Genomic DNA, 114958 nt, shown 5'->3' on the forward strand with positions numbered 1-114958 from the left:
CAGGGAAGATTAAATAATACTGGCAAACGTTCCCTTAGCTTCCCACCCTTTCCTGTGTACTTTCTAACTGGGTGCCATCCACATGACCTCTGAACACCGTCTTAGTTACCGTGGCCCATCATTTATAAAAATAAATAAATACTAACAAGAAAGGGACCCCACCCTTAAATGTGTTGGCTAGCAGCTCGCAATCTGTGCAGGGTTGAATGGCCCATTCAGGCTCTGAGAATTAGATCATGGATAAATGGGTGACTGCTCTTCATTCTTCACAATCAGTAAAAGTGATGGACGGCTTCAACACAGGATTGTGTTGTCAGAAGGCTGATCTATTTGGAGTTCAGCTGTCTGAATTTTTGTTTTCCAGTGGCTAGTCAATATTTATCACACACAAAGTGAAAAACCTCTGCCAGTAAAAGTAATCAACAACCTTGTCAGATTGTCAGCCAAACATGGATGCTGGAAGCGACTGTGACAGATAGAAATATATGTACGTAATATATTTCAAGATCACCATGATACAGTAAATCTTGTCATCTTATGTGGTAGGGCCATTGGAATCATAATGTCTTTTATCAAAGTGTGTTACCTACAAGAGTTTATTGAGCATTAGATGGCTTGGTTGTGTACAATTTCCAAACATGGGGATACAAATGTCCAAAATGTTAGGAGATTTGTCATTGTTGATACGTTTATTAGATACTCTCGATATTAAAACACCAACATTATTATGCTGTTCTGAAAGCTAACGTAAATGCTATAGAGTTTTAGCATTTGAACAATTTTAAAGAGTTCCTGGAAAAATGTATGTGCAGTTTATATTTCATGCCTAGCCGGAGGTACTTCCAGCCTTCTTAACGCCAACAGATTGATTGACTGACCATACACTGAAACGTTTTTGCTCCCACAAAAGTATTTGACACCTGCACACATTTGGGAGCTCTGGGGAAATTAGATTTTTTTTTAAAAGCACATTATATTTTTCATGCATTTATATATTGCTTTTCTGACTGATTGCGCTGCACTTTTAGCATTGAAATATTTTATTAATTATGCGATTGTTTAAATAACATACAAACAATGTGGAGTCAAAATTGCAATTAGACAGGGTTAAACCGCCCAAAACTCTCATTGGAATGTTTTGCTCCAATTCTTGTAATTACTCACTAATAAACATCGAGCAGATGTCAAACACTAGCATGTTGTTTGGGCTCGGTAACACACTTTGATTACATCCCAACAAGTACTGTGGTAATTAGAGTTTTGTTTTTCCTTTTCACATCTCCCCTCCAGCTCACCCTGCTCCTCCTGCAGAGTGAAGTGTGAGTGACACTAGTGAGGGATTCCTGTAAAGCAAGGTCAGCACAAATGAGAACCAGGCTCAGACTGAGTCAGCTGGCTCCTTTCTCCTGTCACTTTTTTCTAAGCTTGACGCCACAGAAAAAAAAGTGAAAACTCACTAAAAATAGCAAACCAGAGGCCAGGAGCCAAAGAGCCTCGGCAACTGTTTTCCCCCTATGAATCATGTTGGTCACGCAAGTGGAAGAGAACAAAAGGTAGGCAGAAATTAAGCTTGCTTTTTGTGAATTCACAGTTTACCTTTGCACTGTGGTTTTAGAGAGTTCTGCAACTTTAACACATTGTACGTTTTGAAGTCATAATTCAAGGCTTATTTGTGGAGGTTTACTACATGCCTGTATGAACATAAAAACACACCAAAAACAAGAAAACATGAAACCATCCTAACACACATGCGTAGTGGACAAGCATGCACACACTCCCTAGGGACTCAGCAAGGGGAAAGAGCAAGAATATTTTCCTTTGCCAGCAGAGATAACAACTGACAAACAGCGAGAAACTGGATCTTGGCACCAGAGGGACGGCTGAGAGCCTTTGAGTGTCAGTGTGTAGGGATGTATGTGTTCATGGTAATTTCCTTGGGGGGGATACCAGATTCCAGATTCACTGCAGGGGCCAGCCTGACCTTGGAGCATAAGTTACCTCAGCCAACTTCCACAGGTCCTGTTTGTAGCCTTGGGAATTTGTTCAAAGGGATTTCTAGGTAGAGAGCACATAATGAATACCTTATCTTACCTCACATGGAATTTTGACATTTGATTAAAATGAAGATAAATGCAACATTTCATTCACAATCACCTGACTAACAATTGAAACTTGTGATTTCATGAACGTATTAGTACATTTTATGTGGGAAAGGCTGACTATTTCATACTGCACTTCAATACATGTATAAAAATGAATACAGATATAATGTCCGTTTTTTTCCTATTATGGGAGTCCCGTACCTCCAGTTTTAATAGTCTCACAGTGCACGGAAAATACATTAAACAACTATTTTCACAGACACACTACTCCTTGTGACAAGTAAACTGAAACATTGGTAGCATGCCCTGCTAAATATTTAGTCACCAAATAAGTTGTGTGAACGCTATGAGGAGATAAGAAAAGATTATGTTAGTGCAACCATGTCTTCAAGCATGCCAGATTTAGTCCGTTTCTACTGAGGTATGTGAAAAACAAAGTTTGAAGGTAAGATAAAGAAAGCACTTGGCTGTGCATGAAAAGATGGGATCAGTTTGACTTACTAACATAAATCATTTATATACATTTTCCATTCACTTAGACTTTATGCATTTACATGGCTAAGGTCACGAAAGGCTACAACAGAATATTGAACAAACACTCATCTTGGGGCTTATCAACTTATCTTAAGCTTTTCTTAAAATAAACGCCTACTGTAAACCAACTACAACAAATGTCTTCGTTCATCAGTATTTAATAAGAATTACTTACATTGAACTACAACAACTAATGCAGTGCATCAACATGTGTCTCTAACATAAACCAATGTTACTTTATACTTAAGAGCTGCATGCTTGGTGTTTAAGAAGCTGCATATTAATGTGAGTGTAGTCATTATTATTAAAGTAGAACTGATCAAAGTCAGAATGAAAGAGCAGCTGGATACTAACTACAGTGAAGGCCACGTCTAACATGATGTGTACAGGCTTGGTTCCCAGAGAGCGCAGCTGCAGGTTACACAGAAAGAAAACAAGGTCTTTAGCAGATGGAAAATTTTAAAAAAAGGGACATTTGTTGAAAAAATATATTCATTAAATTACATAATTTAGTTTCTTAATAGCCTTCCTTCCCCTTCTCCAAAACAGTTGCAGTTGCAGTTGATTACCATTGTCTCACAGATTAACATGAAACTACTTAATGATAACACACAAATACTATAGCGTACCTACAATTTTCATATTTGTCTTCAACATCTCCAGGGGATAAACGACGTCTGCTCCAGAGAGATTTCTCACAGATTTACCTAAATAACCTATGGTGCCTGTAGCAGCTGGAAATGGGCCAATATCAGCTGGGGAAATTGTTATGGGTATGTTATGGGTATGTGTCACTACTAGTCACCTCTAGTTGTGTGTGTGTGTGTGTGTGTGTGTGTGTGTGTGTGTGTGTGTGTGTGTGTGTGTGTGTGTGTGTGTGTGTGTGTGTGTGTGTGTGTGTGTGTGTGTGTGTGTGTGTGTGTGTGTGTGTGTGTGTGTGTGTGTGTGTGTGTGTGTGTGTGTGTGATCATTAAAAAATGTGAGGAGTTAGTGAAGGAGTACGGTGCAAAAGTAGTCTTGAGACAGCAGGCTGTAAACACAGCTGTGTGTTGAGGCGGATGCGCACGTGAGGGAGGGAAGCAAGCCCGTTCTTCTTCTCTCTTTTTTCTAGCAGAATCAACATTCAAATGTGTAATTCATCATCACCTTTCATTTCACATGACGTCCTGTGCCTTTCTCACTGGTTCCGCAGGAGCTTCTGGATCTGGCTCCTTCTCCACCATCTTGTCAAAATCCATGTCCAGCTCCTTCTGTACATAACAATAACACAGAAACACCGCACGGTTGTGTGTGATGACCAAATGAGGCAGAAATCCCCAGCAGCTATGCAAACATGTCTGTGCTCCATATGAAATAAACAATTTGCAATTATTCAGCTACGTCAACATCATATGCCTTTATATGAGCTGGGAGAACTGAATCCACTGCTGACTGGATCTTGGCTGGACCTCAGTTTTCTCCAATACCTATAAAGGCTAACTTTGAATGTATCTTATGATATAAAATTAATAGATGCCTTTTTGTAAGGAACAAATGTAAGAAATTGTTTGTAGTTTGCAATTTTCAGGATGTACACATTTAGTCAATTTAGGGTTTAAATGTGCAGATAATCTCAGTCAATTTGATGTAATTTAATGTGCATCATGATTGATCAAAAACATACTTTTAAGATACACTTAAATGTTATGTTGTAACAAGTAACATGTAATGTTTTTTGTCAGTATTGGTTGTTAACATCTTGGAACAATGTAGGAAATCAGTCCTTTAAATGTAATTCCTTGGATTGAATTTAAACAAATAAAACCAAATTCAATATCATAATGATAATAAACTGGATTAGTTTAGTGAACATGTAGTAATGTTCCAGAAGCCAGATGGTGACCATACTGGATGTATGTCTCTGTCTGTTGCTGCAGTCATCATTTGGGCTGTGATTCTGCCCAAAGCCAAGTCTTCACTTCATTTTAGTAAAAGCTCTCTATAGTTAAATACAATGCTTCAAAGTTACCATTCCCAGCTAAGATAACTGTAAGACTTTTAAACTTAAATTAATGTTCAGTTCTTCCCTGAAAGCCTTGATATGAGTTCTGAAAAAGATGAGGCTGACTCTAGTTTGTCAAAAGAGATCAGTAGGAATTTATTATTTGCTTTAAATACATGTACAGCTTTCTTTTTTCTGCCATTGCTTCACTGATCAGTCCCCGACAGTCTTCTCAAACTGAAGTCCAAATGGAGATACAGAAAATGTCCTTACAGCATGATTATGAGTTGGATAGATGATGTGCTAGAGTTAGGCTTTTTGGATATGAAGTTTTTGATTAAACCAATGCCAAATTTGAATGAGGGGTTTTGCAGCGTTTTGTTGAACACAGAACAGAGGTAGAAGCCGTTTTTTGAAAACAAAAGTCTTCCAATCTCTGCAAATACCCAAAAATATTAAATAGGATAAATATGCATGAGATAATGAAAAGACAAATGTGAAGCCTGTTGCCTCGTGCTCTGCAATCAGATCTGTAAAACTCGATCTGAACAATGAGAGCAGAAGAAAGGGTGCAGATGATGAGTTAAACACATGGAACCAGAAAACACCTCATCATGTTGGTGACAATACAGAAGAGTGAATCATAGCAATACAAATGCACAGAACTGAGAGTTAACATGGAAAATAAATACTGCACTGGTTGCTTAATCTTTGTACATTCATCAGGGCTAATGAGTTCAGGGATTTGCTTCCCACTTGTCTGTATCACGTGCTACTCCGTAATCACGTATTTCTCCAAGTTATTCCACTTTCCTATGAAAAGCCCAGCCCATGCATTGCATGTTATTTATGTTGTGCTGAGATGAACAACTTCACAGTAAAATACATTTAAGTTAATGACTGGTGTACATTTCAGGAAGCACTTTTTCTGTCAAAGACACAGAGGTGAACAGCAAGTTGAGTTTTCCTTGAATAACAAAGGGAATGTGCTGCCGTACAAAACTGCACACCACAATAGAGTGCTGAGCTACTGGAGAAGCAGGCATTAAGATCAATCACAGGTTGCCATACAGTTTCTGTTTAGGATATTCGATGATCTACAATTTTGACAAAAAAAGAAAAATTCTTAAGGTAACAACACAGCATAGTGTGAGCTGTGCTTGGTTTCCTACTGTCAAAATGTGGCAGCAAGTCCTGTTTTTATATAAATAATGCTAAAAACACAACATCCCCCTCTCACTCACATCAGAACCATCACAAGAGTCTCTAAAACCTAGGAGACACATACAGTACATAGCGTAGCCTGCATACATACAAATATACACATATGCAAATACACAATAACAATAACCTCCCAAGTGGAATAATGGCATTTCTGGATCTGAAATAATAATTTTATATAAAAATATATAAAAGTAAAATCAAAACAACTGTCATCTGAATTGGTGTGAAAAACCATAATCACCAGTGCTGCTCCACTGTGTAATGCATTGTCAGTTCAATGAATCAGTGTTTTTGTGAACACACATTGTTTGAATGTCCATGGGATCCACACATACATGTCCAGAGGCCATTTTAAACGCAGCCACTAGATGAGATTAATACTGGAGTGTAAAAATGACACAAAGAGAGGAGCAATGTCCTTAGCTCCCTGGCCAGCCAGCGAGGGACATGAAAACTACACATGTATCTATCTACACACTAAGGGATCTCTGACTGCAGGGCATAGTAAGAACACATTCCCATGAAGAGGTCAGTTTAGCCCTTAACCCCGATCAGTTCATGGAGACCTGCGTCACTGTTGTGAGGGTGGGCCGTCCTGTCAACCCAGGCACATGTTCCCATTTTGTATATTCCTGTGACACTGCGGATCAATGGAAATACTTCAAAGTATGCACATATTCTACCATGAGAAGGTTAAGTATGTTTTTGTGGATGTGTTTATTGTCCAAAATTCATTTTGGTCAGACACTTGAAACACACCTCAAAATCTGGACATTTTTTGTAAGCTCCTTTCTCATGCTGAAACTTTGTTTCTGAGAATGAGAGTACAACTGCCTCCTCCATTGGCTTTTTTTCATTCCATCAAAAGAACAGCCAAAAGGATTCAGTTTGTCTGACTTAAATATTTGTTTAGTTTCTAGATCATATTCTCATCTCACGATCTGGACTCTGGTCCAGCGAGGGCTCCCTGGTGCTGATCATGGATGCTGACGGCCCCTGGTTGACTCCAAAGGGAGAAACAGCAGGAGATCGAGCTGCCAGAGGGGACAGCGAAGGGGAGAAGCTTGGGGACATCGCTGCTGAGGAAATGGATCCTTCATGACTGATAGGGGACCTGCGGAGTGAGGCCAAGTGGGGGAATGTCCGTCCAATCACAGGGACCTTGGGGGGAACTGACATGGCCCCTGGATGAGCCACTGATGTGATGAGTGGCGGAGGATCAATTCTAGGTTTGGGATCCATTTTGTGCTTTGGCTGGAAAGGTTGACGAGGATTCTGGGTCTGCTGTGCAGTTTCATCTTTCAGCCTGGCGATCTCTGTGAAGACATTAGCCAGAGGCTGGAACTGAGGGCACCAGTTGAGTAGGTAATCCCAGTTATAGCTACCGCGTAGCTCCTCATCACTGGCAACAATAGCCGTGAGGGAACCATCCACTCTAGGTTTACCATCCTCTGGGAAGGCGTAATCCTTGGGGAGTGTAATATTGAGGCCTCGTCCTGCTCCTAGGTACCCACCTCCCTCATCCCTATAGGCTGGTAGTTGACCAGAGAGCAGGGTCCCACTGATACTGCCTCCCAGTTTCTTTCCTTTGAACCAAGTGCTGCCCTCCAAAGCTGCCGGCTCACAGGATATATCGGAGAGCTGATCGGCGTCCTGCTGAATTCCAGAGTCTGGTCCTCTGGCAGAGATGTGCTCCTGCATGGACGAGGTGATGGAGGCAACACGGGGATACTCGTTTATCATCCTGATCTCATCGTCCTCCGCTGCCTCTGCTGATCCTCTTCCACTGGAGTGAGAGGGGTCCAGGGAGCCCCCTCTAGTGTAGGGTCCACCTCCAGCCCCACCCTGATCTCCAGCATAGCCCGGCAAGGCTTGGTGGTAAATCCTCTCCCCTCCTGACCTTGAGTTGCAATCATCTAGTTTCTGCAGAGCTGTTCCTGATGCAACAGTCCTGTTTCCTGCATCTTGGGCTTTTTTCTTTCTGCGTGACTTGACAAGAAAGATCACCACAGCCATGATCACAAGCAATACGATAAAACCGAGGGACACAGCAATGATGCAAATCAGCAGGATGTTGACATCTTGGGCCAGGCCGAAGTTGGTGTTTGAGACGTCGATGGAGACGTGGGCTGTAGTGGTGCGAGATGCATCTAGAGGACTGTGAGCTTTCACATCTACGGTCATCAGCCTGGTTTCCCGTTTGCCCCGACCTGAGCCGCTGCTACCACTGCTGCCTGAACCGTCCAACTTTAAGAAAAGGACCCCAGTGGTTTTGTTTACATCAAAGTACTGAGAGCTGGTGGGAAGAGAATAGAGAACAATACCATCCACCCCTTCATCCTCATCATTTGCCTGGATCTGTCCAATGCTTTGGCCTTTCTGAGCTCCTTCTGGGACTTCAAAGGAGAATTCAGAGGATGTGAAGAGTGGGTCATACTCATCTTCACCTGTGACAAACACTTGTACAGTAACAGTGGCCGAGAAGTTTCCTGAATCTACTGCCACTGCTACAAAGTTAAAGGAGTTGACCTTCTCAAAGTCAAAGGGAATTTTGCTTTTGATTTCTCCGGTGTTCTGGTCCACAGTGAAGCTGTCTCTTCCCGCCGCAGACCGCTCCACAATGTGATACTTCAGTTGACCAAAAACACCTGTGTCGTGGTCAATGGCATGAAGAACAGTCACAGCTGAGTTTGCTGGCCGGTTTTCTTTGATACTGGCTGTGAGGACTTCCACAGGGAAGAACGGATGATTGTCATTCACATCTTTGACCTCAACAATGACTGGAGCGAGTGCAAAGTGACCCTGTCCATCTGTGGCCTGGATGATGATAACATGTGTGGGTTGGTGCTCACGATCGAGTGTTCGCTGAAGTCGCAAGGCTCCAGTCCACTGGTCAATGGTAAAGAAGTTCACTTCATCTCCAGAACTGATAGTATACTGGACCTCAGCATTGGGAGTTGAGTCCGGGTCTGGCAAAAACACAACAACAGAGTATGATTAATTAACTGGAGGACAAAGTAAGCGGGGATTATTGAAAATACGAGATTATTGGGTATATAATAGTAGACGTTTGCCCACTGTAGAGGAAACTTCTGTGTAGCTATGCTGTGGGAGTCACCGACTCAGGAAGGAGACACGGTAGGAGCAGTAGCTTTGATGTCAAACACTGATGGTTTATTTGGAGTTACGGCCGGAGGATTCACATCACAAGTCCAAGAGCCAGAGGTTCTGACTTCACGGTAGAGTTGCCACATCAATTCTGGAGAGCCTCTCTCTTGCCAGCCCATTTAACTGGTTCCACAGAGAGTCATCAACATGTTTTGATAAGATAGCTTTAGATAGTTTGGGTACACTAAGTTACCAGCTTCCGCCACTTATGGCCTTGGATATGTCATGCCCTGGAGTCCTCAGACAACAGAGAAGGAAGTGTCCCAGTGTACCCACAATACAGACCATCTGTGACCCAGTATTGACCGGTCACAGAATGGGAACAATAACATTATTGGCTGAAACAGCCTGTGTCCTTAAAGGAGGTAAACAGACGTCAGGGTTGGTCCTGTACGTCATATCTAGGAGTCTAGGACAATTATTTCCCTAACACCCACCTGTAGCAGTCAGTCGTATGATCTCAGTCCCAGCGGCAGCTCCCTCACTCAGAGACACAGTATATTCTGCTCGGCTAAACACGGGAGGGTTATCATTCACATCACCAATGGTTATCACCGCAGCAACATTAGAGCTCCTCTGGGGCACACCACGGTCCGACACCACCACAGTGAGGTTGTAAATGGGCTTGGTTTCAAAGTCGAGCCCCTCGGCCAACAGCAGAGTCCCGACGGTCTGAAAGCCCCGCCCCTCCAGGAACCGCACGCTGCTTTCAATCTGGAATGCATTTCCCTCATTGCCATTGGCTATAGCAAAATCAAAGCCGCAGTTTTCTCGGGAAAGGTCACTGTCAAAGGCTTCGAAAGTCAGAACTGTTGACCCTGGGATGGTATCCTCGGAAACCGTAGCCCTGCAGGCAGAGAAAACATGTATTTGTAAACGCTGTTGAGGTTACATCATAACACATCCAGAATGTAAAAGAGAGTACACTGACCTGTACTCTGATTGGTGAAATACAGGAGCATTGTCATTGACGTCAGATATTTGGACCTGGACAGTGGTGAGGGAGGACAGCGAAGGAGAGCCTCCATCACTAGCTTCAATAACAATACTGACCGACGGACGTTCAGGGTCGAACTCCGCTCTGTGATTGATGAACAGTGTTCCTGGATACAGAGGATGAGAGAAAGTCAGACTTTGTGCTGGGGAACTTATCTTTAAAATGTAATGAATAACATATGACCTTTTTAAAAACCCATTTATGGTGCTAATATATATCATTGAGGAAGCAAGGTTGTATACCGTTATTAGGGTCAATGTAGAATCCCTCCTGGGTTGATGACGTCACTCTGTATGTGATCTTGCCGTTTTCTCCAGAGTCCCTGTCAGTTGCTGTTACTGTGATAACGACACTACCTGGTGGTGTGTGCTCAGGAAGAGTTACCTGTGGTGCAAAGATATTAATAACAACATATTAACATCAGAGAAAAATGACCTAAATAAATAAACAAATAACTTAAAAGTGGACCGCATAGGCACTTTAATAAAATTCCCAAAGGGCAATAAACTCACAGAGGGGAAAATGTGAATTTTATATTGTAATTCCTGTTTTTTCTGATTGTGTGGTAATGTTGAGGTCATTTCCTTAGACAAAGAAGGAACAAGCTGATCTCTGCAACGTTTCCCCAGGCAACATTCTGCAGTTAACTTGTATCACTGTGTGAGGGATTTTTACCGTGTGTGTAAAATTGCAGTTTTCTTCTTTAAGATAAACAAAAAAAAGATTTCTTAGGGAGTTTAATTGCCTATCAAACTTTATAAGGTGGGAAAAAAATCAGAAATATAAACGCAATTACTCTGGGCAATTCCTCAGTTTCCTCAGGCAGCAAGTAGTAAACAATGGAAACTAATCAAATTTTGTACCATGAATAAATGTACCGGGGCAAAAACAGAACATTGTCTTGATTTAAAAGCCTTCCTACCTGATAAAGATCGTTGGTGAAAGCAGGTGCATTGTCATTAATATCCTCCACCAGTATTGTTATGTTGGCCTCAGTTTGGTGCTGGCTATCCGTGGCTCTGACAGTCAGGGTGTACCATGTCTTCTCCTCGAAGTCCAGAGGGGCAGTGAGTGACACGCCTCCACTGTAGCGGTGAATCCCAAACTTGCCTAATGCTGTCGGGTCCAGCTGTAAGGAGTAGGAGAGGGCAGGACTGGAGTCGACGTCGTTACCCGTCACAAGAGTGATCTCTGTGCCAATCAACATATCTGGTAGAGAAAGGGATTGAACAAAAACATGTAAGTTGTATTTTACCAACTGTGGCTTAAAGTATGCTCTTCCTTGTTTTTCAACCAATGCACAGTTGTGATACACAAGTACAGATTATCGCACAGGGCTTGTCTGTTTTTAAAATTGTAAGATTTTGCTGTAAACTGACCTACATAAAGGACTACAAATTAAAGGTCCCATGTCATGGCCATTTCTACTGATCATAATTCCATTTTTGAGGTCTACTAGAATAGATTTACATTGTTCAATGTTCCAAAATCACATTGGTTTTCTCATACAGCATCTCTATATAGTATCTGTATTCACTCTCTGTTCTATACGCCTTGTTGGAGCTCCTGCCTCCCCCTCCCTATGAGCCCACTGTGCTCTGATTGGTCAACCACCGTTACAGCTGGACATCAGTGTTTATGTGTTGCAATGGCATTTGTTAGCGGGACGTTGCAGGGCTCGCTGCTCCGCCCTTTGAGGCTGGAGGAGCGGACAGTGTGAGCTGGATTACTGGTGTCGTTTCCTGGTTGCTACTTGGGGTCTGCGAGACAGCGAGACACCGCGGAGCTCAGCCTGAGCACACACACACACACTCACAGCCTGAGCTCCAAGTGTGTGTGTGTACGGAGCTCCGCGCAGCACCGCGGCTGAGAAAAGATAAGGCTGAGTGAGTGAGTGTGTGTGTGTGCGAAGCTCCGCAGCGTTACGTCACTATGACCAGGAAGAAAAAAATGGAAAAAGAAAAATGTCCAACGAGGCGTTCTGGGGCAGTATAGACAGGTATTTTCTGTGTTAGAGTTTTACTCGCTACAGGGTGTACTTTGAGGGTTTGTGACTTTGCAGACCGTTTACATGCATAACAAGCTATATAACACACAAGGGGACGGGTAATAACTGGAAAAGCATGTCATGGGACCTTTAAAGCACTTACTCTCTGGGATGCGGATTTCCTTGGGCAGAGGGATAGTGGGACTGTTGTCATTCTGGTCAACAATTATCACTGTCAATGTGGCCGAACCAGCCAACCCTGGACTTCCTCTATCAGTTGCTGTAACTACAAGCCTGTGGAGGGGGGTGAAAAAAAGGTTGTCCAAAATTATGTTATGTCTCTTACAAGTTTAATTCAAATGATGGTGATTTACAGTTAGAAATTGCACCAGAGCGATTATGATGTGATATGAAATGTCTTCTTTTTTTTTTCTTTCTTCAGTACATATTTACCTCTGTGTATAGATACTTTTATTGTAATAATAATAATTCATTTATTTTATATAGGCGCCTTTCAAGGCTCTCAAGGTCGCTGTACAAACACAGGTCGCCGTACACTCAAGCAGCAGCTCAAACATTGGTTACAGATATATATCCATCAACAAAATGTGCAAAGAGAGTGGATCTGTACTCACTTGGTCTGGGTAAAGATCTCACGATCCATGATGGCTGCTGTGGTGATGCTTCCAGTCATTGGGTCGATTTTGAACAGGCCGCTCACGCCTGATGACTGGATGGAGTAGGTCACCTGACCATTTTGGCCCTGATCTACATCCTCAGCCATCACCTGTATGATGGCCATTTCATATCCCTGTGCTTCTCTCATGTAGGCCACATAATTCTGCAGCTGAAAGCGAGGAAGGTTGTCATTGACATCCTGTAGGATCAGGTTTATAGCCATGAAAGAAGTGGAGGACAAGGTTTCGGCCTTCACAACTAGACGGAGCCTGGGGGTATCTTCAAAGTCCAGCCCATTGGGACTTTTCACCATGATTTCACCTGAAGATTCGAGTGAAAAATGAGGATCAGACAACCATCAAAAGATATAACAAACTAATATGTTTTGTCTTTTAAATCTACACTTGATTAAAATGTAAAAGGACATAACACTTTAAATAATGATTGTGTTTTATGTGAGTTGTACCTGTTGCGGAGGTGATGCTGAAGGCCTGCCTTCTGTTTCCACTGAAAAGGGTGTAGCTGATATCATTACGTGTGCCATCTGGGTGTTGAGCCTGAGCTTGAGCCACAGTTGTGCCTGAATTTATGAAGTACAGCAGAGAAAAAGTTAGTGAAATGTGATCGCAGAGAGTTTTTCTCAGTATGAAGGAGGACATATTAACCTAGATGATGAATTTATCTCTAATGATACATTAATTTCAGACCTTTCACAGCGTTTTCCTGTAGGCTGACGTCTCTGGCATTCCTAGAGAAGCGAATTCCGTTGTATTCCACCTCCTTCACGTAAATCACCACCACTCCCTGTGCAGACTGAGCTGGACTGCCCTGGTCCATGGCCTCCACTATCAGGGTCCTCTGAGCCTGGGTCAGATCCCCCAGTGGCTCAGTGGCCTGGATCTCCCCAGTCAGGGAGTTGATGCTGAAGCCTTTGACTGGCATGGCGAAACGGTAAAACACAGAACCGTTGGCACCAAAGTCTTTATCCTCGGCCTTCATGGTGGCAAGCACTTGCTGGGAACGCCTGCTGGACACCTCGATGACCAGCGGATCCTGGATGAAGAAGGGAGTGTTGTCGTTGACATCTAGGATGGTGACTGTTACCTACAAGGAAGAAATCACATCTGGGTTAAGTTTATTGAAAATGTAATTAACATAAATAAATACTCACAAATCAGTAATGTTTTTCCACCCCTTTATTTACCTGAGCAGAGGTGTTTCTGGGTTCAGCGGGTGAAAGGTCAACTGCAAACACCTGGAAGCTGTATAACGCCCTCTTTTCACGGTCCAGAGGTGCTGCCGTGGTGATAACACCGGTGCTTTCATCCACACTGAATGCTCCGTGCGCCTCTGGGCTAAGGAAGTACAAAACCTTCCCATTGAGGTTATCGTCTGCATCTGTGGCTGACACCTGGAGATAGAAGAATACATTTTTAGGATTAAATGAGTACTATTAAGATATGCACATATTTAGTTTTGGCATGTCCACAATATAAAAGTATAGACCATAACTGTGATATTTTGTTAAATAAATATTGTGTTAGTAAAATACAACATTTAATGAGCTGGTTCTCTCCAAATGTTCTTTTAAAAACACAATAATATGGTTATTATGGATTATTTTGGCCATGTTAACCTTGTAGTGGAATATGATACCGTAACGGCCCTACTTTTGTAAGCAAAGTGACATATCCAGTTTGTTTGGGCAATGTTTGGATATAGTATTATCTAAATTCCCCTTTCCACTTACCTCCAGAACTTTGAACCCCTCTGCAGCGTCCTCTGAAACTTCAACAGAGTAGCTACTTCTGCTGAAGACAGGGTTGTTGTCATTGACATCCATCACTTTCACTTCCACTGTGACAGTAGCGCTGAGAGCTGGGCTGCCTCGGTCCGTGGCCATCACCTCCAGAAAATATTCAGTCTTGGTTTCCCTGTCTAGGCCGCGTGACGTGGACAGGGCTCCAGTGCTTGTTTCGAGGTGGAAATCTCCATCAGGATCCCCAGCTGGATGGAGAATTTTTTGGGAAAAGAAAGAAAAACTTTCAGAATCCAAGAATTTCTGTGGTCATAATGTTAAAAACATCTGTGCCAACACTGCACTTAAGTTTGAATGTGCTCCAAACCGTATATGAAACATACTTTGTTTGAAATAAGACAAAAGAAAGTCATGAGCAAGATCGGATTTTGGATATGGGAGGTACAGAGAACTGTCAAAATCAAAACATTAGTTTGAATGCTCCATGAATAGCCTCTCAATCGAATCCTGCACACTCTCAGTATAACTATATCACCAATAACACACAGTGCCAACTGTAATAATCTGTCAACAATCTCTTAATTTAAACTCCACAGTTTTAAGACTGTAAACACCAAAAATGACAAAAATGGACTGACTATCCCAGGATATTGTTATTTCCCCATCCGACACACCCTCAAACAGCAATTACAGCAATTATGGTGAACTAAATTGCCCTTTAAATCAATTATAATAAAATACTCTGGTTACACACACAACGCTGTTCCTCACCAGTGATCCTGTACTCCAGCTCTCCTCCAGGACCTGAGTCAGGGTCTGTGGCCTTGAGGAAGCAAAGCTCAACGGGCGCCTGGTTCTCTGGCACCTCCAGTCCGTACCATGACTTTGCAAAGACTGGAGTGTTGTCGTTTACATCCTGCACCGCCACACGGACTACAGCCTTGGCAAAGTTAGAAGGCAGACCTCCATCCCTGGCATAAACTGAAAAGAGATGCACATTGTTTAGCTGATGAGAAGTTGGAACCAATACAACATTTTAATATAAGGTACTTTAATGAGCTTGAACTCTGTTAGTATATAATTGGTTGAATGTATTTGTTTGAGACGATAAATATAATAATACCAGTGAGTGTGTAGTGATCCTGGAGCTCTGCATCTAGTTCCCTCGTAGTGGTGATGACTCCTGTCATAGGGTTGATGATGAAGCCTTCCTCTGTCACACCTCCATACGTCACTTGGCCATTAGAACCTGCATTGAAACACAAATCAGACACAAATTAGAAAAAAAAAGGCAGGGCAAGCTTGAAGCAAATTCCAATGCAGAAATATGAGGCTGTGAACGTGTGTGACCACACATTTTCATTAGCATGAGCATGTGGTTTGGTTTAAAGTCATTATGTTCACAGAACCATGTATGTGCCTCTATTGTTTCATTATGTGGCCTTCTGGGAAAACTGGAGGCATATGTAGATCATATGAATCAGCTGTAATGTTTTAATCATTCAATGCTACAGTGAATGTTAGTAGTAAGTGAACAGAGCCTGGTTCTTTCTTTTTTCCTTTGCAAACCAACCTTGATCCCGGTCAGTGGCAGTAACTTTCAGCACGGTTGTTCCTGGTCCTTGGTTTTCCATCACCTGGGCCTCAAACTCTGCCCGCTGGAATATTGGAGCTTCATCGTTCACATCGATCACCTGCACACTCAGCACCTGAGCTGTGGAAAGCTGAGGCATCCCATGATCCTCTGCTATGATGGTCAGATTAAACACCTCCTGCTCTTCTCGGTCTAGTGCTTTAAGGATGGAGAGAGAACCTACAAAAGAGAAAAGAGGATTTCTTTTAAACCCCATTTCCTGGATTACTTCACTTTAAATACATATTCTCAAGTGGAATGCCTTGGTCTTGAATTGTGTGTGTAGGTGTGTTCGGGTCTGAATGTGTGTCCGATTATTTTTGTGAACGTGAAATTGTGTGTACTTGAGAGAGGCAGTTTTTGTATGCCTGGAAGGACTAGTAAAAACAAAACCTTTACAGCTTTACTTGATGAGAGTTTCCACAGTAAGTGAGAGACCACAGCCAAGCTTATACATTCTTGAACTTTGAAAATGCATACAAATGTGAATCAGAGCTTTTTATCAGTGAACATGTAGGATTATTGTGTGTGCAGGCACTCAGGCAACCACACGCAGAGTCCAGACTACAACCTGAAAGTACATAGTAGCCAACTATAATCAACCTTTGACCTCTATTAAAATGTACTTCTTTTGTTTTGCTCTGTACTACATTAAAGTATCTGTTAGCCTTTAAAACTGTTAGGCATTACTAATGTAACTCGTTCACATAGATTATTGAGAAAGACCACCACTACTCAGACTCTGGCTTCAGTTACTCCCCTACCTTTAATGCCAACAGCTCACAACTGTCACCCCCCTGAATACAATGAGGGTCAGTCAAAGTGAAAGGAAATATAAAAGTGTGTGTACAATACACAACATTGTATAATGTAGCTGAAAAGATGTGTGTATTGTATTAATGCTGCAGCATGCCAAACCTATTCATTGTGTGTTTACTGGTGTGTTAAACTGAGGCTCTGATGTTCCTGTGAGGCTTTGCTTGCTCCATTGGTTTTTAGCCAAATGCAAACAGATGTAAAACATTTACGGTTTCATTCTCTTCTGTAGCCAATTCTTTGTTACTGATACAGCATTCACCACACGATAAAGGTGTTATTACTCTCTGGAGTAAATATGCTCAAACTCACACAAAACCCTTATTTAGTCCTGCAGTAGTTCTCAAGGTTTTCTAGAGACACTAATTATATCAGACTGAATTTCACAGAAATACAGACATATTGTTTCAATCTAATGCAGTCCTGCACACATGTCGTTTATGTCCATGCAGGTCTGACGTGGCTTCAATGATGGAACAAACACACAATTTATAGGCAGTATTGATACTCTCATACAGTATAAGAAGAAGTATGGTAAATGTCTGTGCAAGACAATTCTAATCCGCTATTGTTAACCATAAGCTTAAGAACACACAGCCTGAGAAACAAACCAGAGGTGAAATCAAACCGCTAATGCAGCAGACACTTGACAGTAATGAACTAAAGACTTTCTTCCATCTGGAAGTTGCATTAAGTGTCTGTCTCATGGTTCTTAATCCCATCTCAGCCGGTGCTTAGTACGCCTCCATCAGCTCTGATGATGAAGAGATTGCACATACACATCATATCAAAGGGTGTCCACATCCACAGCCCAAATTAAGATCAGTTCCCATGAAGAAACCCGTCAAGTAAAAAACCCTGAAGTATTACTCAAGTGAAATATTGCTCTCAGGCCTTGACAGATCATTTAGTAAAGAGTGGGTTATGAGTGTTTTAACAGTTGAAAACCAGTAGAAACAGCACTTCATTGGGTAATTACGATCTTGTGGAAAGTTCTGTTCATCCAGGGGGCTTCCACGGGTGGGATGCTGATTATCTATCAATCATAAAACCCTTACAGCAGAGGGCCACATACTACTCCCATTGTGTTAAATCATTCAAAGGATTGTTAATGCACAAAATGATGTGGTGAATTTTACCCTAATCATCACTTGATGGAGTGTAAATTGGGTAGTCATGAAAATCCACAGTTTCCACAGACCTTTATATATTATTGGAACATTAGGATATTTTTAAATGTCAACTCTCACGCTAAAAATAAGCTTACCAGTGTTGGGGTTCAGACTAAAGCGGCCAGCGCTGTTCCCTGTCTGGATTCTGTATGATACTCGGCCATTTTCTCCTTCATCTTCGTCTCGAGCCATCACGTACAATATCACAAACCTGGCAGTAGAAATACAAACGTTAGATTAACATGACCACTTTTAGCTCGGGGCCATAAAAGTGGAGATTTTTCAGCACAATTATTGGGTTTTCTTGTCCTTGAATGACAGATGAAGAATCAGTTAGACATGTCTCTCACCCTACAGGCTGATCCTCCATGACGCTGACCGCAGACGGAGAGCTGAAGATCGGAGCGTTGTCGTTTTCGTCCGTCACAAACACTCGAGCAGTGACTGAACCCCAGCGCCTCTGAGAAGGATCCACTGCCTGATCTGTGGCACGCACCACCAGGTAGAGGGAGGGTGTTGACTCACGATCTACCTTCTGCCCCAGGGTCAGGACCCCGCTTGAGGGGTCGAGGGTCAAGAGGTCTGGAGTGTCAGGCCAGTGGTGCTCAATTGAGTAATGCAACTCACTATTGGGTCCACTACCATCCTGTAGAAAAGAAAACTAATTAATCAATGAGAGGAAATGTTGATACAGCAAAGAAATTGACATAAAATCTCAAGTGATAAATGTGTTTTTGGTCTTGAAGAAAATATTTTCCTTTTCTATTTTGTCCCTAAAATACTCCATCCTTATCTCAGCATTTGATCAAATCAAACTTTATTTGTATAGCCCAATATCACAAAACAGTGTCTCAGTGGGCTTTACAGATTAAAAACAAACAACAACATTGTATATGATGGAGTTACAGCAAAATGATGAATCAGTGGAAGAACATGATGACATCTAAGAAAATTCCTTCCGAATAACTTGTAAGTAAAGTTTAAACTATAAATCCATGGTTATCACACTTGTTCTTTAACATGTAACATATTTGGTTCCCACCTGATCCAAAGCCTGGAATGTATATATGGAAGCCCCTGTGTCTAAGTTCTCTGGGATCACAATGGTAACGGGGTCCTCTGTGAACTGGGGGGAATGGTCATTGCTGTCCTGCACGATGATGTCCAGCTGCACCAGGTGGCTGCTGGGAAACGCCTTGGAGAAATCAGACACCTCGATGTGCAGCGTGTACCTCGAACCCTTCTCGTAGTCCAGCTCCCGCACCAGATACACATCACCCTTTAATCGGTCCACCATGAAAGTCCCATCTTGGTCTGTCCCCCCCACAACCAGGTAGGTCACCTGACCTTCCAACACATTAGACTCATGGTGGTCATGAGGGCGGACCGAGCCAATGATGGAGCCCGGAGCAGCTCCTTCCACTGTGTTCAGGGTCATGGAGAGCATGTTGTGCTTTGTGTTGGACCGAGAGGAGCTAAGAACCTGAACAAAAGAAAACAACAACAATCAACACATTTGATTTAAAGGTCTCCTATTATGCTATTTTTAGGCATATATTATAGGTCTCAGATATATACAAATATATAAAAAACATGTCTATGATCTGTTTTGCTCAAAATACCAAACAGATCATGCATTTTAGACATCCCTCATATCCCTCTATTCCAGCCCTGTTAGAGAAACGCTGATTTTGGGTCCTTAGCTTAAAAAAAGAAAAGAGGAGCGGGAGCTTGTGCCTGCTCAGAATACTACGAGATACAGCTAAATGCTGCCGCGATTAAATGCCATATCATGTTCCAAACCACATCACGGATTATTTCTGAAACAGTATGGAGCTCAAATGCTTTTTCTCTCGCAGGTTTACCACAAGGTGAGTTCCTTTTTTAATTTCCTGCTTTTTTACACATACTCTCTCCAGTACAGGTTAGCTCTGAGTGTTAGCGATGCTTGCTAATATAAACACAGTCCATATTACTTCCAGAAAATGTCCGGTATTGTTTCTGATAGCAACGTTTCTGATAAAACTCATGAAAAAGTGCATTTTGCATGATAGGTCCCCCTTTAATATCCACAAATGTAAGTAAAATGTATAGAAAGGGTAGAGAGAGCTGTACTGGATCTGGTTTCCTTTGGTATTCTGCAGACAATGTAGCATATACAGTATGGCTCTCACCCAAGCCCATCCCTAAACATAGCCTTTGGCTGTAATCTGTTTCTGTTTTGTTGCTTATTACTATACTAATCCTCACAGGCATTCTCATTGTGCATGAAGACATTATCTTCAATCTTTCCAGTAAATATCCTGACACTGCGGCATTCTGGCTGCAAGATGAGAGTCAGGGTTTGTGACCTGTGACAACATAATGAAGGGTGCTCTAGTTCAAATGATACAGAGCAAATACGTGCAGCCTCCATACGGCACCGTCCGGTCAGATGGGAAACAAGTACGCGCCAGAGGGCTTTCGGCACTCTGAGCAACAGCCTCAGGGTTTGAAATAGTTCTGGGACAGATCAAAGAGCCCTGGAGACAGCAAAAATAAGCTGATTTTAACAGGCTCTCGTTTCATCATCTTTCACCACCAGGATCTGTTGCAATTAAAGGCATCTTTCTGGAGTCACAGGCTCCTCCAACAGTGCAACACAATAAAACAGATAAACAGAACAATATAGTGCAAGTAAATAGTAAATACAAAAAGAAAAATAGTTTAAAAAAGTGAAATAGTGCAATAAGAGACTATATGCAAGTTATTGGTCTTCATCAAATGTAAAATACAAGGAGGGGGGGGAAGTGATGGGGATATTAAAAAAAGACTGACTATATTTGAGACATTATCATCTAAAATGCCCTATAAACCGCTTGCCAAAGGGCTAACAGAATTTCAAATTAGATGATTTACTAGACAGAGTCAGAAACGGCATTGTACAGTACTATTTGCACATCCTTTGATTTTACGCATATAGTACAAGTACACTAGCTAGTGTGTGTTCTGTAGTACCTGTGGTGTACAGCAACATCCCAGTGGCTGCTTTTACCCACAGCTATGTGAAATGTTATCTCAAAATCATTACCTGGAAATGTTACCTCATGAGAGTGTTTGAATGTTATAGTGGGCCTGAGTGCATGTACGTATCACTGCCTGCTACCGTACAATGGAGTATTCCCTTTCTCTCTGTGTGTGATTTGATGCAGCTGGCTCTCATCAAATCTCATCTGGGAGCATTTGATTCCAAGGTGCCTGTTTCCCCTCTGTCTAATCTCAGTGTCGCACAAGCACGGAGCAGGAAAAATCTAAGGCAAGCTCTCCCGCTGTAATTAGCATCCTTTTCCTTTCTGAAATCAAATCACATGAAAACACTGAGCTCAAAGCAAACCACCACCCTTTTCTGGCTAAATGCCTCACTTGCAGGCCATTTTATTTCCCGCTGTAGAATTCCTGATATTGAAGGCTGATATGCAGGATTGACCCTCATACAGAAAGTTCAGAACAATAACTCAGACCAGAACAGCTCCCTCCTGCAGCTCAGGGTTTCTCACCTTGGGTTTTGGTTACCCCGCTAACCTTTGCAGCAGGAAGCACACACTAGATTGAATAGATGATTCTGTTTGTACAGGCACAGCTTCAGCTTCTCTCCTTCTCCTATTTATCTCCTTTTAAAATTCCTTTGACAGTTATACTTTTCACATTGTGCACAGTTTGAGGAAATTACTCGCAGCAAGGAATGCAAAATGACTGAGGTAATGTAAGGAAGAGAACTTGTTTTGGCCATCAGATTGACCATTGTTTCTGATTGCCCAATGCCTTAGAAATGAATTAAAGACACATACAATGTTTTGTTCTTGCAGCTGTAGGGTGGATGAAGATATTTTACATTTACAGATTATATGTACCTGTATTCTAAGCTGGCAGGTGGAACTGAGGCCGGGGGTGCCGTGGTCAGCAGCGGTCACAGTAAACTCGTACTCGGCTCGCTCGGCCCATCTCAGAGGGGAAGCGCTTTTAAGCTCGCCACTATTTGGGTTGAGGGAGAACCGCTCTGCTCTGGAGCCTGCAGAGGATGCAACAGGTATGGATTTCAGCTCACGGTTAAAGTCATAATGATGAAACACTATGAACGTACAGAGGGAAGTGATTGAAGAGGATTAAGACACTCACCTGATAACGAGTAATATATGGTCCCATTCTCTCCCTCGTCTGGGTCTTTAGCCGTCACTGTCCCAATGAAAGTCCCAGATGGAAGCCCCTCCTTCACCTACAATGAGAAAGGATTGTTATTCACAGGAATGTCTCTCTCCAACGCCTTTTCTATGAACACTATCTTCCTATTACGTTGATCCGTATTTCTAATCTAGTTACTTTATTATTGTGATAGGAAAGGTAGACACATAGAATAGGTTCATTTCTCTTATCAAATCCCTTTCTTCTCACCTGATGGAGCAGCTCCCTGTCTGGCCTTGCGTGATTGAAACTGGGGGCGTGGTCGTTTTCGTCCAGCACAGAGATGTGAGCGGTGCCGGTGGCACTGCGAGGCGGAGTTCCTCCGTCCTGTACGACTACAACGAGCTGGTAGCTGGACTGCTGTTCTCTGTCCAGGGCGAGGCGGGTGCTTATCTCACCTAAAGAAGAGAGGGAAGGAGACGGAGCCCTTAGCTTGCATTATTTGCAATTAGTTAGGCCTGATTACTATTTTCATGAAAAGACAAACAGCAAAGTAATTAGTTCCTTAAGGGAAATCACGCAATGTTGTAACTACATAGCCAGTGTGACACAATTACTACAAACTGAGTTAAGTGAACTATTAGCATTCTTCCATTACAATGAATAGTTTATTAGGATTTATCTTCACCTGTTTGTGAATTGATCTGAAAGTGCCTGTCGGTGTGCAGCAGCCTGTAAGTGAGTCGAGCGTTTAGTCCTGCATCTCTGTCCGTTGCAGACACCCTGCCAAAGCCGGTCCCTGCGAGCAGGTTCTCTCTGACAGCCAGAAACACCCTCTCCTGGCTCAGTCTTGGTGAATTGTCGTTCTCGTCGGTTACAGACACCCTGACTGTTGCACTGCCGGTTCTCCCCACTCCTCCGGGGCCTGAAGTGGCCAGGACAGTCAACAGGTACATGTCTTTGACCTCTCTGTCCAGAGAGCTGCGAACAAACAGCCACCCACTGTCTGGCATGATGCCAAAACCGGCAGCATCACCGTCAGGCCTCAGGCGGTAGGAAATAGAGGAGGAAGAAGATGAAGAGGAGCTTTTACCATTCCCAGATGCCTCTCTGTTGAGCGCTCGAACCTGGAGGAAGCGTGTGTTGAGAGCTGTGTTTTCCCTTAACTCCACACGGTATGTCAGCGTGTCGAAATGTGGGCCTTGTGCATCCTGCGCTTGGATGTGGACCACGAGGGTGAAGGTGGAGCTAAGCTGAGGCGCTCCGCCGTCCTTGGCAACCACTTGAAGGTCATAGCGTGGCACACTTTCGTATGACAGACTACCAATCAGACGCACCTCTCCGCTGCCTCGGTCAACACCGAACGTCCTCTGTCCGCTGCTGCCTGCAGACCCAGCAGAGACCAGGTCGAAGCTCAGCTGACCGTTATGACCCGAGTCCTTGTCGGTGGCCTGAATGCTGTAGATAACAGTTCCCATTTTGGTGATCTCAGGTAAACTCAGGGACTCTGATGAGGAGGGGAGGAAGGTCGGGGCGTTGTCGTTGACGTCTGAAATGGTTATTCGTACCCGACTGGTTCCATACGCTGGAGGAGAGCCGGAGCGGGCCTGGATCTCCAGGTCGAGGCTGGAGCAGGTCTCATGGTCCAGAGGAAGAGCAGAGCGGATGGTACCAGAGGCTCGGTCCACTGTGAAGTAACCATCAGGGTCCCCAGAAGAGATGGAGTAGAAGATATCCTTTGAAACACCTGCATGGAGGACAAAGGGAGACAGCAAGAGAAACAAAAAACTGTGAGAAAATGACAAAGAGACAAGAGCTGTAATCATAGATAAGTGAACAAGCATGTCATAATGTTAAAAAACTTTTGACAAACTGAAAGCAGCAAATACTACTATTTCATTACTAGAAGGGAGGACAGCATTTCAAAAATAATGTATAGGGCTGTTGATATGCACTGTCTTTAGCTTAATGAAAACATACACGGCACATTTAAAATGCATATGACAGATCCATATCTGCTTTAAGAAGACATGGAAGTGGTGTGTTTATTATTTTTCCAAGTCTTCACAAAGGGCTGGATTCACTCCGAGTGGGTGAGAGGATAGAATCATGGAAAGCGTTGTACATTTACACAGACAGAGACAAGTGTTTCTCTGTCTGCTGCAGCACGGAGAACACTTCATTATGACTCCCACTCACAATTACACCCCCATCCAAATTCACTTCTCCATCAATAATACTGAGAGAAAATAAAAGTCTGGCCAGAGTCAAAATAATCCTCAGTAAAGCACACACTCTGTGATGGATGTGATTTGTTAATGGAGTGTATGCTCTTGTTGCTTTCGTATTTGCACAACTGCTGGACTGAGAGGTTAGACATCATGCACTCTGCAGCCCATTAGAGCATTTTTGTCCTGGTATTCATCAGGAAGATGAAACCAGGAACAGAAAAGCACATACAATAGCTTCCCTATGGCATTCGGGGTAAATTGATAAAAACAAGCCTGGTATACAGACATAGGTAACACTTTATATTAAGGTACACATATTCACTATCAACTAGTTGTTAATTAACATGCATATTAGCAGTATATTGGCTATTTATTAGTCAGTATTAAACACTTATTAATGCTTTATTCTATTTGACCATATTCTACAAGTGCTAGGGCATTAGTTAAGAGTTTTTCCTCAATAACCGTCTAATTAGTGCTTATTTATTGTAAGGAAGTTGTTGTACATGAGTGTTGGTCTTAATATGCTCAATATGGGTCTAATAAGGCAGCAGTACCACAAGAATAGTAATTCTCCCATAATAACACCAAACAAATATGGTCTATTCTTATGTAACAAGACATGAAACTAAAAGGGTTAATTGTGTAAAAATAACAAAAAATGTGGTATAACTCAGAATTCCCTATTTTAAAATGAAGTCTTGTTCATAACAAATAAGCTAGTAGTTTAACTAGTTGATGGTGAATAAGTGTACCTTAATATAAAGTGTTACACAGATATATATTGACATAGAGCGAAGGAGAAAATGATCGTCCAACACAAGCGTCCTCACCTGTCTTTGTTGCAGCTCGGACCACTCCCACCGCTGTCCCCCTGAGAACGTCCTCTGACACGGTGAAGAAATACTGGGCCTGGTCAAACACGGGAGACGCCACGGAGCCTCCCACCACACTCACGTTCACCCTGGCATTTACCGGTGCCGTCAAACCACCACCGTCCTCAGCTGATATCACCAGGGAGATCACCGTGTTGGCTTTACCGTGGAGCGAGCGTGAAAGAGAAATCACACCTGTAGAAGAAAAGAGAATCAAAGATTGATGGTTGTGGTTTTTAAAAACTCCAAAGAAAGTTTCACAATAGGTCATTCCTGTTTGCTATCATGTGTTGTTGATAGTATCACACACACATACCTGTATCCTTGTTGAGAGTGAAGAAATTAGAGCCTCCTCCAGGTACCGTGCGATAGGTCACCCGGCCATTTTCCCTAGCATCTGGGTCATTTGCTGTCACCTTGACGACAGATGTTCCAGGGGCGCTATGGGTGCTGAGACTGACTGTGTAGAGGACTGGATAGAAAGTGGGCCGGTTGTCATTGATGTCCAACACCGTGACCCGCACACGTGCAACCGAGCTCAAGCCACCCTGAAAAATAAATGCTTCAGATTAGATTTAAGATGTTTGCATTAAAATAAGATCCAAGCAGAGCACACAAGGTCAGACTAGAAATGTTGTAATGATATTATGGTCCTTAAATGACTGGTCTATTGAGACAAAGGGAGGCTAAACAATAAGAATAGCTATTTGGTTAAACAACATTCCTCCCTCCCTCCCTTCCTGGAATATATATCCCTGGAGACAACATTCAATTTGTTTTTATCCCTTGGTGGAAAGCGACAATCCAGGACATTCATGTTTTGAAACTTCCACAATAGATTGATGTCGAAGTGTAAAGATGAAGCAGCTGTATAGGGAAACAGAAATATTAGTCCTCTGTTGAAAATCCCTGAAATATGGAACCAATTAACCATTGTGTGCATTTGTCAGCGAGGAGAAGAGTTTGCAGTCATTACACTATATCTGCTGGCTTGGTTTTTATGAGAGCATTAAAAAACAAGGATAATGGAGTCAGAGCGAACAGACAGAGGAACAGGGAACGTGCCGGGCGGGGGGGGGGGGGAAGATGCATTCTGGGGGTGCCGAGCCAAATAAAGGGAATTCAAAGAACGAACACTGCCTCCTCTATGACTAATGAAGATACATTTAAAACAATGGTAGTGCATTATATTTCTTCATGTAACCTTAATACACACACAATAAGAATGCTTTATTATTCTTAACGAAAGTTTTAATGGCTATGTAAGGGCGCCCAGGGTGATTAATTGATGCTTCAAATGTGTAGGTGTCCTTTAGAAAGAGGCTATTGAAAAGACTGTAATTGTGGTAAAATGAGGCATCATATTTATCTTAAATTGTATATCGTACATAAGGTTATTTGAGTTGTGTGTGTAAATGGATCTGTTGTACTTCTTTACCTTTTCCATCCCCATACTCCCTCTCTGTTTGCTCTGATTGCTTTGCCATGTTGTTGTGGTTCCCCTTGATTTTTTAAAGTTTTTTTTTTGAAGACTCCCAGTTAGAGTCAGGATGCTGTCTTCTTCAAACATGTCCCCAATGTCTCTTTGATCAGATTTATTCTTTGCCTTCTGCTTGCAGGTTTGATCAGAAGGAGCATTATACACTGTGTTTGGTCATGGAGCAACACAAAGGAAAGTGCTTTGTCTTTAGTTTATTTTGATGTTATGGTCTTTTCCATAGTTTCTGTAATCAAAGTAAATTAGGCTTTGATTGTACAGAAGACTTCAAAAGTAAAATTACTTGTTGGTGGGGTATGCTTATTTGAATTGGGTGATAAAACTGATCTATGAAGCTGCCACGTAGTTCAGTTTAGCACAACGACTTGAAACAGGGTCCCCCTTAGCTGGATCTGTAAAAACAATACACTTACCAGAAACTTTAAAGATCACTAATAACCAATCTATAATTATTCCGGTTTTAACGGGTGTTTTGTACCTTTACTTTACTTTTTTTTCTTACCTCCAGTCGTTGTGCTAAACTAAGCTTGTCTGCCCTGTTGGCGAGTCATAGCAATATTATTTCCCAAATGAACAACTATTCCTTAAAAAGGTTTTTAGAGATTACGTCTACTTGTTACTATTCCTTATAGTTTCAAAAGGTAAGAATGGTCTTACTCCATCCGTTGCAGTGACGGTCAGGTCAAACTTTTCCAGTCCCTCATCACGATCCAGAGCTGTGCTGGTGCAAATCTGGCCAGTCTCCTTGTTGATGGTAAAGTGGGTTGGTGTTGCACTTCCAGAGCCAGAACCCAGGACGTAAGATATCGCGCCAAAGGAACCACGGTCCTCATCTGTGGCCGACACCTGAGGGAAAAGACACGCAAGGTTAAGACATGGACGGTCTACCGGTGCCAAACTGCCCGTGAGACATAAAGATTTCAAAACGCATCGCATCAACACACACAGCAGGTTCTGAAATCTGCGTGAAAGAACCCTACATGTGTCATACTTATTATATACGAGCTAAGGGCCTTTCTGTTATCACAATAATGTCCAATAATGCAGCCACTTCACAGGCTCCCATACATCTGCAGTTGTCAAAATATCACACACCATAGCACTACTTGTTATGATTTCCAGAGAACTATAAAAAACAAACATCTGTGAGAGTGATTCACCTTTATAAATCACTGATATGATGTATGTGAAAAACGGACAGTGACCATGGACACAGATAAAGGGAACTGACAGCGAGGAAGAGAGTTTTACAGAGGTTGTGAGTTTAGTTCAGGGGTCAAAAGAGGCCCTAAAAAAGGCATTTAAATAAGATACAGACTGCCACTTAAATGCACACCTCAAACATAAATTATTTCTCCATTCTATCTCCTACAAAAGGGCTTTAACATGTTAACACCAGACATGTAACAGACACAGGTCTTGACATAACCTTTGACTTTTTTGTCTCATTTACTTAAAATCCTTCTTTCTACTGCACACACTCGTAAGCTCCAACCAGATCTAATAAAACATCGAAAAATCCCATAATACAACAAAGATTTCCTTGCAAAACACAAAAAGGAAATGCCCTTTGTGCTCCATGGGGTCCTGCCTCTGACTGAAGTTTTACACAGGTCCATAACATTGTTTGGTGGCGTTTATGGCGCTTGTTAAAGAAACATTCTCCCTCTGATCTAGAAGTATTGAACGCGAGCCAAGATCCAGGAGGCCTCATGACATCACTTCCTCTCTGCTATTGACATCTCTAATACAGCAAAAGTAAGATATGTTTAGTGATGTCCCAGAAAACTTTAGTTTCAATTTTTTTAAGGGGCAAAGACAGGTTAGTTATCTGAAGGAAAAGGATAATATACTTGGTCTAAAAAATGATGAAAATGATATAAGAATAGAAAAATAGAATATTGAAAGATTATTACAATTAGAAAGAAAGACACAAATATCTTGTATCTTATGAATAAACGTTATATTTCATGAATTAGTGAGTATAAGAAAACTAGTCTTAATATGAGGAGAATACGTTGAGAAAAATATTTGTTTTCTTATATCGATATTCTCAACCACCATTTTGTTTTACATTACATTACTTGTCACTTGTTAGACGCTTTAATCCAAAGCGACTTTACATACTCAATACTGTGGACAATCCCCACAGGAGCAATTTGGGGTGAAGTGTCTTGCCCAGGGACACAACGACATGCTGACTGCAGTGGGGTTTGAACCTGTGACCCCCTGATCCGAACACCAACACACAACCCACTGCACCACCCAATACTGGCCCAAATATAGTGTTGTTATATATTTAAACAGTTTAAAGTTCATATAAGTCTACTTGTCGTTCAATAGTGTTTTCCAACCGAATCTAATTTACAAAAAGGGCTAAATTGGAAAAAGACAGACGTAAAGAAGTCAGATCTCTTTTGCCTGTGCTTTTTGTTATATGATTTTATCAAATGTCTATATCCTATGTGTGAACTTGCCCTGGGCCTGAACCCCACCGAACACAGGACCACCGCAGCAGACATCCGGCAATGACCTTTCTTCCACCCCCCTCAACACATGTCTTCACCATTACACCTACCTACTCTACTGGCTATAGACAGATGGCAGAAACACAACCACCTTGACTCATGCTGTTGATCCTATAGGATATTAAAAGATGGGAATATTAGAAAAGCTCCTCCAGAGTTTTAGGTCATAGTGTTACCGCGGCTAGACGTGTTTTGTTTCCGAGGGGTCATACTGTACCTCTGCCTTTGGTCAGTGTTTACAGCTGGGGATTTTAGATCAGTGCTGGGACTTCCTTCAGAGTACAGTGTTGAGACTAATACAATCTTTTGGGATCTATGCACATGTCTGGGTGTTCGTCATATCTTTCTGACGGTCTGTGATGGATTAGCCACCTGTAGTGATGAGAACTGGACAATCGTGTACATGCTCACACACACATACACATGCTTGCATACTGTGTGATGACCCCATCTTTTCACTTAATCTAATTAAAGAGGCTTTAAGCCCCATGACCGCCCACCTGGTCGTAGAGTGACTTCACCGACACCTCTATCTTTACCCCACAACGTCGGTTGTATCACAAACAAAGACGAAGTTATTGGTGTTCTAACTTGTTGCAAAGGAGACATGACTGTAATTTATAGGTTGAAAATAAATGGGTTGGGTACATGAATTTTCTTGGATGTAGTTTTTATATAGATGCTTGGACTGGTAAACGCATATACTGTAGGCTGCGAACAAGAAGGAGAGCAGGACATTGATTCTCCACACACTCTAAAATGTTGAAACCCACAGCAGTATGGTATGGATTCTTCATGCTGGAAAAAATATGCAAGACAAATAAAGGTTGCACATTTTCATGGAAACCTTGGGAGCTATAAAATAAAAATATATAAGGATTTGGGGTTTTCTGCTCCAACATACAACTAGAGGTTTCATACTTTGTGACTGTTGAAGTAAAACAAAAAAAGAACAACGAACGCAGAGGGACAGAAAAAGACACAGAGAAATCCCCTAAAGCTGGAATACATGACTGTTTTTGTCACAGCACAACATTTTGAAAATGTATAGCAAGAGAAAGTCCTGTCAGCCCTCTTTGAAAAAAGAGGAGCTTGTAAGAAGTCTGTCATCGGTACATTTCCCTCCTGTCAATCCCTCTGACATGACATGCCGATCCATTACTAAAAAACTCCTTTCCCAAGGTTTAGTATCCTGCATTTACAGCACTTATCTCAAATAAAAAAGTAGCAGTGTTGAGCCAATAAGATTATCTAGTAAACACACACTGCAACATGTCTTCTTAAATCAAGCGATCTGGTGAGCCAGACGATGGTGTTTGCCAAGGAGGAACTACTCCCACGTCAGAGCCTGCTCTCAAAGGCATAAGCAGCCAGCCAGTCTCCACTCTGTACACTTATTCCTCATCGTACTCTCCGGAGGTTTCCTACTGTGATAAACACACAACTTCATCGCAATACATACAGACAGCAGCTCATGCCTTTCAACATCTAAATCTCCCCTGCCCTTAAGTATACATGCTTAATTGTCTGCTTGATATTTGTGGGATCTTCTGCATTTACACAGATTTTTGGATGCAAACGTCAATGGCAGGGTGGTCTAGTCGTTAAAAAGGCCCGGTTTAAACTACAAGGTCAAAAGTTTGGTCCCAGTGTTTTTGTAATGCCCTGGAGCATGCCACTGAACCTCTAAAGTTATTTCTGGCTGTGTTTTATTTTGGATGATGCAGGATTTACTTATATGTAGTCAAGAAAAAAATAACATTCACATCCTATGGTGGTCATTATTATATTAAAGGGTCATGATGGTGGTTTTGCAAGTTGACTTTCATACATTATTGGCCTTAACTGAAACTGATGGTTGCCTGGAAGGTGGTGAATGCCTGGAGTGTGGTTTCACTTTGGAAAATGGTCTACAGTAATGCTAAGTATACACAATTTGAAGTTAATGGGCTTAGACGTGCAATACTGCGAATGTGGTTCTTTTCTGTGGAGGCTCTGATATCACACCTGATGTTAAAAAATGTTATAAATATCCTATGACAGGAACATGGCTTGAACATATCTCTTGACAATAGCTGACCTATGACAAAATTATAATTTAAAGTTTAAAATCACTTCTAACATGCATTACAGTATATGACGCACCAGATGTGGAGTTCACTTTGAGGTATTGGCCTTTCAAAACATTTATCAATGGAAAAATCATGGAAACTCAAACCATTTCAAGAAAATACTTCTGTTAAGCATCTGCCAACCATCTGAAATTGTAATACATGAAACATAAATTCAACCAGCTTAAGATTTTTCAGCTGTACTTTGATTTACCTATCGTGTAGTTCATTGAGCGACCACTCTGTTAAAAGCTACACTCTAGCTCCGCACAAGTCATCCGCTATGTGAAAAACAGTCAGGAAGAGCGTGCCGAGTATCGGATTCTGCCAGGACTCCTGACTGAAGGTTTTTGTCCTAAGAGAGCCATTCATCTCCAGCTGGGACCTGAGATAGAGGAGCAATCACTCACTGGAGCATTAGCAAAGATCCCTTCCTCATCATTCATTTGCCCCAGTCGTCTTTACAAGCATTCTTTCTTTCCCTTTCTTTGTCTCTCTACCGTTCCACTTAGCCTTCGTATAGTCTCTGCTCCACAGTCACAATCATTCTCTTTCTGCAGAAACACGGACAGGCTTCTATACGAGAGAACACTCAAATCTGAGATACACATCTAAACCTCTTAACGCTCATACACATCCCCCAAAGTCAGTGTCAGTCACTCGAAGTATTTTATCCTGAAAAGAAGTGGTTTTCTGTCTGAGATGTGGTGCAGATTAGCAGGTAGCGTCTAATGGCATATTTCCTTATACAACCGTTGGCATGATATATTACGAAAAAAGTTATTATTTTCCAACTAATGTCCAGGAATCTTAAGGAACAATGCTACTTGTTTAGGTCTGGGAAAAACTACAATTAATATAAAATAACTACATACGTTGCATTACTTACATACAGTTATGTTACAAATAAGTCTATTTATCTATTTTGTATTTATTTATAGAAGGACCATGCATACAAAAACATTAATCTCAGCAAAGAGAAGAGATGCAATATGCCAGATTATAGCTAATAGCTAATTGCCATCTGTGGTCCTCAGGCAGGTTCATAACAATCAATAAACAAATAATAACATTGCATGATCTCCATCAGTCAAACAATTTTAAAACCTGATTTAAGTACAGCTCAATAAATTAATACATAGTACACTTGAAATACACTTACATGATCTCGGTCACTCAAATAATTACAAAGCCTGATTTAAATTCAGGTTACGAACATAATACTTAGTACACTTCAAATACACTTAAATAAAATATCTAAGATATAGTATGACATATAGTCAACATCGATTTCTAGTTTTAGAAGAGACAAGAAAAGCAGCCTCTATGGGTAAAAGTCAGATGTTTTCAGACAAATATATACCCCTGGTTTCCTCTAAAATCAGCCTGAAACCAGTCGGCATCAGACCCAAACCTTCTAAACTGTAACGTCCACACCTTATCAAACCTCAGTGAATGACAGACTGAATTGTTCCAGGTTTTATTTGGCTTTTGCGTCTATACTGGATTATGTTTTTCCTCCTTCACATCCTGGCCTTCATTAAACTCATGACTTTATCCATTTTGCTGTGTTGCACCTCCTCTCTCCCTTCCTCTCCTCTATTATCAGCTTCTCCAGATGTGGGCACTGGTCCAGGTGGATCCTGCTGTTCTCCGCAGTTTGTCTCTGTAAAACGTCGGTTAATGTCGGAGGGAGTCTGCGCGCGGCTCCTTGGACGCAGCTGTGGCTCTGGAAGTTTATAGCTTCTCATGATAGAGAGGGGGAGAGTGAGAGGGCTCCTATAGGCTTTAATAGTAAAACCTGTAAAACACAGACAGTCGTCCCAATCTAAACTACTCTTCCACTGACTGGTGCCAGGCCCGCATGTTTATGAAGCAATCATCATCTAAGAGGTCCAATAGGCCAAGATGAAGCCTTTTATTAATACAAATGTTTTTCCATGAAGCAGAATCAAAGGATAATTTAATTTAATTGCAACTTGTGTCTTACTTATTAGTATTGGCAATCATTTCTATCGTTTATGCAGCTATGGGCCCTCCTACTATAATATACTCTGGCTTCAGATATTTTCCATTTAAATAATAATGTTAATTGTTTAAATTGTTTGCCATTTGTCTTGATTTTATGTTTCAAGTTTGGTTCCTAGCTGTTCGTTTACCATGACTGCTCACCTTTCCTACCTAGCTGAATTAATATTAGGGGATGTCACTGCATTACCAGATCTTGGAAGTTAACTTGATGATCACAATATATTGTATTACTGATGAGAAATGGCAGAAACCATGAAAATTAGTCCCGGATTGTTTTTTCCAATAAACTTGAATAATCCTTTAGCAGCAATGACCATACAAGAGCATGATAGACTGGAATGCATCATTGTTAGATAATTGCACACAAGCTGAAGTTATTAACAACAAACTGTAATAGGAGTCTGAGTTTGAAGGAAATAATGTGTGTGAGAGAAATAAAGCATTTGTTTAAACTTCTTACTCTTTTTGCTGACACATTCCTTTGCTGTCCAGTGAGCTGCATTCCTTATATTAGACATTCTTAAGTCTTCAAATCAATTTCTGCCTTTCTGTGGCCAGTGAGTTGAGACTCTACGGGTACAATTAAGATATATGGCAGGGAAGAAAAGAAGGGAGGGGAATGTCTCAGAGAGGGGGAAATAGTTTGGCAAAGGAACAAAAGGCAAGGCTAATGATAACATAAGACCTTGAAATGGGAACGAGGAGGACCGGGGCTTCATCTCCCTTCTCATTCAATCTCCATTCCTCCCTTGACCTCCCCTTTCTCTTCTAGCTTCTCCCCTCTTTTCTGTCCTCTCCCTCGCTCGTTCTTTCACCACCCTATTACGGCAAGTGCTTGTTGTCTTTCATGTGGAGTTCACGGCTGGAAATGATTAGGAACATCAAACCACCGAAAGGGTAGAGAAGGGGAGGGAGGCGAAAAAGACAGGGCAAGAGAGAATGACTTCTATATTTGGAAGAAGGAATGCTAATGATATTAATGAACATAATAAAGGATGATGACCGCTAAAAAGTCTCTCACTAAAATACTTTCTCTTTCTGTCTCAATACATTTATCGCGCACACACAGAGAGAGCAGGACACATTTGATGTTCAACACTCAAAGTAGTAAACAGTAAACTATACCATAGACTTCCAGCTTCAGCCAATGGAGTGACACTCAGACATGTGGTGTGTGTTAGGACGTTGTTTTCATGTTAAAGGACACAGGAGCTGTTGTTCAGAAATATATAAACAAGTCGAGTCATCTCACATTCATGTTTGAAGATTGTTTCTCATCCCTGTATCTATATGGTTCTAGTATTATTTTCGACTTATAAGATTTACCAGACAGGCAAAACCTATTGGATAATCATGTGTAACTGGAAAAGGGAATTATCTGAGGTGCAAACCATTCTAATCTAGAAAATCCCAAGCCCTGCAACCCATTGATTTGACCAAGGTTGTCTTTATAACATCTATAGATCAACAACAAGCAGTCATTCCTTTTTTGAAAACAGGTAGATAAATAAAGGAAAGGGAGTCGATGGTGAATGGAGGTTTAAAGTGACGTCTAAGGGAGATAAAAAGCTATACAGGGCTGGACAGAGAGCTAGAGGGAACACAATGAGGGATGACATCACCTTACTGGACTCTGGAGGAGTGATAAGAGATGGAGGGGGATTTAGATGGTAGCGATCATATTTTGCCGCAAAGCCCTGCAATGTGGCAACCCTTAACCTGAGTGTAACACTGTGTGTGTGTGCTGTCCACTATGTGTGTGTGTGTGTCCGGGCACCCACCCTTTATAGATTGTTTTCAAAGTAAATCCCCTGGGCCTTGAGTGACAGCTGGCCTTATCAGCACAGAAATCAACCCTATTTTGTACTTACTGTTAATATTTATAGCTGTTTAAACCCTGTCGCTGTCTGTGTCCATGGCATCAGTAAAACTCACTCTGGTTGGTGCAGCAGCTGCCAGCATAATGTGTGAAATACCATACATTTTATTGTTGCTATCCGCTAACAGATAAGCTAATGAAGAGCTTGAGGTCAGATGTCGAAGTCGATGGGTAAATGTGCCTGCTGCCCACCCATGGAGAGAAATACAAAAATTGTAACTGCATATTCATGGTTGTGGTCATTAAATGGTCTGCACGCGATAGAGGCAATATCGCTGGCAATTATTAAGACTCTTGTTTTCCTAAAGCATAATTAGATAAGTCAACATTGCACCGTTGTAACTGAACCTGCATCAGCAATCAAATTCAGACATCTGTGTGCTTAATGAGGCTCAACCATGTTCAATGTTTGACGATCAGCACAACCGTTCTGTTTTATGTATTTAGAAATATCAGAATGCCGCAAAAGTGAAGCAAAAGCTGCTCAAACAGAGACAGAAACACAAACGTTTTCTCTCCGCCATCAACTTTGATTTTCACAGTGAGGTCTGTGATATAAAGTGAGCGATGATTATCACTTATTGTCTTCCAGTTGCAATTTATCTCCAGAGGTGAAGAGAAAACAGTAATTAAGGAGTGAGAGAAAGCACACAGGCTGACTCGCCTTGGAACTCAGACAGCTGTGTGACACTGTCTGAGCTATTGGGCGTTTCGGATGAATGAGAGCAGTGATGATTGACAGCCCACCGTTGCCTCTGGGACACCGCTCGGGATCATTTTGAATCCTCTAACTAGCTAAAATAGCAGTATGTGTTTAGGAAGATGCATCTGTGTTTCTGCTGCAGCATTTCTTCCAGAATGGGAGCAGCTATGTGTTATATATAAATGTTGGGCATTTCAGTGGTTTAACTTTAGCCAATAAAAACATGACAAAGAGACTGAGAGTGTGGAATCTGTTCCTATACTGGGACACCACAGGATTTTATTTACGCTTTGACAAGTGTGTGGGACTCTCAGACCACTTAAGAATATATCATTGGGAGCAGGCACTTGGAATTTGGGGCTGAGCGTCCCGTTGATGATTGTTGTTACCAATTTGTCTTTCTTCAAAAGATGTCAAGGGAATAGGATAAAAGATTAGAAGATGGTTTGTTCTAAAGCACATGATCCATCTGTCGGCCATTATTCAGTTTGTGGGCTTTGTAAATGTTGTGTTATGACACCCAATTTAAGTGTGTGTGTGTGTGTGTGTGTGTGTGTGTGTGTGTGTGTGCGTGTGTGCGTGCGTGTGTGAGTGTGTTTCGTGGGCAGTCACAGTGAGCAGTTATGGGTATTGATTAGTCCATCTGTTAGAGCAAAAAACTCACAAAAAAGGAAATCAATAGGTGTAATTTTAACAATCTATCATGACACAGCTGCTGAAGTCAATGTCATAAATCATGTCACAAGTACGTTTCTGTCATCGGCAAATATTATAAAAATAAAAACAAATCTTACAAAATCTTTGAACTAGTTTTCTTCCTGTTTACATTTAGTTGGTGAGCATTTTCTGATAAAGCTGATATTTTATAGTCTCAAATAAACACGATTTGCAATAATAGCTGGAGATGATAAACAAAGTGTTTTAATCTGTGGCCAACAGCAAAACTCCTTCCTGCTCAACAACCAGGTGAAAGTTGATTAGCAAATAGAGATACCCATAAGACTTTCTAAACAAGCTGCACAAAGGTTCATGCTTATCCCTGTTGATTGCACGGCTGCGCTCCACTAAAACAAAATCATGTCTCTAAGCCTTTGCAACCCTCCGCCCATTTAGGCATGCTTCCTGGATGGGATCCCTGAGGGCATGAGACCGTTTCATCATAGTCTCGTCAGTCACCATGTCAACAGTGATCTGTAACACTAGGACAATGGGTGTAAGTTAATTAACACCAGAATCCAGCCAAATAATGCAGTTACGAGTATAGCTACATTTTTCAAAAAGCCAACCATTATGCATTTCCATCTGTATACGAATTTGGGCTGGGGAACAACACAAAGTGAGGTTTGGCTTACATATTTGAAAATTGTTTTCCTATGTTAAAACGTTTGTTTTCTTTAATGTGCTATTTTGAAAATGTAATTTGCTAGTATAACCTCAAGAAACTTGGGGATTTTTGGATCTATCAATTGACTGTAGCTACTAGGCATTTTTTTTCTGAGGTTCAGACTTGTTTGAGCAGAGAACCTAAACACAACTCACTAAAAAGCCACAAATGTCTCTCTACCTCTCCTCACTCTCCACCAAAAACTCAAAACATGGCAGAAAAAAATGGCTAAGCTCATACAAACACAGAGGTAAACTCCCAAAATAATTTGTCACCACCGCAACGACTCCTTGTACTCTACGCCTACGGCACTCCATGGTTAGGGCATTGTCATGTGTTGCCAGATGGAAGACTTTAACTCAAAGACTTATTACATTATTTATCTATTACTTTCACTGCCTAGGGGCTCAGAATATAATACATCTAGCCAAACTTGAGTTAAAGGATTCTACACTGACATGTTTCCAATTCAAACTAAATCATAGCTTTATTAAGTGAATCTGATTGAAACCAAGTCCCACTCTGTGGAGCAGCGGGCTTCTTTTCAAGATACATACAAGCTTCCACGCCAGTTGAAGGCTGACTTTATCCATATAAACATTTACGTTTCAGTGTCATTTTATTGCTCTATCTGTAAACCAACACGCAGCTGTGTGGGAGGTTCACACTAATAAGGTAGAGTGTGTTTATCATTATGAGTTAGCTAGGCTTTATTGGGGACAGACTAAACCACCTTTCTGTCTTCCAGATACAAAGACACAAAACTCATCTGTCAAGATTAGGTACAAGGAACCAACTGCAAGTCTGTGCCCATGAGTGTGACATCTGTATGATCAAATCAATGTGGGTTAAAGGGTCAAAGGTGAACCGAACTTACAGCTGTGCCTTTCTTTTCTTGACCCCTAGAGTGTGTGTTTTTGTGTGTGTGTAGCATGTCACAATGAATGGCGCACGAATGTGTGACTGAAACAAATGGGAGAAAGCAACACCCAGTTACTTTGTATAAAAAGGAAAAGTGTGGCAGCCTGGAGTACAATGAGTCAAATCCTGCATGATGTGGCACACTTCAGCAGGGTTACGTTTTGTAGAAAGGCACACCAGCACACAGAACACACTTATGTAGCTCTGTCTTCTCTCATCTTGGTATATTTCTGATTTTCACACCTAAATAACTTGACTATTTATGTTGTTTTTCCATGTCTCTCCCTCTTTCCCTTGTTGTGCCTGAGGTCAGGTAGTTAGTGACCCCCGCCTCAGTGAAGTGACAATAGTAAAGGATAGCAGGAGCACCCCCTCTAAGCTTTGAGCTGACATCTGGAGTTGGGTTTCTCTGGTAGTTGTTGACTGCAGAGAGGCACAGCAGCTCCGAATCAAACAAAGGTCTATGTGATTTTTACTGAATTGGCACAATTCAAACATTAAAATAAAACATAAAAGAGTGTATCAGTGATCCACGTCAGTAATAATATATAGAGAACATAGCATTATTAAAGTAACTTAAACAAGGGTGAAAGATAAACCCTTAACCTGTATGTGATAATACAATCCATTTCCATGTGACATTATTAGTCAAACTCTTCTTTGCACAATACGAGCATTGTCATTTTTTTGTATGCGTTGTATGCCTCCGTATATTTGCTTATCTGCAGATATTTGTATTCTGAATGAATGCAGACATCTGTTAAGATCTTCCCCAGCTCACAGTAATGTTGTGTAACCAAAACTCATGTGCATGCATGCGTATCTGATCCTTTCTGTTCAGGCTGTATGTAACTGTACGTGCCTCTGAACTTGTGCATTTTCCGTGGTCATGTGCACGACAAGGGTCAAACAGCAAAGCTTAACGGCAGCTAACACTGGACCTTAGACTGACAATGGAGTTAAGTTGATTGTGCAGTTAGGAGTAACAGGCAGCTATGAATGATAACTGGATTAGCCTCTCATTGACCCAGACCTGAACCACAGCCAGAGTCAAAGATGGGTCACCTGCTCGATGGCCGTAGAGAGAAACAAATAGAGGATCCTCTGTCTGCGTTAATGCTCCTTACCGTGAGGGTCGAAGGCAAGATGAAACTAAACACAGTTAGCAAATGTAATGTTGAGGAGATTAAATAACTTGGTCCCATGAAAGGTCACAAACTCTAGCTGCTACACGCTTTAGAGATTCAAAAGGCCACTAGGTACTTTTAAAGCAGATACATGTCATTATCCCACACACGCAAAGACACACTCGTGCAAAGTATGCACTCATACTGAGCCACAAACTGCTGCTACTTGCAGTCAAAGCAATTACATCTTAATGAATTCTATTGATTAACTTTATTCTGCTGAAGATACACTATCCAAACCCTTGTCTCACACACACACACACACACACACACACACACACACACACACACACACACACACACACACACACACACACACACACACACACACACACACACACACACACACACACACACACACACACACACACACACACACACACACACACACACACACACACACACACACACACACACACACACACACACACACACACGACTAAATTGACACAGAGACTTAAAAAGCCTCGCTGTGTATTTGTGGGGGGAGATATTAGACCCTGCTATTTCCTTTTCATACACAGCCTAAGGGGGTGAAAAACTAGCTTATCCTTGTTAAATAAATGTCCTGACTCTGCATATGTAAGGAGAATATGAGGAAGTGGCGGGAAACACAGTCCTGATTCTTAAAGCACCTGTTAAATCAAAGTTTCTGTGGGTCTGATTTTGACAGTGCTTATTTAGCCAGCCAAGTTATTCTCTGGATAAACTGTTCCGTCTGAAGTTACTTTAGTTGCTTTTTTGTTTTTCCTTTATTAGGTCCTTACACTTGTATCTCGTCTCAACAATTTAGCTGCGGGAGAATTTAAGTTAATTGTTCCTTTGGGTCGGCGATTTTCATTCGCTTTTCTTTCTCCGTCCCTCTGATTTCAGCACAAAGAAAAGACAGGCATTTTGGACAGTGATGGCTCGGCAAAACAGCAGGGAATCTATCAGATTACAAGCAAGCACCGTGATAGCTTAAAACCCTAAAACACATTTGGTAAACCAGGTTGTCAGTGATGGAGAACACCCATTAAAAAGGGACATCGATGAGTGATAGAAGTACAGCACATGTGCACAGTCTGCCTCCACATTATCATCCCATCCTCCACAGCTAGCTCAGCCAACTGGAATTTCCAAGAAAAACAGGTTGGCTAGGCATGATGCAGCCCTGGGGTCAGAAACACAGCCAACTCCTGCCGTGAGCGAATCAGGCGGGATGAAGAAAAGGGGAAAGAGAGAGAATGTGAAAGAAAAAAAAAGAAGGGGGTTAGTGTTGCACACCTACAGACGTGTGGAAAGAAGCCCTAAATCAGCTGCACGTCCGCACTTCATCAGTCAGCTCCCTGGGAAATGACTTCTCAGCACAAAGACCCTCTAAGCACTGTACAGCACAGTAGTACCCCCGAATACAAACATGCAGACGTGAACTGTGCAGACAAGGCCTGAGCCACAGATTGCTCCATTGTCTCCAATAAAACACTTTAAAAGCACACCACAGGTATTCAAAGGAATGTTGAATACTTAGACAGTTGCTTTGTCTGAGTGTTGGGAAACTGGAAATCTTAATTGCTTTAACAGAGGCGAAGAAGCAGAAGATAAGCCGGAATGAAGATTCATTTAACGCTGAATGGTCTCCACATAGAGAGACTTTAGCTTCAAAGAAAGAAATAATGAGACTCCAGTGACTTTTCTATCTTCATCACTCCTTCGTTCATGTTATCTGTGTCTCTGATGCGTTCATTTGCTGTGCTGAATTATTACCACAGCGTCTATGACATCATTTCAGCAAAGAAAACAATTAAAGCTCTAAACTGATTACCTCATGCAGAACCTTTCTGCCAATTTGTCTTCTTAGAACATAGGAAAAACATGTTTCTAGAAATGTTTAGAAAAGATTAGGTCAGATTTACTTTATTGAACCCAAATTGAGAAATGTAATGTCAATGGTACTTGTTAAAAGGTGCAAATGTGTTTTGAAGAGTACAAATCTAAGAAAAAGTGGAGACCAGTGGCAACACAGATGCTATTTCCACGTTCCAATGCATGCAGTCCACATCTCAGTGGACAGGTTCAGCTGCACTCTGCTGTGTAAATCACGATGCACCTGTCATTGCCTTTCCAGAGAGCCAAAAAGAAGGAGGTGTAAACAGAAGTCATGACTGTAAGGGATGATAGAAAGATTCCACTAATGGGTTTGATACTGAAAGATGAGGTGAAAAAGTCGTGTACAATATGCGTCGGGGAGGGAGTGGAAATTGTTAGGATAAGAAGTGTGCGTGAGGAAAGGTGGATAGCATGGGAGGGAGAAAGTGAGCTGAACTAATGTGCTGTTTAGGAGATGTGTATAGGAAGTTACAGCATAGGGGATAGACAGAAAGTCAAAGAGAATACAGATGAATTAGCAATAAACCAAAACAAAGTTGATGACGGAATGTGATTTATCGTGTGCACTGTAGAAAATAGGAATTGTATTTGTTTGACTAAGATGTTAGTGGTTAATTTAGCATAGTTTTCATTCATAAAAGATCTAAGGACAGGCGATGAAGGTTGAGGGGTTTAGCTGTGAGTTAGAGGCGAGATTATCTAGAAGTCACGGGGTAAACAGACCTCCAACACAGTAAGCCAAGGGGGTCAAGGTAGGAGGCTCTGACTAAGATGCACTAAGCCACACGGTAATGGGAAATGATGGGGTCCCAGATATCACATGGCTGGTCACACCAAGGATGCCTGGGAGACGGGTGAAAGGGGGCGGTGGACTGGGGTTGGCGCAGATTATTACCCAGATCAAAGCAATGTTTGAGTGGATTTGGATTTCAGAAGTGGGAGGAGAGCAGGGGCAGAGTGTAAGATGAAGGGAGGGCGGAGATCTAAAGATTCAGTAAACAGTGTTTCAAAGAAGTCATTGCGCACCTCCAACACATATTATTAAGTAAAAATAAGCTTGGATGGACTACTTTGCCTCTGTAATTAAACCCCTATTATAGCTTTCACCATTTTGTTCAACATGCACCTGCTATGACAGATTTGCATCCCGTAGCCCCCCCCCCTTCTTTTTTTTTACCCCAACCCCCACTTTAATGCACTGCTGCCAAAAACAGCTTCTGTCCATGCTTCCTCTCCATTTGCTTACCCTTTAATGTATTTACTTGACCTCCAAGAGGCATCCACATGATGGTGTTTTTCTCACCCCCAACCCCCCCCCCCCCCCCCCTCAGCTTAAATAGCAGCTTCGTACCTTAGCCAGCAGGCAGAGCTCCCCATCACCAGGGTCACATTTAGCTCAGCTCAGCACTTACAAAGGAGAATGAGAGAGGGACAACTGATACAACTACAACAACAGAAGAGGGATAAGACACAATGGCAGCAAGAGAAAGATAGGGATGGAGGGATGATAATGAGGGAGGGTAAGAAGGAAAACCAAGCTTGGTGGAAGGAGAGGAAGAGGAGGTCCCTCTTGTCTTTAAAATCGTATTGGTTTTCTCTTTCATTACAGATACTGTGTTGACTCTGCACACTGCTTTCCCCCTGTGGATTAACTACACTGCCTTGACACGTGCATACACCCCCAATGAAGTGCTCATTTTTACTGAATACATACAGGAACATGCACTGCATATGCCTCTGTTGTGGCATCTCATTCAGCAGCGATTTAGCTTTCTCTAATTCATAATTAAGAAAAACGTCCATGGACCGACTTGATGTCACACTTGGTAGCAAACCCCCAGCAAGCCAACATGTGCACTCTCTGGGATGAAAAGATAAATATCCCTCCTGCGTCTCTCCTGAGTGAAGCATGAAAAGCGATTGCACTGAAGGAAAAGACAGCAACTTCTTGGATGATGTAGAAACAAAATGCCCCTGTATTTCTATCTCAAACACATTGTTCCCCCAGGGGCAAGTAAAAACAAGCCTGTCAAACCCAGTTAGCAAGCCACTATAGACGTACAATGGTGCCTTGTATGTGGGGGCCAACTAAAACTTTACCAAGGTTCCTCCATGTTGGCCCATATCTGCACTGAAAGGGTATTTTCCTTTAAAAGTGTTTCCTTTTTTTAGCCACTCATTTCCCTTAACACTTCCTCATCTCTTCCCTGAGTCTCTTTATTGATCCTTGTCCATTCAATCTAATCTCCTTGGCCTCTCTGTCTGTTCCCATCCAGTCTCCTGACTCAGTTTTTATTGACATGTGTTCCCACTGGTTTAAACTCCTAATGCCACATGTGCAATTCTCCTTGCAAAGAGTTAACGTTTAGCTTAACTGCAATGATTTGTTTTCCCTTTCCCCTTTTCTCTTTTATTAAACTCGTTGCAATCCATTTCTATCCTGGTTTTATAATACCTTCATTTAACTCTTCAACTTTATACTTTTAAATTATAAGTATGTACATTTTAAATTAGCATTTGTTTCCTTTTTCAGTTTGCTGTCCATTTCTTCAAAGATGGGGTGTGTCACATTCATTTCTGAAGGTTTTTTGGTACGGTCAACTCTCATTTTGGTTTTGACCAAGGAATAGAACCCAACAAATATTTTCATTTTATTTTAGTTACTTTAGGATGCCTTGTGTTTCCTCTGCTACATCCATTTAGCAGTGGTGGAACCACCCAGCTGGGAAATAACCAAACCACAGCTTCATTGGCCTCCCAGGAACACGAGCAAAAACACTGTTGTCTTTTTGTTAATTTGTGTGTGTATCTTAATCCAAGCATTTAAGAGTGTTAGGTTTTTGAACTGCACCCAGCTCTGAGAGTGGAAACGGGATGGTGATGTGGTTTGCAAATGAACCACAAACCAAAATTGTCTTCAGCTCCTGTTGTTGCAAAAAGAGAAAACACATATGCAGCACGCATACTGTAAACAATGGATTGCAGTGATGAACAGCTGGAAATGATCAGCTTTGTTCAAGATTTTCCACAAAATCCAGCTTTGTTTGATATATTCTTCACATAATTCTGGTTCGACACACATTCAGCTGTAGCTAGCCCCAGTATCACAGTTGCTACAACTGTTGTTCCTCAGAGCTAAAGATTGAAAGTGTTGAAACATTTGAGCCTTTTATTTCCTTTGAATGGTGACTTGACCTTTTACTTCAATCTATATGACATTAACAAGGTTGTGAAATGTCTTGAATCTACCTTTATAAAGCACACTACCCAACATTGGGGCAGCGTATGCCATTACTAATATGAACGTTTACGAGTGACATCATCTGGCTCTAGCGGACAAAAGAACAGCCAACAATCCCTTTCAAAGCAGGAAAAACCCTGTAATAAACCTTCATTTCGTTCTCACTCCTATCCCTGCCAGGTCTTTTTTATCCCAAGTGTTTTTGATCTTTTGTCTTTTGCTTCCCACTCTCCTCCCTCGTTTCTCCATACTCCAGTCAGTGCCAGCCTCCGCTCCCTTTGTTCCCCACTAGGTGTGGCCGATGACAGAAGGCTAGGGGGCAGTACACTCAGCCATTGCTCTAACACTGCTTCACTGATTTGCGCTTTGATGCTTTTGCTAATCTTCAGCACTCACTGTGGCACATACTGGCACAGAGCTACACAAGCTGTGACTATGCACATGCACACAGGACTGCACACACAAAAACTTAGGAACAAAGGAGAGGAATACAAACAAATCCAGGCTTCAGTGTGTACAGTATAAGATTATAACAATCACAAAGAAATACATATAGTTCTAAAATCACACAAGCAAACTTACACAAGTTAGAACAATTTAGGGACAAAACAATAAGGCAAAAGCTGATCCTTCCATCAGCATAATGCATATGGACAACTCATATTAAGGCTTACACCAGCAGATCGCCAGCTGCAATGCGCCTCCCATTAAAGAACTGGCTCCATCAGTGGGTACTGTGTTTCCCCTCGCTCAGTCTTTCGCCAGAAAAGCCAACTGAGCAGTGTCAGGTTCAGAAAACGAAGAATGAAGAAAGGCTGAGTGGAGCTAGACACACACACCCAGGCGAAGTTGATTACTTTGCTTAAAGTTCGTCATCGCCATTGTCTCTGATTGCACACATACATACATACAAGACTGGAAGAGTTGATTTTGTCTCCTTTTACACCTCCTGCACTGACAGTAAACAAATGCCAAAGAATGAAACTTACTTTATTTTGCAAGAATATTATCCACCACTCTCACAAATGTATGACTACAATTATTTGAAGTAATGGAATAATTGCAATGGTGCTATGACTGCACAGGTTGTAATGGGTTATGAGGAATTGCATTTTTCTGAAGCTATGAACACACTATGAGTCACTAATTCGGTGCCAATGGGCGCAAACAGTTTTACCTAATGACATCCTCAATAAAAGTCTCTACGCTCTAATGTAGCCTTTCATAGACAGGTTGTTGTAGGTTCTCTGCCCAAAATCATTGCAACAGCAGAATGTAATTCCTATCAGGTGGATTTTGATTTTAAATTAAAGTTGAATCATTGTAAAAGTCAAGACAGTTTTAAAGCCCAGCTAACAAAAATGTCCTATTCTATAGAATTACACAAACAGCTCTATTCCATCTCCTTTTTGGCATACTGTATAATCCATGTTGGTATCAAGCCCTTCACTTGATGCTGATGAGCCCATACATGGCCAAACCAAATGTTCTAAGATTTTCTACATTTACTTTATGCCAAACCTGATATGATTACATATGATGGAAGCTGAAATCAGCCAGGAAGATTACAAACAATCAGTGAATCATTGCTACATGGCACTATAAGAAGGTTTTCATTAGACGGGGTCCCCAGGCAAGATGTAATGTATGAGAGAGTTTAAAGGCAACAATAAGCCACAAGTAAGTCTTTGTTATCACCCTTGGGTTCAGTTTTCTCCACATCACTGGCATGGGCGCGAGTGTTGGATGAAGAGCAGAGACTAGATGAACTTGTCAGCAGTGTGTTAGCTCGGCCTGTCCCATTCTGACTTGCCTGCATCATGTCCCGAAGCACGCAGCTAGTCCTCGCAGACTTCATCACACTCGGCAGCTGCTATAAACAAGGCTCTGGGCCAGGTGTATCAGCAACTTCCCAGTCCAAACCCTATAGGGATTCAGCCCTGCTGGCATGACTCTATTCAACAATGAAAAAACACAACAAGTAGAGTGCCATAGTTTTGTCATTGTTGATTTTTCTTGAATACACGCCTAACATGGGATTTGAAATAAAACCATAGATGAGAGAGAGAGGAGCAAGCTGTTCAAAGTTGGACTAGAAGATTAATTTGTTCTTCTGGACGCGCTAGACCACCCGAGCAGCTACCCAAGCCTTTGATCCGCGAAAACATGAAGATGGCAGATAATCCCTGTGAAAGCCCTTCTTGATATCCTTCCTTTGTGCACAATAACACAAACACACACAAAAACACCCACAGACACATTTAAGCAAGCACATCAATATTGATTGTACAGCTTGCATATGCTAGTGTAAATTAAAATGTTATTATTTTATTCCAATCTAATCATCCTAAAATCCTGTCAAGTCACATATTAAATATATGATAGCCCACTCACTTGGCAACTCTAAATGTGTCTCTATGAAAGAAAAGATCATTACATCCTTCCTATCAAACCATTTTCCATAAATAGCTGACCTAGACCACTGAATGGAAACACAATTTGACATCGCTGCATGGCATTTAAATGTGAGAAAAATGGGAAATTGCTGTTGTATAAATGTAGCATTTGAGTTTATTATGAACACTATGACGATGACGAGATATGATCCTCGGGCTAAATGTAATGTAAAGGACAAGAGTTCACGTGTTTTTAAGTTATAGGGTAAAAAACACTGAAATCACAGCGTTAAATTTCATGAAATCAGATTAAGTTTGCCGGATCCTTCAACTTTTACCCTGTCCTTGATTTCTTTGTGGGTCATGGGTGGATTTCCCAGTCTCTCTTCCAGCGGACACAGTGGTGTGAGACGGTATTAGAACTGAGACAGGAAATGATGCGATAAACCAGGAAGTTGCCTCTATTGTTAGGAATGGAAACGGAAGTTCTGCTTAGAACGATATGCTCAGGAAACGGACTTCTATGCAGAAATCACACAAGAAAGAAAATGGGGACACAAACACTAACTTTCACACACTCTATCTCAACATAACCCTAAGCTTTAGGTATACTCCAAAAAATGCCTACTCCAAGAACTTCAACATGTTATTTTGAGTGTGAATATTCATCTTCAAATTCTATAGTTGCTTTTTTGCAGAAGTTGAGTGATGGAGAAATTAATATGAACTGACCAACACCCACTTTGCACAAGGTGAAACACTGAGGTCATAACTTAACAAACAAGACCACCATGAGTTCATCACGGGGACGGGTGGCGCAGTGGTCTGTGCATCCGATCATCAGATCAAGGGGGAGTGCTGGGGAACTCCAGTTCGAAACCCGCTCCTGCCGCCACTGCGTCAGGCCGTTGTGTCCTTGGGCAAGACACTTCACCCGGATTTGCTCCTGTGGGTATTGTCCACAGTACATGTATAATACCAATGTGTACTTGTAAAAGCGCCTCGATGACCTCGAGGCGTGAAGATGGACGGTGTGGCGCTGTGCAATGATCATCAGATCAAGGGGTGAAACCCGCCGCTGCGTCTGTAAAGCCGGTGTGTCCTTGGGCAAGACACTTCACCTGAACTTGCTCCTGTAAAGCGCTTTGAGTCATAAGGAATTATTAATTATTATCACCACAATGACAACGTTTAAAGAACAATGAATGTATAAATCACATAAAAAGTACAAAAAGCATAAACAAATACTTCCATTACTGGCTAAGGAATTACACGTGTCTTTTAAATGTTATGGTAATAAACATTATTTTAACACTGTAGGTGTAGGTGTAGGTCCGTTTCCATTCCTAACAATAGAGGCAACTTCCTGGTTTATCATTTCCTGTCTCAGTTCTAATACCGTCTCACACCACTGTGTCCGCTGGAAGAGAGACTGGGAAATCCACCCATGACCCACAAAGAAATCAAGGACAGGGTAAAAGTTGAAGGATCCGGCAAACTTAATCTGATTTCATGAAATTAACGCTGTGATTTCAGTGTTTTTTACCCTATAACTTAAAAACACGTGAACTCTTGTCCTTTACATTACATTTAGCCCGAGGATCATATCTCGTCATCGTGTTCATAATAAACTCAAATGCTACATTTATACAACAGCAATTTCCCATTTTTCTCACATTTAAATGCCATGCAGCGATGTCAAATTGTGTTTCCATTCAGTGGTCTAGGTCAGCTATTTATGGAAAATGGTTTGATAGGAAGGATGTAATGATCTTTTCTTTCATAGAGACACATTTAGAGTTGCCAAGTGAGTGGGCTATCATATATTTAATATGTGACTTGCACAAAGCAAACTGTTGCTGCGGATGGTAGACTTTTGTTTTGTTAATATTGAAGGGCTCCTTGTCGTGAGCAGGTATATTGACAAACTGGATTTCTCATGTTCTCACACCATATGTTAATTCTTAAAAGCACACATGCAGACAAACAATAATGTCCTTGTTCACATTTTTTAAACCTCCACATTCAGGACGACAACCCGGCAGCTATTCTGGTCTGATTCAACAACTGCTACAGCTTGCTGACATGCATTTGACACCTCTTCCCCGCAGATTCAATTAGACCTTTTTACAGTATCGCCCCAGGAGTGACACACACACACACACACACACACACACACACACACACACACACACACACACACACACACACACACACACACACACACACACACACACACACACACACACACACACACACACACACACACACACACACACACACACACACACACACACACACACACACACACACACACACACACACACACACACACACACACACACACACACACACGTCTGTGTAGCACATCATTGATTTACACACATCTGAGCCATGCTTAAAATCTAGAAATCTAATAGAAAACATAAGGCGTTCACAGCATGGAGCCTGTAAATGGCTTCGAGCTAGCCAATGTTTAGCTGCGTAGAGCATGTTCCCTTTGTGTGTCGTTCGCTTTGGTTTTCTTTTGCTCCAACAGTTCTGCCATTTCTATTCACCAGGCAAACCTCATTATGAACAAGGACAAATAGGATGCTCATCAATGAGAACATGATTAAATGGCATTTTAGCATGCTACCCACAGAGACAGACAAATTGTGTGTGTGTGTGTGTGTGTGTGTGTGTGTGTGTGTGTGTGTGTGTGTGTGTGTGTGTGTGTGTGTGTGTGTGTGTGTGTGTGTGTGTGTGTGTGTGTGTGTGTGTGTGTGTGTGTGTGTGTGTGTGTGTGTGTGTGTGCACTTGTTTAAATGTATGAGTACATGTATGTGTGAGCGCCCGGCAGTGACAGCCAGACTGTACAAGGCGTCAGGGATTAGGATGGAAAACTGATCTCAACCAGCCATGACCAAAGCTGGGTGAAATAATAAAGAAGAAAAGCTTTGCAGACAGAGGCTGAGTCGAAATAGGTTTCATTTGTTCATTATGGGAGCCGAGTCACATGAGAACACATCTGGATTCCTCATTCAGCGTTAATCAGACAGCTGGCCACTCAGAGAGGTTCAGAGGACAATTCAAGGTTAATGTGTGTCCGCTTTTATCTGCATCTTGTTTACAGTGACTTTCATAATGTAATAAAGCTAACTGTGTGAAAAAGGTTGCTTCAATGATGGTGAAAGTCAATCCGCTGTCTCCTTGTTTGTTACTAAAGCAACATGATGTCACACAGAGAGAGGTCTGACTCACAAAAGCCACAGGAGAGAACTGGATCAGATATTATTGGTAAATATATGTCCTTTGGTTGTTTGTCTTACGTCCCTTAGGTGCCTCATGGTTTAAAACACTAATTGGAAATGTGGGCGTATGATTCATTCAGAAAAGTGTTATTGTAACAAAACTAGCTGGTGTTTGAATTGAGCTCTTCTTCCTGATCAATACAGATTTGTTCTACCCCTTTTTTACCCCTTTGTGTTGTTATTCATGTACACAGTTGAGGAAGTGGGTAATATAAATCAAACCTTGTATAATTACCTCTCTATGCTCCACCTCCCCTTGGGGAAATGCTTCGATTGCTCTGTTGATAATGCATAGCACAATATATACAACATCTTGTCACTGCTTGGAGTATTCTCGAACTCATCAGCCGTTTATTCGGAGGAACTACAATGTTCCCACAGTTTTAAACTTTCAAATCAAAGGGCCTCTCTCAGCATGGGTCCAACAAGAGAAGGAATAAGATACAAAGCAGAAACACAACTTTCATCGCATCAGCGGATTTTTACTTTGGAATAAACAACACTTCCCGGAGTTAAATATTTAGCTCTGTTTTCCTGCTATTGAATTCTCAGGGCAAAACAAGGATGCTTAACTTTCCTGACAGAAAACACTTTCCAGAAACACAAAACGTCTACGTTCTTCTATCAGCCCAGGCCAAGGGGAGCTGAACGGGTGGATTTGTCATCAGAGTTTAGGAGTGAGAAATGTCTTTGAAGCAAAAGCAATTCCAGGTAATGATTTCCAGAGTGGTTAAGTTCAGAGAGATGGGGAATAATCCCGGTGCTTGACTCGCCAAGGTTATGGCTGCACACACGTTGCAGATGCACTGTATTACACAGACAGATGCTACAGCAAGTGGAGACATAAACATTCAGGGTCGGTGCTTTCATGACTTGTGTCTGGTTTTGGTAAGGTGGTCTCCTAAATTGCCCCCTTCATTCCTGCATGATCAATAGGCCTGTAAATGTTTTAGCACTGGCGCTACAAGGGGCATAAAATATTGAAGCGACAGGCTGAAACACAATCTTGCGCAATGAGGGAGGGATTGTGTGTGTGTGTGTGTGTGTGTGTGTGTGTGTGTGTGTGTGTGTGTGTGTGTGTGTGTGTGTGTGTGTGTGTGTGTGTGTGTGTGTGTGTGTGTGTGTGTGTGTGTGTGTGTGTGTGTGTAGGGGTGGGGGTAGCACTAGAGAGCCAGTCAGCATTATAAACTACCCTATCAGTCACTCTACACCAGTGTTTGTAAGAAGAGAGAAAGAGAAACAAGGAAGAGAGATTGTAAATGTCAAAGCAATTTAGCCTAAAACTATTTTACGATTAGTTTACATGGATCTTTTTAAGATGGCAAGTGATTAGAATGTTGATAAGCTGACAAACTGTACTTCATTTTCACCATCTCATTAATAATACTTTCCTTTGTCATAGGCAATACAATAAAAACATGCTATCCGTCCGCACAGGCTATACAGAAATACACACAAACAGAAGAGATTTTGTATTATTTGTTGACATATAAACCATTACATTGCTCAAACTCTGGCTTCCCTTTCAACAACTGCTGACATGAGAGATTACCTTTAACCACTGTTTCACCTCCCACACCCAAACACTCCTCTCAGCCCAGGCTCCACATGATTTACTTGAATGTATATACACAAGATGAACTCAAACCTAAACATGGCGGCGCTCATTCACTTACTGTTTACCCTGCACACACACACACACACACACACGTTTACATCAGGTAACTTCAAATGCAACCATTTGTGCGGAAGTAGAGCTGACCTGAGGTTACTATGGATGTTAAATGACAACTGGGCACTGGACGTTGGGTCTGGATGTGAGTCAAACTTCATGGAGTAACATGATAGGATGTGTTTATGACTACGTAAACTGATCTATGTTCAATAGGAAGTTTAGCATAGGGTGACTTGAAGAGTTCAAATGTTTATGATAGCATTTCACTAAAGCAGTAGCTCAGAAATGCCAACAGCTGACATCAATAGAAAAGATAGAAACAAAGTTTGTAGTACAACTATGAAAATAATACCAAGTTGTAATCAACCAGATTTAGAGGAAGTAGGAGAAACCCCTCTCACTGCTCATGTCCAAGTCCACATTCCACAATTCCCAATCTCTGCCCCAACCCTCTTAAACTACATGACCCTGTGTCACCCTCCAGCAGGGACACAGAAACACAAGCACATGTTCATTTTCTCAAAGCATGCGAGTACTTCATCTTAGGTGTCAAAATCCCAGTCCTAATTGTGAATTTCCTCCTTCTCCATCTTTTTAATTGTTGTTATTCCTCTGTTAACACCAGAGCAACCCTAAATGTGATTCATTTTCACCTCAAGCCTGCTGACCAATGAAAGCCAACATCTTTACTACTTGAGAGGGTTAGATTTCATCAGTGCCGATGCATGACATCCTCGACAAAATGGGTTTACACAGGCCTTATAGCCATGAAACCTAATCAGCACACACATTACTGTCAAATGTTGCAATCCAAGAAAAAGACCAAACGGAAGTTTAACCTTTTCCAGTGAATGGCTGCGTTATTGTCTCAAAGTTCAGAGTCAACCTCAGTCGTATGTGTACATTATGTGTGATCGACGGGGCTGACAGATGGCTTAGGGTCCCAAATCACCACCTCGCGTGAGTAGTGGGCCTCAGACCCAACTCTCACCCCAGTCTTCGACCTGGACACAGGCCTTAACCCAATCAGAGCGATGGATAAACCAGACACATATGTGGATATATACATACATCTGGTAAATCTATCCCTAAGGGTTGAGAGGATTTAGAGGTTTGAAACGGACGGAGAACAAGATTGACATGAGTAGTGGGACAAAGCTTGACCTAAGAAACTGGGAAAATCTTAATTCATAAGCACAAGTTTTCTACCGTCTCGAAACCAGATCAAAGTCCCCTCAACCCCTCTTCGTATCCCCTCCTCAAATCTCCATGTCCCTGCAGCAGTTACTTGCAGCGAACTCAGACCAGTAATTAGACTAATTTCCTCATAGATGACTCACCCTAGAGGTGGTCAGTATTAAACCATATGCCAGATGGAGAATACACTGCAAAAGCACTGAGATCATTGTTGATAATTCACTTTTTCCCACCATTCAATACACGAACACACTGAGTGATGGAACATGTGGGAGTGTGCGCGTGGCTATGTGATTGCTTCCAAGTGTGCGATTGCAAAAAAGAGAAAATGGGACAAAGATGACCAAAATATTCAGCTACTTATCGCAAATTAGTTTCTTCACTTGAAAGGGAATTATTCCCATTAACAAATACCACTAGTGACTAATTTAAAACTTAAAGATATATGCCAAAATGGATGTCATGTATTGAAATGATTAGCAGAACAGTGATGTACCAACAATACAAATAACAGTGCCAATCCAGATATGCAGCACTCTCAGTTGATATGCAGCCAACATTCATGCTTCACTTCCCCAAGACCAAAATGATCTGAGGGGATAGAGTGAGAAGAGAAAGTGGTGGGGGTGAGGAAGGAGGGGGGGGTTCCTCAAGTGATTACCGAGGCTGTAATTGATCAGGACATTGAAGTGAGGTCGAGGGGGGCACTGAAGTTAAAAACAGGGAGGGGTGGGTTACATGAGATCCTGACCTTAACCTCAGAGACCCTGCTGGGAAATACAACACAGACTCAAGTGTGTACACAGAGTCTCTGAGGTTTACTGCATGTATAAACACACCACATACTGTACTGTAAATTGTGGTTTCATTATCAAACTGAATGCATGTGTGTGTCAGGGCTCATAGGAACGGTACGATAAGACAGACTAAGTAAGGGTGGTGAGCAAAAAGAGGAAAAAGAACAGAGACTATTTGAGAAATGACCACAGTAAATCACAGTTATAGCTCCCTTTGAAATGTCCAATAAGAGGACCAGATTAAATCTCTATAGCTGGACTATAAACGGACGTCTCTCTCTTTCCATAGGTCTGCTATAGTCTGCATCTCACATTACCTCTGTCTTGGCTCTGCGGTCTGTTGGCTAACCAAACCTGACTTCTACCTCTTATGTCTCAAAGGTGGCGTTCAACCTAAAGCAGTCGTTCCCAAACTGGGGTGCGGACACCAAATAGAGGGGCCACCACCATTAGAGGAGAAAAATGGTGTCACTTGTATTGAAGTCCATAGAGGTTAGAACAATTACATAATGTGCTGGGGCCTCAGTTGTTAAGGTTTAAGTAGTTGCTGTTATCTCCTCATCTAATCCCATAGAGAATTTACTCTTTGTACTTTTCAAATTTGAGCTATCAGGTTCAAGAACAACGAAAGTTCTAATTATATAAAAGTCATTCATGTGCAAATATTAAATCCGCTTACCTTTGAAAGACTTATGTGCATGTGCTTTGATCCAAAATGGGCAAAAGCCTGAAAAACATTTTATGCACCAAAAAGCCACTTTCATATGGCGCCATATTGGGCACTGTATCACAATCTCTTAGTACTCTATAAAGAACCAAGCCAAGGATCAAAACAAAGAATGGGAAAACATTACAACATAATTAGTCAACTTCCACGAGGAGTCCAGTTCAGTTTCACTAATTATCCATAGTGAAATCAGTTCCATGTGTGATTACAAGGATTTAAAAGCTACTGTATAACAATGAATCTATCCAAATGTCTTGGTCTGCTTACTGCATTTACCTCGCCAATTTTTGCATAGTCTTCCATTTTCCATAGCACCATTAATGCAAACTGCAATGTCTGAGAGATGTCAAGAAGACTATCTGATATCAGCCTGGCATCGTATTCCCTACATCCTATGTCATAACCAATGCAAGATTTAAGTTGACACTAAACCTGGCAACTCCTGCATGTCAGTCAAACCTTTGCCTTGCTGCATTCTTTCAATTATACTGTAGTGTGTCCCTGTTTGGCGAACATGAATATGAATTTGTGGGGAATGTTGCGGGTAAGCCTCGAGGATGGAGCTGTCAGCTGTAATTCTGTCACAGATGTTGGGATGTAAATGTACCTTTGTCTCTCATACCTGAGAAAACGTCAGTACATTTGACACAGTCATCCTGTTTTGCCCAGCTAGGCCCAATCCCTCGCTTAGTGCGGGACACAGGGAGGAACCCCAACCCTCGTTTTATAGGTTTCCAAAAGTGGGAGAGACTGATGGCTAAAACAGGCTATATGTTTACGCCCCTGATCCAGGTCTCACATATATCGCTCCACCCAACAATGGAATCCAAAGGTGCCTGTCTCGGTCTCAGTCGGTTCAACCCTCCGACAAACGAAAGCAGTGTCCACTGTGGCATTTTTGGAACCACAGTCAAGTCAATTCATAATCCAGCTGTCAGCTATGAAATATTATTTTTGTGTGTGTAAAATGAACAAAATCTTGCCAAGATGACCTCCGGATTAATGTTATTATAAAATTCTCTATTTGTGAGCCTGCATGCATACAGTATGAGTTTCTATGTGTATGAACATGTGTATGTGTAAAGGTCAGCAGTGTCTAGAAACAAATAGGCACTCATCCAAAAATGAGTGAATGACTGATTTATTAGGTGTATAATTGCCACAGCTCTCTTCTATCTTGGCCAAAGATCTCTGCTGTTCGTTGTGTGTGTGTGCTCGTGAGTGTGGTGCAGTAGGCAACGTGAAACACAGAAGGATTAATGGAACACTCAGCACGCTAACTCAATGCAGACCACCAGCATTGCGATTACCTCGTATACTGGGACACTGAGACAGAAAGACCATGAAATCGTGCACATAGCTGAATATGAGCCTGTTAGCAGGTCCACCTGCACGCCTGTCCATCTCATTTTCGTCTCTCAATTCTCTTCTCTTTCTCTTTTTGTGTGTGTATGCTTTTTTTTTTAGATCTTGGTTGTATTTTTCAAACACTCAAAGTAAGAATCACAAAAAACTCAGGCATCATTTTATCCGTTTCCCTGGCGACTCAATGCATCTCATTTAGGATTTCAGCCAAATGCTCACTGGTGTACATCATGCCGTGGTGATGTAAGTCGAAAGTGAGAGTAGCAAGGCACACACACACACACACACACACACACACACACACACACACACACACACACACACACACACACACACACACACACACACACACACACACACACACACACACACACACACACACACACACACACACACACACACACACACACACACACACACACACACACACACACACACACACACACACACACACACACACACACACACACACACACACACACACACACACACACACACACACACGATCTCTCAGACGCCCAGAGACCTGTGCTAGAAGAAGTCTTATTCATCAAAACTAAACTTGTGAAAATGTGGACCTGACTACAGTCCTTTAAATCACCGGGATGAATTGGCAGGGGAAAGAAGAAGCCAAATCGCTTTATTACAGAGTGCACAGGATGAGTGGTATTGGAGCCAACCAAAAAAAATGATGTGACAAAAGGTGGTTAGGAAAGTAAAAAGCTTTCCTTCAAAAATCTGAGAAACAGTTTTTTTCCCTGGGGATAGATGTAAATCTAACTGAAGGATATGGATTAAAATGTTACAAATTACCTTTGCAGCAATTCTATGATTTATAAGTCTTTTTTAAATAAGATTTTCTTTAACTCCCTGAAAAATCGTTCCCATGGAGAACCTACACCTGTTTCAGAAATACTAAATGAGCCACTGATTGCACACAAAGCCAAGGTTCAAGTCCCCGCTCTATTGAATCCTAAACCAATAAAGACGGCTCTAAATTCGAAGCCTTAATTATGTGTCTTCAGGGCCGTGCAGCAGGAGGACATTAATTAAGCTAAATGATCCTTCCTATACAAAACATCTCGCAGCATTCATCAGGGAAAAACCAGGAGTATTGGTCTCGCAGTGTGAAATATAGGTGAACATTGTATGGAGCTGGGGGCAGCCTGGACAGCACTACAGGGTCCACTTTATTTCACTATGAGCAGCTGGAGGAAAGGCCAGACTAATGTGCAAAATGGAGGATGTCTGATTGGACTGTGAACAGAATATCCACTGAGCAAAGTAATATAAAAGCATAATCACCCACATAAGAAGGAAACATAGAAGAAACTAAGAAAGTGCCTGCTCTATTTCATGTTGTGAGTTTTCCGTTTTGAAAGCTGATCCCTCGTTTCTCCTTCTTCATATTTAACAGACAGGAGTAAGATAGATGGGGCTTTCGAGTGGCACTGTGGGATTAGAAACCCACACATAAACACACACATATACTTGAATGCATGCTCATGGGCACTACACAAGCTGAAATACACACACACAAGCAACAGACTGAGGCGGCCTGTGAGGTGATTGTTACCAGATGAGGGGGTCGTCCATCCTGCCTCACTCTGTGACAGAGAAAAGATTGCACCGCATTCTCCCCATACTCTCCTCATTGTGTGTGTATGAATGCATATATGTGTATGTGAAAGAAAGATATTTCAAGTAGTAGGGGAAGGGGCTTGAGCCTTAATTGAATAAGGGCCAAACCCCCCATTTCTCCATTTGGTGAGCTGGCAGCTGGCGTATGTGTGTCCTATTCAAATAGTGACATGTTTAATTTGACAATTAGGAAAACAAAGGATTCCATTTAGAGCCACGGTTGGAGGCTGAGTAAACTGTGTGCGTAAGTGTGTGCGCTTGTCAAAATTATCTGCTGAATTGAAAGAGACAGAAGGGGAAGTATTGTGGATGGAGGAGACAAAAAAGCTGGAGCAAACCTGAACCGTCAGTTTAGATAAGCAAGAAAGAAAAGAAGCAGCGAGAAAAAGCAGAGAATGAACTTAATCAAGAATGTACTTTTCTGCTAATTCAAACCACTATGTCTAACCTACTGCTGTGCCAGTGGAGCTGGCTCATGCATGGAGTATTTACAGTTGAGGATAAAGCATTACCTCAGTTTACCTCAAAGCAGCGGCGGACCACAGGGATTTAAAGGTGTTGCAAATAAAACCCGCACATGGTGTCTCTTTTCAGCTGGCTGAGAATTGTTAACCTCACATTAAGTCACACTTTAGGCTTTGGAATAGCAGGCTGAGTGCTTACACACAGAGACACACACACACACACACACACACACACACACACACACACACACACACACACACACACACACACACACACACACACACACACACACACACACACACACACACACACACCACACACACACACACACACACACACACACACACACACCACACACACACACACACACACACACACACACACACACACACACACACACACACACACACACACACACACACACACACACACACACACACACACACACACACACACACACACACACACACACACACACACACACACACACACACACACACACACTTATCTGTCCGCGCAGTATTGGGGTCTGTTTCCTTAGAGGTATATAAAGAAGTTTATATGTTTTTTGGCCTCAAGAATTCACTTCTTACCCAAAGGGGACTATGGGAGCTGTTATAAAAGGTAAAGTTGCATATAATTCTGTAGCACACATATTTTTACAACTTGAATGCGGAGTTATTGCCATATTTTTATGTATCTTACATATAACCTGGGCAGCATCAATTTCGGGCTGTATATTTAGTTTTCATTGTGTATTTCTGACACATTTTATGTAATTCGATATACATTTGAAATGTGACTATCTTTTGTGATGTGGCTAGATAAACCGCATTCCATTTTTGCTCGATGAGGTGCAGATTTACATCATCGCTTATTATAAGATTCAGACAGACGCTGACACTACTCCCCATTATTCACTCTGTCTCCCCGTCTTCCCCCCCTTTCTTCCCTCTCTTCCCTCCATGTGGTCCTGAGAGTCCTGTTACCATGGCTACGGCTGAACGATGGCTCCAACCCTTTGAAAAACCATCAAGCTTCCCCCACCACACACATGCACGCATACACATGCTATCTGTATGAAGTAATGGCGATCATCCTTCACAAAGGTGAGTGTTCATATGAAGACTGTCTGCCTGCTCCTCTCTGTGCCCAGTTACAATAACATGACCCCGCTATCCCCCTGACAGCAATGCAAAATACCTCAAGATGGAAGATTCCTCCCCTGAACACACACACACACATAGTCCAATCTGCACTCATCTGGCCGTTTTAATTTGCAAAGACAAAAAGGGACCCTACATTGCAGCCATTATCATCTAATCAGCAGCACTTTGGCATTTTGTGATACCACTCTCACTGTGTATGTCCTTAATTAAAGATAATGTGTTTTAAACAATGCAGTGAATGGCCGGCTGTTTAAAAGGACAGACGACTGAAAGGAATCATTTGTCTTCTTTTACTCTCCCTGGAAAATACTGTAGTAGATTTCCTGCGTGGCTGGTCTGCCCTCTACCTCTCTGCTTCTCATTAAATTCTCCACTGCACTGCTCTACTTTTTTCATTACTGAATGTGTAAACGTGTGTGCAAGCAAGGTATGAGAGCGAGAAATAGCCTGCTTCAAGGGCGTACCCAGACGGATAGAGGTGAAGCCACACAACACACACACAAAAGTAAACGGTGATGAATTGGCTCGGCCCCACCTCCTCTGACCCGACCTTCTACTTATCTCATTGTCATGGTAACCATCAGCACCTCCGCTGCATCCTGCATTCATGCTTTCACACCACATGCAGCCATGCTTTTCATCACTCTTCTATTTCATGTTTGTACCCTCACTTGCTGACTGAAATGTGCTGAGTCCTCTTTGTATAGCTCTTCATGTCTGAATCATCCATATATTCAGCTCATCATAATGAAATATGGATGTTCATGCTTAAAATATTAGACATTATTTTGTATATAATTATACATATTTTGCACTATATGACTGGCTTGTGTGTGTCAGAGCGTGAGCAAAGAAACTACCGAGCAACCTCTGTAAGCAGGCTGCATGTATGTTTTCCCATAAACTCTACATGCATTTATTTATATATATTTATTTCTATGCATCTTACTTTCTTATCAGTTGAGTAGATAAAAGAAAAAGGAAGAATTGTTTGTGAACATTTTTTAGTCTGCTATATAGAAAAAGATAACAGTTAAAAGCTAAATATATATGATGAAAATATCCTTTTGACATTTCAATAAATGATTTTGATCATCCAAGATCAGACTTTGGCACTTCATTATAGCCAATGCAAGCCTCATTACAACATGGGTGTATTGTTGTGCACATGGCATTACACATCATTCACAAACTAAGCAGTATCATCTGTTCTGCACTTACTGTGATCTCAGTTTATCCGTCTGCATGACTTGAAAGAACAAGTCTTTAGATAAGAAACAAACCCTTCAGAGGAGAAAATACCCTTCTATGGATTCACATTAGCCCTTGTATCCGGTATTAGAGCGGCAGATCCGGCACTCCAAGATTCTTGCAATCAAGCAGCTCTTGTTTAATCGTCCCCTGGAGCGACGCACAAAACTCTCAACAGCCCGCCAGTGTTGTGAGTGTTTAACAACGTGCACATGTCTGAGTGTCTGTGTGGAACATGGTGTGTGTGTGTGTGTGTGTGTGTGTGTGTGTGTGTGTGTGTGTGTGTGTGTGTGTGTGTGTGTGTGTGTGTGTGTGTGTGTGTGTGTGTGTGTGTGTGTGTGTGTGTGTGTGTGTGTGTGTGAGAGAGAGTTTGGGTATACTGTATGTCCTGGATGTGTGAACAAGAGAGGCTGTATTGCCTCAATACAAATGTCTGCCTCTACTAGAGCTACACTGAGTCTGTCCATCACCAATAGAACAGGGTTTCTCCATTTACAATCCAGGCTGACAGTCCTGAGAGGATGGTTTGTACAATCATCCGCAGACACTGTTTACACTCTCTTCCACACACCTTACAAAAGATACAGCCCTTAAAGGTGGGGTAGGTAAGTTTGAGAAACCGGCTCGAGATACACTTTTTGTTATATTCCATGGAATGCTCTTAATATCCCGATAGCAATGAATGTCTTAAGTGCTTTGACGAAAAATGTAACCTGTGGAAGCCGTGGTACTGTAAAAAGCACGACCAATCATTTGAGCCGGCCCGGCTAAAATAACTGGATGGCCTACCTGCCTGTCAGCCTTCCATCTTATCTCGTGCCCTCATTGGTCATGTGCGCTTTCGTGTGTGTTGGAGGAGGGGCTCTGTAAGGAAGTGGCAGATTTGTTCCGGCTGTGTATTTTCAAATTCTAGCGCACTCGAGCTGGTTTCTCCAAAATTACCTACCTGACCTTTAATGTTCCTGTGGACATGAAGCTACCACAACTACCATTTAAAAACAATGACTAACCTAGTAAGATGATTCACATAAAGTCTAAAAGGTATTTTGTGTATGTTTGCATGCATAGGCTACTGTTTAAAGCAAGAGCTATTTTATTGATCTTCTTTGACATGTATTTCTTGTGATTTGTGGCTGAATGTATTTCTTTTTATGAAGTTGAGTTGGCATTGAGAAGAATACTTCATATCCCCGTCTTCAAAACATTCTTTGTCAAGACATGGAAAAGTACGGTGGCCCTGAAGTGCAAGACACCACAGCATTTCACAAAACACAACAGCATTTCACAAAACACAACAGCATTTCAGAAAACACCACAGCATTTCACATTGGACGGAAAGGGTATTCCTTAGGGAGAACACTTCTTGTTTGTGATTGGACAGAGCCAGCCATAGAAGCACTGCTGTGATTGGTTGTGTTTGCTGCCAGTCAAGAAATGACGCTTCGTGATTGGCCCAACACATCAGCCGTTAGCTGTTAGCACACACTCAGAGCTCACAGTTCCTCATATCTGTTCAGAAACTGGACAAAAGTTCAACATATAAAAAACACAGACTGTCTATGTCATGGTGAATACAGTCGCTGCTTTATTTGTGTCTGTATAACGTTGTTGTGAGTGTGGACGGAGCAGCTACAGGTTAGTTTAGCCTGATCGATCCGATTCCGATAGGATTTACATGGAGATACGGCCCGCCCCCTCTCCAGCGTCTTGTTTGAATGACAGGAGTAAACACAGAATTAATGCTTTATTAATTCATGGTTTTTAAGGGGGTTATCTCCAAGTAAATACTATGGTAGACCACCCAATATTCGCATCGCTCTAATCGCTCGAGTTTCACCGCGGCTGTCAGCTGTGTTTGCTCCTGTCATTCAAACAAGAGGCGCTGAGAGGGTGCGGGGCGTATCTCCATGTAAATCCTATGGGAGATACCAACTACAACAAAATGAACATATTTGACCGTGATTTAATTGTAATACACGTTTCAAAGTGATGCCGAAGTAACTACATACTGATAACGGTTAGTAAAAACCATACATTAACGCTTTGACAAGTCTGCAGATAAGACGGCAGGCGAAAAGCTTTTAAAATGCGTGTTTTCTGAATGGAATCGGATCCATCAGGCTAAACTAACCTGTTGCTGCTCCGTCCACACTCACAACAACGTCATACAGACATAAATAAAGCAGCAACTGTATTCGCCATGACATAGACAGTCTGTGGTTTGTACATGTTTAACTTTTGTCCAGTTTCTGAACAGATATGAGGAGCTGTGAGCTCTGAGTGTGTGTTAACGGCTGATGTGTTGGGACATATTTCGCTGTCGGGTGTTGACCAATCACGAAGCGTCATTTCTTGACTGGCAGCAAAAATAACCAATCACAGCAGTGCTTCTCTGGCTGGCTCTGTCCAATCACAAACAAGAAGTGTTCTCCCTAAAGGAATACCCTTTCCGTCCAATGTGAAATGCTGTAGTGTTTTGTGAAATGCTGTAGTGTTTTGTGAAATGCTGTAGTGTTTTGTGAAATGCTGTAGTGTTTTGTGAAATGCTGTAGTGTTTTGTGAAATGCTGTTGTGTTTTGTGAAATGCTGTGGTGTTTTCTGAAATGCTGTAGTGTCTCACTTCAGGGCCACCGTAGAAAGACCCAAAAGATGTATTTCTTCCCTTTGTGTGAAAATGAATGAATACTACATCAGATTCAATGAAAAATGTCTCTCTTTTCATCTTCCAACCAACCATCTGCTGTCACTTTCCGCAACAGTCCCGCTCTGCTGAGCCATGATGTGAAAACATTAAGCTGTGGTGAGTGACAGCAGCTAGGGTACCATACGTTGACATTTAAAGATGGTTGGTGTACTCCCTGCTGTATTCAGTTCCTCCGATGCCTGCAGTACAGCAACATCTTCAAGCAAATGGCGCTGAGTGTGTCCAAAAATCCTGAATTTGCAACAGCAGTTTACAGTAAAGTAGATGTCGTCTGCCTTTCTGACGTCTTTGCACTTTGATTTGAGAACATCTTCTAGTAGCACTTGGACTGCGACATTATGCGGGATGGATATGTTATTAAAAACTAAGAGATTTATTCCTAAATGGCACACTGCGCTCTCAGGTGTGTAGGCCGCAGTAAATCTGGTCCAAAACCACGGAGCTGAATTTGGGCCACATGCACAAGAAATGTTGCTTCTCCTAAATTGACAATAAATCTGACACATCCTTAGTCTAAAAGTTAAATCACTTGCAACAGCAACACAGGACATAGGCCAAATCAGATGATTTACCCAACCTCAGGCAACAACTATGGCTCAGGCCAAATGCCTGCAAATGTACTCAGTGTGACGTTGAAAAAATACAAAGCGACTACTGTTTCATGTCAGATAGATTCATCTTAGAGTCCTGAAACAACTCCAACATAAACATTGTGTGCATGATCTGACTGCAAGACATGATCCTATGAAAGTTTTTAAAAAACGTCCTTATAAGAGCGGTGTCCTAATTGTAGGGTGGCAATACTGAAAAGCACGGTAAGGGAAAGATGGAGAGTCCCTTTTCTTACAAAAGAGTTACAGTATGGTTGGACAGAAGAAGATAGACCACCCTGAAAGCAACATTTTCAATGACCAGAGTATGAAAGCAAGCCACACGCCTTGTCAAGAATGTTTAAACTCAAGATCTTAGAGAAATAAACAAAGAATGTATTGATGAATAGCAAACTCAGAGGCATGTATTTATAGTTATATTAATGGGGTTAATGTCATTGGACCTTACACATATTACAGCGTGTGGATATTAGGAAATATGACAGCTTTTTGTGCTGAATTGATTGACCTTGGCCCAATACATTGAAAGTATGTAGAAGACTCGATAAACAGAGTATACTTTTCTAAGAACTCCAAGCCACACTTTATTACTCATCTTAAATCTTCTTATTAAATTAATCTTCTGCTCATCCTGCATGGGTTCATCGAGTCCAGAAGGCTCCAGAGGGATTAAGAGAAGGTTAATAATCAAGCTCTAATCAATGTTTCTTGTCTGTATTGATTTTCTCTTCAAACATTTTCCTTCTCTTTCTGATCACCTCCATTTATTGTCATCACTCTTTCATACATCGTCGAGCGGTCGCCCTTACGGCTCAGGATTGTTGTAGTTCAACGAAACAAATCACAGCAGTTGCCCATGCAGTGCACACAGTAAAGTTATTTTCACTTCTTTAGGTCTTCCAACCCTGTCGGACACACCGCAGCCAGCCACCACAAACACACATGCACGCTCACATGTATGGAGGCCCACAGTGGAAATGTCTCTTCTGTGGTTTTTATCCATAAAGCTTATGGGCCTCAGTTTCATCCTGTGCTGCACTGTATATGCTTTTATTTAGATTTATACTACTAAATCCTATGTTTCATCATCAGAAATGTGCATAATGTATATTTACAGTGAAATGCCCCAGTTCAGCTAATGCATAGTACAGCTCGGTAAAACCAGGCAGCAATCCAAAAAAAGAGGGAAAATGGGGGTTAGCGGAGGGTATAGTAGGCAGGTGGGAAGTAGTAAAATATTCCACTCTAGGGTAGTGGAAACTTTTTTATTTTGCTCTAACCTTTAATAGACAACTCATGGTGAGAACTATCCTTATAAAAGATCAAATCCAAGGAAAGACAATATGAGGTGCACGCATGAAGGAAATGCCTCTGGGAGATGTAAAGAAAGCGAGGGACGTGATATGGACCATATTGAATATAAAATCCTTTTTGTCAGTCGGTGCCATTTCTGTGATCTCATATAGACCAGCGGTATTGTTTAATACTGTGTATCTTGGCACCACGAACGCAACACTAGATCTACAATTCAAACGTTTCCCTCTCCGCTTCTCTCAGCATCTCTTCGCGTTTGAGTTCCTGAGGTGAAAAGGATGTCAAAAGTACAAGTGAGATGATTAAATGAATGATTCATTTGAGAAAACAAATATCTGTAGCTGCACAGTCTTTGACCCCTGAGAGGAAAATATAAATTGTGTGAAGAGTGCTGGGACAGACACAACACCAGAGGAACAGAGACAGCCAGACAATAGCTTCAGGGCAGCTGCTTCAACTTTGAAGCACACCCACACACGCAGACGCAAAAACAAAGCCGTGCCCTAGAGGAGCGCAAAAAATAACAACAAAGGCAAGCGGATTAAATGACTTGAATCATTCATATCATTTTAGCAGACTATGACACAAAACTCTTGGTTACACCCAATTGCGACTTCAAATCTATCATCCATCTCTCTGTAAAGCTGAAATGACAGAATCTGATACACTGGGAAACAAGCACTTGTACCGCGCCCTTCACCCCTAACTTATCGACCACCTGCTGTCCCAAACTGTAGGAACCCTCCCAAAGCAAATACAATTTAGAGAAACACAGGAAGCATACTAATTTACACCAACTTAACTCGACGTGTCATGAAATTAGATTAGTGTGACCAAATGAACTCTGAAGGGCCTCAAGATCACCTGCCGCTCGCGTGTGTGGGGTGTGTGTGTGTGTGTGTGTGTGTGTGTGTGTGTGTGTGTGTGTGTGTGTGTGTGTGTGTGTGTGTGTGTGTGTGTGTGTGTGTGTGTGTGTGTGTGTGTGTGTGTGTGTGTGTGTGTGTGTGTGTAAGGTCTGTGAGTTTATTCCTTTCACTCGGTGAAGGAGTGAGAGGCAATAAGAGATGAGACACGGACAGAATGGAGGCCCAGACAGAGATAGAGAGGGACGTCTGGACGGCAGATACGTTTGAAAAGAAACACAATGCAAAAGCTGGAACAGAGAGATAGGATGGGGAGAAGAGACAGATAGAAAATGTGTGTGTGAATGGCTACAGATTTGTCTGTAGCCATGGAGGATCCTGTGCCTGCAGCTGTTTAATATCGGTGTGTCACTAAGATTAGGGGAGTTTCAGTATTTTGACTGTGTTTCACCTTGTAAGAACTTGCCGCACATATTGATTGATACAATTATTTTCCATACACCTTTTTCCATTAGAAGAGAGTATAATTGTTGATTCTCAGGAAGTGTTGCATCATCTTGAACCCAAAACCGCGAATCACTTTGTTTCGATTATTCATTTCAACATATTTGAGTTCTAAATATTTGGTCAGACAAAAGAAACAATGTGTATATACTATACTAGATGCTATGGGAAATTATGTATGAATAATCAGGATGATTCTGTGGCATTTCCTAGACTTAACACCCCAAAAATAATAAAAAGTAAAGTAGGTTAAAGAACGTTGAGAAGCAAAACTGATGATTATTTGTGTAGGTCCACTGATGCAGAGAAAGACAAAGAAATACATTATTTCCATGATAGTGTTAGTCACTGATGGGAGATTGATTGCTTTAAAATAGCAAAGGAAAGGATAAAGTTGAGACCAGTACAGAAGCCATAAGGTTAAATGCCCATGAGACGCGAGGTATAAAGTTAAGGGAAAAAAAGAAAGAATGGAAATTGAGATACTCACTAACAGATGAGATGAAGAACTGGAATAGAAACCAGTCAGACTGGAGAAAGAAGGAAAGAGTGAGAGAAGAAAACCCTTCACTGCCATATGGTAGAGAGTATTGGGCTTAATGAGGCGTGAGGCCATCCTCTCCACAAAGCATCAGCCAGTCAGATCACACATGAATGAACACTCTGATAGGGTTAAAACACAGCATATGCCAACAGCTAGTGATATGGAACCAAACTACTGCTGCTAGGAGGAAAAATAAATAATAAAGGATGATTGAACCAACTCGGGCCACAATCCAACAGCCCCCCAAAGAGCTGAAAAATACTAAAAAGGAATCTGTCAGCATAAGAGTTCAACATTTTGAAGCTCATTCGTACTGAAAATATTCTAGCAAAAAGAGGGATCATGATCAGCAGGGATCCAGACTCTGAACTGGTGGTTATGCCAAAAAAACGAAATGTCAGAAAAAGTATAAATCAAATCAAATCAAGTTTTATTTATATAGCACATTTATAAACGATTTTTGGTCGAGCCAAAGTGCTGTACATAAAATAAAAATAGCCTACAGAAGAGACACTTTACAGCAAATACAACAGCACAGATTGTTTAGAATATCAGTATGAGAAAATCGAATAAAGACCATTCAGTTTACAGGGTCGTTCATTGGTTACTTCAGGTTGAACCAGGTGCATTTTGCGCATACAGATCTCTCAGTTTCTTTCAAATAGACGTTTTTATCAAACCCCTTGGCGAAGCAAACATGTTTTGAGGAGCTACTCAGTAAGAAATGCAGAAGAAGAGCTGCTTGTGTATCAATCTGAAGCCAACCAAACGAAAGGCATACTACACTAAATCTAAAAAAACTAAATGAAGACACAGTTCCAGACAAGGCATAATACAACTTGGACGTGAAGATGCTAGGTGCAAACATTAAGAGATTGCCAATATTACTACATTCATTGGGAGGGGGGGCATATTCTCAAAACAACGAATGTCAACCTTATGGTGGCACCAGATTAAATGTCAGTATATTGCTAAAGTCAGTTTGCATTTATCCTCCCAGCACAATGAACGTCTGGAAAAAAATGAATGGAAATCTATCCAGTAGTGGTAGTGAGATACTACAGTCTATCAAAATGGTGGACCGACAAACTACGTAGCTGACTGATGGACCAGACCAGCGTTGCCATCTTTACAGCTTTTAATGTATTTCTTTGAAGAAAAACATTATCACTATGATATAAATAAATTAAGCCCACTTCATTATGTAGGTGTGTTAAGGCATCTGTGTAAAACCAACCAAGATGGATTTTATTAGCAATATCTGAGCTTCCAGCAGAAAACAGGTGATGAGCTCACAGTAAGTGATGATGGATGTTATGAGAATAGTTTGCATTGCAGAGACACCATCATCACACACATCCTGTCAACATGGCTGACAGCTGAGAGAAGTGTGAGTCGTTGGGAGAAAGAGATAGACACACAGAACCGGAGAGAAAGTAGGCGTAACAGAACAGGGTCCAGCTGTTAACAGCATGAAACGATTCACTACATTTTTTATCTCGCTGATGTCCGTTAGTGTGAAAACCCAAACATTAGTCAAGGCTGATCACCTGTTAGATGCAACCGAGGCATGTGGTGACAAGGGATCGCTTCGACCTGCAGTCTTTCTTCACTCATCTATTGATCCTCCCATTTCAAACACACTGACAGATTAATTAAAACACACAAGATAAAGTTTCAACAGAGCGGGGCCTTATTAAAGCACAGCTGCCACTGTTCGAGAAAAAGCATTGAGGGAAGACATCAAGCATACAATAAATTACATATTTTCCCCACATTTTCAAGCGTAATAAAAACTGGAGTGTGTGTTTAGGCTGCAGGAGAGTGCGCAAGCTCCAAGCAGAAGCTGTGGTTTCGTTCTGGCTCTGGTTTCAGTGCGACACCAGCAGGAGACTGGAACGGTGTTACAGGAAGCTCAAGCAGAACAGCTTCCTGTTTTCAATTGATCGCAATGTCTCTAGCTCTACTAGTTTATCAAATGGGATTAGTCTCAGTGTGCAGGCATGTGTGTATGTTATAAATATGATTACACTTTTTTATAGAACTATATAGACTTCAGGCACATGTTTTAAAACTTTGGACTTCACACCAAAAGGGGCTGATTGCTTTGACAGGCAGACCCGCTGTGTTTATTTGGGTTTTGAGGGAAGTACAGGCAGACTAACTCCACCTGTCAAAAGAAACCAGTCTCCTTTCCGATGTTTTTGCTCTACTTGAGTCACCTTAACACCACCCTCACATGTTCTTGTGTGTAGACTGTCGGTCCAAATATGTAGTTCATAGAGAGATATAGTATCACCACATTTGATTGGTGAGATTAAATCCCTACCATCAGCTTTACATTTCCCTTGACCAGATGTTTGGTGCAAAATGAGCTGTGGAGATTCATTGTATATATATATATATATGGGCGTCTCTAATTGTAATGGGAAGATTATAATTTTATTCAGTGAGCACATTGATGCTCCCTTAAGGATTCGTAATTTCCATTTCCCTACTCCTCAAACCACTTTTGCAAGTCTCAAGTCAGAATGTCAGATTTGCTTGCAAGCTTTTTTTATAATGTATTCTGGGGCGCATTCATGTTCCTTTGGGGACAGTCTCTCTGAGTTTATGGCTCCTTTCTGCTATTGCCACCTTCACAATTGTATAGTGCAAGCAAAGATGTACACATAGAATAATTATGAGTGTGTCTCTCATATACTGTCCACCATCTTGGACTGTGTGGGGCATGAAAATAATAATAACAAAACATGTATAACACTCAGTTATTTGTTATGTTTTCTGATTTTTTATTTTTAAAGTGTGGTGTCAAAATGTATTCTACTAGAGACAGTGCACTACCACGACTCTTAGACGGTAATGCTAGAAAGCTATTCTCTACATTTTTGGACATCTCCCATTTGAGAACATCTGTACATCTGTTCAGATGATTGAGTGTCGTATAACAGGCTTGACCAAGAAACCACATGCTGACATCACAGGGGAGATGCATCACCTGCTGAAAGATAGTTCTTGGCTTCAATAGTGTACACAAGTACACATACGTATATGACATACAGGCATGCACATGTTCGTACATAACACACACACAGTCATCTTTTGCTTCCGTTTTGCTGTCTTGTTCTCAGCTATCTTTAAAATGTCATTCTCTATTTTGTTTGCATTGTTTTATTTAATTTGTGCTATTATTCCACTTGTATTTTGATTTAATGTGTCTTCTAGCAGGCAGCTCATCAATGTGTCTGTTGTCTGTTGGTTCTACATTTGTGGCTGGGCAAGAGCATGCATGTCACTTCTTGTGAGATCAACAGTGGCTTCCCAGCGGTCAGGTCATGCTGGAAGTGAGCATGTCCTTGGATTTGACAAAAACGGCAAGGTACAACCCACACAGGAAGGAAATACGCTTAGTCTCTGAAAAACTCAATCAGTCCATACACAGATCAGATTATTTCAGCTATGTTTGCATTCAAATAAGAGTTTTTAAACAATCAAAATGCTTCATTCTAAAATATGCTTGTCACTTATCATCATCAGCCGCAATTCGCGCTGTTCTCATGACCCTTACCTTCTCAGGATATGAACCCCAATAAGATGAATGTGCATGCCGGCACACACACAAACACACACACACAAACACACACACACATATATAAACTGAGTGAAGCAGCCTAACATCTCCTGCCTGGGAAATACTTTAAGGAAGTGGGGGAAGAGGAAAGCAGGGAAACCAAGAAATAAATAACTCCTTTGTGTCGCGACTGTATAAACAGTGCAGCACATTACAGATTACTATAGTAGCCCAACTGATAAGAAACTTCCTGAAACTGTTGATGCATGTATAAATGTGTGTATGCATGAGTGGAGTGAAATAAAATTACACATCATGAAAAAGATATAAAGAAAGATAAAGAGAAACAGAGAAAATAAAGAAGAACAACAGAGACAGAGCGTAAGGATTGAAAAACTACTCTGTGTGTCCCAGTTATTCAAAAACATCATCTGATAACATATTTCCTTGTTTGGATATTAAACATTTGCTGAGTTTCCACAATTTTTACACAAAGTGTCCAAAAGTGTTACTGAGCCAGCCAAAAGAGTATAATGTGATTGTTATCTATTGTAAATATTAGCACAATTCTGAGAACATTGTGCCTTCAACTTGACTCTATAAGGAACGTGACGAAACTTCACAACCTGAATGCAGCTGCCAAATAACGTCACAGGAAAAATGTAAACTAGGCTTACGAGACCAACGGACCCAATTCTTCACTTTGTCACTATCTTGACAGAATAAAATTCCAAATGCTCCACAATCTCGACAGTTGGTTGGCAGGCAAAAGGAGAAAATACAGAACAAAACTGAAACGAAAAGGTCTAGCATAAGTGTGTGTGTCCTATCTGAATGGAAATATATTCCAATAGCCCAGGAAAAAAGTTTACTCCAAATACCATTATCCTCTAAATGGCGGGGCCTGTGGGAGACTCTTGTCCAGGGAATCTTGGCTCTGTTTAAACGAGCCTTGAGGAACGTGCCGGAATGAGCAATTCAAGCCGTATTCACTCACTCTGGCATCAGAACCACCCGTAGTGTGTTGCATGGGATTACGCATGTACCTACTGCCAGAATCACTGCTGGCTAGGATTAGAAAATGTTGATTATAACAACGGTGGCAACAGCTGGAATTGACATTATGGGGTTCTTGATTGAGGGACATAATAATTCAACAGAGCCTCATTATGACCAATTTAAAGGGTTCAATAATTCAGCATTGGTGAACCAGTGGTGGTAAAGACACCTCAGAAAAAGACCATGTTGAGGCCGTTTTTATCCACATCCCTTTTTTTCTTTTCGCTTTCCTTTCAAAGGTCAATCCACCTCTCATAATCTTATTTAAAATCATCTTCATTCCTCTTGATTACATTTTGTACTTCCCTCATCTCCAATCCTCCCTAAGGAGTAAGCCCATATGCCAATTTCCACTGAATACCAACCATCCTTTCCAAATACATGCTTAATGAACTTGCAAGAATGTGAAATTCAACCACCATTATTTATCTAATTCCAGTTGGTATGATTGGGGGTTTAAAGACATTTATTAAAGCCATTGCACTTTTATGTTCAGGCAGCAGTCTTTCTTGAAAATGCTACGAAACAGACATTTTTATTTTTGGGGTTTAGCCAACCTGTAAAAACAGTTGGTCTAAACGGTGCATGATACCAAGTTAAGACCTAGCTGGAAGACAAACAGCCAGTCATCCTTTTTCATTTCTCAAGAGAGGTCCTCCTTATATATTAGAGCTGCTGGAATCAAGATAAAAGCAATACAGCCGAGCTGCCGCGAGATGCCAAGGGCTCACTCTACGCTGATGGCTTGGTTACCACGGCAACCGTACGAGGTGAGAGAGAGGACATACGTGCACAGAGTAAATTCAGGAATGCAGGTATAGACTGCCTCCTTTTATCTGTTTCTTCTTTCTCGTACCTTTACAATTATTTGTACCCCTAAATGAACATGTTGAATGGCTTGGCTTCTCATCTCATACCCTAGGTTTTATGAATCACATGCTTCCAAGTGCACCAATCTTTCCTGAAAGAGGACTCTGAGACAGATTTTCAGTTCGGTCAAAACGTTGACTTCAATACTCTTTTATATTGATGTATAAATCAGGCTGTTGCCAGGGGAGTAATCAGAGAGAGCTTAAGGGGAGTGTGTGAGAGAAAAGAGAGTGAATAAAGAGATGAGAGTACAGGGGAGACAGAGAATACTTGGTTTTGGCTGCATAAGTAGGACAATAGTGTTATGGCCAACACGGTGCGCCCCATGAGAATTATAAATGCCAGGTTTCCTTCAAAAAATAAAAAAGAGTAAAAGAGATTTTTTTAGAAGAAGAATGAGAGAGAAAGAAGGAATGATAAAAAAAACATATTTATGGTTTCTCTTACCTCCAAGAAACAGGTCCCAGCTGGCGTGTTCTCCTTTATGGAGGCATTGTAGAAGTTGCTGGAGAACACAGGTGTGTTATCGTTAACATCCTGGAGCACAATGTCCACCTTGGCTGTGGAAGACAATGGCGGGCGGCCTCCATCCATTGCTACCACAGTTACGCTAGGTGCTGGCTCTGATTCGAAATCTAGGGCTGTCGCTGTGGTAATGATCCCTGTGACCGGGTCAATGGAAAACCAATCAGAGTGAGAGTTTTTGCCCTTGAGGAGGCTATATCGTACGTCCCCATTGGGGCCCTGGTCCTTGTCCCTGGCAGTAACTTGGAGAACAAAGGAGCCAGGATAGACAACCTCAGGAATAGTCTGTCTGTAGGCCTGCTGGTCAAACAGAGGGGGGTTGTCATTCACATCAATCACCTGAATGGTGAAAGATGACTCTGCTCTGAGGGGAGGCGTGCCGGAGTCTGTGGCCATAACCCTCAGGTCATACGAATCCCGTTCCTCTCTGTCCAAGACCTGGTCAACATATATCAGGTAGATGATGCTGTCCTTGGTTGTGAGGGCAAACTTCCCATCACCCCCCTCAAGAGATACATTCACATTAGCGTACTCTCCATAGTCGGGGTCTGTGACAGAAATCCGAGCTACGTACTGGCCTGGTTGGGCCCCTTCAGAGATCCTTGGCGAGCCGTCCTCACTCAGAAAGATGATGGTCATGGTTGGCTGGTTGTCATTGAAGTCACGGACATGAATGGTCACAAACGCATTGGTAACCTGAGAAAATGCACATGATTCATGTTAGTGAGTACTGAAATTAATCTACTTTACATTATTGTAGAGGACAAATACGGTTAATTATTTTCTTTTTTCTTTTTTCTTTTAGGAATCTTAGGAATAACCATAATGCAATTACCTCAGGTTGGCTGGCGTTATCCCTGGCCTGGACCACCAGTTCATGAACCCTCTTCAGTTCATAATCCAGGGGCCTATTCAAAGTGATGACCCCTGACTTGATATCCATGACAAAGGAGCGATCAGGGTCACTCTGACGCCGGTTGATTTCATAAAGGACAAGACCATTATCACCTTCGTCCTCATCTGTTGCAAACACCTGGAAAGATAAGACACTGAAATTAGAAAATACCCTGAAACATTTGGATTTACGGGCGCAGGAACTGTTATTGAAGTAACAAATCACTGTCTAAACCCTGATAAGACTTGAGCTAACCTGTAGGATGCTGCTGCCTTGTGGGAGACTTTCAGAGATAATAGCATGGTATCTGCTCTGATTGAAGAGCGGCGCGTGATCGTTGATGTCCGTCACAGTGACGTCTAGGGTCATGGATCCCATCCTTTTTGGTGAGCCCCCATCGAAGGCCTCAACGACCAAGGTGTATAATGAGCGCTTCTCCCTGTCCAGAAGACCATTGACTACGAGATCCAAATACAACACCTTGTTAGCAGCTCTCTTGGTCTCCAGTCTAAAGGCTTGGCCTACATTACCCTCTCGTATAGCGTAGCCTTGAGTGGTCAGCTGGTCCTTATCTGCATCTGTTGCAGGCTCCAGGGAAAACCTTGTGCCAACTGCTGTGTGCTCAGGAATTTTAAGAACGACTTTCTTTTTGGGGAACACAGGTGCATGGTCGTTGATGTCGTTAACGGTGATCGACACCTCAATAGTGACTCCTGTCATTGTGACAGCGATAAAGCTATAGTGGTCTCTCTGCTCACGATCCAGACGTTGTGCCGTGGTAATGATGCCTGTGTTTTCATCGATGTTGAGATCATTGCTGACGCCTGTGCTCTCATGGTCCGAGATGAAGTAAAGACCTCCGATTTCACCAGGTGGTAACCCAGCGCTGATATCACCAACGATGGTCCCTGCCGGCTGCTCTTCATCCAGCTGGAGCTCCAGTGCTCCGAAGACAGTTGTAGACTGAACAAGAACAAGGACCATGCATAAATAAAAGACTTGCGTTCCTCGCCAGGAACACAAACAGCGTCCGCTGACCCAAACCCTCCGTCTTGACCCTTTACTGGTTATCGTCATGGCTGGGCTCTGCTACACCTGTAAGACGGAAACAAGAGAGAAAGAAAAAAACACATTAGAGAAAATATTAGAACCGATATATTTTATGATGTGTAAATTGAGAAAGCTACTTTCCTTATCCTCTATTTAAATACATTTTGAAAATGATCTTGCTCCCTTAGCACAAAATGAAAACAAATTGTTATTTTTGTGTAGTATGTATTTGTAATCCTTGAATAACAATGTGCTAACACTTAAATAATCCACAACCTATATAAAAGACACTGTGTGATGTATTTGAGCTTTTTTACAAATGAAAATGATATATATATATATGTATATAAATAAGAGTTTGGAAATAATTCTTCAGCAGGATTGGGAATATTTGAAAGAGCACATACATGGAAGGCTAAATCTGTCCCGGATCCACATTTGCTTGGACCACATTGAGGACAGAGTCATAAACTATATATGTATCTGAAGGATAACACATTTCATTCAATGGATGAAAACATTTTAAAGTGTCCAGAGTGGTCATAAACAAAGGGAAAACACATTAAAGACACTGAAATGGGCATCAAGATCCTTAGTAATATTTAGATTTGATGTTTGCATATCCTTAAACACACACACACACACACAAAAACACAGACATACTTAAAAAATACATGGAATGCATGGGAACTTAAGTATATGGCGGCTTCAGAAGAGCCTCTATGGTAAAAGCAGTCATTTAAGACTGTAAGCTTAGCCTCTATGTTCCCCAAACTCTAAATCTTGCACAAATCCATAAAGATAATCTCCTCCTCATGCTAATGCTATATCAATCTTATCAGTCATAGGCTGGTCCTAATCATGAACAGATACACATGCTGCAAGTATCCACAAAGGCATGCATCAATCTAGGGTCAAACTCTTTTGCAAGATGTTCTTTATGTTCCTGGTGTGTCAGAAGTGTGGATTTGCCTCATCAGTTGGCACATTGACTGCAAGAAAGGCATTCGCAAGAGTTTAAAGGGCTATCTAAAACTCACTTGACACTGTGAACATTATCCTGCAGCTAACCCACCATCTGGTAATTCCAGCAAGTTAAAACAAACACCAATAATTACTTGAAAATGGTATTTGACCCAGGTTTGACACACATACTTTAGCTCACTGTAATATAATTCTGGAAATACAAATGTAACCTGTATGGCCGCTCCCAACTCTCACGAAATAGAGGCTCATTTTACCCCTTGATGAGGTCTACAAATATTTACATTATGCTCAAAATGAGACCAATTGTTTATGCATGTTCCTCTCCCATTTACAAGGAAAGATTTATTGAGCGTGTAACTCTTGAAAACATCCTGCAATGTGGAGGACCATCAAGCCCTAACAAAACTCATTCATCACACTTGGAGTCCAGAGGGATGCTGCTTTAACAATCTTCAATACTGAAAACCTAAACCCTCTGGAATGTGAAAGATTAGCTCATGTTTGATGCACATGATCAACACTATGGATGTGTGATGCAGGCAAAGGGCCAGTAGCAGACAGGAGGTTAGTTATCAATGGAGGTTGTTGGCCTTTGCTGGCCAGCCACATTCAGCCAATCACTCCCCTAGTGCATGTACGGTCTGGACAGTTAACTTTAGGAATGTCTTTCACCTCTAGAGGGAAAGCCAGCCTGGTGTCGGCTGCAGTGTCTGACTGCACATACGTTGAGTTATAGCGTAGCACACTCATACACACAAAGGACCATAGACTTCCCTTCCTGCAGGTTGATGGAAAAAATCAGTGCTGCTCCAAAGAGATCAAGAGGATGTTTTCTAATAAAGCATCAGAGTAAGGTTGCACTCTGCAGTCAAAGAACATTCATTGAATTAGTTACTATATATTGTGACACACATACAAAAGCTGAAATATGTTCTCATCTTCCAGATACATGTAATTATTTCATTCAAGTATTCTCAAGTCTGTAGAGCAAAAACAACCATGTATGTTTGCACGAGTACCTCAAACATCATTATTCACATGCATTGGCAATATTGAGTGAAAACTATTTTGTTGTTAAGGTTCTAAATGTACAAGACTCCTGAAAGAATATTTAAATTCTTTATATATGAGCAGAATATAAAAGCAAATGAAAAACATTATTTTATATATTATTAATCTTCCTCCAATCATCCTTTCCATAAGTCCTCCTGACCCTGACCTTCTGCGGTAGTTTATGAGCCCTCCAAGGAGAAGGGATTAATAAAGTCTATAGCTCCACTGGGACAGAGAGAGGGACACTGAGGCTGGCCCCTCTGGTCGCTGACCTCTACATCTGGTCCAGACGGCTGCAGCGGACAGTTGCTGAACTCCTACGCAAAGAGGGAAGCTGAGCTGAGCCTGAGCACGTAACACCTCTCTTTTGTTGTTTTTTGCTGTGTGAGTAGTTGTGTGTGTTTGAGTCTATGTGACTGTCTTTCTGAAATAAGCACAGGATAAAAAGTAAATGAAAAAAGTTGAAAAAGGAAAAGTCTCAGAGATAATTAGGGGTGTAATGATGTTAAGAAAGACTTATTGCTGCCTTTGGAGACCCTGCTGTGACAAAATGAATACCCTTCCTACCTACAGTATCATATTGCAACCGTTGAGAACAACAGGGAGGACAAAGATTGTAGGAAAAAGTGGATTTGGACAAGTTACATTTTGACGAGTGATTATGGCTTTGTCTCGAATGCCTTATTGCCATTAGGGACCAACGATCTGATTAATAGAAAGTAAGAAAGGGTGTATTCAAAGGAGAGACATGTGTGTCTCTTTACATCTTCTTTCCCTCATTACTTCAGTTGAGCGTCAGTGAGAGGTTATATTGATGAACACATCGCACGGCTGCAATCTGTCATTAAGCAGTCGGTGCATGACATCATCTCCCTTTTTACGTGTGCTGTAATACTCTTGTGCTTACATTGGAAAACACTAACTGATGATGAATGGATAGAGCAATGCCTCAAATATAGTTTGTGCTGAAAGGAAACTGGCAGAAGAGAAGGGAAGTTGAAAAGACAGCCACCTGATTCACTCCCTCTAGTGGCACTCTTCATAACATTCTGCTTATAATGATAGATTATGTTAAAGTGTACATGAATGTGTGTATCTCTAACTTCATTTCAATAAAAAGTTATAAACTACAAATAAGTTTGAACCTGTATTGTCTGCTTGAATGGGGTTTTGTACATCCATGTTTTTGTACGGCTGCACAACACATGTGCAAGCGAGCAGTGACATCATCTCTGTGCGACCACATTGACAGGCAGGTCAGACCCGGAGGGCTCCATGCAGTCTCAGCCACATTATATCTGGCATTGCACCCCCATAATCTCCTTCTGCTGTGCGCAAGCCTCAAAGCCTCAAAGCCTCAAATGCACGGGCCTCCACTCCTAAGTGCTGTAACCATATAATAGAAAACCATAGTGTTTTTTCTATAGGATGTGACTATTTGAAAGAGTATGTGTACGAGGATGTGTGTGAATGTGTTAATTTTGTCGTATCTCAGTTGTGGGGAATAGCTTTTCCTCACGCAGTGCCAATTCTGAGCAGGCCCCTCTATCTCCGTATCCCTCCCATGTCTGTCCCTCCTCCTTCCCTCCGCCAGTCCCCTCTAATGGACTTAGCAGATATAGTAGGGCACGCTATAGCTACCCGTGGGCCAAGCTAAACAGGACCAAAAGTCACATAGTTCCAAGGAAGAAACGGCCACACAACCGCCTCTATCTCAACCATGTTTGTGTGCTTTGATGAAACAGCATTGCATTCAGCTAGTTCCTCAGCAGTTGAGAGGTCTGGCATTGGCTGTAGATAGCTGGCAGCCACTCATTTAGCCCTGCAACTGCTTCTGTGTAACCCAGAACAAACATTGGCAAAGTCTTATGATTGACAGTAAAGTCAGACAGGGGAAAGACGTAAAGAAAAAGGCTGAGAAATTCAAAAAAATACAGCCAGACAGTGGATTCAACTTTATCTTCACACATTGAAAACCCCAACAGCAAAAAGAATAAGGTTTAAAGAACAAATGTTCTCATATTGCAACAGCTTTCTTGCAAACCATTGCAAGCCTGTGCCCTATATGGTGTTAGGATTGGAGATGGTTGTAGTTTTAGTGCCATTTGATAGCGTAACAAAAAAAAAAGTTTTATGACAGTTCTCAGCAAGTGTACAATTACAGGGTGGCTAAAGCGACACCAACTCATTAAATGACTGAGAATAAAAGGTTAGGCCAGGCTGTGGTGAAGCAGGCTTTGTGAGAAGAGGGAGGGGGGGCTGCGAGGCTGGTGGGGGGTAAAGGATGGAGGAATGCTTAGCATCTCAGTTTTCATGTCGTTTGGGTTGTGTGTGTGTTTAGGGGGACGACAACTATGACCCCTGTCCCCCCCTTGAGTCGCCTTATCCCGGATCTCTGGATATAGACGTCCCTTTTGAAAACCAGCTGTCACTAGAACTATGACCATATGCATGTGTGTCTTGTGTGTGTGCGTTGGTATTTAAATCCCATTCAATTCACCTATAACTACGTTTCCTCAGTTCAACTTGTGCCTTTTCCTTCCTCCCAGAATTCATCCAGACTACACTAAAGTTGGATATCAGTTTCAATTTATTTCCATAGCTGACTCAAGCAAAATGAAATCTTAAAGTATCGTAACACCAGCCCCTCACTCAGCCAGACGTCCACTGTCTGGACACACTGAAATATATGTGCTGCACTAAAGCACAATCAATAATTCAATAATAATACTACTATGTGCCAAGAGAGTTCATGACTGTATCATACAATTGGATTACCTCACCCAGGGGATCCCTGCGGCCGTAAAGGCTCTCACAACTTGAGAAACCCAACCTATGTATCTGGTTTGTGGAGAAGGGTAGAATACAAGTAAGCACTTTTGAATTAATTATGATGAAGTGAGTTCCTTGGTTACGCTGGAGGTCAATTGGTTGATCTGATACAAAGTGAAAACTAACCCAGCCACAAATGAATACTGTAAAGGGGAACGTGAAAGAAATATTGGTAAAACTCAACTGACATGAGGTACAAATTGTTTCTGGTTCGCCCTTGTATAACCAAGAGTCCTATGATACTCGATATTGTATCATAATATCTAACTCCGACGTTTACCAGTAACTAAAATCTCTTGTACCAGGGAACCAAACTGGAACATTCCCAGTTTACCATAACTCTGTGAAAGTCTTTGTTTAATTCTGTCCCTGAAGTTGTGCTCTAGAGTTTTATTTTATTACTTATTTCCTACATAAATGTCCATGTCAGTGACATCAGTGGACACAGAGTGTATGTGGGGGGGGGGGGCCACGTCATCTCAGAGACTAGTCAGTTCACATTGAGAGCGTGCCTCTGTGCCAGGAGCCTACTGAGACTGAACACTTTAGTTTCATATTGCAGTTTTTGTTCTATTCCAAAGAGCAGAGTAGAAAAAATCAACGAGAAGACACATGTCCTATTCTCTGGAATAAGGAAGTGGATGTTGCGTGCATGTGAAATGTTTTGTTCCAATTCAAAAGGTATCAGGAAAGTGAGATATGTTCTAATTGTTTGGCTTTATACTCTCCTTTGGATGTGAAATGATGATGGGAAAGTGATGTATAAGTGCAGACTTTTTAAATTTTAACATCCCTTGAGTGTCCACATTCATCTGTTGCATCTCGTTTTTAACCTGCAAGAAAATCATCAAAATGGTCTTCACAGCCGTTGTACATTTTAAATCATGACTCCTTAAGTTATCAAATCTGTCACAATTCGCTATGCTGCTCCTACTTAAGCTCAACTTGTTTCTCTGAAAGACTTGCATCTCTTCACTAAAGTTCTTACTGAACTCCATGTGGATATGAGTTTGGGAAAAACAACCGCATAAGAATCCGAGACTCTGTAGCAGAGACAAGACAATTCAAGGCTGTTGCGATGACTCAGATTTGTTTATTTACTCTCACTGTGGATGTCAGGCTGGAATACAGTCACATAATGCTTACAAACTGCATCAGGTCTCCTGTGACAAAACGTCCTAGATTTTGCCCAACAGGCGGGAGGAAGAAAGAAAGTGACAGTCAGAGATGGAAGGAACAGAGGAAGAAGTGGAACTAGAGATTCAGAAGAGAAGTTTGATTCTGAATGAGGTTTCCTAAAAGAAACACTGCCACGGTGTCAGAGACGGGAATATAAATAAGTTAACCATAAGCTGAGTGAGTGCTGAATCTCACACACACACACATGCAGACTCACACGCACCCACATAAATAATGTACCCTCTGGACCGTCAGTGAAGCCATGCAGCAAGTGAAAACACAGCCGGAGGTGATTCACTAACCCCTCAACCTTCAAGGCCACACTGCCAAGTGAATGTGCCGCGGGTTTGGTTTCTATAATGAGTGAGTCTTTGTGTGTTTGAATGTATATTATTTGAAGAGAAACATTTAGAAACTGGCTGAAAATTAAGGAAAAATATGAAAAGATAATAATATAAAAGAAAAGAGTACAAGGTCAGCAGGGTAGAAAAAAAGATTGGTGAGTCAAGATATCCCTGAAGGTGAAGCAACAGCTGCCATCTACCATCACTCCTCACCCCTCCCCATCAGAGCATGTTTAATATCCCACAAGGGCAAATGTCGAGCTGAACCAAGTCCCTGACTCCAACTCCATTACCTCACTGGTGAAATGAGATAAATACGCTTATTTGGCTCAAACAAATTCCTTTATGAAATGGATTACATTTGGATGTAATTTGATGTGAATAACCCCTACTCTAGAGTTGTTGTTCTTTTCATTTCGATTGTAATGAATACTAAATTACTTATTTTCCTGTTGGTGATTGTGTAGTAGTTTTGAGAGTCAGCTAATTGGTTAACTTTAATTACCTGTGGGGTTATCCTTATCGTAAATGTATAGCTCAAAACTTTAACATAAACTTAACCCAGTCTTGATTTGAACCCTCAAACTCATATTGAATGCTTAACTTTGCGGGGACTGCTGTGGGGATATATGGGAAGTAAGTCCCCAAGTTGGAAATAAGAACTTAAGTCCCCACTATTGATGAATACAATAACACACACACACACACACACAGTATTATATCAGAAGAATAACAGCATGGGTTACTGAACAAACGGAGGATAAGTGAACAGACAAAACACTCAGCTAATAGCCAAAACAGGATCAAGAGAGGGAAACAGTAGATCCATCTTGTAACTCATACACACACTAACACGGGCAAGCACACACTTTAATCTTTTAACACATTCCAGCAAACTTCATAATTAGTGGCACAGCCTAATAGCAAACCGGGCAGAACGTTTTCTCAGGTCATGGCAGAAAAAACATAAACATTAATCAGAGCGATAAAAAACAGCCTGCCAGTTAACAGAGCAAAGTTTTCTTAGGGTGAAAAGAGGTCAGTATCCTCCGAACAGAAATGCCATGTGGTTTTTTTGGAAAGACAGTCTGGCATCTCTATCTCAGATTATGGGATGGCGATTTAGCTTATTAGTAATACAATTATCCGTCAACCCTTGAGTTAGTGGCGCGCCGGCAGCTGTTCTCTAAGAGAAAGCCTTTGTATCATGTTACTCCATTATATTTATTGTGCTAAGCCTGGGAATTAAGTCTGTCCGTCTTTGTTTTAATTTGTTTTTCAAAGTCAAACAGACATCAATAAACATCAGATGCAAATCATGACAAAATACAGAGATATGATAGATGGTGTGAGGCTTCAAATCAACAATTAACTTCAGTACTGATCAATGGCGCTTTGATTCTCTGACAGTAATATCAATGGCAAACTAATTACATGTTTGATGCTATTAAAGGCCACTGTTCCCAATCTCTAAGATGCCATGAAACAAAAAACATTTATCAATAGCCAACTTTTTATTTGTACTGCTTTAGTCTCACACCACCCACCCACACACATCCAGGATCTGAATCCTTTAACTTGCATAACACGCTGTAGTACCTGAGCCACGGTGCCCTACATGCAGCTCGCAGCTCTGTGCAAGTGTTTGAAGCCACCAGAAGCTCATCTCACTTACTTCATTAAAAAACACAGGGAGATCGCCACACACACACACACACGACACACACACACACACACACACACACACACACACACACACACACACACACACACACACACACACACACACACACACACACACACACCACAACCACACACACACACACACCACACACACACAACACACACACACACACACACACACACACACACACACACCACACACACCACACACACACACACACACACACACACACACACACACACACACACACACACACACACACACAACACACACACACACACACACACACACACACACACACACACACACACACACACACACACACACACACACACACACACCACACACACACACACACACACACACACACACACACACACACACACACACACACACACACACACACCCACACACACACACACACACACACACACACACACACACACACACACACCCACACACACACACACCACACACACATCCTCTCGCTGCTTGCCTCAGAACCTAGAAGTGTATCATCCGTCATGCACCCAGAAGGGCAGCGGTTACCACATGTCATTCATCTTCACTCAGAACCAGTCCCACATTCATATATTCATGACTAATGAAAATAATACAACAGCTAATTCAAAAACATGTTTGCATATACTACACACAGATAACTAAATCGATTATGAGAACCGATTAGATTTAACATTATTTCTAATTATTTAATTTGTTGATAATGAGAAACAACATTTAAGAGACTAATCAAGCAAACATTTTAAACATCTGCTGTTTTTGGAAATGTTATAGCCTAAACAATTATATTAGTCAACAAAGTCATTGATATACACTGAACAAAAATATAAACGCAACACTTTTATTTTTGATGAACTCAAAGATCTAAAACATTTTCTATAAACACAAAATAACCATTTCTCTCAAATATTGTTAGGGTAACCGTTAGGGTAATGTTGTGAATCGAGTGGCCCATGGTGGTGGTGGGGTTATGGTATGGGCAGGCGTATGTTATGGACGACAAACACAGGCCACTCGATTCACAACATTACCCTACCCCTCACACCAGATACTGACTGGTTTTCGGACCCCCCCAGACCCCCCCAATAAAGCAAAAATGCACGTTTCAGAGTGGCCTTTTATTATGGCCAGCCTAAGGCACACCTGTGCAATAATCAAGCTGTCTAATCAGCATCTTGATATGCCACACCTGTGAGGTGGGATGGATTATCTCGACAAAGGAGAAGTGCTCACTATCACAGATTTTTTCAGATTTGTGAACAATATTTGAGAGAAATGGTTATTTTGTGTATATAGAAAATGTTTTAGATCTTTGAGTTCATCTCATGAAAAATGGGAGCAAAAACAAAAGTGTTGCGTTTATATTTTTGTTCAGTGTATTTACTGTTAATGATAAACCATTGGTTGCACCACAAATGAGATTTACACAAGTATATTCAGAGGCCACACACTTCCTTGCATGCAAAATACATGCACAGAAGCCAACTCACTGCTTTCAACCATCTATAGCAACAATGAGAAACCCAGAGTTCCTCAGATTAAGCCACACTTTGGCAACCGGGAGCCAATGTCACCCACGGTTGAGAAGCACAGGATGGGAAACTCGAGACAACACCACACTTTAGAGAACTTCCATCTGCAGCTTCCTCCAGGAATATTACAACCCATTTCCAACGGTCATTATCCCAGAGCCGAATCTGAAGGTGTGATCGGGGCCAGTTCATTTGATCCAAATTTGAAGATTGCACTGTAGTAAGTCAAAACATTGGAAACTTGGTTTATCTGAAGGAAAGTGGAACTATTCCAAAAGTAGTCTCACTATAGACAGACAGCATCTACTGCCTTCCACTGGAAAGACATATGTTTTTGAATATTTAGCCAGTGTCTGTAGTCTTTCCCATTCAGCTGACCTGATCAGCAGGATCCATTCCCTACTGCCTGGAAAAAGACCATGAATAAGGATGAAGGCGGTTACTTCAGAACTGGGCATCAGAACAAACAAAAGTTGAATTTCACCATCTAAAAACTCCAGCTAGTCAATCACTTTGCATCTGACAGGGGAGTGCAGTCATTTCCTTTGATTGGTTGAGGCAGTCATACAGTAATATCTTCTCCAGAACAGCAGATAGATGGGTCTTCATATTGTAAGTATAAAGGTAACATCTGTATTTCCTCTTGGGAAGGCTACAGTACACTGTCAGGAAAAGAAAAAGCTGCAGTGCGAAAATATGAGGTATGACTCAGGATGATTAGGTATCGGGGTTTGATTCATTCTGCCAGAGTTGATTTATTATTAACACGTTTCTTTGATAACACATTGCAAAGAATGAACTCAAGCCTCATAATTCAAACTTTTTCTCCCTTCTGTTGCAGAACCGAGAATGAAAAGTGAAACAAGCCGGAAAGGTTACTGCTAAAGGAGGATAAGAGAGAGAATACAAATTATGAAACCATGCTTTTATCTTTGTTAATTTATGTAATACATATTTAAGAAATTCTGCTTATGCACCAATATGCCTAAAGGTCTGCTACATAGGTAATTAAAACCAACCGATCAGCCACATTATAATTACAATATGATTTGGGGAATTACTTTAAATGTCATGATGATAATCACAGCAAGATGGTAGACTTAGTGATTGTAGCTGCCATGGCAACCAACAGGCCCTGAAGGGGTGAAGTTAATGAAATGTGGAGCAATCAGCACTGGGGATTTCTTATCAATGGGAATCTTATTTTCCGACTCTACTACTAAAGCTATTAATAACTGCCTGGCCCTCATGTGGATGGATGATGCAAACAAAAGTGGCTTTCCAGGAAATCAAAGCTACTCCATCACGCCATATTGAGGCTTAACACTGGTTATAGTTTACATGCTGCCTAATAAACAGACATTTCATGAAATCCCCTCAATATTGAGTCTTGGGTTTATGTAATGGCTTAGACGGTGGTCCGAGAGGTAAATAAAGACACCAACACAAACCCCAGGCATCAGCAAAGTGCAGTTAGTGAAAGATGGAGGGTAAATAATTCCACTAGCTACTTGTGGAGCCGGGAAAGAGGAAAACAATCTTTAGTTGCTCGGTTTGCTGTCATCTACCCATGTAACACTGTGTGTGTGTGTGTGTGTGTGTGTGTGTGTGTGTGTGTGTGTGTGTGTGTGTGTGTGTGTGTGTGTGTGTGTGTATGTATGTGTGTGTGTGTGTGTGTGTGTGTGTGTGTGTGTGTGTGTGGTGTGTGTGTGTGTGTGTGTGTGTGTGTGTGTGTGTGTGTGTGTGTGTGTGTGAGGAAGTGTCTGAGTCACTTTCCGATTGGTGTACTAATTTCCCTTGCACAAAAAAAACAAAACCCAGGAAAAAACAATTCTAGGATACAATAAGACAGATAATTTTTGATTGAGCTGCAACATTTGGGTGGGAAAATGCTTTGTGTTTTTTCCCCTCGCTCTTTTTGTCTCTGCTGGCAGTGCTCCATGATTCGATGAGCTGAAGCAGATATTACAACAAATCCTTCGCTCTCTACAGTTTTCTCTGCAATATTGTTTGTGTGGTGTCTTTGTATTTTTAATTAAAAAGTCAGACATTCGACTGTGAGAAAGGAGTTATAGAGAAATCCATGTACATAATTAAACTTGATTTAAAAATACTAAATTCCCTTGTTATGGGTTGGGTTTTTTGGAAGACAAAAAGAGGACAACAGTGTGTACATTACAGGCATGACTTCAGTGTCAATGTGGGTGGTGAAGGCGCAGTTTGATTACACTGTATATCGCCAGAGTTTAAAGTAAACTCTCACAATTGCTTGAGATTTGGAGAAGAATAAAGCCTCAACTTGGACATCCCCTGGAGAAATACCATTAAAGTAAACAAAAAAAGACCCTTTAAGGCTGTGGACGGCAGTATTATATTTCTTCTTAACCAAAAGCCAAAATGTATTCAAGCTTGAAACAGAGATTTAACAATGTTTGCCAGCATGATTCATAGTAGCATCTGTTTTTTTTAGAAAAAGATGAAGAAACCAAGCCAAGTCTGATGCCACGTTGCTGCCAACATGAACCCCAAATAATCCGATAAACAATGAAGAGATGGGGGTTGTAGGGTAGTGGGGACTCTGCAGTCACCTCCCCCAAAAGTAATTGTAATATTTTGTCTTACAGTGGATGCTGTTGTCTAAGAAGAGCATGTATTTGGAACAAAGCCCTGATGAGAATACACTGACAGTGGCAGTCAGTATAATGCTCATCCATGCAGCTGCACTGAACCAAATGGAGAGTAAGGTAAACAGCTGACTGTTTACTTTGTTGATAAGCGCCTCCAAAAGACTTGACACTAACTGAATGAATTGACCTCTCTGCTTTGACACACTTGGTATAGATAGTGTTAGAAACCCAGTTTGTAATGTGAATGACATGACCTATCAGTTCTATGCTGTGTTATTGTATGAGGATAAGTCTATCAGAAGGAGGTCAGGGGTCAAGGTGGACACCTCACCTACCATACCACCATTTAATGTACAATATATTTAAGAATCAATCCCAGACAGAAAATAGCCTATCCAGAGTTTGTTACAATCCTGCTTTTGTAAAGGAGACCCACTGAGCAGCTGATGTGAGTAATTATGAGTTGTTTGTACAAACATGAGCTCTACTCAGTTACAGCCGCACCAATATCCGTATGGTTTCTATTAGAACATGTCTTGCTGCTGCACGCCTCATAACTCTGCAAGAAACCAAACTCTGACTGGTTGTAGCAGACCAGAGGCTGAGGCTGAGAATACTACAGAGCCAGAGCACATGGGAAACATGTAAGTGGATAGTGTAATAATGCAAAGATACGTATCCTTCTTTACAGCAAGAAACTACGAGCTGTGGATGCCAGCGGACACAAGATATGACTGGAATAACTATTGTGGTTAGGCACTTAAATATGCCCCTGGGTTCCCTTGTTTAGCTTTTGGCCATGTAAACAGACAGTACTGGCAGCCATAAATACACTTGCTGATTAAAATAAGTACAACTGTGTCAGAATGTATTTGCTGGATATTAAAACTATTTAAAATCCTCCTGGACTTCTTATTTGTATGTTTCAGGTACATGATCTTTAATGTCTACTGAGATAGTCCCTCTGCGATTTTTGGTTCTGTTTTCATAATCGTACTGAAAAATGGTAACCTACACCAACAGCAGAGCGCAACCTGCTGTAGTTAATGGTCTCAGTGCCTTGCTCAAAGGTGAATAGCAGTATTTAAAATGCTCTCCACTATGATGCCTCAAAGTCTTCTTAAGTGGTCTCACCAGGAAATATTAAGTAGATTGGTCCACTATAGTTGTTTCCCTTAAAGTGGTCCGGACCTCAATCCTTAAGTCTATTCACACAAAAGGAATCCCTGAGGAGGAAACCACTTACTTACAGTCAACATATAGTTCCATAAGACATAATAAGACGCCTACAATATACAGGCCTATAGTGACTAACCTCCCTTCCATGTTCAGCATATATATTTTTTTTAATCTAGCTGTTTAGCCAGGTTGTCTGTGCAAATGGATCAATAATCAATACCAGTCGATGCTGCATCATCAGGATCCATTGATCTAATACTATTGTTGCCCCTGTAGTATGGTTTCCCCACATCTCAGTACGCGGACAAGCTACCAGCTCAAGCATGCAAGGTGCAGATGCAGGGTGCACCCATCTATAGGGAGAGCCAGAAGCTCCCACCCAAAAAGAGCAAATATCTCTACCTTTCCCCCTTATTGATCAGAAGCATCAGAGCACATGATGAAAATAAAGCAGCTGTCACTTACATTCATCTGACCCACTCCACAGCTCTGGATGTTTGCTCTGGATCTCCTCTCCAAAACTGATTAGTATGCAAACGGCTTTCCAATTCCCCCTTTCGACACACAATCCACCAGGACAACAATCTTGAATGGAGCCTCTCTGGCCAGCTGGACTGAGCTTTTTACATAATATCCACACAAAAAATGACAGTTCCACAGATGTTCTAATCCAATAGACGGGTAGGTTGTGTTATTCCTCCAGTGAAGGGTCTTTTCTTGGTCCCCGTGTCAGGTGAGCGCGTTCAGATCAGCTGTGAATCTCTCCGTTCCTTCGCTGTCTGCAGAAGAAAGGATCCGTCTGTGGCTCCGCAGTGCTCCGGCTCTTTCGCTGATCTTAAACGTTTCTCTCCTCTTTTTCCCCCCTCAGCATCCAGTCACTCAGACTCGGCGTGTGTTAGTATGAGCTGAGACAGAGCCGCTTCAGGGCACCGTGCACCTCACCGACTGAAAGCCGACTCCTCCGCCACAAGGCCCAGCCCCCCTACTCTCCTCCCCCTCCTCCTCCCTTCAGCGATTTGGGTTGCTAATTTATTCGGGTAGCTACACAAAAGGGGGGACAGATGAGAGGGAGGCTGTGGAATACAGTGGGGAGAGAGAGGAGAGAGGAGATTGGAGAGCACTTTGGTGCCCCCCAGCTCCGTGCAGTGGAAGTAGTCTTTGAAACAAAGGGGTATGCAGCATCAAAAGAGGAGTTTAGCTCAGCATGGCACATTGTGTATGGAAATTAGTAATTAAAAGCATTATTTTTATTTACCCTCTTTGTGGGGACTTACTCTTATTATATTATACAGAAGGATAACCATACACGATTCAATGTAAGTCCCTGTATGAACATTTAAGGACATTTTGTAATTTATCTTGTGATTTTTTATTTTCTGAAGAATCAAAAGAATGGTTATGGTATATTTTAAAGTAATGCATATACTATTTTTCTTATCTTTCTTATACAGTAAGTATGGATATGTACAAGCATTTGTATGTGGTAACTTTAAGGGGGAACACATTGTAGGCCTACTCATGAAATCGATATATCTCATATCTCTATCTAAATGAGTACATAATCATGTGAGTAAAAATAACACTGTTTTTTGTTGTGTGTCTTATTTTTAACCTTCGTCAACTGCACATTTTACAACATAGGCCAATTTCATCTTTGTACAGATGGGATTTAATACTACAATAATTATTTTTAATTAAATACAGAAATAAATGAATAATTACATTACATTACATATCACTTGTTAGACGCTTTTATCCAAAGCGACTTACATACTCAATACTGTGGGCAATCCCCACAGGAGCAATTTGGGGTGAAGTGTCTTGTCTAATTTATAGTTTGCTTACTATTAAAGTTGATTTCAAGGTTCAAGATATGTGGATCTAAAAGCTAATGGCTACAATCTGATAAACGAAGCAGCAAAGCAGGCTGGGCTGAGATTGAGACACACACACACATACACACACACACATACACACACCCCTTTGGACTGCTCACATCAGCAAGACGGGAGTAATTTATCACCCCAGATTTTAGGTCAAGCCTCCACCTGCATCACTGAAGCAGAGCGAGGGAGGCAGGCGGTGTGGAGGTGGGAGGTGTGAACATGGGGAGGGGTGTTGGAGGCTGTGGCCAAGGACAGCAATCAATCCTTCCCCTCCTGCTTTGGGAGAGCTCATGCTCGATGAATATGTGTATGTTGCAGTCAGTGGAGGGAAATGGCACATTTACACACGTTCACGAGTAAGTGTCTTTACCCACATTGACCATGACATAATGACCAGACTCCATGGATACAGGTTCATTTGTCTCTGCAGGAGACCCATTTTACATCAAAGACTGTTTGGTTAGCGGGGAATGCAGAAAGCAATGATCTATGAAAGATAAACAAACACAATATCCCTGTTTCCTCATATTGTGACAGTGGTCACTTGGGGATCAAACCTTCTGTCTTGGCAGTATTAGTGTCTTGTGGTGCCTCCTAAAAACACAAAGTATAAAATCTAATCCCAGAGGAGCAACAAGCAAGAGTAAGCAGTTACGTACGGTTTCCCCAAAATTAAATGGGTCACCACACAGCAAAGCTCTTCCTGTAATTGAGTACCTTTTTGTGCCTGGATAGTTCTTCACTCAGCATAATTTATTTTCACACTGTACCAATTACACTAGGCTTTGTTGGCTATGAATCAATCAGTGACAGCTGGAGATAAGAAAAGCCATTTGAGAAAGTGTGTTGGTCTTCTTTATTTTGACATCTCCACGTTTTACACTTTAAACAAAAGATATTCAAAGCTTTAAACATGCTATTATTGATGGGTTAAGGGAGGCCAACTACACGATCCTCAACAATATTAAACATGTAATTAATGATTCCTGCCCTTTGTTGTTGTCATAGCAGGTTGAGCTTTATTTTGTTTAGGGTGATGGCTTGTGTTAGATAACAATACCAAAGGATAAAATGTGTAATCCAACTCCTATTCTCACCCTTTGGTTCTCACCTCCCGTCTGAACCCACCGGCCTCACGATACGCCTGCATTTCTAAGAAAACATACCAAAGGGTTAACATGAAAGATGTAATTTATAGTTGAGATAGAAAATGATCCACCAGTTGATTGTGCCTTTGCCCCTGTTAGCTGTGAGTTATGAGGGCTGTCCTATACATGTCCTGGGAAATATTATCTTCTTGTGAAAAAGTCAGGTTTGTTGGAAACACCTGAAATCTCACAACTCTTGATTAAGAGCTTTTTTTTATAAATACATGTCAATCAGACTGCAACTTCTCTCTCATATCACCAGAATTAATAAATAAATGTTCCTGTTGAAACAAGCCTTCAGATTACTAGAGATAAATACTACTCTTTCTAACATCTAATGTCTGTCTTATTAGAATCTGCATGCGTCCTTGAGTTTGCATGTGTCTAACTCGGCTGTCTGTGTATATTTGTGTGTGTGTGTGTGTGTGTGTGTGTGTGTGTGTGTGTGTGTGTGTGTGTGTGTGTGTGTGTGTGTGTGTGTGTGTGTGTGTGTGTGTGTGTGTGTGTGTGTGTGTGTGTGTGGTGTGTGTGTGTGTGTGTGTGTGTGTGTGTGTGAGTGAATTTATTCTGCATCGATGTGATTGTGTGAAAACTTGCCACAGAGTTGCAATTACACAGCTTTAACCAATAGCAGATGGCTGAGGACTGACACTTTTGGAGGGGCTCCCCACGAAGGAGGAGACCAACGGAAGATTTATATTGTTGCCGCACACATTCGTAGATATCAAATCTCTCTCTGCCTCTCTGTCAAATACACACGCAAAAACACACACAAATATGTACAAATACGAACACATATCATGAACATGGAGTACTGTCAAAGGATTTATTTGGCTCTTGTGTCTATCCTGTTTGTCAGTTCCTCCCTCTAACCCCAAAATCCACAGCACAACCATGATAACCTCGGTCCACATTTCAAAACTTTAGCACGCCTCCCAGATTTATCGTCTGTCAAGTAGATGACCCTCGTATTTCTTCCAACCCCATGCATTCAAAACGGAAATGATTTAACCAGCGGTCACATGGCTCTAAATTACCAGAGAACCTTCAGAAATATCTTAATCTTTCAAGCATCATCTGATGTTCAATATATATTTTAATTACTTTGGACCTACTGTATGGTCACTGTGAACACGCCATAGAAATTAGTGTGACATGGTGGTTAGCTAACAACCCAAGTCTGTGGAGTTAATTAGAAATGCATCGTTAGTGGCCAATGGAGGGTCCTGTCTATATTGGCTGTATGATCAGACTTGTTGGCTGGGTATCTCTCTAGCTCCTTTGAAACACACACAGTTGACCGCATGATTGTGATTTGAATCAAAGAAGCAAGTTAACCAAATTGGCATGTTTACATGAGCAGTGGACTAAAACACATTTTCAGATGCCATTGCTCAGAAAAGAAAAAGCTAGTGAAAAATGAAACATAACAAGAATTCTTCCACTCTGCAAAATCGTCTGGAAAAGATGTCTGAATACATTCTTTAACTGGCAAGCAACACAAAATCCGAGCTCTGTATATCCTGGCAGCTCGTTCCCAAAGGTGGCTTAATGTGTCTCCTTCGACCATGTCTTATTACATTCAATTGTTATCACTTCATCTCTCTGGATTCCATCGTTTTCCTTACACAAAAAAGTTCTACAGTACTGCAAATACATCAACTTTCTTATTTTTGTTACTTGACTCTGTCTCTTTCTCCCTCGACGACTCTGTGTCCGTGCAGGTGTCGGCTCTGCTATCTGATCCACCTTTCCTGTGCGGCAGGATGGGATGAGGTCACAGCTCCACTCAGCTCCAAGAAAGAGCGACGGCTCAATCAGACCTTCCTTTGCCATGACCATAATATCACTGACTCGCCTTCCTGAGGATTTCAGTCGAAACAAATATTCTGTAACTCTTGTGAGCAAAGACAACTTGTTATTCAGAATTCACTGTTTTAAAGTATATGTCTGGCAATATTGCCAATATTCTATATATTTCCAGACAATTTAGGACAATTCCCTAAATGAAATGACTGTTGTCTGTGCAGCCAAAACCTGATACTGTGTGTTCCTACAGTAGGTGCTGTAGACGCCCTTTATTGTCCAAAATCTATTAAAAACACATTCATTAGCAACACCTTTGCACTGAGTTACATGTTAATTCAGTACAATGCAAGTGGACACTATAATCCATTTTGGAACAATTGAACATATGCAGTCCTGCTGCTGAATGCTAATACAAGCACAAATATGTCAAAACAGGCCAAAAGTGGTCTCCTTTTAAAGCATTATTTACTGTTTGAGGAAATGATTAGCATTTTTTTAAAGTGGAGCCATGTCCTTTTGGGGCTGCATAGAAAATTCAGAAAGTGGTGAGAAGACGAGAGACTCTGTTTTTAATATTTTCATTCTTTAAAATAAAGAAAAAAATAAAATAATGACACACTTGAATTCAATAGCAAGTTGAATCTTCATGCTAGAAGGGAGCCTGTTACATTATTCATGTCCTGAATTTTATAAAAACCTAATTGAAAATGTGTTATAGCCTCACCTCTACTCAGCACACTGTAAAACTATGGGCACTTTCTCTAAATGTTTTCTTTTTTTCTGAAGTGCCTTCTTTTGCCACAGGCAACAAATAGAGTTGTATTTGTCTTCATCTGTGCCTGAAGGGTATTCTTAGGGAGATTATTATAGCTTACTTTGCTCTTAGGCCAGCCTTCCTACCATGCAACCACACCGGCCCCATGACTTTGGCTCTTCTTCAAAGCTACTACATTGTGCATTTCTGCAGATGTCACCAAAATTGGAACGAAGAGTTAGAAATGAAATGTATACAGTATAAATCTGAGGAGAATTGATTTTGTTCTGCCAACAGAAGGGAAAAAAGGCTCTTTCTGTTTCCATTTTGTCCGGGTGTTGGCACCACATTTCCTGCTGGTTGTGTGGTTTCCTCCAGACTTTTTTAGTCATTTCAGTGTTTTTTGCACGTGCATTGTTTATGCGACTTGTCTGTATGTACGTGTGCAGCTTTTGGACTATTTTAGGGAGGGACTGGGGATAAATAGACCCAGGGTTGACAGAGCAGGAAAAGGGCATTGTTATTAGGAGCCCAGGGCTATTACTTCCCCGGAGCAGAAGGAGATCCCACAAAGTGTTCCACATCCAAGTGGAAATTATGTTGGACATAAACAATGTAAAGTTATTATATCATCATAGCAGCCAGCCACCCACACATAAAATAAGTACTTTCCAAAATCCATCATTAAACACCCTTTTCCCTCAGTGAAAATTTCTGCTAATTCTGAGCTTCATATTTCAGCCTTATCTTGAGTTACGTCATCTCTGGAATATTCTCAGGGTAAAATAAAAATGTTAAAACCCATCTTTCTCTGACTTAACTTTTATAAGTTCAGAGGCTGGCCTGCTTCCACTTGGCAAGCTCCACCTGAACAAGGCCTCCCAGCATTAGCTGAAAATCTTATCTTATACATTAAAACATGAAAGTTGTAACTTCTCTAGCAGTGATCTTGAGGTAAAGATTGAAAACAGGAAAGCGGCAGTCCAGGTTTAACAGGTTGTATTTCCCCTGACTCTCTCTGTATCTATGCAGGCTGATATGGGAGAGGGAGATTAAACAGTTCCTCTGACGAGCTTCCAGGTTTTGTATGATGGAGGAAATATATGCGTCAGATCTGAAGTTTTTTCCCTTCCTTGGTTCACTTCTCCTATATTTCTCTTATGAATATAACCTTGAAGGTATCAGCCTGGTTTGTATTAATTTGTTCTGTTTCATGTTGAAAACAAGACATTATCATCAATTCTGTGTGGATCAGTAACGCCACTTGGTAAACCACAAGATTAATATTTTTTTTCCTTCCGAGGAAATCATTTGGACGCAATGGAGGCTGGTTTTAATGTCTCTCATCTATGTAGTCTATGTTTTGGGTCGTATCACTGTGAATCTCTTCCCTTGGGCCTTTTTATGATGACACCTTTTATAATTCTCCTCTTCCTTCCATTTCCATTTGCTTGGACATCACATTAACACAATACCTGCAGACTGCATCCTCCTCTCCTGCGATGTCTCAGACTAATTTCCCTCCCCGCTTATTTATCTCGCAATGAGACATCCCTTCCTCCCTCTATCAGAATGTTTTATTGTAACAAAGCAAATAACCTCAGCAGGCAGATCCACTAAATCAGGGCGACCTCGGCATTAGATTATTTCTTTTTTTCAGGCTGTGCGGAAACTATTTAGCTGTTGGCTGACTGGCTTCTATAAAACCTTGGTGACCATGAAAAATGGGAAACAAAAATGACTCTTTTCCAGAATTATTTTGTAATTGCGAAAGGATTTTGTGCAGATGTTACTATGTTTCACTGGTGAGAATATACAAGCTATTAAACACCCGAGTATAATCCATAAGGAAAAAATGAGGGAAAGCTGAAGTTATAGCTACAAACGATTCTTAAATGTCTGTAGAAAGTGGACAATCACAAAGATCAGCTACAGTATAGAATACTCAAATACTCTCAAACTGGTTCATTACACTTAGTCAATAGCTGCTGAAAGGCTTTCCTACCCCACAATGTTCTTCTAATACGAACGTCTAGCAAACAGGAAGTAGCCAAAGCTGAGAACTTCCTGTATAAGCCCATCTACTGGCCAGCTTCTGCACTATATGGGCACTGTGTGTGTGTGTGTGTGTGTGTGTGTGTGTGTGTGTGTGTGTGTGTGTGTGTGTGTGTGTGTGTGTGTGTGTGTGTGCGTGCGTGCGTGCGTACGTACGTGCGTGCGTGCGTGCGTGCGTGCGTGCGTGCGTGCGTGCGTGCGTGCGTGCGTGCGTGCGTGCGTGCGTGCGTGCGTGCGTGCGTGCGTGCGTGCGTGCGTGCGTGCGTGCGTGTGTGTGTGTGTGTGTGTGTGTGTGTGTGTGTGCGTGTGTGCAGGGGCGCCGTAAGGGGGTGAAAAGTTAGGACGATTCTAAGGGCCCGTGACTGACAGGGGCCCAAACAATTTTAGAACATTAAGAAAAAAATGTTTAAGTAACCAATGTGATATCTTTTCATGGGGCCCAAAATCCCTGGCGGCGCCCCTGTGTGTGTGTGTGTGTGTGTGTGTGTGTGTGTGTGTGTGTGTGTGTGTGTGTGTGTGTGTGTGTGTGTGTGTGTGTGTGTGTGTGTGTGTGTGTGTGTGTGTGTGTGTGTGGTGTGTGTGTGTGTGTGTGTGTGTGTGTGTGTGTGTGTGTGTGTGTTTGTGTGTGTGTGTGCGTGTGTGTGCGTGTGTGTGTGTGCGTGCCAGCATTCCATCCCCTTTGCTTCCTTCCCTGCCCCTGGCTCGCTGATGCACGGCATCGTGGGAAAGAGCGAGTCGCACCTCTGCACACCACCCCTCGCTCACTCACCACACACATAAAGCCTCAGAGAAGGGGGGGGGCAGATTTAGTGGGTGTTGCGAGCCACATGTTTAGCTGTGTGGAACTGTTGTGAAATTGTGCCATTAATGTGCCATCGTGATTCCCAGTTTAGAGTTAATCAAGTGTGTGTCTGTGGGGGGACTGTAAAAGAGACATGGAAAAATTAGTTATTTTACTCAAAGCTTTTTTGTCAAATGGTATGATTTGAACTAATCTGATCTTTCTTTGCATGCCGAACATTAATATTATGATTCAGATTCATACCCGAGAGCAAATAAATTATACACACACTGCCTTCCATTCATTTCCAGTTCGCCTGTAGAGACATTGCAGCTTCATGTGACAACAGTTGCTCTTTTGTTTATGTGTGTACGTGTGTGTTATGAGATGTCATGCCTCTGGCTGTAAAGTGTGTGTCAGAGACTTCAGAGGAAGAGGAAGATGAGAGGGTCAAGTGCGTCGAGAGAGATCAGTCCTTCCTCACGTTGCCTTTCTGGATCAGCCACTTCCTGTTTATTGTTGCCCTGAAGTGTTGTGCCATGAAGATAACAGGGCTGTGACCTCTGAATCCGACGGAACAGAAACCGACGGTATCTCGTCACACCTCGTCACATGACCAGCTTGACCTGCAACCGACTCACATTTGTACAGTTTGTACATCATTCTGGTTCATAGTGCAGTATTTTGATTGAACGGCTGTTTTTGTTTTATCTTGTAAGTACGTTTACTAAATCCATTAATTACAAAAATAAATATGAAGTTAAATACGACTCCCATTTCATTTCTCAAAAGCAGTCATCCGGAAATCCAGTTTATTTCACTGATTATTGAAGTAACTTTATATATTAAATCCCTTAACATTGTGTTATAAATTACCACAGTGATTTGAATTGTTGCTTGTATTTTCCACAGAGGCCTTCAAATACCTCTCATGCACTGAATAAACCTTAACAGAAACTGGCTTCAAGATACAAAACGATTCCCAAAGCAATAACGTTGGGGTATAAGTTTACACTCATGCAGAAGGGGTTTATAGATCATATTCAATGTTTTATGATACAGTGTTCTCAATACTTTGCCTATCTCCCTGGAATCAGAGTGAAGAAACTTAAGGCCAATCTTTGTCTGGAAAATGATCAAGAAAAATCCCAAAGATCTGTTCTGTAACTCTCACAGCTGTGGAGCCAGGGCAGGAGCTGGAGATATTTTCGAGTCCCTCCTGGAGTGTGATTTATTTCCAGACCACTCCTCCCACTGCTCCGGCTTTGTTTTGTTGTTTGTTTTCTGGAAAGAGTTTAGGATTTATTTTCCAATAAATCTCTTGCTGTACGACAATAATCAAGACAAGGTAATGCAGGTTTCCCAACTGCCACACACAGCACGTCCCAATATGTTTACAGTTTACATTATGGAAGGCAGTGTTAGCTTTTAGAGGGATTAAGGCCAGGAGATGGAAAGGCTCCAACAAAGCACATCTTATTATTGTTCATAAGGACGTTTGAGATAGTTTGGCAAATTGACAAGTATACACAGACTTGGAGAAAGATAGAGAACAACAGTGAAGTCAAGTTGAGGCCACAGTTGGAAAACCAGGACAAACCTAAGTGGCTTAGGTTCTGTACAGGGGGCTTGTTTATGAAAACTGATGACTGGAAGCCTGTTCAAAAGCATATTTTATATGTTATGGACTGCAGAAAGGACTCTCTTTTCTCAAGTGCCACTAACAAAGCATGGATGAGCGAAATATATGACAAATAAAAACACATAAAAGTGTGTTCCAGCAGTATAAATAACAAGCTGAGATTGATTTACTTTTGTTTCTGAAACCCCCTCAGCACTGCATAGTGTTGGTATTACAGTACTAAAATCTATACCACTAAACAGGGGGTTATTCAAGTACATTTCAAGCGATTTAAAGTTGTGACCTGTGCGTATCCCTGGGCATGTGACCGGCTGAACCGTTCTGCCTGCATCATTCAAGGTCTCCGTTTACTAAATGGTTCGTGAAGGGAGAGACAAACATAATTTTGTAAGCACATTTAGTCCAGTCTTGTGTGCATAGTAAACATGGTTAACAAGGTTAAGTCCAGACTCCACACTGATAAAAGCTGGAGACGGACAGGAGCCACTGATGATGCGGTGTGTGTTTTTCAAATGTCTACTGCCAGTTGTGACTCTTCACTAGACCAACACTCTTGTTCATGCCTTGGATATACAGTAAGAGTAAGAAATATTCTAATAATGGGCCACATAGCTTCACATCAACTCTTATTTAATGAATGTATGGTCTTGCTTTTTAGGGAATTATGATATCATGACTAAACTGCACCAAGCTTGTGTCGTGCTTTGACCGGTGAGTTCGTCCTCAAATGTTTTAATTCACTCGTCCACTCGCAGCTTGGCAGTCTGCAATAGCCAAATATTTACGGTGCCTGTCTGCCATCTAAACACCCTTTCCACATGACATATTTATTCAATTATGCTTTACCAAAAAAAGACTGCAAAATCTTGAGCCGAGTTGTGAGTGTTTTCCACCAACAACTGTGTAGTCCCCTATGGCTTTGATTCAAAACAGACGGAGAGACATTTTGGATGCATGTCTGACATTTGTTGAATATACTCTGTAAACGATTTTGACTGGTGAGGAAATCATAAACACTACTTATGCACGATTCAAGGTTCAGGTAGGCCGCTTGGAGTCGACAGTGTGGTGAGGTGGTTTTTGGAATAAGGCCGTAGGCTTCACAAAGAGCACTGTGTGAGCTACCAGTGATTACCTACCACAGGGGAGATATTCTCTAATTTACAGCCGTATTTCTCATTTATAGAACATTTGGTTTTTCAGCATGCATACCACCATGTTTATGAACAGTTAAGCGCAACACAAAGTATGGAGCTTGTAGATATTTGCACAGGAAAACAATCGTATTCCGCAGTGTGGTAAATACACATACAATACATTTCCAACAGCTATTATTTCTCTAGCATTTCTTTTGAAAAATAGCAAACGATTGCGATCAATATGAATGTCCAAAGAGGCCAGGACTGGCAGCTAATTTTTCATTTTTTTCCCCAGCATGCCTTCTTCCATATGAGCGTGGAATATAATACGTGAGGTTACATGGTTCAGCAAATTTGAAAAAGTGATTGAAAAGATTACTCTGACATCTTGGCAGAGGAGTCGTTTGATCGCATTTTTGTTGTTGGACAAGAATAGTGGTTTTAGTTTCACCTCTGTGTGACGACTGGGCACAATGCCTGCTCTGGTGTTTGCACACAATACAAAGTTGCTGTAGAAGTTGTGCTAGAATAAAACAGTAGAATAGTTCCTCCTTTGTGTGCTTTTGATCCACTGCAACATTTGACTTATTTTAAGTGCTTCAGGAGAATTCCCCCCATTTCGAAGTCCCTTTTATGAAAATGTACGTGGCATTCTTCAATTCCCTGTTCTCTGTAGTGCAGTAATGGTGCCTGTAAGGTAGACAGTGAGCGGCCAGTCACCCTTGAGCATAATGTTGACATCCTCATGACTTCATTTTGCCTGTTCTCTGGTTTTCAAAGTCACAGTCAGCAAGCTCTTTAAACCTGAGTGTGCTGACATTTGTTGTACAACCGATGTGGCCCCAGTAAGAACCCTTATGCTTTTTGTTTTCATATCGCCTTTCCCCTCTCTTACGCTCCCCTTTCTCAACCTAATTGTTGCTTTGCTTTCTGAGTGTGCCTCAGAGGCACGACTTAATGCTTTCTTCTAAAATATCACAGTGCCTTGCAGAGGCAGTCTGTTTCATGTCTGTGAAGTGAGTCGGGTGCAGGGATTTGGGGATACTGAGGTTGTGGCAAAGGAGGGGGAGTTCGCTCGTCTCTCTTTCAGGCAACCACTCTTTTATTCCCAAATGTTCCACGCATTAGGCAGTTATTATTGAACTACTGAAGCTTTCGTTCACACACTCACTCAGACACACACCGTACGCATGCACACCATCGTGCCCGTGCCATAGGGAGGGTGTGCTCAGGGCTTACATGAGGACAGAGTGAACACTGTGTTTCCCATCATTCTCACACAGATAGCCCTGCATGGAAAATCAAGGTGGTGTGTGTGTGTGTGTGTGTGTGTGTGTGTGTGTGTGTGTGTGTGTGTGTGTGTGTGTGTGTGTGTGTGTGTGTGTGTGTGTGTGTGTGTGTGTGTGTGTGTGTGTGTGTGTGTGTGTGTGTGTGTGTGTGTGTGTGTGTGTGTGTGTGTGTGTGTGTGTGTGTGTGTGTGTGTGTGTGTGTGTGTGTGTGTGTGTGTGTGTGTGTGTGTGTGTGTGTGTGTGTGTGTGTCACCGCAACCAGAAAATCTGCTGCACCGCTTAGGATACCCACCGGCTGTCCACATCACAGTGACCACTGATTTCTGAGCTCTGTAATCACCGTACACAGGACTATTTTAGTGGAATCTGACTATGGATTAGACAGCAAATTGCCAGGGATAGCGAGTGTTTCCATGGAGAGGGTGGAAGTTGCTTGTCAGGAATAATAAACAGAGTTAGATTAAGATTAGACGTGATGATCTGAGAGCGGTGGCAGCTGGAGGACTGTATGAATGTGTGTGTGTACAGTATCGACGATGTCCAATCGTTTTTTTTTAAGTACACAATCGAGAACGTTATATTATGGGACAGAACATTAAAAAGCTGTGCAAAAAAAAGCAACTTTCTTTATTTTTTTTAATCTCCATTTGTGTCCAACTGATTACTTCTTCCTCATCCATTATTAATCAGATGGGTGTAATGACAAGCTGACATAGCTATAAATGTTTATACTCCGTCAAGCTCGCACATAATGTGTTGGAGACCCACAAAATTGTCCCAAGTCTTCCCAAAGCTGAACTCATCACAGAGTTTGCGGTTAGAACTGTCGTAAAAGTCAGCTAAACCCAACAATTAGCTCCTTTAATGAACGAAAATATGAACACTCTGTCAGAATGCCTCCAGTCTTCAACGCTACATCGTGTTTTTATTAAATATGACTCATCATCTGGAAAACTGCTGAAGGACTGGCGTACACACACAGCATGTGTCACCCACATAAGCATACACAAACAACAGGAATATATAGATTATCAAATAAGGAGTTATTTCATTAAATCAGGAAATCCAACAAATAAACTCTCCAATGAATTTAATTGGTGATCTCTACATTCCATGACACTGTCCCATTGCTTTATTGACACACCAAGTTCTTCTCTTCAACAATAACAATTGAAGAAGACACACATCTTTGTCTAGTTTTGTGAGGAATGTTTTCTTTGGTTGGGAAGAAATTGAACTACACGATGGGTATATTGAGTATGAGATTTTGCCCTGCATATTATACGAAGTTATGTCGAATCTCATTTATAAGACAAGGAATCTATTATGCTGATAAACTTGGTAAAGACTGAATGCAGATGCTATGTAAATCATGCCAAAGAGAAATAAATATGCTCTGGCTCTATCAATGACAGTGTCGTAAATGATTGAAGAAATAACATGACCGTGCAATGAATCGTCTCAGAGCAAGCGGGTCAGTGTAGAAAGAGTCGATGCATTAAGTTGCCTTCATGAGGTCATCTGCAGAGTTTGTTTTTGTTACTGATCAGCTTCCAGGAAACATATATAATACTAAGATGTTATTACAAAAAAAACGTTTTCTTTCCTTTTTTTAAATATAAGACACTGAACACGTAATTGAAAAGCCTGCAGTTTGGCTGAGGACATCCTGTCATCCACCTTTCCTCTGCCTTAATGTCCTGTCTCTTCTCTAATGTCACTATCTACTGTAATAAAGGTTAACACGGAATGAAACTGATAAGAGAAAAACTAAGTGCACAGGACAGAAGTCACACATTCAGTATTCAAACATCACACGTCCTTTAATCAGGTTTACAGTCAACATGGTTGAAATGTCATTTTCTGAGATGTATCAAGTGAGTGGTTTAGTCCTTCATCCTAAATGCCATAAATATTCTTAACTCAACAAAGTGACTGAGAGCTAAGCCACAGACTTAGAAAAAACAAAAACGGTTTGAATGCGTTGTATGACCTGCCCATGTGATTATTTGACTTGCTTGACTCTTTCATGTCGTTGTGTATTATTGCCTAATTATGCTGAAAATATTAATTTAGCCTTTTTAAAATACATAGCTTACTTTGGCAATATGATACATTTTCTGCAGATTGAAAATGTACACAGAGGGGCAGCTTGAATCTATGTTTGTCTTTATATGGGACTAAGTTCATCCTGGTTTCATCTTAACTGTTGATCAGTAAAAGTGTGCTCATTGTTTGTTTAGGTAAAGATTTTTAGGTCAACGTTTTTATTAAATCAAACAAGTGTTCAGTTCTCTTTCAGTAACTTGTGGCACGCTGAGTGGCATGCACCATTCACCCCAAAAAAATAAATGAACCCAAAATCTCCCTTTCCTCCTTTTCACAACTTTCTACGATTGGTCGTCAAATTTAAATTGATGTGTTCATGATTTTGAACACATGCCATTGCCTTAGGTGCTTGCTGAGTGGTGCTTGTAGGTTTATCGCATGGCCTCTGATGCTAACTGCACACACACTCACCTGCGCTCCAACTGCTTCATTTCCTGAACATCAGAGGCAGAGTTTGGGTGGGTTAGACAACAAAGACTGGAAAGAGTTTGACGGCTTTGATATTATGAGCTTATTGTGCTACTCTAAGCACTCTTTCTGTATGTGCATGAGTGTGTGTGAAGGGAAATATGGGCACCATGTGGGGTTTAAGGTGTGAGAGGAAGCCCAACAGGCGGTCTCATTTGTGATCCAATGCCACACGGCACACATGGAAAACACTTTGATGATTGTTCGCGCACCTCGCAACAGGCTCCAGGTGTTCAGTGTGACCATAAAAGTAACTCTTGCCACTGAACACAAGCGTTCTTGTTTATACAAAAAAGAAAATGGAATCATATTTTCCTTTGCATTATGTTCATGGGTTTTAATAATATAAAACACTTGCCTGAAAGCAACAGATTCCCTGTAAAGATTTGCCAGGAATCATGCTTATTTTATTCAGTTGATGTGATGATTGCGGCCCAATAAAGATGGCAGGGGGCTATGATTTTAACGAGACCCTTCGTATGGCTTGTGGCTACTCTTGTTCTTTCTTTCATTTTGTCCATCTGTCACACTGCTGAACATGCCAGCGTTGCTCTGTTGTGGCTAATGCTAAAGGTCTGTCGCCCTCTGATGTGGTGGTTTCTCTGAGGGACATTGTAACTGTGGTGCAGTGGTAGATTGAAGGGATTTGATAGTAGTACAGTATAGTCAAGTGAAGAGTAAGTCCAAAAAACCTCAAGGGATATGATCAGAAATGTACTTTCTGTGCTGTTGTGTTCTGTGTGTGTGCGTGTGAATGTTAATATATGGCAGTTTTATTTGGATACAGTCTCTTATTTCTGTTTGTGTGAGAGAGTCTCATTTGGAGCTAATTCAGCAGAGCAAATATAACCTTCCCAAGGACACTGTGATCAGTCCCAGCCGACAGGGAAGATTTGGGTTTCTTTAGTCATTTTATAAAACAGGTGGTTTTCATTTCAGTGACAGTATCATCTTCAGATATTTCAATCAGGAGAGACATGATGTATGAAATACATGTTTATTACCGGGACACATGATATAAGAGAATGGTGATTGACAGATTACAACAAATTAATGAACTGATGTTTGGCGATTAGGCCCCGGTTTGCAGGATGATCATTCGGGAGGGGAAAACCACTCCGATGAACTCCCCGGGGTCTAGACACTGGTGGTGGTGATAAGTAGTTCGGTCCGGTTCTGAAGGGAGAAGGTTTTAGCTTGGCCCTGTATTAGGAGACGGAGGCGAAGGGGTGGAGGAGGGTTGTGCGTTGACACCTGAAATGACAACTGACAGAGAGGGAAGAGCAGATTTAAAGGGGTTAGCGGGTGCGATGATTGGCTAGCTGGGGAGTAACGCCCCTGATCACTTATAGGGAGAGGAGAGGGTATTGAAATGACGTGTAACACCAGGGGGGATTGGTCTTCCTAATTGAACTTGCGCTAAGCTTCATTTGTCCTCTCCAGCTGTCTGGCTTCTGCACCCTGACCCACCCTCTTTTTCTATGTTACCGAACTCCTGCGTCCCCACTTGCCCCCTCCAAACCTTTTTTCTCAACTTCTTAGCTTTTTCTCTGTCTCTTCCTAAGTCTCTCCATTTAAAGATGAAGGCACTGTTAAACAGGCAGTCATGAATCATTTAAAATATGAAACATTTAAGAGCTTTGTCACCCAGTTGATGCCAAATGTAGCATATTACCATCAGGAAGTCATGATGCGGTTATATTTACAATATTTCAGCCGGTTAGGCTCAGAGAAAATTGCTTATGTTTGCTTAAATTAAATGGGAATAACTTTTCATTTCATCACCTTTAATATAGAAAGTCCAACTGGTGAGACATTTGCAGTCAAAACTCTCCAGAAGTCTTTGAAATGTTGTGCCTTCAGCTCTATATTCACTGAAAACGTTCTGAATCAGTTCAAGATTCAAACCAAGAAAACGCTCTCACAGCGTAAATAGAGCAATAGTTTCTTACCCTGGCAGAAGGCAGAATTTTAAAAGACCCTCAGCAAATTCTCTGTGTTTATCCAGCATGTGTATCTTATTCACTAAAGCAAATATGAAAGCTCTTAACCAGAAGAAATAAAGATGCTCTTTGCAAAAGGAAGCAGTTCATGGAAAATGTGGTCCTTATTTTTAGAAACACTTAAACAGTAAACGGCCACTTGTGTTGGTTAAAAGCTGCAAATCATCTTTACTCTGGCCCCATTTTGTTGAGAATAATTACATAAAAATAAACTATTATAATGACAATGACATATTGGTGTTAAAACGTTTGGCATGAGTCACCTGCAAGGCAGCCTTTTTCAGAGCGATTAAGTCTGTCATCTCTGACATCCCAGACCCAAAACTGTCAGAATACACATGACAAATCCTCCCGTCTTCTCATCCGTAGACATTGATCAAGTTTAGCTTGCTAAGCCTCTGCATATTGTTGGTAGATGGCAAAGTGCAGGTCTGCTAAAAATGAACTCAAGAACGTTGGAACACTTAAAAGCATTGTTCTTAATGTGCCTATAATAACAGCGTTTCGGTATACTGATATAAACAGTAGAGTTGGATGTTGAACTAACCCTCTTTTGTCTTCCTCCACCTTAATGTAGCATTTCCTTTTTTTTTATGGAGAACCAGAAAGGCCTGGAAGGACTCATATTGTGAATTCCTTGTCCACATGCAATCCCCATATGAAGATAGCAGGATTTGTCCCAATATAAATGATTCCAAAACACATCCTCTGACATATCATCACAATTAAAAACATATGATCATAAAAGCACACATTGTGTTGTTATCTGATATATCAGACTAAGCAAGAACATTATTTGAGTAATTGAGGTGCTTTTGAAGCCAGACAGTTCATGTTTCTTGGTCAGTGGTTCAAGGACTTCTCATCTCAAGTTTGATTACGATTTTTTTTTGGCAACGATACTGATTATAGACACATCTTATCTTGACTTGTCTTTTATTAATATAGCATTCAGGGTTTGCAATAAACTGTAATGTGTTTTGTGAGCGCTAACTTTATGGTTGCCAGGGGTTTCCAGCAAACACATCAGGATCAAAATGGCACTCTCAGCAACTCCAGCTGTTTCTCCCCTCCTTCAACACCATCCTCCTCCTTTGGGTGACACCAACAGAACTCTCACATACACACTACTAGTATGTGTTCTGCCATCTGGCCTGCTTTCCATATTTGATATTATCACAATATTCAATGATTGCCTTTAACTCAGAGATTACAATGAGTTTAATACGCAATTGTTTTTTATATAAAGTACCAAAGTAACGACTTATCAACCAAGTTTAAATTAATATGAGCTGCTTTGCTTACAGATTACTAAATTACAAAGGAAACATGTTTATAGTATTGTCTCTACAAGAAAATATGTTGTGTTTTTCCATCTAGATAACTGCAAGAAAGTGTTGAATCAAAAAGCCTCGGAATGTATTTTACAGCAAAGGTGCAGTGCAGATAAAATGCAGACAATATGCAGGCTATCATATTACATAAACAGACAAGCACCAATTGTTACATTCAAATACATGGCGAAAATACAAAGTAGTGAAAGTAAATTGACATAGAAAGTAAAAGAAGAAGGCAATATAACAATATCAATTATAAAAATGTGTTTTAAAGAGCTCTTAACACAGTCTGTAAATTGCTTAATTTTTTTACCGGCTGTCTTTTCCCCCCTAAAACACAGTAGCAGACCTCATCAAATCTCGCCTTCTGTTTAAAGCTCTTGCTGCATATTAAATGTACTCTCTTGAGTATTTCAAAGGTTATGTCCACTCAGAAAACCTTCTCTTTAAACACACACATACATAGTGTTCCATGCACACACAGTATGAATGAATCCACAGGATCGTTCGTAAATGGAAATGTGCGTTGTTTCTTTAAAACATCCATTTGCTTATTATAGTATTAGAGGTTTAGTATTGATTAGTTTATGCCTGTTGAGCCCTGTGAGAGGTCACACAGGCAGTCACTATGATAAGGAAATATTTCAGTATTGTCCATAAATCTCAGGGAACAATAGCGTCGTGGTCCCTTCCTAAAATGTGGCTGGGAGACGTATTTTCCTCCAAAGATTTCACAGGTCTTTTTTTTTTTAAAGATTGGAAATGTTGACTTTATGAAACTATAACCATTGTGAAGCAGAGGGAATGGAAAAACCAATGGTATACATGTTTCTATCCCGGATTAACTGACCTGCCCTTATAAAGAGTTTGGCACGATAAAAAGATCTAATGATTTAAAGTGCTGGTCAGGAATTCACATCGTTTCCCCTCTTCAATGTGCTGCATGTCTTGCTGAGATGTCACCATTTGACAGCGCATCTCTGTTTCATGTTTTACTACAAAGCAACAGTAAGCTGATAAAGGGATAATCAATAAGGTCAAATGAGGGTTAACCACCCCTCTCTGCATGACTGTTAAACATCAGAGTCAGCAGCATGCAAGCTGTATCACAAAACCTACATCTGGTAAGAGTCCCAAGCCAGATCATTTGGGTCACATAAGTTCACTTTTTAAATGGCAACACATGTAAAATCCTAAATTGACAAGAAGCAAGATCTTTTTAGGCAAAACATTTCACTGTAATTAGAGGAAACACCAAACGATTTTTCAAAATGAAAATAAAGGTTACATGCCATGCATTAATTGGGAACATTTTGTTAAGTTTCTATTATTTTTAAGGTTTATTGGCTTTATTTATGGACGTAATTTACATTTTCTCAGTGGGAACAGTGGAACAAAAGGTTCAAATTGTCCTGCTTAAAGCATCTGGTTTCACCCCCTGGTGTGGCAGTTAGCATGTAACAGATGAAATCCAGGAAACATCTTGGCAGAGTTTGTTCGTTTCCAGGTGCGGGGAAGTTTAAAGCACCCTCATTCATCTTTTTTTCTCTTATAGGTAAAGAAAAGGCTAAGAAACAGTTCACGTTGGAAGATAGACCTTTGAACGACACTTTTATTATTCCAAAAGGACTGAGAAATCAAGGACAAACATGCCTTTGTAAATTATGTTTACAATTTACAAAGGCAGTAGTCTTATTAGTAATGATATTTATTTTCAAGTTCACCATGTCAGTCAGTCAGTTTGTTTGATTGTTTGTTTAGGCGATTTTCTATCTAAGAAAAGCCTGACATCACATCGTGTGGATCAGATTACCAATATTATTTATCATAACAGTAGTGTGTGAAAGGTTGTGAAGGGTTAGCTTATAATTACGTTACAGCAAGTAAAATAACTTTGAGGCAGATTTTGATTAAGTAATTTGAACACATTTATTTAAGGTTTGGGTAAGGTTACAACTTTATTAAAGGATAAAAAATCGTTTCGAATAATACAAAATGTCTTGGCTTTTCTTTTGGATCGAAGAAAAACTAAAAACACTTTGTCTGTCTCATAGTCTTTTTACGCAATTGTAATGCACATACAGAAGTATTTTATTCACATTCTAGTGAATCTGGCATTTCATTTTGGAAATATGCCAAAAATAGGGCTTAAACAGCGGAGGTGACAGCTCATAAAGCTATCATGTACACATATCTGGTTGTCATTCTGCAGATGCATATGTTCATGTTCATATGTTCATGTCAGTGATATTGCTGAATTCACTGACATGGCTGACATCAATCACTTGCAGACATGGGACATATGTTAGCAGTGTTCCAGTAGACACAAATAAGTCTCAACAGCTGGAAGAAGAGACCTCTGGAAGGAAGATAAGGTCAAAACAACCCTCCGGATATTATTTGTGTCCTTAGACTTTCCCTGCCGGTAGGAAGAGTATCTGCCTCTGAAAATGCCGCGGCTTCCAGGCTTTACAAACAACAGGAGGATCCTGTCTAAGTAATTCCCTGAAAGTCAGAACAAGGACCCAAGGACATTGCAGTAGTCTAAATCTAGCTGCAAGTTCTTGAGAAATCTCTTGTTGTTGTAGGGAAGAAAGGAGAGAGGGAGGAATCCTTTGGGGCAGCATGGACAATAGATTCCCCATGATAATCTGCCCCACACTCAGCAGTACCCCAATATCATCTACTACTGTACCTAATGTGAAGGAGTCTTCCTCTCTCATGTGTGGGTTCATGACATCTGGCTTGATGGACAAAATACAATCCATCTTGAATGACTGCCTTCATCAAAACGTGGTCCAGATGTATAATTTGACACCAATGTTGAACATCGAGGGATTTGCTAATTCAGACAAATTAAAGCAAAACAATAATATTTAAAAGGGTCAGTGACAGGGTGGTTTCCAGAGAGAGATTGTTGGTTGTGGAACTTTTGATATAAAAGTTAGCTAAGAAGTGGATATAAATGCTGTCACCATGAATAACAGGGGGGGCCTTCATGAAGTTGTTCATCATTAATGGTTACGATTGCTTACAGTCAACCAAAATCTAAATTGAACCACAACAATTGTATTTGATTGTCTGTTTAGCCAAATTCTGATGTAGTTTATTCATCTGCGACATGAAGCTCAAATATGTACACAAACACTGATAAGCCTCAAGGTGCAGTGGGTAAAACAGTCCCTATATACATAGTCATTTCAGTTAATTTTGAGTCAATAATACTAACTTAACAAGCCTTAAAAAGGAAAAAAAGGAAACATATTATATGTTACTGCTTTTTAATTATTAACGTACTCATAGAAACCAATGGGTTTGTGACTGAGAGCCACACACAGCGTAGGGAAGTCTGGAAGTATCGAGAAACAGACTCTGTTGCTTTTGGTATTTTTATGTGATTTTCTAACAATTACAAATATATAAAACCAGACTGATGCATGTGTATTATGTCTTTCTGGATAGCTGTAAGATAATAATTTTACATTTAAAACTTTTTTTGCAGACAATTTCCACTCCAAGGCCATAATTAGAAACCTGATGCTCGTGAGCGCTGCGGAAACTGTGCTAATGCAAACTGAATGAAAATGCCTATTAATAGGCCAGTGAAAACCACACATAGCCAAGTGCAGGCCGTAAAAATGAGCTCATTGGAGAGAACAGAGGCATGGGTTGGGTCAGAGAAAATCGGATAAATACAGATGTGACTGTGTGCTCACACATCAGTCCACAGCATGCTGGCTCACTGTTTGCCGGTGTGGCTACACAGAGGGTTTACTAGCCCTGTGGTTCCTTTAAAGTACGAGCTTCTGATTTGACCAGAGATACCTCTCTTTGTCAGTTTGTGTGTTTGGGTCTGTTTGTGTTTAGGTACACGCCCCGACCAAATGCAATTAGTGTGAACCCACTTAAGACACACGTTGCTGTATACCCAGAGGGAAAACAAAACATTCAAGGATAATTGAGACCAGAGAGAAGAGACCAAAAGAAAGAAAAATCTGGATTGTGACGATGATTGCATATAAATCATGACAAATATAATGACAATACGAGTCAGTTTAGGGATCAGTAATGCTCACTGTAATCCTTAGAGGTACAGACATTGAATGTGGCCCAAATATCACTGTCTCCTCATTCCTCTCTGATTATAAGGTCCTGATGTTCCCTTCATCCAGGCAGCAGGCTGATTAGTCTGACGCACTGAAGCAGAACTGGGAAAATTGAGAGAATTGATTGTCACAATGACCTCTCATTTGCCACTGTTCCAATGTGGGGTAGCTATTATTTAAGACTCCGGCACACCATCAGCCGAGAGTGGCTAAAAACAGGAGCACATCTTTGCATAAATGACATTCATTGCTTTCACACACTAAATTGTAATCATTGTGTTCTCTGGGGGGTGGCATCATCCTACAACAACCTTCAGCTGGGCCCTCCTAATAATGGTGGGGGGCAATCAATGTAATTTGCCATGTTCAGAGAAATTACACAATACCAATGTTATGATTTTGGCCATTCAAATAATAATGTATACCTACCCCTTAAAAATAAATATCTGCACTATACAATTGTATTTATCCCTGGCAATACAGTGACCTTATCAATCAATAGTGTTTGTGTGTTTTGGTTTGATTGTATCTTTCTGAGACCTAGACTCGTATAGAAACCACTTATCAAATCTGAATCTTTGAAGGTGTCCTAGGTGTAGTTTAGAATTGTAAAGATAAGACCTTATACAAAATAGCTTTTGTTCAGCCAAGTCACAATTGTGTTATTTAAATCAAGGATACCCATTATACCCATTCATTTTCGCCATTGTTCCTTGTACTCATTAATCCCAGTATATGATAATAAATGTATTACTGAGATCTCAATGAATCCTGATATTTTGACAATTTGGAAAGAGATGTAAAATGAAGGCCTTGTGTGTATGTGTATGTGTATGCGTACGTGTATGTGTGAATGTGTGTGTGTGTGTGTGTGTGTGTGTGTGTGTGTGTGTGTGTGTGTGTGTGTGTGTGTGTGTGTGTGTGTGTGTGTGTGTGTGTGTGTGTGTGTGTGTGTGTGTGTGTGTGTGTGTGTGTGTGTGTGTGTGTGTGTGCCCACCCTGGAAAGTGGTTCTGTGTTGCTGTGAAATGTGGTAGTACTTCTAAAAGCAATCAGGGAACTGAATGAAAATACTGGCACTTGGATATGGCTGTAAGTGTGTGGATAGGCAGGAGACACATTACAGTAGATATGCAGGGGGGGGGGTGAAGAAGTGACTATAAAACCTCTTCTGGTTGGTATGATGGTTGGAGATTACACCGGAGAGAAGAGGGGTCTGTGGTCGGGGCGTGTGCCAATAACAGCAGTCAAATATCTATATTTGAAACAGAACATAAAAAGCTAGGCAGTTCCCTTAAGTAAAGTAATTGAGAGAAAATGAGGATGTGGAGGAGGGAGGTAGCACCGACAGGGGAATCAATATTATTGGCGGTTAGGACAGAGAGAAGACATCTGTGGAGGGAGTGGGTAACCACAAGAAGCCATGGGATCCAGATGGGACCGAAATAGGTAGAGAAATGTGTTCATAATGAAGAACAGATAAATAAATAAAAAAGATCAAAGGACAACAGAGCAAAAGGGTTTATGGGAGAGTTGAAAATCCAAGTAAAGATGACAAGTGATTTCAACCTTTCAGTGAAAAGCATAGGAGGGAATGGCAGTAATTACAGGTCAGGGACAGAGCTCCTGGACCTCTGACACACTTCCAGCTAAGCACACACATAACTTATAGCTTACCCAAAGATAGCACGTGGGGAGCGTGAAATCATCATAACATCACTTTACCGACACATGTTGTCTGTTGCACTGCAAGGCAAGCCTGCCAGCAGGGGAAAACCAACACAGTGGCGTGACCTTTGCCCGAGGTAAAAGAGGTCTAGATAAATTAAAAGATGAATGAGCTCAAACCAATTGATAAGAAAAGACTGTCTTTGCTTATTTTTTATTGCCAGTACTCCAACTGTACAAGTAAAAATAGATTAAAAACATCAGGGCAAGGACTAGTACAATTGTGACTGTTGACTCTTTTAAAAGTCATTTACAGACATTCCTGTTTGAGCAGGCGTTTGGGTAACCTGTGTGCTTTTATTTTTATCTTGTGTTTTTATTGTGTTTTTACTGTGTATTGTGTTTTTAGCACTTCTTAACACGTGGCTTGAGTGGTCATTTATTCTTTTATGATTCCTATGATGTTTTAATGTTTTGTCAAGCACTTTTTGACTATGTCTTTAAAAAGCGCTTTATAAATAAATGTTACTTACTTACTTAAAATTGTGATGTGGTTTATTCAAACTATAGCCTTATTAAAGTGCATAGAAGCAGACATGAAACCCTAAAGCTCCTGAACTGCCTGGGAAAATACGCTGAATGTGTCAATAATATCTGCACAACTTCAACTGTCAAGCTGTATCTGAGGAAAGCATTCAGGCTGCATCTACTCCTTGAAAGCGCCGCGGTTCACTTACAAACTATTCAACACTTTTGTATTGAGCATTTTCTGTGTGTAGAAAATGGGTCAGAAGCAGCTTTTGTGGTCAGCAAAATCAACACACATTCATATTAACTGTCAGTCTTATACTAAAGTTAATTATAGCTGAGCCTATCTGTTTAGAAAATGAGAATTAAAAGCAGTGAATGGTGGAATCAAATCTTCCTCCAATGATCAAATTGCTCCAGCCTGGGAAGCCCCTCTACTGCACCCTTGTAGCTTCAGTCACGCAAACCACCTCAAATGGTTTTTTATATTATAGTGAATTATCTCCTCCCAGGGAGCAGAAGGTTGAGATAAAGAGAGGGTCTGTTAGCAACTTACTGGATCAACATCAGAGATTCAGCTATTGGCGATGTGATGTGGTGTAGTGCAGATGATCGTACTGCTGAGTCAGCTCGTTTGGAAACCAGAACCCAAAGACCCTCGATCCCCCTGCCTTCAAGCGTTCCTTTAATCCTCAACGACCCCATGCATGCCAGACACATTCAAGGCTTTTTACCCCCTGGGAAACCGGTCTCCTCGCCTGCAAACTATCATCACTCTTTACCACGCCTTCATCTCTAATTTAACCAGAAACCTCATGTGTGATGCCAAGCAAGTCCTGCATCAGATGATCCCTTATTTAACCTCCGTGAATTCAAACTCAGTGTCAAAATTACCTTACAATCACGCTGCAGTCACAGTTCTGGAGACTTGAGGATGGAAATCAAATAACTGCACATTAAAATCAGACGTCATTTGGGTTTCCGTGAATGAAGCCAATTCAAACTGACACATCAATTATCAATTTTTAAAAAGGAAGCACACTTTCACTGGCATGTTTCTACTTCAACTATGTTCACTGAGTTTCCCCTTGGATATTAATAAAGTATAAGCCGTCGTCGTCTTCAAGATTTCTCAGAGGGCTGCTACATGGTCTCCAGCTTGGTGGTTATCCAATTGTGTTTGTCTTGCATTTTTTACCTTTTTCACAGGAAGTATTTGTCCTTTCCATTCTCATGGGGGTTTCCCATCATCCCGTGCAAATCATTTCTCTCAACTGAGTTTAACTGATAGAATCGTAATGTGCAGACAAAAAACCCTTCAACAACAAACCCAATTTAAAGATAAACTGATTACTAACACCCATGATGCACGTGTACCTCTAATGTGATCTAGCGGTTTCAGTGCAGATGTATATAAGGGTATTGTATTACATTGCCATCATCTCTTTCATCGTGTGTGTGGGTGCACACATTATTTACATGCCTCTGTTTCCACACTAACCCAATAACTAAGCATACAATCTGATAGGATCCGTGCCAGGATTGCTAATGCCCATTCATCATCCATAAAACACACACCGTTTGCATGCGACATGCTTTCTATTTAATCCCACATATCTCCAAGAGAAGGGGAAAATCTAAGAAAAA

At 41.3% G+C, this 114958-nt stretch overlaps 1 protein-coding gene across 1 annotated transcript; it reads right to left on the minus strand.

The window, feature by feature from the left end:
• Positions 1-4748: 4748 nt before the first annotated feature.
• On the minus strand, positions 4749-89578 carry LOC117536219 (protocadherin-16-like). Its single transcript, XM_034201007.1, has 28 exons — positions 89057-89578; positions 74359-75198; positions 74044-74241; positions 73131-73904; positions 27471-27659; positions 25632-25863; positions 25274-25510; positions 22898-23956; positions 22480-22667; positions 22207-22303; positions 21942-22099; positions 19094-19534; positions 18402-18697; positions 18147-18262; positions 16004-16243; positions 15554-15679; positions 15202-15411; positions 14422-14678; positions 13876-14082; positions 13379-13775; positions 13138-13251; positions 12629-12992; positions 12157-12287; positions 10929-11215; positions 10249-10390; positions 9941-10112; positions 9447-9856; positions 4749-8810 (listed from the first exon to the last, which is right to left on the minus strand). The coding sequence occupies exons 2-28, from the start codon at positions 75178-75180 to the stop codon at positions 6763-6765; spliced, it is 9912 nt and encodes a 3303-aa protein (XP_034056898.1). The 5' UTR covers positions 75181-75198; positions 89057-89578; the 3' UTR covers positions 4749-6762.
• Between the last annotated feature and the right edge of the window lie 25380 nt (positions 89579-114958).

This window comes from Gymnodraco acuticeps, unplaced genomic scaffold (assembly GCF_902827175.1).
Source record: "Gymnodraco acuticeps unplaced genomic scaffold, fGymAcu1.1, whole genome shotgun sequence".
In the NCBI taxonomy this organism is placed as follows: Eukaryota; Metazoa; Chordata; class Actinopteri; order Perciformes; family Bathydraconidae; genus Gymnodraco; species Gymnodraco acuticeps.

What these genes read in the sequence shown, in the direction of transcription:
- LOC117536219 (XM_034201007.1), bottom strand. Translation starts at nt 75,180, where the DNA reads ATGACGATAACCAGTAAAGGGTCAAGACGGAGGGTTTGGGTCAGCGGA. An exon ending in ATAACGCCAGCCAACCTGAG is followed by an intron (nt 73,905 to 74,043) that starts GTAATTGCATTA and finishes GCATTTTCTCAG; the next exon opens with GTTACCAATGCGTTTGTGAC. An exon ending in TTTCACCAATCAGAGTACAG is followed by an intron (nt 9,857 to 9,940) that starts GTCAGTGTACTC and finishes CTCTGCCTGCAG; the next exon opens with GGCTACGGTTTCCGAGGATA.